Here is a 135097-nt window from a genome sequence, read left to right as displayed (position 1 = left end):
TTGCAGGTGAGGAGCTCCAGCCCACGGCTCCAGGCTGCGGGTGATGGATGGCTTGGGAAGCAGGTTGTCTGGGGGGGGTGGGGAGGTGTTGGTATGTGCCTGGTTTGCTTTTTGTGTTAATTGATAGAACTTCCTCCACGTGCGAGCACGCTGTCTTCCAGGGGATTACAGGCAGGCGATCTTGTTCAGTTTAGTTTCCTTTGCATTCAGAGGGGATTGATCCCCTCCTGGCTTGTGCAAACAGCCATGCAGAGAAGGGGTCATCCCGTGTGGCCACAGGCTCCTGCGTGCTCCTGTTTTGTGCGGGTACAGACTGAGGTCAACTTGGCCTTAAATGCTCTCAACTCTTGTCCCTGGCAAGGCTTCAGCTTGCTTTAAGCCTTTGAATGCAAATGCAACAGGGTCTGGTCCTGTGGGCTACAGGGGATGTGCTGCACTGGTTCCTCCTCCCTGGGGCCCTCCAGCAGCTCCGGTCAAAGAGCATCATTGCTGTTGTCGGTCAACTGGATGTTATAGGCAAAGGAGTGATCTCTCAGCAACCACTTTCCATCCTGTCTGTAGACCTCCACACAGCAAAGACAGGCCCTGAAGCAGGTCTCCGTTAACTCCAGCCCCCTTGGAGGAGAGGTCGCCCCTCCTCCTAAGGTCCCCACCAGCTGCCTCCCAGTGCTTTGAGCTTGGGGGACCTCCTGTCTTCATGCTTCTGAGATCCTGGTGGGAGAAGCAGGGCCCAAGCTATGGTACCGCCATGAAAAGGTAGGGCTTTGCAGCTTGTAGAAGAGCAAAACCATAGCAGAAAGCAAGTCCCTTGCAAAGGAGCCTTGTCCCGTGCGTGTCTTTCCCTCTCTCCTGAGACAAGCGTAATTTGTTTTGTGCCAATTTAAGGAGGACAAAGAGGTCACCCAGGAAGTGACGATGGATCCTAGGCCTCTGCCTCTGGCCCTGGGTTGTCCTTGGGCCGCATGAAATGGGGAAGATCAGCCACAAACCTGTGTCAGCATCACGGATGGCCGGTGCTTACGAGGAGGCTGTGGTCCCCATCCGCTCCTGTCCCCTTCCTGCTCCATCCTCTACCCTCCCTCCCTGATCCTGCACTAGATAAGGATCCCGTGTCACTGTGGGATCCTTGCCGGATCAGCCTGAAACACAGGGTTCCTGGTTTGTGGGGAACTTTGAACTTTGCTTTATCTGAAACCAACAGGATGTAGACAGCAGCCAGCCATTGCTGTGGTTTAGGGGAGCCGTGGGGCTGGGCAGCCCCCCTGGGCAGCACAGCCCGGACAGGCATCCCCAGGAGCCATGGAGATGGCAGGGTGTTGCTGGGCTGTACTGGAAACCAGCTGGGACTCTAAACCTTTGCTCCACAGGGGAAAGAGCTGCCCAGAGGCAAAGCCTGCTCTAAGGTCTTGTGTGGACAGAGTGGCTAGGTAGAGCCTCATACCCAGGTCTTTGGGGCTTTAATACCTGAGTTTGTCCCAGAGCCTGAATCCCACTGGCTGAGGCTCCTGCGATGCTGCGCTGGAGCTGCTGACCTTCGTTCTGCCGTGAGCCCTCAGTGTTTTGCTGGGAGCCCGGGCCACCTTGTGCTGAGCCTGAGCCAAAAATTTACTGAACTGCAAAATAACATCGTGTTCTGTGAATTGATGGTTCCCAAACTGCTGCTGCTGCCTTGGAAAACTCTTGATTGGCTTCGTCCGTAGGGCTTCTGCTACTTCTCTAGCATTTTAAACAGCTAATGCAAGAAGATGCTTTAAAATGTGCTTCAGTAGTTGCAATGCACTCCCTTGAAGTCGCGTTTGCAGACTTTTCCTCCCTGCAAAGGCCGTGCTCTCTGTCCCTCCACTGGGAAACTGCTGCACGGTTGTGGCTGTGTGTGCCAAAACACTCTCTAAGTCAGGGCGAGGTCTCCCGTTCTCCCTCTGGGGCTCCGCTCTTTCCACCCCAAACTGGTTTTTCGAGTCATTTTTTCATATGTGCCTCCATCTCTGCTGCTGCTCACCTGCATTCGGGGAGGAGCCTCCCAGAAACTGCTCTTTAGCACGCTGCCAACCTTCCTTCGCTGAGTCTTGTCATTCCATCCCGACAGACCAGAGCAAAGAGCCAGCGCCCACGACGACACTGCAGACTCCGGGAGACCAGCTGGGACCTCGCCAACATGTTCAAGGGGGTGGGCAAAGGCTCCCCGAGCAGAAGTTCCCCCAACAGAGGTTCCCCTGTCAAGCCTAGCAAGTAAGTGCGACTCCTCTCCTCTCTCTAAGCTGTCCTGTGAACCCTGGGGGAAGATGAGGGAAGAGCGCTCGGTATCTCCTAAGCCACCCTAAGAACCATCCCTCTTTGCGGAGCAGCCAGAAAGTTGGGGCTCACTGGGAGCTGATGCCAAAACGTGCTGCCCCAGCTGCTGTCCTTGTCTTTGGTGGGCTTTGTGCTCCAGCCCAGAAGTATCTGGGATGTGCAGTGCCTGAAGATGTGCTCAGAGCTGTGCTAATTGAGCAGGGAGGTGCAAAGCCCCTTTTGGGCAGGTAGGAGTAAGGAGAATAAACGCAGCCTCTTTGCTTGGGTGGAGCAAGATCTGCTTGATGGTGAAGCAGATACCAGCCTAGATTTGAGATCCCAGGACTCGCTGGTTGTGTGAGGTTGGTGTGCTGCTGCCTTGGGACCTGGGATCCCTGGAGAAAGATGCTCAGTTTGGGGCTGCTCAGGTGGTGAAGATGGGTGAGGAGTGGGTTTGCTGGTGACTGCTTTAATCCATCCTGGTGACAGGCTGGGTCTCTGCAGGTCGAATAGCTGAGGTTGCCTCTTTCGGGCCTGTCTGAGGCAGCACCAAAAGGATCTGACAGCCATGTCCCCTCTGAAGAGATTCCCTAGGCTCTGGGGAGTGAGATGTGCGATGGGACCAGGATGCTTCCCTAGGAGCAGGGTGTCCTCTGGGAGGGGGTGCTCCCGCAGAGAGCGCGCTCATCCCTCCCTTCAGCTGCAGTTGCTAACTTGGGGTTATTTTCCACCTTCCTCAGCAATTCTGCATTTCGTAGTGTTAGTGGAGTGATTCTGCAGGAATCCCTGTCCCCAGCCAGGGTTAGAGGCTGAGGAAATTGCAAGGGGCTTTGTTCTGAGGAGGAGGGGACCTGCAGGGAGAAGGGGGTGCTGGCCCCATCTCTCGGGGCCACCAACAGCAGCAGCCCCGGGGTGGTGTGTGTACAGACACCTGGGTGGACACAACACGGTGCTGGCACCCAACTGTGCCGTTTATGGGGGCCAAACCCAATGTCAGCAAACAGCTACTGAGGAGGGTGGCGGCTGGGTGCAGCTGGGCAAGGCAGCAGGACCTGGGGAGAAGGTGGCCCTCACAAAGGCTGAGGCTTCCCCGTGTGGGTGTGGGGAGCTGGCCCCCTGCCATAGGAAGCTTCTGCCTCAGTGGAGCTGAGCACTCACAAACTCATCTCGAAGACAGATTTGGGGGCTCTCTGAGCACCAAGCCTTTGTCAGGGCCTGACTGCAGTGAGACACCTCCCCAGAAGCCCTGGAGCTGTGTCAGCCTCTGGTTTTTAGTCTTGCTAATGCAATCTATCCACCTCCCCAGCTGGCTTCCAGACCTGGGCTGGGGACTCCTCATGAGGCTTCCTGGGACAGCTTGCCGCAGCCCCCGCGGCACCACAGGAGGGTTTGGGCCAGGTTCTCCCTCAGCACGAGCCTCTCGGGATAACTGGAGTCACATCCTGGCGAGACCTCACACCTCTTCCCTGTGCAGGATGGAGGCTGGAGCCAGAAGCGGGGCAATTACAGAGCTAGTTGTGCTTGTTTTAGGAGGCACCAACCATCAGACAAACATGGCCCAGGGCTTGGTCAGCACCCATATTAGCTGAGAAAATGAAGGTGAATGAGTTGTCTCAGGAGCAGCTGCCAGCACACACTCTGCAGATGGCCCCAAGAAATTGTTCGTGGCCCATAGCTGCTCTTGGTGGCCCCAAGGCCAGAACCTCGGCAGCAGTTGAGCTTCCCTGCCTCTGGGGGTTCACAGTTAGCGGGTGCTCCTGCTGGCACGGACCCCTAGAGAGGTACCTCGTCTTGGTCCTTGGGACCACAGCATTGAGCATGCCAGCTCGCAGGGCCCTTTGCTGTCTCCACTTGGTGGATGCATCCCAGGGAGGCAGTAGCAAGTGCAGGTTTGTCCCTGAGGAGCATCCTCGCTGTGCCCTGCTCTAGGAAGAGGCATACTGCGGGGCTGAAAGGAAAACTCATGAGAAGGTGGAATTGAATTAGATCTGGCTGGACTGGCTGCCCGGGTGTGATCTCGACAAAGGCCGTGGGTGGTTTTGGAGGTGGATGGCAAGTCATCTCCTGGTTTAATTGTCTCCTGGGATTGCTGCTTCTGCCACCACCTCCCTCTGCTTCTCCCCGATCAGTCTAAAGCAGCGTGGTCCCCAGGGGGACAGGCACGGGCTCAGGGGACTAACCCAGCACTGGCAGGGGCTTGTTGGCGGTCTGCTGTGAACACCTTGGGCTGGCAGATCAGAGCGTGTGAGGGCTTCTGTGCGTCAGGGAGAACAGACTCAGCTTTGGGGTCTGCCTTGTGGCCATAAAGCAAAGTCCCCTGGAAGGAAGGGACGGAGGGGGTCAGGGACTGAAGTGGGTGGGTGCTGTGGTCCTGCCCAAATGTGCTCTGGGGGACAGGAGTCGGGGACAGTCCTGTTCCTGCTAAGTGACACTGTCCCTTGCGTGCAGTTGGACTGTCTAGGAGGCAGAAAACGGTATGAGCAATGAACCAATTAATAATGATAATAGTGCTCTGCCTCTTCTAGACATGAGATAGCCCTGGGGAGAAGGCCTGCCCTGGCTCTTGAGGAGGAGGAGCAGGAGGAGCTCTGCCGAGCCTTGCCCTCAGCCGTCTCGGCCAGCCCCGGGGCTGCGGCTGTATACACCCGGGACCCGAGTCCCGGGAGGCCGAGGGATGCCCAGCATGAGCACAGGGGAGCTCATGGCTCCTCGTATCCCACCCGATGCCAGGCTGCCTCTCTGCAGCCCAAGTGTCAGCATGTTCACCCTGAAACGTGGGTGACCAGCTGTGGTCAGCTCTTGTTGAGTGAGGGCTTCTGCCCAGGGACAGCAGGGATGGGGCAGGAGGGACAGCCCCGAGGAAGGACGGCGGTGCATCCGTGTCACCGCAGGCTGTGTGGATGGGTGTTGGCATGGACAGGAGAAGCTCGCACTCCTCTTGGCACGGTCCGTGGTTGGGATAGGAGGGTCTGTGGTGGTTTGGGCACTTCTCTAAGCATGCATGGACCAAGTGGGTTCCTCAGCATCGCTCCCACCTTGACTGAGGAGCATGGCAAGGGTGGGAGGCTCAGCTGAGGACAGATGGCTTCTCCGCTCGTGCATCAGGCCTTATTGTGGCCCCCAGGACAGCATGTGGACACCCCTCTCCTCCCAGGACACCCCCTGCCTGGCTTCAGTGTTCCTCAAGCATCCAGACTACTCTTTTGCAGACTCTGAAGTGGTTTGGCTGCTTGCCAAAGGGCTGAAGAGCCACTTCCAGCCTGGCTGCTGGCTGCAGGGTCTCAGTCTCCTCCTCTGCCAGGCTTCCTCCCTTGGCCGGCACGGAGACCTCCTGGCTCTCCACTCCAGGACACACAGGGGAGACCCTGTCTGCTCCTGAGATAATGTTCTCCAGGAAGCATCACTTCTTCCCTGAAGATCAGGTTGTTTGCCACAGCATCCTCGTTTCTAACCTCAGGTGCCCCGTGCAGTGCAAAGGCAGTGCAGGCTGAGGACGGGCAAGGCTGAGTCCCCATGACCGGGAGGTTGCTGAGGTCTTTTCAGTCCATAGTTTTGTTGTGGCATGGCCTAAACAAAGCTGATTCATGTGTCCAGGCTTGTGAAACAAGAGATGGGGTGTCCCAGTGTTTCCTTCAGCCAGGAAGAGGGTGCCACCAGGAATAAGCAGGATTTTATTGGCGATCTACCCTCCCTGGGAAGGATGGATCCTCACTTCTCCCCTCTTGGAGTGGCACTGAGGTATCCACAGTCACATCACAACGGGGCTCAAACTGGACACCCCATTCACGCCCTTCCCAGGCAGGAGCTGAATTCAGCCAGACCTCTCGGGGTGGACGGACTCCCCCCGGCACATGGGGAGAGGCGTCCATCCCCTGGGATGGCGGCCAGCCCGTGACTCACTCTCTCCTCCCTGCGCAGAGAGCCCGGGCAGGAAATTTGGGTGGTGCTCAAGTATTTGCTCATGGGACACCACCTCATTCCAGGCGTGTCGGGGATGAGTGGGCGATTGTGTAACCTCCTGGGGAAGGGGGGGGGACCTCCTAGAGCTTCCAGCCTGCTGCACGTTCAGGCTCACGGGGACCGAGTCCTGGCTCTGCGCTGCTCCCATTGACCCTGTTGTGCGGGGACTTGGGGCCACTGTTCATCTCCCTGAGCGCTGCAGCTTACCCCAGGAAAGGCATCCATGGGGCACAGATGGGGTAGGAGACATGTTTAACGGGATATAAAAGACAGGTTGTAGCAGACAGTGATGCTTTGATGATGATGAATGCCCTGCTCGGACTCTTTGGCTCCATGATCCCTGGAATTAGACCCTGTAGAAGAGGGCACTGCCAGAGCGCAGCAGTCCCCCGTTTACTTTGCTGACAATGCATTTTGCAGGCAGGGAAGCTGAGGCATGGCCAGGAGATGCTGCCAACCCAAAGTCCCACAGGGAGCTGAGAGCTGCTGCGTCGCAGGCCCATGCCGCCCTCTTGGGAAATCAAAACCAAGGGAGGAGTCAGAGAAAGGGCACAGGAGGATGCTGTGAGCAGGAGCGCTGGGGCTGCGCCTCCTCCAGAGTTACACGGGCTCGGCCGTGGTCAGCGTGGGCTGAGCTGACTTGAAACACGAGCTCCGTCTGTGGCATCTGAGTGCTTGGCTTGGGGTGACCGTAACACTTGCTGGCACTTTACAGTCACTTGGGGCTGTAATAAATGAACATCCCAGCATCTGCTCTAGCCTTTGATATGAACCGTGGAACAGCTGGAGCCATGATGAGGAGCTGGAGCAATGACAGAGCCATTAAGGGAACTGCTTCCCCTGTCCTTTGCTGGATTCAGGGGCTAGGAAGGAAACCACATGGCTGGACGGCAGATGTGGGTGGCTCTGCTGTAGGACATCACCTTTCTCCTACCTTCTTCCTCCACCAAAGAGGCACCAACCAGCCCTGAAGAAGTGTCCCCCCGCTTCAGCTGACCCCTGTGCAACGTGCCATTGTCGCTGCTCAAACTCTTTCCTTCTGGTCTCAGACCCCAGGGTCAGCACGTAACTGAGCTGAGCCTCTGCTCAACCTTGCCCCATCAGCAAGGGCTCGAGTCCCTGGATGATGCTATCGGTCTACACCCTCCTGCCTCTGCTTGCCCACATCCTGGCAGCGCTGCACTCTCCCTGCCTGGAGGGTAGGGCCGGCACTGTGCTCAAGGCCAGATGCTATTAGAGACAACAGGACACGAGGACAAAGGTGGCACCAAGGCTTGTGCTTCCTTGTCTGCAGGGAGCCTTGGGAACCATCCCGTGCCTTGCTGCGGGCTCTAGATCCAGCTGTTTCAGCAGGGCTCTCAGTGCTCCGTCACATTAGTGGTGATGGAATAAGGGCCATGATGGTACCCATCGGTTGTGTGATGGCACTGAGGTGAGAGATAATAGGGGGAATGGTCTGATGGGGACCTTCAGTGAATCTTCACTGGGGCGAGGAGGGCTGGCAGTTGTGCTGTGGCCTTGGGAAATTTGTCCCCAAGCCCTGAAAGTAGCATGACTGCAACAGCCTGCACAGTGCCTAGAGGGGCTTGTAGTCTGCGTAGCAAGTCCTTGTCCACTGCAGCCCAGTCCTGGGGTGGCACTGGGCTTTCCAGCATCTCAATGGGCTGAACTGCAGAGCACTTGGCATGAAACAAGACCACAGGATAGCAGTTCTGGGTCAGGCTGAAGGGCCATCTTGCCCACCTCTACCAGCAGCCAAGGGCAGACACCCAGGGAAGCGCCTCCAAACAGGGCAAGCATGTTGTGCTGCCTCTGCAGGGTGCTCTCCTGGCCTCCAGCCGTCTGTGGCTTCGGGTCTTCCCAACCCAGATGTGGTGTCGGTGCATTTGGGAGCCCTACAGCGATTTTTTTTTTTTTTTCCTTCTTTTTTCTTCCCCCCCCCCCCATGCTTTTTGAATCCTCACAAACTTTTGAGCACCCGCGGTGACCTGCAGCAAGGAGTTGTGCAGATGAGCCGTGTGGTGTGCAAAAAGCCCCCACCTGCTTGCTCTGAACACACCACCTCTTACCTTCACTTGGCCGAAGGCAACAGCCGGGCATTGACCACCTGTATGCATCCGTGCCCTTGGCCACAGCTTAGACTCTTTCTTTGGAGACCAGGAGGACATGGGGGAAAGGCCTGAAGAACCACACCTCTGTCAGGTCCTGGGCAGTGATGAAGAGGGTGAGAATTGCCTTCACCCACCCACCTGCTTTGCTGCTCCCTCTCTCAGGTCCTCAGCAAATGAGCTGGCCGTGCTCATCTCCCGCATGCAGACAAATGCTGACCAGGTGGAGAAGGACATTCTGGAGACACACTCCAGACTCAAGCAGGTGAGTCGTGGCAGAGGCTGGTGGAAAGGTGAAAGGTTTTGCCTAGAAATGCAGTGGCTAGGATAAGAGGTCAGGTGTCTGCTCTGTGCATCAGCTTGCTGGTGCAGGTTTGGGGGCTGACTCGAGGCTGGGGAGGAACAGAGCACCCCGCAGAGCCTCCCAGCCCCTGGGGCTGCATACCGGGGCCTCCCAAATTCTAGCCTCCGTGCTTTCTGCTCAGTGCCTCCTGTTTCCCACAGCCAAAGCTGTCTCACCTACAGCACCACAGCCCTGTACCTCCCAGCAACCCCAGAGGCAGGCAGCCAGCCTGACCCACACTGGTCCCCTGGGTGGGAGAGATGCTGAAGCAAGCAGCTTGGCTGGGCATACGCTCCCCAGCTGCACCCTTGCACCACGGTTCCTCTGCGGTTGGTGTGTTGAGCATCCAGGCCCTCTGCATTGGCCAAGGAGAATGTTGTGAGGTCTGTGTGGTCCAACCGGGCTTTTTTCTCTGTCTTCCCTGGCCTCCAGGATGTCAGCAATCACCAGAAGAACAAGGCTTTTGAGTTCCAGCCAGAGAATGCCAGGAATCTGAAGGAAGCGGAGACCCTGCTGAAGGACCTCTTTCTAGATGTGGACTGCGCCAAGCGGCTGAAACACCCTCAGGCTGCTGAGATAGAGAAAGAGTGAGTATAGCGGTGGGGACTGGTGTGATGGAGGCATTGAGCAATTGGGAGAACCCCCCTAGGATCTAGACTGAGCTCTATTCGTTGCCGTGAGAGGTAGAGTTTCGCCCTTCTTCCCGTAGACTTTAGCCTTAAAATCAGGGCTTCTGCCAATATATTGTAAAGATGGTGGTGTGTAGGGTGGCTGCCAGAGTGATCACCCAGTCTTATTTGGGAGTTCTTGTAAAAGGCACCAGAAAAATGCAGAGCTAAAACGTGGCCCCACTCCCAGGGCAAATCCCCTTTTCCTCTGCCTTTCCTAAAATGAATGCCTTTCATTCAGGCAAGCAGAGTTGGGTGTTCAAATGGGGGAAGAGTTTCAGCTGGCCTCTGGTGCTTTGCTCCCCTTTGCTCTCCAGCCTTTCTAGGTGGAAATCAGGAGGGAAGAGTTGTTTCCTAGCTGGGAAGGGACAGCCCTGATCTCCCTGAAGCTTCCTCCTGGGTTGTAATTCCTAAGACATCCCTGCAGATGGAGAGCACCAGGACAAGTGCCTCCACTGCTGGAGGCGGCCAGTGTCACAAAGGGACAACAAAGTAGCCTGGGTCTTACGACTGATATCTGGGCTCCACAAATCCTTCCAAACTGACACAGAGATGTGTGCCTTTTCTCCTTGGCAGCATCCAGCAGCTCCACGACCGTGTGACGCAGCTGTGTGCAGAGTACCGGGCCCTCTATGAACAACTGAACATCCCTGATGTGGGGCCCAGGGTAGACTGGGCCGGGATCCTGGACCAAAAGATGGTAACAGCAGCTGGTTTTAGATGTATCTTCCAACTCCTACAAGGGTAGATAATGTCTGCTATTGCCTGTAGAGCTCTGCCAGCCACTGTGTGCTCAGTATCATGCAGGGACCTTGGGGGTGGTGGAAGTAACTCTGGGTAGGAGAAGGACTCTCCTCCCACCTCTTAAAACCCTCTGGAGGACCCTCTTGATTGACCCCTTCAGATCAAGAACTATCGGAGGGGGATCAGGTAGAGATGCCCTGCTACAGGATGAAAGGATGGAGAAGGTGATGTCTTCAAGAACTTTACAGCCCTACATCCTAGGGTTTCATGCTGCAAGGTCTTGGGTACATGCAGTGCCCAGTTTGGAGTCAACCTGGATTCCCTTGAAAGTTGGATGGTAACTATGCCCATCCACTGCATGTCACCGTGGGAAGGGTGGCTGGTTCAGCTTGGGTTGGTACACCAGGGTTTTATGGCCTGGTTATCTTTGCCCCTGTATATGGCTGGGGAAATGGCAACCAACAGCAATCACAGTAAACAACAAGATCCCTTCCCTTCCTCCTGGATGGGTATCAGATATCAGATCTTTTCATACCCTGCCAGCACTCACTGGGGTTTCTCCCTGAAATAAAGTCTTTTGCTTTAGTGTCTGCCTAACTCCTTTTGCACAGAAACAAGTCAACACGGGACAGTACGGCCCTGGCATGTCAGAGCTGGAAAAGCAAATAGCTGAGCACAACATTCTCCAGAAGGAGATTGAAGCCTACGGCCTCCAGATCAAGAACCTCTGCTCCGGGGTAAGGCACCCTCCATCCCCTCCTTGTTCCTGCGGGCTCTGCTCGGGACCCTGCGGGCTCTGCTCGCTGTCTGGCCGCATGTCCCATCTACTCCTCTGCATGGTGAACATCCACCCTTGTTCTGCAGAGGGCATGGGGATACCTGAGCTTGGACAGAGCAAGCCGTGCAGGGGCCAGGGAGGTGGTTCCTGAATGGTTTCTAAAGCACCTTCCATAAATCAGCTCATCAGCATCTACCACATGTTTTGGTAATGGCTTTTTTCTCTCTTTTTTTTTTTTTTTTTTCTCCCTCTTCTCCCGTTGGTCTTGGCCGTGTTGTAACCTAGGATGTGGCAGATTTAAAAAGCCAGTACAAGGACTTGCTGGTAAGCTTCTCAGTGGTTTTCTGGACAGATGGGGTCATACAGCAGAGTAACACCATCCCTGATGGACAAGGAATGCCCAGCTCAGGGCAGGAGCTACCTCTGTTCTTGCACAGTGAAGTCATGTCCCTCATCTTCCTTCCCCATTTTCCTTCCCACCTTGGAATGGGTGTAAATTGAGAGCACGCTCGCTGCCCTCAGGGCAATGCTGTGGGTGAGATCTGTGTCTCTCCTCTTTGTGGATCATTGATCTGGAGTTGCCTATGTGTCCGTGAGCGCAGGGTTACGGATGCGGCAGCAGGAAACCCTGTCCCAGCCCACACGCTGTTCCAAATCAGGATTGCAAATGTTGAGGCTTGCACTGATCCCTAACAAGGGCTCCAGAGAGGAAATGAGCAGCTGGAGCAAAGGAGGTGGCCGGGAAGGAGGTCCTGGGTTTAGGCAGCTGGGCCTGTAAAGGTTAATGCTGAAGAATGGCATTTGTGAGAAATATAGCAGAGCTGGGCCAGCTCTCAGACTGCCTGAGGCACCAGCCCACACCCGAGATTCTGGTTAGACAAACATATCCTGTCTGTGAAGGAGGGAAAGGGAACAACAGCCCCATCAGATAAGAACGAGCGGGCAGCAGATGTCTCATCAAGGTCGCTGGGAATCTCCTGGTGGATGTGCAACGCGAACGGGGTCCTGGGGAGGAGGAGGGGAAAGGGGTTCCCCAGCCTGAGCACCAACGCTGTCTCTCTCCTATGTGCATGGGCAGAAAGCCTCCATCTGGCGAGGGCAGAGCCTGGGCAGCCTGTACCACCACCTCCAGGGCTGCACCAAGGAGCTGGGCTACCTGACGGACCAGCAGACCAAGATCCTGAAGCAGGACTGGAGTGACCAAATGATGGACGTCCAGAGCGTGCGTCGGGAGTACGAGGTGAGCTCTTGGGGGATGGCGGCGTGTCCTGGCCATCAGAGGCTAGGCAAGCCCAGCATGCAAGATTTGCAGGGTGGATCCCAGCCTCCTAGACATCCGCCACCAGCCCTGAGCCTGGTGCTTTCCCAGGGCACAGATACAGAGGCGGAAGAGATGCTCTGGGTCCATGCTGGAGATAAGGATGAGCCACTCTGTGTGTCCCCTCCTGTCCCCTGAGCTGGCATGCGGGATCATACATTAGAGAGCTGTCGGTGCGGCTGTCCATGGTCAGAGGGGAGGGAAGGGCTCAGCGTCATGTCAGCCTCAACGTCCAAAGTACAACACCCAGTGACTGCAATATGCTGGGACCAGGAAGAAGAGAGGGATAATTGCTTAGGAAAATGCTCTTTGAATGAATGCCCTGATGCTTTCTGAGGCCCAAGCGTGTCTAATTTGTTTTAGCTTTGCCTAGCCCCTTCTTTTTGTAAAAACAAACAAACAAACAAGGATGTCTATGCTTTGGGAGCCTTTTCTCTGCTACATGGGGTTTGGTGCCCCAGGAGACCGCACTGTGCTCCCTGCATGCTCCCACGTCAATGACGTTTCTCTTCCCCTTCAGGATTTCAAGTCCAATGAGCTGCTCAGCCAGGAGGAGTTTGTGAACAATCTTCAGGATGATGGGGATAGGATGATTGAGCTAAAGCACCCAGCTGTCAAGCCTATTCAGGTAGGGAAAGGGGGTCTCCTCCCAAACCCTCTAAGAGAATGAGAATGTCTCTGTGCATCAAGAGCCAGGAGGTGGAAGAGTCCTCTTCACCTCTTCTGCAGAGCTGCTATGCTACTCTTTCCTCCCACACTGCACCAACTGTACCGCAGCATCTTTCTGCCTGCTCCAGCCCTATGGGGAAGCTGAGGGCAGTGCAGGGTCTTCACCCCTTCAGAAATCTCCAGGAGATAGTGGCTAACATCTGTGTGCTGGGACCAGCTCCCAGTCTGGTGCTCAGACATGTGGTTGATGCAGCCACATTCACGCTGCTGTGAAACTCCAGCTACGACATGGTGTGACCTCTCCCAAGTGGAACGAGCTCCCGACCTCTGAGGTTGTATTTCCAAGCCCACAGACACAGTGGCAAGCTGAGGTGGGCTCTCAGCCACCAGCACCGCTGGAGCTGAGACGCCTTGAGAAATGGTGGCTGCTCTGTACGAGCCAGGTCCTTGTCGAGCAGTGTCGTTGCTCAGGCGCAGCATCAGGCAATGCCTGGGCATAACTTTGTCTCTGCTCAACAGCAGTCTTTATCCTTCCTCTGATCTCTGGGACTTCTGGAGAAAGGAGACCAGTGGTGGGGGAGGTGGGACTAGCTGGAGCCCACTGAGTCGTGCTCTGTCCCACCACAGGCTCACCAGGAAGCCTTGAAGAACGAGTGGCAGAATTTCCTGAATCTCTGCATTTGCCAGGAGAGTCAACTGAAAAGTGTGGAGACCTATAAGAAGGTAAAAAGTAAAGAGGAGAGCACGGCCTGTGGGGCTGCAGGGTCAGGCTGGAGCGGGCAGGCTGGGAAGAGAGACAGCAAAGGGATGAGGATGAGAGATCCTTTGCTTGCACCTAGTCAGGGTATTTTGCAGAAACACCCCTCAAAACACAGTCCTTTAGTGCTGCAGTGAAGGACTGGCTCCCAGTTCATGTCGTCAGCCCTGTTGCGTTAGTGTGCTGGCTTGGAGAAGAGGGGCAGGGGAGGGTTTGCTCGCTGTCGTTACCTGGCACTTGTCTGTTGATTGCGATTATTTGCCTGTGGCTCAGGCGGTGGAGAGCCCTTGTCCAAGCACACACTCTGAGGGTGGTCTGTAGGGTCTTGTGAGCCCCATACAGGTTGTGGGAGAGGCACTGGGAACTGAAAGACCCCACTGGACTTGGAGATAATAATGTCTTCCCATTCCTGACTGTTTTCCTACTCACACCTCCAGTTCCAGGATGATGCTGAGGCTGTGAGCTGCTCCCTGAAGAAGCTGAACTCTGACCTGGACACCAAATACAGCAAGTTCAACAAAGACAGCCCTGGGGTGGTGTCAGATCTGCTGCTTCAGCTGGAGGTGAGGTCTTCAGGGCTGGTGGCACTAGCCAGACCTAAGGGGCAGACCAAACGTTACACCTCCCCAATAAATAACAGTGGGGAAGGGGAAGAGGTGGGTAAATAATCCTACCAGAACAGCTCATCCCAGCTCTGTGCTAGGGAGGGGGAAGCCCATGGCAATACTGTGCTCTGGATGCTGAGTCCCTGTAGCCCCAGAAGGTCCACACTGCTCATGCTGTGGGGCAGTGACCCCTGGGAAGGCACTGGTCCCCATCAGTGACACACAGCCAGGGCCCAGGTCACCATCAGAGTAAAGGAGAAGCGCAGGGAGGAGCTGCGTGTTGTCCTAAACATGAGACACTTGGATTAGAGGGCGCACAGAGAGCGTGAGCTGCTGGCATCCAAGCAGGGGGGAAAGGTCCTCCCATCTCCTCAGCACTCTCATGAGCCAAGGGCGAGGGAGGGAATAAAGAAATCTGACCTCAGGGGTGAGATGCAGATCGGAAAGGAACGTTTGCCTGGGAGAGAGGGAGGGGACACGTTCAACGTGGTATCTTCCCATGCATGCAAAACATTTCGCTCCCAAGAGGTGCCGGGATCTTGGTACCTTCTGACACTGGAATGCGGCCACCTCTTGGCAGGTCTCTGTTCCATTTCTGAGAAGAAAAACTTCTCCAGGAAATTTAATATGACGGTGTGGGATCACCTAAGGTTAACCCGGGCTGTGCCTTCAAGGCAGATCTGCTGTGAGCAAAGGAAACTGAGGAGAGCATTTATAATGAAAAGAGGAAGAAGGGACATGGAGGAGTCAAGAATGGAGAAACTCCTGACTCTGCCCCAGCAGTGACCACACAAGGATGGACAACTGGCCCCAGCATACCCACTGTAGTGTGACCCTCCTCTTCCTTCTCATCCAAGCCTGGTCACAAACACTGTCTTCCCTGTTTTGTCTAGAATGAGGAGAAGACGATGAAGCAGGCAGAGAAGAGCATCACTGACCTGAAGAGAAGGAGCAAAGAGATCAGCCCACTGAAACTGCGCAGGATGCGTCCCTCTCAGACCCTCACCTTGGACACCCTCTGTGACTGGGACGCTGGGGAGGTGAGGGCTTGACTAGCAGTACCCTCAGAAGAGGCAGGCAACTGGATTCTTCTTTGGTTGCTCCAGATCTTGGCTCTGTGGTGGGAGGAACTGGCCTAGTGCCAGGAAGCCAAGCCTTTCACTGGGTTTTGTGTCTGTCCCAGGTGCAGCTGACCAGAGGTGACAAGTACACTCTGAAGGACAACAGCAACCCGGAGATGTGGGTGGTGCAGAGCAGCACTGGTGTGGTCCAGGAGGCACCTTCTGCTTGCTTCTTCATCCCTCCACCAGACCCCGAGTCCATAGACAAGGTCAATAGGTGAGTCTGCAGTGGAAAGCCTGACCCAGAGAGATGCTCAGACTTGCTCTTAGGTCTTAGCCAGCCTGACTGCCTCAGCTGCAGAGAAATAGCAGCTGGGAACAGACCTCTTGACTGTCTAGTACAAAATCCCTCCTGGAGAGGGATTGTTCCCTGCACCCAAGTATCTTGTCCAGGTTCCTGCCATTCCTCAACAGCACTGCACGCTGTAAGGACCTTGCTGCCAAAGAGTTTTCTGGCAGTCAGGCTTGATTTCTTCACCCAAACATGTGACTCGCATAGGTTTGACTAAATTCATTGCAGAATCAGTCTGGAGCTTGGGACTTGCCAAACAGGACAGAGTTATCTGTGGTATCTCCTCTCAGCCAGCCCCAGCTGGAGACTGAGAAATGTTCCTTGAACCACCGTGTAGTCTACTGCCTGGTTGCTCATTTAGCTTCTGTGGTTCCCACAGGATGGGGCGGTGGTGCAGGGAGCTTCGGCATTACCTTTTTAATCATGTCCCCGGGTGCCTGGATAAATCAGTGCTGCTCAAGTGCTGTGGAAAGGCCCACAGCCAAGATTGAGAGTTACCTGGGCATGCCCGTGATGGGACCTTGGGTCCCCAGTCACGCGGGCGTGATTACTTAATTGTGTTGCTCTTCCTGCGTGCGTGCCCCTCCTCACACGTCCCAGATTACTGAATCCTTTGGATTTATGGGTTTCATGCATGTTTTTAAAATGGAAAAGAAAAAGTTTGCAACGCCCTCCTGGATAACAGCTCTGCAGATGTTGCCTGGAAAACTCTTGCCCTTTTCAGGCCACATCCGACAGCTTGTTTCATTTCCCGGTGTTTGCTTCCCTTCCGACGCGCAAAATATTTGTCTTTGTTTTATTTCCCAGCCTGTTCCACCGTTCAGTCCCTCTGCATGGAGCTATGTCCTGGCCCCGCAGAGGGACAGCCCTCATCTGACAACAGCCAGGCAAGCTGGGACTTACTGGTTTTAAAGCACAGTGTTTAGTTGGAGCAGTCCGTAGCAGGGATGTGAACTGGCTTGGTCCTTCAAAGGCCTCTCCTCCTGGTTCCGTCAGTCTTTTCTCACCCAGAGATTTTTTTGGTCCTTCCAGCTCCTGCTGATCCCAGCTCTAGCTTCATTAGAAGGGAACCATCCTTACAAATGAGACTTGGCATTTCTAGTGCAGCAGCCGCAGAAGCAGCTACTTGTACTCGCTTCCTGCGAAGCCGCAAAGCACTGCAGGGATATGAAATAAATTTCCAGCTTTGATAGCTTCTGCTGAGAGTTGGAAACACCGGCTCCACTGGGAGAAATCAGCTGCTCAAACCAACCGGCTGCTCTTGCTGCTGTCCCCTTTCCTAAGGGACATCTCTGAGTTACAGCAGGCTGCAGGCTCCCAGCCTGCCCCTGCCGTTGGGAATGCCTTTCCCGGCAAAGGCACGAAGCTGCTGCTGGGCCGGGCTCTGTTGAGGCTTGCTCAGCGCAGCAGTTTCCCGTCCTGCTGGCTGACGATGCTCCTCTCTGCTCACAGGCTGGAAGGGGAACTGAATATGGTGAAGCAGAAGTGCGCGGCGGTTCAGAGCACCCTGAGACGTGGCCACAAGGAGCAGATTCAACCCAGCCAGCAGGGTACGTCAGCTGGTTAGTCAAGCCCTCTCCAAAGCAAGCCCGTGCACCTCCCTCGAGCTGACATGGCCAGCAGAGCTCCCAGAGCCGGCTGGAAGCAGAGCACCCGCCCGGGCAGGGAGAGATCTGTGGGTCAGTGTGAGGGTGCCTTCTGCTCTATGGAAAAGAGCAGCCAGCCGCTGGGATAACCTGACTCCTAGTGCTGCCAAGGACTCACCGTGTGATCTCGGGCAATTCACTTAAAATCTCTGTTGCCCTTCTCAAACCTCTGAGATTGACCTCCAGCTCCATCAACAGTTGCAGGGTATTTAGGGTTGCAGGGGAATGTGCCTATCCAGAAGCCTTAATTAAACCTTCTTTGGGATCTGGGTCCCTTGCAGTTCCCTTCCCTAGCTGGGGACTGTGGAATAAGCAGGCAGCCGTGGCTAAATCCCGTCCCCTGGCTAGCTGTGTTACTCCCACAGCTGTAGTTCAAAAGCTCTCAGCGAAGCGGAGCAGGGATGTGTCTGCGTGGCAGCATATGGCTGTCTCTGTCCTTCCTTTGGACTTGAGCTCTGGCTGGCTGGGGCAGAGCTAAACCCATTTTCCTAAGCCTTTGCCACGAGAAGGCACACGCACGTGCATGGTGCTCTGTGGATTCGAAATGTTAACTGACTCGTTAATGGTTGCATCAAAACCCCACGCTCGGGAGAAGCCTGCGTGCTTCAGAGCTGCAAAACACAAAAGGCAGAGCTTTGCAGCAGGGCTGTCATGAGAGGGAGTTGGAGCACGTATGGGAGAGCTCAGGGAAAGGGCTGTGCTCCAAGACTGGGATGGCAGATGAGAAATGGGGCTTAACCTAAGCTGTGTCTCGCTGCAGCTCTGCCCAGGAGCCCCCCTGTAGTCCAGGATGATCCCCAAGCTGACCAGCTTCTTGGTAGCCTGGATCGCGTTGGCAAGGACCTGGTTCAGGTAGAGAAGGAGGTCTTGAACCGAGTGAGGTCTCCAGTGAACTACAGTGACCCCACAGATGACCTTGCCAGGAGGATCAAACACCAGCAGGTGGGTGCTGCTGCGGGCGGGTTGGAGCAGGATGAGTTTGGTAGCGCTGTGTCCTTGGCCCAAAACAGAACTGACACAGGAGATGACAGCTGGTGCTTCAAAGGAGAAACCTGTGCTGCGGTTGCAAGGGTTTCAGGCTGGCTTGAGCCCTTGAAATGGGACAGGTTAAGCCAAACCCTAGAGAAACGCAGGCTCTTCCCTTGGCTCAGCTCTGTAGCAAGATGGTCCATTCATTTCAGAGCTGTGGACCAGGCACCAGTCTTGGGGAGTCCTCAGCCTTATCACAGGGATGCTGCCACCCTTTACTGTCAAGTCTGTAGCATAAAATACAACGGGATAGAGGGAATTAATCCAGTGACTAGCTTTGGCTCACCTGATGGGGAGTACAGACTGGTAGATGTGAAGGGGACGGGAAAAGAGGCAGTGCCCTGGAGCCCCCCTCCTTTTCTCTGGGATAAGGTCTGGGTCTGTAGTAGTTCAGCTTGTTACATCTTCATCTGTGGGTATTTATCCAGCCCTGGCAGAAGGATGGACTCAGGCAGATAGGCTTCTTCCATCTTTGTCTGTTTGGATCTCTTTCCCACACCCTGCCATTGCCAGACAGCCACAGTCTGGATGGGCCTCTGCCCCAAGGGCCAGCACCTTATGGGAGGGCTACCGCACCCTTAGCCCCACAGCAAAATCTGCCCCTGAGGCAGACAAGTTTTCGCAACAGCACTGTTATGACTGTGTTGGGTGACTCTGCTCCCATCTGCTGTGCCAGGAAACAACAAAGAAACTTGAGAACCTGGGGGCAGCCAAGGATGCCTTGCAGAAGGAGTGTGAGACCTACCTTTCCAAGAAACCCACCAGCACCTCGGCTTCCCAGCTCCCTGTCACGTTGAATGCCCTCAGGAGCAAATACAATGATGTCAATATGCTCTCCAGCCTGTACAACGAGAAGTGAGTGATGATGGCAAGGCCTGATGGGGATGAGGGGAGGAAGTCCTTGCACAGAAGTGTCAACACAGAAGCATGAGAGAAAATGTTTTTGGTCTATATGGGCATTGGTTGAGGTCCATCCAGCCCAGTGCAGGTTGGAAACCTCCCATCCATCATCAAAGGCACCTCTGAAGGAGTTCCTGTATGTAATCTGTGGTCAGATCCCCCCACTGTGGAAAGTCCACCGCAATGGGTGTTTGTCCCAGCTCTGCTGTGTGCGGTGAAAAGCAATATATCTAACTTCTGGGCAACATGACAGGGTTGTGAGTGCATATTGCTTGTTCTCTGTCATGCTGCAGAAGCTCTGATGTTAAATGAGCTTGAACGTGCAAAACCAGAGAGAAAAGGAGAAGAATGGGATCTTCTGTAGCTCACCTTGTCCTGTCATTTTTCCCTTCCCCAGGGCTAAGGCTGCGCTGAACCTGGAGACTCAGATTGAGAACACAGACAAGATTGTCAGCACGTTTGAGGCCAAGCTGGCTCAGGATAGCATCATTCCTGCATCCCCCAATGCCCTGCAGGATCGGGCCAACGATCTGCAGGTAGGAGAACATCAGGCCCTCTGTTAGGGAAGGGAGATCTCTGAGCTCAGGTAGCAACGGTGGGGAGAGCTGGACTTTGCTTACTTGAGCACTCCAAGGCACCAGCAATTAAGCCTTTCTAAGGACTCGTTCTTTGAAGGCTTTACATTGGTGTTGCAGGCTGACCTGCACCGACTTGCTAGCAAAAAGTTCTGTCCCTCCCAGGCTACCTTTGGGGTCCCTAAAATATATGATGAACCTCTTAGCATCTAACCTCTGTTGCTCTGCCACACGCCCATCCCTATTCTTTCCTGCTGCCAATCTCCCTGCCCCATCGTTAGCTCTCACCCTTGACTCACAGTGACCTTTTTTTGCCTTCACCCAAACTTCTCCTTTCTGCTCCATGCACCATTCAACCCACCTTCTTTACTGAATAAGTCTCACTGTTCTCTCTCTTCCACATTGCATGACTATCTTGGAGAATCTGACTAGCCCCCAAGTGCTGCATGGTTAAGGACGGTGTTAAGGAGGATATTTCTGGTTGATGCATTGACTGGTGCAAACCTAGAGGTGTCTTTTTTTTTTTTCCCCTGCAGAAGATGAAGCGGGACTTGGTGGCCCAAGAGGACTGTGTGTTGAAGCTGAACCGGGGGCTCAAGGATGCTGAGCACAGCTGCAGCGCCGTGCAGAACAACTTCCAGGAGTACTGCCCTGACCTGCCCCGGCAGAAGCGGGAGGTGCAGCTCCTCAATGATCGCTACCATGCCGTTGCAGACCAGTTGGATCAGCGGTGAGGAACTGTGGTGTCTTCTTTGCTCCTGGAGTCATAGCTTCCTCTTAGCTAACGTGGACCAGCATTTGTCAGAGTCCCAAGAGTATGTTCTTCCTTGCAGGACCGTGATCCTGACCACCCTGCTGTAATACTGGGGACCAGGTCTGTCCTGCTGTGTAGCTGCCACCTTCCTGTGCACAGCACAGGCTTTGAGCTTCCAGATAGCTGCGGGAAGGCAGTCTTAAGTAGCTGACTGCTGGCCTCTGCCTGACCCAGTGACACTACCCAGAGAGACCCTGGTGCTTAACACTTCTGACAGGCATTGCTGCTGGTTGTCTGACTTTTTCCTTCTCTCATCTCCCAGGTTGTGTTCATGCTGCAGTAGCAAACCTGATGGGCACAGAGTTGTGCTCCCCAGTCAAGGACCAGCTGTCACCCCCTTGTTTTTGTTATCTTGGTGTTCGTTGTGGTGACATTCTCACCATAGTGTCTTTTTAGGAACTTGCACGTGAATCTTTGCCCTCCCCCTTAATGTTCCTGTTCACCTTTGTGCTGTGCAGAGAGAAGACCCTCAGAAATATCAGCCTCACCTACCAGCAGTTCCAAAACTCCAATGAGAACCTGATGTTCTGGATGAACAACCTACCCAAGCACCAAGTGAAGACCACCGAAGGGCCAAGCCAGATCAATTACAAGCTGCAGGCACAGAAGGTGTGTTCCAGGACAAGCGTCATAACCTGTAACGTTACAGGGATGGGGGAATTTTCTTGTGAACATATGCAAAATAGTACCAACCAGCTCCTAGGTGTGTGCTCCACCCGTTACGGTGAATGAATTAGAACAAGGAGATAATGGATTGCAGCCCACAGATGATGTATCTTCCTCCGCTGTGTTCATCCACAGTGCTGGTGTCCTCATCTGTGCTAGTCACCCCCAGGCTGATATCCTCTCCACAGAGAGGACACATCCAGATCCTGAAAGATTGCACCTTGGACTGAGATGTTGCATCTGGGTCCTGCATCTTTCGCTCCTTGAGCAGATCCTAAGCTGACTAGCTCAGATGATGAGATGTGGAGGTCTCTGTGTTGGCTGGTATTTCTCTCATACGTGATAAATTAGTGTGGCAGGTCCTGGGCAAGTGAGAGTGCTGCTGAGATCCTCTAAAGCCCCGGAGACTCTTCCTAAACATCATCCTGTTCCCACCATTCCCTCCAGTACTAGGCTGAGCTACTGCTCTTGGCTGCAAGAGTATTACTGGGTTGCCATATTTCAACCTGTCCTTAACGTCATGTGTGTCTCCTGCAGAGGCTGGTGGAGGAGATCGAAAGCAAGGAGCCAGAGAAGAACGCAGTGGTCAGACTATCCCGGAATGTGCAGTCCACGCTCAATGTATGGCTGGGTTTTCCCATGTAGCACTCCCTTAGTGTCTCACCCGAGAGATCCCAACTGATGCTTCTGTTTCTGCTCTGAACAGGACTATGAACTCCAAGCAGGCAAATACAGCTCTTCTCTGGACCCTACCCTGACCGACTTCACTGCAAAGAGGCTGCGTGTGACCCCCCTACAAGAAAGCATCCAGGCCCAGGTAAAATGTTAAGATGAAGGCATGGAAAGTGTTGTCTAGCTCCTTACCCAAGCCCCATGTCCTCTGCAAGGCCTTAATCCACTCTTACAGCCACAGCTGATCATGGTCCTAATCCCAAGGACAAATGTCATCAGGGATCCCTTTGTCCATGGGGCAAAGCAGCACGTGAGATCCAGAATTAGGGGTGTGTCTGGTACCTTTGGTTGAGGTTGCTGATGATGCCTCCTTACCATATTGTGTGTGAAGATAAAATTTACAGGGTAGGTGTGTGGGGACAGGACTGAGCCAGAGCTCCTGCATGCTCTTCCCAATTACACCCCAGTTCTTCTGCACCACCTTGGGCTGTTTGCCAACTGCTATCCTTGTGTGGCCCAAGGTGCATTTGGAAGTCTGGACCCTGTGTAGGCTAGCAGGCATCTAACAGGCGTTCAAATAAAGGGGACAGGATCTCCTACATAAGTGCTTAGACTCTGTGTCTCTCTAGAAAGTCATATGTGAAGACGCTAATCCCTGGAATAGTGCAGTACACAAAGTGCATCCAGGTGAAAGGAGAGGTGGGAGAGTGTGCCATCCAACAGAGCTGTGTCAAGGTGAAGGGGACAAGGCTCTCACCACTGTTTCTTTTTCAGGAAAATGATGTAACCAAGCTCTACATGGAGCTGGCAGCAGAAAATAAACAGCAGCTCAGCCGGCTGGAGTTTGCCAAGAAGATTGTTGAGAAGGTACCAGCTAACAGCTCATGGCAAGATTGGGGTACTCTAGATTGGGGGTTGAAATGATCTTTCCAAAGCTGTCAGCAGTCTGCTCAGCCTAGGATCCCCTACCCCTCCCCAGATCTCCACATCCAGGTGTGAGGAAGGACAGGAATGGAAACCCCTGTGAGAAAAAGACCACGAGTAACCACGGTTTCACTGACCCTGATCTTAGGTTGTGACTTTCATCACCTCTGTGGGCCCTCAACTCTTTACTGAAGCTGTAGTTTATGCTAGGAAAAAAGATTAGGGCTCTTAAGTCCTGTTGTCAGCTATATCTAATCAGTGTTCACAGACTGAGAATTTCAGATTCGTCTGTAGATGTGGCTAGAACTCAGTACTCACAACCTTCTGGAAACATTTCAAAGAAATAGGACTTTTATGCCTTTCTAGGGCTTGATTCACCTATAGGAAAGGTCTCTGGTCTGGATGACTTTCAGTGTGCTCAGGAAGGACAAGGGATTAAACTGGGGCACTCTGTGATGCTACTGTGAACCAGCTGCGCAGTGGGGACTGGCCGTGTTACCCTCCCTCAGCTGCAGATACAAGGCAGCACCAAGCACCTTTGTGGGCTGCTGCAGCACCTCCACGACAAGGGGAAGACACACCAAGTCAGTTGCTTGAGATGGTGGGAATGTGTCCTCATTTGCCATTTACAAACAGCGTTATTTGGAGGCTCCCCGGGGTTTCTGTACCAGTTCTGTCTCCTACCGTGCCTTGTCATGGGAAAGGCTTCTGTGCCAGGTGCAAAGAGTGACTCAGCTTCGCTGCCTTTTTTTTAAATTCTTTTTTGGTTTTCCCTTGCAGAAGGAAGTGCATGAGGACGTTGAAGCTGTACATAAGCAAACCCAGCAATCTGAAAACAAAGCCACAACAAGCAGGGAATCTGAGGGGTTGAAATCACAGCTGGAGGAGGAAAGGAGGAAAGTGGCCAAGATTGAAAAGGACCTGGAGGAACACAGAAACAAGCTGCTAATGTTGAAGACTCAGAAGCCCATTGAAAGAGTGGAAGAAAAAGAGGTGATAGAATATTACAGAGACCCACAGGTGGAGAGCAACCTGTCTAAGATGGCACAGCAGATTGAAGAGGAACGCAAAAAGAGGCAGAGCCTGCAAGAAGACATTGAAGTGATGAGCCAGAAGCTTGCCCAGATGGAGAGTGAGAAGAAGGTCACTCCTGCCCAGCTCCTCACCAAAGAGATCACAAAAATTGAGAAAGATCCAAGCCTGGATAGCCAAGCAGCCAGTCTCCGTCAGGAGATCAAACGTCTCCGGGAGGAAAGCTTGGCTGCTGCTTCCGAACTTGAGCAGCACAAGAGAGAACTGCACATGCTGGAGCGAAAGCAGCCCAATATCCGAGAGAAAGTGGTGGTGAAGGAGCTCATCAAACTGGAGAAAAACCCAGAAATGCTGAAGTCCGTTAGGACCCTGCAGCTACAAATCGATGAGGAATCCTTCAAGAGGAAGTCTGCAGAAGAAGCAATAGTGAAAGTAAAGAACAAGATTGAGGAGGTGGAAAGACTAATTGAAACGGCAGAACCCAAAATTATTGTTAAGGAGGTGAAGCAGGTAGAGCAGGACCCAGAGTTATTGAGAGAGTCTTCCAAGCTTAAAACTCTGATTGAAGAAGAGAGGAGCAAAAACTTGATGCTTACCGGTGAGCTGGGAGAGCTGCAGAGCCAGTACAGTATTGCAGAGAAGCAAAAACCAAGGGTAGAGGTTAAAGAGAGGGTCAATGAGATTTTCTTGGTGGATCCTGAAACGGAGCGGCAAATTGCACACCTGAAAAGGGAGCTGCAGGAAGTTACTCTGAAAAGGACAAAGATTGACAGTGAAGTGGAAGAGGCCTTAGCAGAGCTCAATGTCCTCAGGTCACAGAAACCAGTGGTGGAGCTTAAGGAGGTTATAGAGGAGGTGGTGAAGCATGAGAAGAGTCCAGAGATTCTCAGAGAAATTGACAGGCTGAAACAACAGCTCAATGAACTAGTGAACACCAATGGCAGGACCCAAGAGCAGCTCATTAGGCTGCAGGGTGAAAGGGATGAATGGAAGAGGGAGAGATCCAAGGTGGAAACCAAGCTGGTCAACAAGGAAGTCATCCGATATGAGAATGATCCACTCTTGGAAAAAGAAGCTGATCGCCTCCGTCAAGAGGTGCGTAACATGTCTCAAAAGAGGAGAGCTGCAGAGGATGCAATCTATGACTTGCAGAATAAATACATGCTACTGGAGAGGCGAAAGCCAGAGGAAAAGGTAGTTGTTCAAGAGGTGATACTGACTCAAAAGGATCCAAAGCTCCGAGATGAGCACAACAGGCTGAGCCGGAGTCTGGACGAGGAGGTGAGCAACAGGCGTCGTCTGGAACGTGATGTGCAGCAGGTTCGTGCGCTGGTAGAAGAGCAAGAGAAGTTGCTCAACTTTCAGGAGGATCGAAGCAAGAGGCTTGCGCTGGAGAAGGAGATGAGACAAATTACGTTGAGAATAAAGGAGCTGGAGGAGAGCCCAGCCCCAGTGCAAGAAAAGATCATTATGGAAGAAGTGGTCAAGTTGGAGAAGGATCCAGTCCTCGAACAGTCTGCCAGCAACCTGCGCTTGGAGCTGGACCGTGAGAAGATGGAAGTGCTGAACTTGCAGAGAGAATGCAAGAACCTGCAGATGCAAGTTGATGTCCTGCAGAAAACAAAATCCCAGGAGAAGACCATCTACAAGGAGGTGATTCGAGTGGAAAAGGACAGAGCGCTGGAGAGTGAACGTGCACGCATCTGGGAGCTGCTGAACAGGGAGAGAGGGGCCAAGCAAAAGGCAGAAGAGGAGGTACGGCGGCTCAGGGAGAAGATTGAGAGAGCTGAAGGCATGAAGAGGACATGGGCTCGTGAAGAGACAGAGCTGCAGAAAGCCAGGAACCTGGCCATCCAGGAGAGAGCCAACTTGGAGAGTGAACTGCGGGAGCTGGAGAGACAGAAGCAGCAGAAAGTCCTCTTCCTTCGGGAGGAGTCCAAACTGCTCAACCAACGGACTGAGAATGACAGGCAAAAGAAGAAGCAGCTGGAACATGAGTTTTCCCTGCTGGAGGCAGACATCCTTAGGGAGAAGGACCAGATCTACAACAAGGAGAGGTTCATTCGAGATCTCCAGTCAAGGGTCAACCGGGAAGAAATCAATCACGAGACCCAGATGAGAGAGACGAACCTCTCCACCAAGATCTCTATTTTGGACCCTGAGACAGGGAAGGATATGTCCCCTTACGAGGCCTATAAGAGAGGCATCATAGACAGAGGCCAGTATATCCAGCTGCAAGAGCTGGAGTGTGACTGGGAGGAAGTCACCACCCTGGGCCCAAATGGGGAAGTCTCAGTTCTCCTTGACAAGAAAAGTGGGAAGCAGTACTCCATTGATGATGCGCTAAGGCTGAGGAGGATCACAAAGGAGGAGTACCAGCTGTACCGGGATGGCAAGATTCCCATCTCTGAATTTGCCTTGCTGGTGGCTGGGGAATCCAAGCCTCCCCCATCCCTCTCTATTGGCTCCATCATCTCCAAATCCCCACTCTCATCACCCACCACCCACCAAACCCAAAGCTTCTTCCCCCCAGCCTCGCAGAGGGGCTTCTGTGATGACACATCCCCCATCGCCGGGGTGTATGACACCACCACCGACACCAAATACAACATCAAGACTGCTGTTGCGAAGAAGCTGCTTGATCCCATGACAGCTCAGAAGCTCCTGGAAGCCCAGGCTGCCACGGGAGGCATCATAGACCTCATTTCTCGGGACCGGTTCTCAGTCCATAAGGCGATCGAGAGGGGGCTGATTGACAGGACCTATATGCAGAGACTGCTCAATGCCCAGAAAGCTTTCACAGGGATTGAGGACCCGGTGACCAAGCGAAGGCTGTCTGTGGGGGAAGCAGTTCAGAAGGGATGGATGACCAAGGACAGCGCTTTCCCCTACCTGGAGGTGCAGCATCTAACGGGAGGGCTCATCGATCCTAAGAAAACTGGTCGCATCCCCGTGCTCGAAGCTGCCCAGACAGGGATGATAACAGGCGACCTGGCCAAGAGGCTCCAGGATGAGTCCAACTATGAAAAAGATCTCATTGACCCTGTCACTAAAGAGAAGATAAATTACAAGGAGGCCATGGCCCTCTGCCAGAAGGATTCGCTGAGCAGCCTCCTGCTGCTCCCAGCCACGTCGGAGGGGTATCAGCGGTACCACCAGGCGAGCCGTTCCCCCAAGTTCTCACGATTCAGGCATTGAATGGATTCAGGCATGTACTGGATCTGGTTCCTTCAGGAGTTCATCCCTTCAAAACACCCCTCCCCACGGAGGCAGCAGCGATCACAGGAATGGAGCATCTAGCATTTAGGGCTGCATACTCTTCTATCTTAGCTACCTGCTTCCCAACGCAGCTTGGCCATGCGAGGAAGGAAGCCTGATCGTGAGCGTGTAAGGGCCTGACACACAGGGATCCCCGCAGTCCCCTGGGTGCTGCTGTGACAGCAAAGGGGGGTTGATTGCGAGAACTCCGCTGGCAGTAGGTTAAACGTGGTTATGCCCAGAAAGGGGGGAGAGCCAGAGTGTTTTCTGGTTGGGTCATTCTTCTGCATGCAATAAACATAGAAAGTGTGTGTCTGTGGCTGTGTTGTCTCTGCAGGCTGAGGCTGCGAAGTGGCTGAAGGCATGGCTAGTCCTCCCCCCATGCAATCCTATGCCCTGCAGCCCAATCTACAATGCGTTTCCAGACTCTTGCTTCCCCTGACCTCACAGCACTGAACCCCCTAAATTTCTTTCTGCATGCGAGTCCATATTTTTAAAGATTTTGTTATGTTTGTCTTTAAAACTGAAAACCAATGGGACTTTGCTCGCTGGTCGTTTGGACACCTCTGAAAGAGGGACTTGGTCGCCAAAGGGTGCAGTTCCATGTTATGTCTGATCCAGTCTAAGTGCAGGCAGCTACCGAATGGAGCAGCCCCCCTGCTCCCTCCAGCTGCCTGTCCCTGGTGCCTCTCTGGCTGCAGACCAGTGACGGTGTTGGCTGCACAATGACTTGGGTCACTTCACTGAGCTGCTGGCAGAGGAAGCTAAGCCCCAAGCAAAACCAAACCCTGTTGAAGCAGATGATTTTGGGGGCTTGTTCTGTACCTGTACAGTGGCAGATGTGTTGCAAGGGAAGGGATGACCTTCAGTAGCAGACTGATGATGCTTGCAGTCAACGGTGATGTGAAACTGCTTTCTACAGTCCTTGGCCTTGGCTGCAGGATCCACCCACCAGTACTGGAAAACCTGCACTTGCTATTTCTTTAGGTGAGCTTTCACTCCTCTGTGTAATTTCCACTGCTCAGCCCTTGCTGAAATGAGCAAGTCTCATCTGCCAAATGTTCTTCCCTAGTATCTACCCCACTGTGGAGTGTCCCCTGGCTTTGTGGGATGAGAAAAATGACTTTCTATTGACATGAGCTGCTCTACCCGCTTTCCCGAGGGCTCTTTTAGCTGACGCTGTTTGGGAACTCCAACACACCCAAAATAATCCATAAGGGTAGAGGTTTTCTCCCCCTTCTTCCCCCATCAGAGCAGCAGCATAGCCTCTATTTCCATATAGCCTAACTGGGATTTGAAGTCTGAGCTTCAAGAAGAAATTGTTCCCATGCTGGCAAGCTCGGCACAATCACAGGTCCTGTTACCTTCCTGCTGGTAGGTAGTGCTCAGCATTAACAATGAGTCCAGCTATGGAGACACCAAGTTTCCAGTCCAAGATCTGCCCGGGCTCTGTCCCATGCTCTGCAGGGTCTGTGTTTATTGTCAGGCCTATGGCTGGTGTCCTTGACCATCTCAGCTGCCACGATCAATATGGGGCAATTTGTTGATTTATGATGGGGAAAACTGTTGCACACACCCTAGAGTATCCATTCCCAGCCTGTTTCCTCTTGGTGGAGCACTGCTGGCACATGGGGCACTGCATTCCCCTCCTGGCTGGTCTGGACCAGCAGCAAGGGCTGGAGCTGGGCTGTGATGGACCAGGGGACACATCAGGAGAGAAACTCTGGCCTGGCCTCCTGCCAGGGCAAGCCCAGCAGCCCTCGGAGCACAAGAACACGGCCAGGTGAGGATCACATCCCAGTGCAACCAAGGAGCCCTGGACCAGTGCGGTTCCCAGCAGTCCTCGGGTCCCAGCTCTTCAAAGCTGCTGGGAGCAGTCTTGCTGTGCTTTGGCTTTGCTCCCCTCGGCTGGCTGAAAGGAGGGAGGATCCATCAGCAATGGGGCTAGTGCCTTTTCTGCAGCTCAGCTCGGCCCAACAGGTGAGTTTGCTGTCAGCCTTCCCCTCGCCCAGCTCCGTGGGGCAGGGTGCTGGGCTCTAGGGCTGCCCTCCTCCCGGCTGCTCCTCTTGCAAATGAGATAAAACTGTGCTTGTTTTTAAAGCAGTACAATGTTCACGTGGTGACTCTTTCCTGAAGTGCTGACTAAATGGTTTTGGAGAATGCTCTGTAACTAAGGGACTTGGAGTTCTGGTAATTAGGCAGTCAGTTAATCATTTTGGATAAAGTGCTCCCTAACTGTGTGGTGGGAGGTATTTACCCAGGGCTGGGTGAAGGCGTTAAGAGATGATGAGGCAGCTGAGCAGTCTCCCTTGAAGGCTGGCCTGCCTTTTGTTTCTGGAAAAAACCCACTAAAAATCCTTTTCTTTGCTACCAAGTGGTCCTCACCTGCAGAAAGCAGCTTGTATCGTGTCCTCCTGATGTGTCCAGAGGAAGCACCACACAGCCATGGGGCTTCCCCAGAGCCCAGCTATCTGTCAGGGTTGTGAGTTGCTCAGGAGGAGCCAGGCAGTGCTTTTCCTCCCTTCTCGGGCACAGGGCGATGGGGCTGCATCGTGCCTTTCCCAGAGCGGTTATTTTGACACAGCTGGTTTTGGTTCCCTTTGCTGGCAGTGGGGTTGGGTCATAAATGTTTGAAATTCAGCCCGTTGCTTCATTTTGTCCGGCTAGATAGCTGTAGTATTTTTATTTATGTTTCTGGACTGGATGAATGTCCTTGGTATTTATTTCTTAATGCAGATCTTTCTTAAAAAAAACCAAACAAACCTCTTCCGCAAACAGCTTGTCTGGTACAACACGAGCATTTGTTTGCATCGGGCAAACAACAGAACATTGTCTGTACAAAATGAATTGACTTTAAAACTTGTATGCAAAGGCAGGGAAATGATTCCCATAGCAGAATGCATCCATGTCTCACAAACGCGCTCCTGCGAGCTGGGTGTTATCAGACAGAGGCCTTGAGATGCTGCAGGAGCACAGCACGGCTCCAATTTCCCTGCCACACGGCTCTCAAGGCTGCTGCATGAGCCCAGCTCCCTGCTCAATCAGAAAACCATCCCTCTCGAACACAAGCAGGTCAGCTTTTTCCAGGCAGCCACTCCAGCATGACTCCTAACAACAGCTTCAAAAGCAAAGCAACCCCCAACTGCCCCAAAAAAAACTAATTTGTGCAAATTGCAGAGGCAAGCAAGCTCCCCGGGTCCTGGCAGCTTCTAAACCTGGAGGGGAGGTACAGCCAGGCGGCGTGGCAGGGCCCGGAGGGAGGTGAGCAACAGGTCCCAGGGTTTCGCTGTTGCAGATCTGTCAGGAGGTGCAGCTGCTACAACAGGGATGACAAAAGTCTTTTTGATGTCAGGAATTAAGCAGAGCCACCTGCTGCCTTTTGTTGGGTGGGGAGAAGGAATGAATGATGGAGGAAGCCAAAGGACAACAGAGCTTGGCTTTAGACAGGCAGGTCTTGGGCTGAGAGAGGCTTTTTCGGGAGGGACACTAAAGGTTTCTCTCCCCTGTGCAAATTCTCTGGTATCTAGTAGGTGGGGAGGGAGGTTTGTGCTACAGCTGAGATGTGCAGCCGCCTCCTTTACTGCATTGTTTATCTGTCATGAAACTCTAGGACTTTGACAGCTTTGGAGAGCTGTCAGGTTGTGCTGAAATCACTTCTTAGGATCACAGTTATTAGGAGGGCAAGTGTGTGCACATGCATGAAAAATAGGAGTGCAGAAGTTTGGCTTCCCTAAGTTAAAAATCTGTCTTTTGAGTATTTAAATAAGTGGAATGTAACTCTGAACTGGTTTGTGGCAACCTCTGATGGAAAGAAAGCCCATCTTACCATACCGAGACAGCACTGGGCTGCAGAACCATCAGCCCCTCGTTCTGCAACAGAATCGAGAGTACATCTCTGCACCTGCTGAGGATTTGGGCTGGAAAGGATAAAAGAAAGAGTGCAGGAGATGATGAAGGGAGAAGAGCTCTGTGGAAAAAAGGACCAGCCAGACTGTCCTGCATCACTAGCCCTATGGGCCGCGCCAAACAATAAACACCGAGGTTTCTGAACAAATGACAAGCCTTTATTTTTTTCTGCACTGAAAGAAAAAAAATGAAGATGTCAAAACCACACAAAAAGTTAGTGACAATTCTCCGAACATTTGAACAGCAAAAACATTTCCAAGACAATAAAGTGACGGAAACAGCAGTACATCTGGACTGATGATGGAAAGCCAGTGTTTTAGCTGTTACTCTTTCCAGCCGTATGCAACAAGCGCTTTATGCTAACTGGATCTTTTGGCTTCTCGGTCCCAGCTAAGGCACAAATTAAGACACCTGATAGTGCTCTTCAGCTTGCGAAACAGCAGAACGTCAGCTCTGTTAAACATCTCAGATTAAACAAGTTGTCTAGTGCTGACAAGCCCAGTCTTTGATAACAGCAGCAAAGGGCTGAGCAGAGAAGTGCTCCCCTACCCGAAGTGGAGCTCCAGCACACCCTGGTGTCAGAAACTGCCACCGACAGACCTGGGGATGCTCCAGTGCTGGAGAGACAGAAATCACCTTAGCTCGCTGACTAATGCAAGGACAACCTTCTGAAAGATGCTCTCTCATCTACATTTCAGTGTTTTATGCTGATAAATAACCCCCACCCTTTTGCACATGACCTCTTCAAAACAGCTCTACTGGCTGTAACCCAGACAAACTTTCCCCCAGCAACAGGCTGGGAGTCTCTAAATGCAAGAATATCCCCCTCCAGACTCCTCAGGAAAAGTGAGACCCTGGGTCCCAGCCAGCCCCCTGCTAAGTGCCCCAAACCAGATCTGCACTGCTACCTGGAGGTGCAAGTGCATTGGGGAGAGCTGTGACTTCTCATCTGCAGTGTCTCTGCAGCACACGTTGCTCTTCAGGGCTCTGAGGGCTTCTCCAGAAGAAATACTGGTGATTGAGGGCTGCCTTGGCTGAGATGCGCCTGCTGGGATCATACAGGAGCAATTGCTGCCAAGAGAAAAACCCAGCAGATTTAGGATTTTAAAAACCAAATGATTGATTGCACCTGCACATGGCTGGGCCCAGATGCAGATGTTGGTCCTGCCTTTTCCCCTCTCTGGGCTTCGGGAGTGACCCACAGCTGAAGTTACCGTGGGGATTACACTAGAAGGGTTTCTTGACCCTCAATGCAGTGGTTTCCTAGAGGAACCCGCAATGACAGTCCTGCTTCAGAGCCAAGGACTGAGCCCTATTCGATGATTTGGTGTTTCCGCAATGCTAGCCTTCTGCAATGGCAGACATGAGCATTAGAGCCAGATCAGCTAATGCACTTCCAGGTAGATCAGTCTCAAATATCCCTATTCTTTGCCCAGTTTGAAAGGGTCCTGTCTGTCCCCAGGTCTTGTTCTGAGCCCTCACTCACCACCAGTAAGTCTCTACCATCTCGATCTAAGTTGGGAACAATTTCCTTCATCTCCTTCCTTGCCCACCGGGGAAAGTCCCCCTTGTAGTCAGGCAGCTGGGTCACCCCAGGCCAGGTCGCCTCGGTGGGAGTGCCCAGGGTGCGAAAGATCCGGAAGAGCTGATCGATCTCGGAGTCCCCTGGAAACAGGGCCTTCCTGGTCACCTGGGGGGGGAAAAAAAAGCGCCAGTTCCCACCTTTCCCTCAGCTGTGTGCCCTATTTCCCGCAGCAAGCGACCCTTTGTTCCAGCAGATGCAAACAACTGCACAGACCAGGGCAGTTACAATGCAGCGATTCTGCCAGGCAGTGGTTGGGAAAGTCACAGGTGTCTGACTGCTTGTCTCCAGCTCCTCTCCATGGATCCACGCTCCCCTGACGCTGTCCTTCTTTCAGCCAGTCCCTTATCCCTCTTTGTCTCATTTCCTAACACCCACTCTTGCAAGCTAGCTCCCTCCCCACCTACTCGCCCAGGCTCTGCTGATCTGCAGCTCCAGGGCTTTGGGAGCTACAGATAGCACTATTACACTGTAGGGATAACAGGAGCTCTTCAAAGTGGAGTATGGACCCCTAGGTGATCCACTCTGCCATGCTATGAGAGTGCTAGTTCTCTGCAGCCCACTGTGGGGACATCTGCAAGAGAGTCATCTCCTCCCAGGATGAAAATGCTGCAGCAACAAGACTGGCTACCCCTTCTGCAAGGAGAGGCATCACATTTCCATGTATATGGAACTGCAGAGGCTTCTTTGCCTTCTGCCAGGCCCCTGCTGGTGGCAGATTTCCTTCTGAGCCCACAGCTAAGGATCAGCTAACCCTCAGGGTGGACTTCCCATAATACCCACCCCAGCACCGTGTGGGACTGCAGTATCACAGATGTTCTGCGTCTTGTCCCTCCTTCCCCACTTCTCATTGCAGCTGCATCCTCCCTGCTCATTAAAGAGACTATTTAAACCCATTCTACCATTTCTGCAAAGATGCAGCCGATGCTCCAGATATCCACAGCGGTTGAGTAGTATTTGCATCCCAGCAGTATTTCAGGGGCTCGGTACCACAGAGTCACCACCTGGTAAGGAACCAAGAAACGAGCTTTGTCTAGTTTCCCCAGGTGAAACTAGAGGCACGGAATCCTGTCTTCTCAGCTGTAACGCAGTGACTGTACAAATCAGAGTGTGCCAAGGCCATGCTAAATTAACGCACATCTTAGCGACAGCAAGATTGGGATTAACAGATCATTTTTCAACAGGACACTCTGGAACAAATAAATATACCCTATGCAGAGAAGGTGGGAACCCAGCTTGCAGGCAGGCTAGGGTAGAAGCAGTCAGCACACTTTGTGGGGACATGAGGTAACCCCTTAGCTGTGGATTAGGTTAAGAGCACACGCCTGGGCACGGTTGCACCTCCATTATGGATGAGTAACTTGTGATGCTGCTGTTGTTCACCCGCTATGGGTTGTGTACCCCACTCTCAGGTGGCAGGGAGCCTCAACAATACCTCATGAGTGTATGTGCGCAGGGGGACTCCAAAAGCTCTTGCCAGTCCAAAATCAGCCAGCTTGATTGCTCCTGCTTCGTTAATGAGCAAGTTCTGTGGCTTCAAGTCCCTGTGGATGACTCTGTGCGAGTGGCAGAAGCTCACACCCTGCAGCAGCTGGAAAAGGTAGTTCTAAGGAGAGAAGAGATTTCAGACAAGGCCACAATGAAACCACTTTGAAGGCTGGATCGTGTGAACCAACACACTTTGGATCATTTATAGACCTGAATGGGAAAAAAGACCTTGCTATAATGCAACACCAGGCTTGCAGGCCACTACTCAGAGCTGCACACAAACTGCTCCCGCCCTACACGGGGACAGAAAGACTCCAATCCAAGCAGTGGCAGTCCCTTCCACCCACCCGTTACTCTGCACAAAGGCAATTAGCAATAGATCCCTCAGTTGTCCTGTTAACAGCAATTGGTTCTGCAGTGAGATGGGCAGGAGAGCCTGGAAACAGCTGGGAAATAAATGCGCTGAGCAATAATGCCACGAGGTTTTCGCAGCTGAAATGTTTGAGATCCGAGAGGTTGAATGCCTCCAGCCAAGGATGAATCTCTTCCAGATACAGTCTGGGGCAGCTCGGTGCTGGCTCTGCCCAGTAGAAGGCAGCAGGGACCCGCGCTCTCTGCCCTGCCTGTTAGCACTCCTTCTGCACTGTACCTTGACCAAGCTTAAAGGAAGCTGTCCAGTTCGGGATGAGTCCATGTATTTCTTCAGGTCCTGATTCAGATACTCAAACACCAGATAGAGCTTCTTCTGGCTGTGTACGACATCCAGGAGCCTGTAAAAGAAGTGCAAGCGCTCCCTTCGGTACCTTTCTGCACCTTCTCCAGACTTCTGCAAATACCCAAACATCCCTCCTCCCACAGATGCCTCTGTTCTGTGAGTCCTTTGGAGCAGAGAGAGACAGATATAAAAGCAGCATCTAGTATGGGGCAGCAGCAGCTTGGACCAACCTGTGTTGCTGGAGTGAAGTGGCAGTGCTGTGAGCTATTGCTGAGAACCAGCGAAGTGCAAGTGATTGCTGCATTTTCCTGTTTATTTTGCTCCTGTCTGTGCAGTCAGGGAAGGACAGGAAAACCCCTCTTGCTGCCTGTACCCAGAGCACCTCCCTGGTGGGGAGGGTTGATCCAGGTCTTACCTGACTATGTTGGGGTGCTTCAGCTCCTTCAGCAGTGAGATTTCTCGGATCGCAGTGCTGGGGACGCCCTCCGTCTCCCTGCAGCAGAGATAGGCTGTGCGGCACCCTGTCCCCCAGTGGGATCCTGCAGCCCATGGGGTCCTGTGTCCCTTCTCCCTTCCATGGTACCCCATTGCCTGCCCACGGGGGGTTCTCTCACACTGGGCACCCTGAGTTTGGGATGGAGCCGTGCGTGGGGTGGGCTGGGGCAAGGCAGGGGGAAATGGAGACATGGGGAAGGAGAGGGAGGGGGTGACCTAGACAGTGCAAGTTCTGGGGCAGAGCTTGTTTGGGAGCACCTGAGGGCACGTTTGGAGAAGCAACAACAGTTTAAATGCCCCAGCCTCGCTTTTTGGAGGTGGGGGGAGATGAAAGCTCTTTGCCCCTCAGTCAGCCACCTCCATTGTCCTGAGGGGCCACCTTGGGGTGCAGTCCCACCACCATGGCCCCAGGTCCACGCTGACACTCCTCATCGTGGAGACAGCCCAGGGGCGACCCAGGGGAACACTAATAAGCTTTTATCTGCTCAGTCACCACCCTGGAGGTGTTGGAGCTGGCCCTGCCGGGAGGCTGAGCCTCGCCAGGCCCCGGCACCAGGCCCCGGCACCACACCCCTGAGGGAGAGGCTACCTCACAAAATGGTGGCTACTTCCCCCTGCCCTGCGCCACGGAGCCAGGGCCAGGTAGCTGCTTGCATGAGCCAGCAGAGACATTTTTTTCCCTCATGTCAGGCTTTTTTGAGCCTCTTGCACTATTTTGGACATTGAGCTGGGCTCAGGTCCCTCCTGCTCACTCCCATGGCGGGACTGGGGCACTGCTGGGCTCAGCTGGCAGCCATCTCCCCACAGACGGCACTGCTGGCCCCAGAGGAGCCATTTGCCTTCCTTGCCCCCCCCTCTCGCCTTGGCACCCTATGGCCGCCACACTGAGGAGGCAACCGGCCTGGTGCCATGGTGGGCCAGGTGGGCACTGGGCTGGGCCATGGCAGCCCCAGGGCTGGGGCTTTGCCCCACTCACGAGTCCAAGCGGATCTTCTTGAGGGCCACCAGCTGCCCCGTGCGCTTGTTGCGAGCCTTGTACACCACGCCGTAGGTGCCCTCCCCGATCTTTTCCACCTTCTGAAACACCTCCTGGAAGGCGTCCATGCTGCTGCCTCAGCCTTGCGATGGCAGCGGGGGCGGCTGGCACTGCTTTCTGAGGAAAAAAAAAAAGAAGGGGAAAAAAAACCCCAAACGTGCAGAAGGTGTTTGCTCTCCTGGTGTGTCCCCCGAGCTGCTTTTGGGGTCTGGGTCCCCCCTTGCTGCTCCCCCAGCACAGGGACCTGCCTTGAACTGGGGCAGGTGGACAGGGCTGCCTGGGCACGCTGGCGGGTGTCTGGGGGTGTGCGGGGTGTGTGGGGGTCTTTGGGCAGCCCCAAAGAGCCAAACACACCGTGCACCAACTGCCCAGGACTCATTGGTTGTGACCCAGGTTGTGCAGTGTGCTGGCTAAAGCAAAAATTGAGCAAAATGGATGTAAAGAGGCGCTTTGGGCCTGCGGGAAAGGCAGCAGGGGCTGCACAGGGCCAAGGGAAGCTCTCCAGCTCTGTTTGTACAGCGCCTGGCATCAAGGGGATGCAGTGCATAATGAGGGTTCCCTGGGACATGCTCAGGTTAAACACACAGCAGAAATGTCTTTTTTTCAGGTGGGATTTTTTTTTGTTTTGTTTTGTTTTTTGTTTGGTTGGTTTTTTTGTTTGTTTGTTTTTTTGTCTTGCTCAATTGTCCCTTGAACCTCTCCACTGTGGGCTGCACCGCTTGGTCAGCCTTTCGGAAGATGTCCTTGGGGGGGAGATTAATCATTGACTTGGCAGCTGACAGCAGACAAGATTAAAAAAATACTATGCATCGTAGCACCAGGAAAGGTAGAGCCACAAGGACTGTCTTCTGGAGGGTCTGGGGGCTCTATGTCTCTGGGTGGGCACAGCAGGACACGGCAGCCCACTGGCTGCATGGGTCCACAGTGCAGACCCCAACTTTTAGGTGACCTAAAAAGGACTGATTTAGCCCATTGCTGAGCCACCAGCTCAAAATCTTTTTTAAATTGCTCCTTATTTTGCCAATTTGAAAGAACCAAAGTGTGGTTGCTCTGTGGCTGAAGAGGGATCCACATGGCCATGGCAAACTCCTGTGTGGGTTCTCCGGTGGCTTGTGAAGGTTGAGTTTGCACTCACGTCTTCATCCAGAGTCATTGCCTAATTTGCTCACCTCTTCCTGGCTGGTTGGGTTTGTGGTTTTTTTTTTTCCTAACACTTGTAGTAACCTGGTATCTTGGATATTCCCAGTCCTGGCATCTTGGATATTCCCAACTCTCTGGCAAACCTGGCCATTTGGATAAAATTTAAGCACGGGGAGGAAGGCAGAACAGACAGGAGATGAGGTATAAACATAAACACATCATGACAGACTCATCGTTGTCTCTTACAAAACCAGGTTAAAATCCTGCCTCTTGATCATGTCTTTGGACTTGGGCTGAACAGAGAGCATGCTGAGGCAGGGCTTTTGGATCTCTGTAACTGCGTGAAGAAAAACGTAAGGCTTAACCATGATTAAAGATTATAGCAAGCACTGTAATTACTGAGCCATCTCAGGCCCTTGAATCAAGCCTGCTGGTAACAGGGGACTTTGCCAATACCTGTTGCATTTTGATCTGCTGCTGTGCATTGTATGGCTTCAGTCCTTATTTTCTGAACATTTCACCAGAGAATCTGAGCAAAAAGCAGAAAAGGCTGCAGGTGGCTGAATTCCCCTGCAAACCACAGTCCCAGCTCACTCCAGGTCCGGGGATTCCTATAGCACAGGAGAGTCTTTTCTCTCTTGCACTAACATTTTATTCTCATCTCACATCATTAGTGATTTTCTGTCTTTTTGTTGATGGTTTAACTCTGCTAGGTGGGCCTGGCACCATGTTCTTAAACCAGACCGGCTCTGATGTAACTTCATCTCCTCTTTTTGCAACTTTTTGAAAGCCAAGCACTTCCTTACACACCCAGTACTCAGGAGAAGGAGGAAAATTGCATATCGCTAAATTTTCTTACATCATCCATGGGGTTTCTGCAGGGCCTAATGCATTTGCCTTAGCAAGGAAGAGGTTTTTAATCAATAAAAGACAGGCTGCCTTCTCTTTTCATCTTTATTTAGGAAAATATCAATCAAAACCTTTAGATGCTTCAAAAAAATAGTGATTTAAGGACTCCTAAACTTAGTTGTGTCAAGGAAGAAAGTCAAGTGTTGGTTCTCAGGGCACTGCAAATATTTATTTTAGAGCTAAAGTCAATCCCCCCCCTTGGACACCAGCTCCTGAAAACCCAAAGAGGCAGGTGCCACTGAAAATAGTGACTCTTTGTTCTTCTTGTTTGTTGGTCAGTCCAGATATGTGAGTGTTTTGCCAGGAACGCTCCTGTGTGGCAGCTGAGTCACAGTAACCAAACGCATGCACACGTGGACCCGCAGCCACACAGGGCTAACGAACTTTGCACTAATGCCCTTTACCTCCGATCTGCCAACAGCCCGGTAACCCGCTGTGCTTTGGCAGTGCGTGTGGGTGTGTTTAACTTGAGATTCGGAGACTTCTTCTTTTTCTGATGTCTCCGAGCCTTGCATTACAAAAGGACCAGTATAACTCAAGCGCTCCCGTTCCTTAACCATCCTTCTAAACAAACAACAAACCTGCTTCCCAGAGCTATTTTCAGTAATGACACCTGGCATGAACGGACAACCCACAGTCACATACTGACTCACAGCCTTCAACTCTTTCCCTGCTTAGTGACTTGACTTTGCTATTTGCCACAGCAAAAAGCAATATGTTGCAAACCCACCTCCTGCATTTACTTTTAACATATTTGTTGCAAATGGCAGCGCAAGGACCAGCGTATGGCTGGTCTCAGAGCTGCTGTCAGGACGTGCTGTTTCCCATCCGCTCCTGCCTCTCGCTGAAGTATTTCCTCTGCTCCTGTATGGCTTGTTCCAGCAAGGGCACATTCATCCCTTCCACGCAGGTCAATATCCGCGCCTTTACCACGGGACCTTCACCTGGGAATATAAACAGGAAATTTCTGTAGAAAGAAAAACAGACGAAGCAGCTCAGAGGCAAACAGAGAGGTTCCCTCAGGCAGCGTATGGCTCCAGCTGGCCAAATAACCATAGCCTGAGAACTTGCAGGAGATCGGACTGGCCGCATGCCTCCACCGATGTGAGCAGCAGGCCCGGGAGCAGGTTAATTCAGTGACGTGCTTTCCCTCTGCCCTGTTGACTACAAAATGCTGGTGACTGACACTGCGCTCTCCTTGCACTGGGGAACGCTGAGCAGAGGACATGTTGGTGCCAGTGCCTGCCATGCAGCATCTGTCTGCTTCGTGGCTGGATGAAGTTTGGTCTAAAAAGCATCAGGGATGGGTCTAAGCTTATTTCTGAATACCCCTGTGCAGACAAGAAGAGGACAGAACAAAGCTGGGCTTAGAAGAGGCTCAATGCTGACTATAACCAACAGTTCATCGGGGCCAACTCACTCCTAAGTTGTGATGACCAAAATAACATGTCCTTCTAAAGGAATTTTGAAGCAGTGGCTTAGCAGGTCACTCACTAGAACCCACGTGCAGTGTGGCTTTCCACATGCCACCGAGGATTTCAATGGCACAAATGTGAATGCTTGTTATCAGGTGTGGCCAAGACAACGCTTGGGATTTGCTTCACAACCCCACGGCCCAGCCCAGATCAACTCCCCACACAAAGCACCGTGCAGCTGGAGTAACGCTCAGGGCACCCCAGGAAAGGACAACAGGGTGCCCTGCGTGACAGAGCCTGCCTGCATTCCTCACGCCCCGTGTCTGAGGGCAGGGATATAATTAGAGCCTTTCAAGGATGGCAAAGACCAACCCAGCCAGCTCGCAATGAGGTATTGCTGCAATCATCAGCCACGTTTGGAGCGAAGACAATGTGGTGGCTGGCAACGATGCCAGAAGGCTTTAGCATAGGTTTCACAAGCTCAGCGATGCTGCTGAGGCACTTCTTGTTTCTAACGAAATCTGTGCCAGAGCACCAGCTTTTCACCAAGACAGGGGTGGCTCTTCTCAAATCACACGCTCGTGTGAACAGAGGCAGCCGCAGGAGATGAGCCTGCCTTGGCCAACGCTAACCTCAGTGACAGTGTGTCTCACCGTGCACCCAGGGAGCCACAAAGGAGCTGATGAACCATGAACAGCAGCAAAGGGCACTGCTTCCTGGAGCATTTACCTTCCCTGTGTTCCGCCTCTCCCAGGACCATGTAGTGAGATCCCAGCTGGGCTTGGAACGGCTCCACAAACTTGGTGTCGACACAGACCCGGTACTGAGCTGAGCTGTGCTGAGCAGTGAGAACGGCTTTGGACCGGGCCAGGTCGTAGCAGCATAACCTGGGAACAATCGATTTGGGAAGCTCAGTGGTGCAGAGATACAACAATTACAAACAAAGAGAGGCGGGTCAGCCAGTGAAAGAAAGGCTTGGCCTGCAAGGAGAGCGGGGTACCCTTCTCACCTGCCAAACGTCCTCAGTGCCTCCCCCTCTGGGACTGAGCTGTTGATCTCCCATGGGAAGTAATAGACACCAGCACTTGGCAGCATCTCACACAACCGCCGTTGGGCCTGCAGTAAAGCAAAAAATCTGAGTTCATGCCGCTCCAGTACCTGATCCAGATACTAGGTGACACTGCCCCAAAACTCCTTCCTTGCCCAGGGCCCCCCCATCCAGGGGGCTGCAGGAGCTTCATAGCTTCCCTGCTGAGTCCTGTTTGCAGCTCAGTGTACATGCCAAGCCCCGGGCATCCTGGCATACAGAGGGGCTACCTTCCCCCACCGCAGTCCAGCGTGAACAGCAACAGGCAGCCCACCAGATCCTCCAGGTCTCCCCCAGGCTACGGATGGGTTGAGAAAAGGTTAAGGAAGTGGGAAAAATGGTGATTGAGAAATTCAGAGAGTGTGAGGGACTGAGATGCAGGAATAGATCCAGATGCTGGGGTGATGGGGTACCATGCAGCAAGATTTAAGGTATAATCCTGAGTCTGCTCTCATGCTGCAGGATAAGAAATTCTGGCAGTGTCTGATGCTGCAGCTGGAGAACAATTACTTGGATACAAGCCAGCCTGGTTTCATCAGTAGTCTAGTAGGGTTTAGATGACAGCGATGAGTGAGAATGATTCACCCCAAGACAAGACTCAGGTGGGACCTGCTGGGAGGTCCAGCGGTGGAGCAGGGCTGGCACAGGCACGCCAGCCACAGCACAAAGCACACAGAAAAGCAGGAATGCAGAGCAGCTTTGCCAACATTTTAATTCTGCCCAGCCAGTGCCGTAGCCCGGCTGTCGGCTGTGCCCTGATGTGGTTTCTTTTGGCATCATTTTCCCTCCAATCTCCCTTGCAGGGTGCCTGTGTTTGGCGTGTTTCCATGCTCCATTTATTGCTTTTCTCTCCGGTTTCTTGCCCTGCTGCAGGGGACCCCAAGAGCTGCACAACGGCCCAGGCAGAGATTCCTGCAATTCAGACAAGGGGGGCCACCCCAACAGGTTCGAGGACCCCCAATACTGATTATGCAGCAGTGGGGACATGCTGAGCTGCAACCCTGTGGCTTTAATGCTTGGTGCCCCTTGCCCACCCCATGCATTGCTCAGGGGGTTGCAACCTTGCCAAATGCCCCACCGCCATCCCACAGAGGACTGCCGTGGGAGGCCACCGAAACCAGGGCGATCCTGGCTCACCCCTTCTCGGCACATGCCTGAACTCCGAGTCTGGCTGCCCTGTGGCCCCATGAAAGGCTGTGCACCCCCACGGTGGGCTGTGAAACCCCTCTGGCAAGGGTCCCAACCAGCAGCGAGGGAGGCGGAAATTCACCTCCCTGCACTCTGCAGCTCCCTGCATCTCCGCCTCACCTAACCCAGATTTAAAAAGCAGGGTCAGTTCTGCACCTCCCGAGCAGGGGAAAGGCCGTCCTGCATCGCTCAAGTTTTGCTCCTGAATCACGCTGTGCAGCAGGACGGGATCAGCCAGGAATGCAAGATGCTCAATGTGCATTTAATGCACTTTTTAACACATGCCCAACCCCAACTGCAGTATGCTATGTGCCCATTCAATGCGCTACTTAATGCATGTGCAACCTCAACTGCAGCACGTTACATGCACATTTAATGCATACTTGGCCCCAAGTGCAGCACGTTACATGCAGATTTGGTGCACTATCTAATGCAGTATTGAATGCAGGACCAAACGCAGCATGCTATATGGGCATTTAATGAACTATTTATTTAACTAACTATTAAACGCCTGGCTGCAGAGGCAGCATGTTATGTGCACTCTCAATGTGCTATTTAACGCACAATTTAATGCATGCCTAGCCCCAAATGCAGCCTGTTATAGACATGCTCCACGTGCTACTTAATGCATGCCCAGCCCCGGCTGCAACACGTTATATGTCTATTTAGTACACCGTTTCACGCACACTTTAATGCACACCCAGCTTCGACTGCAAAACGCCGTACGCACACCTAATTGACACGGCATTCCTATGCGGCACGTTATACGCATTCAGTGCACGACTTCAGGCACGCGCAGCCAGAGGTGCAGCCCGCTGTACGCCCAGCTTAACGCACAATTTAAAGCCCGGCGCCACGCACACGCACACGCACCCCCCGCAGCTGCAGCCCGGTGCATGCAGCTTTAAGCACGGTTTAACGCAGGCCCGGCCCCCGCCGCAGCCCAGCCCGCCGCTCACCGCTTCGCCGCCGCTGGCCGCGGGAGGCGGCGGTCACGTGGCGCGGCGCGGCGGCGCGCGCGGCGTGGCGTCACGGGGAGGGGGGCGTGGCCGGCGGAGCGGAGGCCGGTGCGGGCGGTGCCGGTGCCGGAGCCGGAGCCGGAGCCGGGGCCGAGCGGAGCGGAGCCGCCGCCGCGATGATGATGAACGCGGACTTGCGGAGGGAGCGCGCCGCCGCCACCTTCCAGCCCGAGCTGCTCACCCACATCCTGGATGGCGGCGCCGAGCGCACCCGCCGCCGCAAGGAGATCGGTGAGGGAGGCCCTGGGCGTGCCGCCGCCTCCCCCGGCCCGGTGCCTTCCCCCCCCTCCGCTGAGGGGAGTGGGGCCTGTCCGGGTCGGGGGGCTGTGAGGAGGGGGAGACAGCCCGGGGTGGAGGCTTAGGGGAGGCTGTGAGGGAGGAGGGGGGTTTAGGAGAGGGAAAGCGGGGGTGTGGGGAGGGGAGAGGCAGTGGGGAGGGGGGGGAACCCAAGAAGGGGCCTCCAGGGAGAGGGAGAGCGGGGTAACAGCGCGGGGGGAGCCGACGTTGAAGGTGGGAAGCGCCGGGGGAGGTGAGGAGGGAGGAGGTTGTGGGGAGAGGGAGACCAGGGGAGGGGAAGGAGGTCGTGGGGAGGGAGGCTGTAGAGGAGGGAGAGCGTGGGGAAGAGCTTTTGGGGAGAGGGGAGACTCCAGGGAGAGGGGAAAGCTGTGAGGAGAGGGCTTGCAGGTGGAGGGGGCTGCCTGAAGGAAGAGATTTTTGTCTAATGGGTTAGAGGGAAGCAAGAGCAGTGTTATGTCCCTGATCCCTCTCTTCTCCCCTTCCCAGAAAGGATTTGGGGTGGCCCTGATGGAGCAATGTCCTTTTACCTCTCTTTGCCCTTCCTCCAGAGAGTGAGAGGCAGCTTCCCATGGGCATTTCTCTTGGGCCCTGTCCCCTCCTTTTTCCTTCCTAGTACACTCTTGCCCAACAGTACAAATATGACCTGTTTCTCACCTGCCACTAGCATGATATGTGAGATTAATGAAATACCTCCATCCTCTTTCTTTGCCCAGCCCGCGCTGGGGTGGGACTGTCAGAAGCTGGTGTTGTGCAACTTGTGTGCCAAAGGGGACACAGAAAGTCTGCGGCCTGTGGGTGCCTTGGTTTTCAGTCGGCATAGTGGGAATAATAGCTGTGCCTTTCTGCAAAGAGTTGTATGGGGATCAAAGTTCATGAGGCAGTCCCATCTGGCAGTAACGATGGCTATTGGAGGTTTTGAGATTGTTATTGAGGGGCCTGCAGGTCTTACATCAGTGAATTAACTTCCTGCCAAGTCGAGAGTGCTCCAAACTTAAAATGTGGTTTATGTATGGAATGGGAGAGTGCCCTGTTGCTAGAGTCCCTCTCTCCAAGAGCCTTGACTTCTTTCTGATTTCATTAACTTTTATTTTTAATTTTCTGATATCTGTACCTTAAGGTACGGCAGGTGAAATGCTGAATCGTTTCTCACCCACTGTCTATTGAGGTTTGTGGAAACTGAGTTTGTTTTCCTCTTCTGTTCTGTCCCCAGAGGCCTTAGTTATTAATGACCCTGACTTCCAGCACGAGGATTTGAACTTCCTGTCCCGCAGCCAACGCTATGAGCAAGCCATCAGGAAGAGCTCTCTGATGGTGATGAAGTTAAGAGAATATGGAATTGCAGATCCGGAGGAGATCTACTGGTTTAAAAGGTACCTAGCTGTAGAGTTTGCTTCTTGTATGTACTTTGATCATCACCAAGGACATTAGAGTTGTGCTTTTTTCCTATGTTTGCTGTCCAAAGGAAGCTAAAGACCTGTATGAAAGCCCACTGAAGTCTTGGCTTCGGTGAATTTCAGATGAAACCCTGATTTCCTGAATATTGTGTTTTCTTAGATTTTTGACTAGAAATGCACCATTAATAATTATACCTTTTTCATTATGTATGGTGCAGAAAGTAAAAAATGGGACTTGTAGTCTGATTATTTTTTTCCAAAAGGAATAAAAAATATACTGAAATACTTTGAATCTGAATAGATCTGATGAGGTTGCAGCTTCTAATGAAATCTCTTAAAGCTGATTACTTCACTTTGCACTTAGACCTAATAAAGTTGCATTACGGGCATACTTGAAAATGTTCCAAGATAGCCTATAAGTTCTTGTTTATAACTACTGTCCTGTCTCCCTCCTCCAAGCTCCTGGTGCTACAGTGGTTCCCTTTGACCTAGAGGCTTTTTGTTTTATCTGACCTTTTTTTTATCTGATAGTATTGCCCTTGGATTAAGTTAATAAAACTGTCTTCACGTCTGAGTTTCATTCCTTCCAGCTTGCAGGGAACTTAGTTCCTGACTTTGATGTATTTCTCCCCTTAGTTCTATTAAACTCATTCTGATATAATCAAACAAAAACTGCTTAACAGAGAGATTGCACAGCTCTAGAAATCTGGACCTAATACCATGAATATCTCCTCTGGCACATTAAATGAACATTGCACATTAAATAATGCACTGGTAGAATCGCAAGCCCCCTCTGACTGGATTTGTAGAAAAGCTCTCATTGGCCTCAGGGCATGAATATTGGGACTAGTTAGTTGAAATCATCTTGTCTGCTGTAGTTTCAATTTCAAAGAAATTGGTCTGCACTGACCTGTGTCGTGAAAGTTCTCATGGAAGTAATGTAAATGTTCTTTTGAAAATTGGCATCTGTGGACAATGATAACAAGAAAAAAGTTCAGTGACTGTATTAGATTATTCAGGTACTGCATGGCAAAAGTTAATCCTTAAGTTTTCCTACACAAGGATTATTGGAGGTGATAGGGAAGTTTCTTCAATTATTTTTATGGAGAAAATTCAGAGAAGTCTATCCGGTATACCAGCTGGCAAATTTCAACAAAGTTTGCAATGTAAATGCTGTCTTTTGGTAGCATTTCTGACAATATTTCATGAAAACAGGACTTTTCTGAAGTAGTGAAATGATAGATTCTAGTTTTGTCTTTCCATAAACTTATTTGGGAGTCAGCAATTCTTAACTTTAAATGGATGAAAGCTTAGTATTTCATATAGGTACCAAATAATACATCCATATCTTATGTGATACGAATAGTCATGTGTGACTAGTCAGAATTCATGATCCAAAAATCAACTGAAACAATGAGGAAGGCTTACTTTTTTTCAGGGTCAATTCTAATTGCAGACATTCAGGATTTCAAAAGATAATTGCAATTACTGTAGACTGTATTTTCCAGTATCTTCTGTAATAACATGTAGAAGAATGAAGAGCAGTACATATGCTTCTTACCTACAAGTGAAGTTTGTTCTAAGAACTGTATACTGTTAATACTCTTGATTTGAATTCTTTACTATAATGTCTGGTGTTTGCAAGGGAGGATATTGGCTTACTGCTTCTTAATAAATGGAAGAAATGAAAAGATTATTTTTTTCATCCTTTGATTTCATTTGCATTTTAACATCTGGCCCACTTTCTCACCTGCTGAGTGTCAAACTTCTTTTTAAACTTAGTGAACTCCACCCAACTTGCAAAATTAAGTTTATTTCTATCACATATCCAAACATGCTAATTGGTACTAACTAGAAGGGACTTCATTTGTATAAAAGCTGACCCGGGGAACCTGTGTTTGTGTTTATTCATTTTTCCAAACTGGAAAATGGAATGGTTATGGTGTTGTGACATGCCTTGAATGAAGTTTAGGAAATAGATTGAAGTCCTTGATTCAGATGTCAAGTTGTATTTATTGTGATAGACCATCAGATTTTTATGTACAGAAGCTTAAGGTATTTTGCCAATAATCCCTCACGCCTTGTGATTGTCCCCAAACAGCAGGGACAGATTTATTTACATATGTAATTTTTGACAATTTTGAGCTAGTTGTTTTCCTGTAGCTTTTGTATACTACCAGAACTTCACTAGATAGCTTTGTATCATGACTGACCAACTTTATAGCTTGGTTTATGAATAGGCGAGGAGAAATGCTTCTTCCTTCAGCTGCCCTGGAGATATGCTTAAACAGTTGTTGCTGCTGTGACATGTCAAGCTGAATGCTCCTCCCTCCTGTTTTCACAAGGACTCCAAAACATAAGAGGATCTATTAAATATATTTAGAAGTCATTTTAATTGCTTCTCATCTAGTCAGTTCTTCCTGTGTCTTAACATGTGTCAACACTGCAGTTGCTGCTGTGACTACAGCTTTCGAAGGCCAGCAGCCTTAAAGTGCCAATATTTAAGATTTCTTTTACAGTCTAACTGCAGCAAAATATAAGTCAGCATGAAAAATGGGAAATTGTTCTGATATGTAGTGCTACTCAGCTTTTTAAAGAGAGCAATCTGGTCAGTTTTAATTCACCTTCAAGTTTAAATAACCTTCATTGAGGAAAATGGGATTAAATGAAGAAGTGAAAAACAGTTGGGAGAAACTGTGTCACAGAAGAAGAGAAGATCCGAGAGCTGCAAGTCAGCAGATGATTCCTGTGTTCATAAGCATTGCATGAATGTGCACTTTCCCTGTGAGAGTTGGTCCTTACTTCTCATTTTGACACTAAAGTTAGGACCTGGAGTAGCTTTCAGCAAATCAAACTAGAAAAAACGTAGTGGAGCCCTACTAGCCACTGCTAAATTAATTCGGAATGGATGAGTCTGACTTGGGTTTTTTGATACAGCTAGAAAAGCAGTTTATTACCATAGCATTTGTTAACTGTGAAGCCCGGTAAGCACAGGTCAGACATACCTCCTGCTCCTTCTCCACTGAGGTGACCCTTCATGCTCTTCCTTGAGAGAGTTAGCTCAAGAACCGTAAAAAGCTAGAAGTTTGCTTGCAGATTTTGCTTTCAAGTAGATGACCTTATTCTGTGACCCAGTTCTGCAGCCTGAGAATGTCTTTGCAATTGTTCATTTAGCTTTGGAGTTTCTGAAAACATAGACTTTGCTTCTGTTGTACTCTGTTCACTGATAGATATGCTATCAAACTCATCTGTCAAATACAAGTGCCTTTTACTACATGGGTGGTGTTGGTTGCTGTGAAATCTGGAAAGATCCATATTGCCAAAGTAGCATATTACTACACATCCTTCTCCCGTAAGCGGATTTGGAACTGCAGCTCTCCTCTTGACTCACTGATTGTGGTAGCAAGTCTGACTTCAGACCAATAAGGCAATCGTTGGTCATTGATCCAATGGCTAGTGCTAGATGCAGCTAGCCATATTCAGTCTTCATGTAGCAAAGTACTTGAACAGTTATACAATGCAGCCTTTGGAGAAGAAGCTGTATAGGTAGTGGGAAATGCCAAGTGGGAATGTCAAAATTGGGAGGGGAAGGAGTAAGAGTTCGGAGAAAGAAAAAGAAGGAAAGAAAACCCTTTGTTCCTCCCTTCACACCTAGTATCTCTTCTGTTTGCCCTGTGTCATGAGGAAAACAGGATTTTCTCTCATTGTCATTCAAGCGGTTAAAAGGCACGTTAGGAAAATCCTAATCATTCAGCGTGGAGTATACAGAGATGAAAAGTTTCTGCTGTAAATTAGTTGGCTTTCAGTTCTGCTTTCAGCTTTGTTAATGCAAGAAGCTGTTAAAATGCTGCATGTTTAGTCAGTGAAATAGTATGACCTTCTGACACAGGGATGTTAAAGTATCTGCTTACAAAATGTCATTCTTCTTACTCCTATCAGAGGAGGTGCTAGTTAAGCATGAAATATCTGGCACCTGCGATTAGACTTACTGATAGGCAGTGAAAGTTGCTGGTGTGACCTTTAAGAAGATTTTTTTTTTTTTCCTGGAGCATTACCTTCAAAGAAGCAGCGTCTGACCTGGTTTTTCTGACAGCAAAGCATGTGCTGCACCTTTTTCACAAGTTCTTTCAATGGCTCCTGAAAATACGCAAAGAAGTGTTCAAGCTCTTCCCAAGCTGCCCTGAAACAGTGTATTTCAAAGTCAGCACTCATTTTCTCCCTGTAGGTTTGTCCTTTTTGGGCCCAAGGAATAGATGCACAGTAATTGTGCTGTAGGCAGTGAGGAAGTAAAGGGTGCTGCTCTTGCTATATGAGTCCTGGACTAAAAGAATAACTCACGTAGGAAACCACAAAGGTGCTGAAAAATATTGTGTCTCACTGTCCTTGTAGCATTTTTAAGCCCTTGGTCGCCCTGATAACTTCAGCTTTGTAAACATGTGCTGCTGTAGGCAATAGAATATTTTCTGCTAAGAGAACTGTCTGCCTCAATTCCAGGAACTCTAGACACTGTACCTGCACTCACACCAGCTTAAAGCACAGTTAATACATTAATCACCAGCATTAGCTTACTTGATTACAATAGTTTTGCTCCTGGAAAAATCCATGGCTCATTCAGTCTTGTCCATTTAAAAACTGTTCCATGTTAAAATAAGTGTCTTCAACGTGCAGTTCAGTGGTGCTGAAGAAGCTTTGTCCTGCTTTCTCTCACCCTAAGGCTGAGTTTCACAGTTTGTATAGGGATCTGGTTTTGAATTATCAATTATTTACTCTCTGCTCCCAAGCACTCATTCCAGGCATGGTGTAAAATGCCAGTCACAAATGCTACTGTAATTTGACAAACTAGATGCATAGCATGCGCTGTGCAGTGCAGATCTGTGTTGGCAACAAACTCTTAAATGTGCTCCCTGGGCAGGTACCTCGAGATGGAAGGATGTATTTCCCTTGTAGGTATCTTGGGTAGGTGGGAGAGACCTTGTATGTAGGTGTTCATGCAGAGCGCTCATTTTTTCCTCCTCCATCTTAGAGTTTGGATGGAATAAGCATTCGTGTACAGTAGATTGAAGATGAAAAAACTGTTCAGACTGCAGAATGTTGAAGGGAAGATACTGTCATTTACTACATAGCTTTTACACAGTGAAACTTTCTAGCACGTTTGTGTTATGGAGCTTGTTTTAATTGGGAATGTACTTTGCCTGCCATCGTGGCTACTAAATTAATAGAGCTTTCTCTCCTGAAATAACTTCTGTTTTGGTGAAGCACACTTAAAGTACCTGATTATCATTCCATTCCCTCCAGCACTAGCCTGTAACAGTAATTTTAATTGAAGGTGAGTTCCTGATCTCACAACTGATAGAAGCAGCTACAGGTAATACAGAGCTCTTGTGAAAAGCACTTAGTCACCTAAGAAGCCTTTTCCTTTTCAATACATAGTGCTTCTAGCTAATAATGGCCTAGTTCTAGGCTACCAGCAGCAGTGGCATTTATTCCCGCCAAGCCTGAGAGATGGGGGAGAAAATAATTTGGTTTTCGTGTCCTCAGTTTTAAGTTCCCCATGAATCTTTTTAGAATAATATTTTTTCCAGTTACATAGCAACAGCAGGATTCATGGGGTGAAGAAAATGCCTGAAAGAAACATTTATTTCCCCTTTAGCATTGCTTCTGATGCCTCCATATTTGGAGGTTGCTTGTGGGACAAAAAAAGGTTGAAATACGCAAAGAGATTATTTATCTTATGCTACAGTTGGAGAAAAGCCTTTCAGGATCACAGTAACACTAAGACTGAGATCCAGATCCCTCTATTTCTCTCCTGTAGAACATACTTGGGCAGTTTTCCTGAACCTTTTGGTCTCCACTTCAGCATGTTTCAAAAAACCTTAGAGACCCAAACGACTGATGCTCAGAAGGAGAAATGGCTGCCCCTGGTCCATGGAGTCAAGATAATTGGCACCTACGCCCAAACCGAAATGGGACATGGTTAGTTCCCTTCAGGGATGAATGGGTAACCTCTTTTCTGTAACTCCAGTTTGTAAATTGATGATGATCCCTAGGTAAATCTAAAAGGGGAAAGGTAAAATAATTTGGTTAACTGTTGATGTTTCCTGCCCTGTAGCCAGACAGCTGCTTCATTTCACATCCTAACAATCACAGAGTTAGTTTTGGTCTTTTCCAGAATGCACCTCTTTGCTGATCACTGACTTTGTAGTTGTTTACCTTTGTTTTAAGATGAGAAGGTTGTTCTAAGCGCTGGGAGTCTGAATTTCACTTGAACTGGTTGGAACATGTCAGTCAACAGTACTGTGGTTTTTATTTTTGCCTGAATTTGGGGCATGTCTTAGTGCATGACTGGCCTGCATAAACAGGTCAGAAGTATACCTGTAGATGCAATGTAGCATGGTGAGATTGTGCATTTTTTTTGTTTTTGAAAGTAAGATATGCTTTGCCCCAAGCACTTTTCTTCCAGATGCTACTCCATTGCAGCTGTACAACTTCATGGAAAGATCTTGGTTTCAAAGAAGAAAAACATCTTATTCCTACTGTTGTTGAAAGCGACTTTCACTTCGTCAAATGGAAGAACGTTTAATGGATCAGAAAACAGTCTTTTAGCCCAGAACCTGGAATTATGGCTGTTAAATACCAGCAAGAATAGTTTAACAAACAAAAGACTCCAGTGCTTGTGCTGGCATCTAAACATGGAAAGCATGATATGTACAAGTCTGGACAATTGCAAAAGTTAGGTGGTAATGCCAATTGCCTGGCTGTTCAGTTACAGCTACTCCTGGTAGCTGAAACGTTCATAGAAGATGCAACGGAGGAAATCCTGTCATCTGTTCTGCTTGGGAGAGATGGAGTGAGCAAACCTAGCTCAACACCAGAAGCTGAGAGACAACCGGATGGCAACAATAAATGCCTGCTGACCTTGTTTGCTTTTTCACACTAACTTTAAATCAGACACACATCCACACCAAAGTGATTTGTTTTACTTGCTATTTTGTATTAGGTCATTGCACTTTCTTGCCTGGTGATGGTCTGGTTTGCTTATAGTTCTCATGTTGTTTGATGGTAAAATTAGTATTTTGACACTTAATAGAACTAACATGGTGATAGTATGGTAAAGTAAATATACTTTCCATGCTGAATAATTAAAATGCAACTGTTTGGCATTCCTGCTATAAATGTTGAGTATCTAACTAACTACTTCATCAGTAAAGCTTCTGCAGTAATTGTCACTGAGCTCTGCTTAATTTAATCCTGATGTTTAGAAACTGGTGATGGGGAAACAGACCCCTGGATTACTGAATTGAATCCTAGCCTGGATGGGTAGTTTACTCAGTTTTATCTTAGTGAATACCTACTTGGTAGCCTGTGTTGATTTTAACCTATTCCATAGTGAATAAGTCTCTTGACAAAAATAAAAGAAAGAAAAAGCACGAATAGCACAGGGCTGAAAAGGAAACAAAAATGAGTAATGAAAATACTGTACTGTTTCTACCTGGTTTATAGCTATTGCTAGTAAATAAGGGTTTTCTTTCAGTCTTTGACTGTCAGCTGTGTACTTCTCACCAGTACTGAACTCGCTTAAAATCTGATATCCCTGAAAACCCATTAGCTCCCTGTTGAGCTTGGTCACTGTTGAGTCAAAAAGCTTAGAAAACATTGCTACTGGGTTTATTAGATGGTTGAATTTATTTGTAGGTGCCTGAGAACATCAAAGAGAAGAACTACAGTTCTTAGGAAGCTCTAGGGATAGAGCTAGTGCATATTGATGTGTGTTTAGAGGTCACACAAGAATGCATTCTTCCCACTTTGATAAGAATGCCAACTGAGTTTGAGCTAAGCTCAGATCAGTGCTCTTTCCATAATGCATATCTCATTTAAATATATATATATATATTCCTGTTAAAGACCAATCACATTATTTCATACATAAATGAGCCAGAGGGACAACCTTTGTACAGAAGGTACTGATCCTCAATCTATATCCCCACTATTTTAATACTCAAAGCTATCAATATTTAAAGATTTAACGAGCATTTAATTCTTTATATCAAAAAATTTAATAGACCACTTAACTACCTAACAGTGGTGTTTGACAGAACTTGGAGGAAGAGTAGTTCTAATGAAACATGTTTAATTGGAGAGACTTTGTGCTGGTGATTTACAGCTTGAAAAATGTTGGCTTTCTTGCCAAGTTGTTTATGTTCACAACTTTGACTTACACATGCAGGGCACTGTCCTTTTAAGAGAGCTTTTAAAAACAGCAAAAGTTGAAGGGGGTTGAGTTGCACTGTAATATACACTAATTGTGTCTGATCTTTAGTAAAAAAAAAGTGAAGTGGGTAGTACAGACAGTTAGGACTTTCCTTTTTTAAAAAAAGAAAGTTCAGTGAAAACCTAGCTCATTCAGCTGGATGAACTGGGACTTCTACCAGGTTCTACCCTCAAACCATGGGAAAAAAAAGTGGACTTCATATCTTTAGCTGAAGGCTCGCTTCATCCAGCCAGATCACATCTTCAACAAACTGACGTTCTGACTCAGCCCGTTTAACTTAGGGATGCTCTGGTTTCCAAACCATAGTGAAGGTCTGATCTTTCTTTTGGTTTGGATTAATTGGTTTTTTATCAATCATGGTGCATCAAAAATACGGGAATGTTGCAAATGCATTTTATGCATGATTAGAAAGAAATACGTTGCAGCACGTTTATTTCAGAGTAAGTGTAATTTCTTATTGTTCAGGCCTGAGAAAAGGACAGTGCTCTGGCTTTCTAAAATACACTTGCTGAATTCCGATTTACACATGAATCTTTTTTTTTTTTTTTCTTTTTGTCTCTTCCTGAATCTCCACCATGAATCCTCATGCTTGCTTCCCTCCCATAACATTCCCTTCACACTCCCATCCCATGACACTTCTTCACAGCTTTGTTCATCGTGGACGGCCTGAACCTCTGGACCTTCATCTGGGCATGTTCCTCCCCACCCTTCTCACCCAGGCAACCCCAGAGCAGCAGGATCGCTTCTTCATGCCTGCCTGGAACCTGGAGATCATTGGCACTTATGCCCAGACTGAAATGGGCCATGGTACAGTACATTCACTAAATGCTATTTCTAAGAATGGCTTTGTGTACAAAGGATTCCCCTGCCTGGGAAAAATGGTGTGTGTTTACCCTACAGTCTTTACGCATACGGTTGTGGCTATAGGGAAAAGAGGACTGCCTCTGAAATTTTTAATAGACCATTATGCCACATGCTGCTTGCCCTTTTTTCTCCTATGGGAGAGTTTGATGTCTGTAGTTCTATATATGAGCATACTGAGTGCTCCTCTTGTGCCATTCAAACCAGTATAGATTATTGCATATGGCTATGGTGATGTCAATTTGATGACATCTGTTCATTTCTACACTTACCATTCTTTCCAGTGTGATTTCTGCTTTGCTCTACTTAACGTTCAGTGTGAAGACAAAAGGACAGAGCTTTAAGGTACTGAAAGAGATGCCAAAAAAAGTAAAAGTTGCTTGTCACCTTGGGACTGACCTTGGATCAGAGAACGTGTGGATGACTTGGTTCCAATGCTCATGTTTTGTGGGGAGCTTTATTCCCCCAGTTCTTTAGTTCACTCCCATGTGTTCTTTTTAATTGGACCATGAAATGGGGGTTTTTTTTTAAATTCTCTGTCTCAAGTAGACTTTGTTCTTTGTTGCTATTCCTTTGCTTTCAAGCTTTGAAATGGATTTTGAAAACTCCAGCAGTATTGTGATTGCAACACTTTTAATCAAAGTTTCAAAGGGAGGATATTATGCCTTGGGAAACTCTAATTTTGACATCTGAGAGTTGCAGATGAGAATTATTTTCTAAAAGTGAGCAGGATTCACCTTTGTGCTGAAGTGAAATGTAGAGACTGTACGAAGCATAAAGTAACTGCAAGTCTGTGGAGAATCTCTTGGAACTAGTGAGGTTTGAAGATCCTTTACCAGCAAAGTAAGTCTGTGTTAAGCTGCCTGTGGAACTCTACCTTTAACTCCATGCTTTGGAAATGTGGTTGCGTCAAGGTGATATCCTTTTTCATGTTGAAGCTCCTGTGTAGAGTCACTGGCTCTGTCTTGCTCTGTCAGTCCAGACTATCAGGAGTGTTCACAGCTTGTCTAGTTTAAGCAAGTAGGCCCGGTGATTTTTTTTTTTTTTAATACATGCAGGGACAATGCCACTGCTGAGACAGGTATGTGTGAAGTAAAAGAGTTGGGGGCAGAAGACAAAGACTGTTCCTGGAATTGTTACCTTCATCTTTTTGCAGTCTCTTCATCTACCTGCGTCAGTACCCTAGCATATGCATGCCATTACTTGCTGTCTCAGAGCTATGGATGATCTCGTTTGGGAGAAACTGCTCCATCAAGTGAGGAGAATGTAGGCCTTATGAGGGAATGAAGAGATGATGGGCACTACCTATTTCATCTTGTGGCTGAAAAGTATATGATTTTTATTTTGCAATTTAATCAGATTGCAGTTTTAGTGAAATCCAGGTGAGCGTGGTTTTTGTGGACCTTTTTAACTGAGAAAGGGCTTCTGGTGTGTAATAGCAAAAAGGTGTCAGATTGGAGGTGCTTGGAAAACTAGTCTTAGACCACTGGGAAAAAAACCCAACATGTTTTCTGAGAATTGGCTTCAGGTCCCAGAATATGGTCTGACTCTCACTTGTTCTTCCTTAATTGGTTGATATTTAGTCCTTTAGCCTAAAACCAAAGTTAAAATTTGTACATTACTACTGGAGTTCAACTTCCCATTGGCCAGTTCTGTCCTTGTCTCTGTTTTGTGACTGACTTTCTGCCAAAACAATGTGTTTGCTTATTTTCAGGAACTCATCTTCGGGGTCTAGAAACTACAGCTACTTACGACCCTGCTACCCAGGAATTCATCCTCAACAGCCCCACTGTGACCTCCATTAAGTGGTGGCCAGGTGGACGTAAGTGCATCACTGTGTGTCTAAATCTGGAAGATGTATGGAAAAACTTAGGGAGGTGATGTGATATGTATTATATCTACAGAATGATGATTGAAAGTTGATCCGAAGAGTTGGCTGAAAGGCAGTTACTCTTGTACAATAAGTAACAGACTTATCAGAGCCTACTAAAACTTTGGATTATCTGTGTGCTCTGAATTGTTTCTCAGAATCATTCACACTGTATGGATTTGGTGTAATTTTTGATCGGTTGTATCAAAATCTTTATACTTCGTTCAGCTCCACTGGCAGGTTTGCCAAGGACTTGGTATTGTATAGTCGAGAGAATCGTATTGTGCAGCTTCCATTGACTTGAGCAGCATGGCTTGTCTAGCTGTAGAATTTGTATGATAACCAGTGTTGTAAATCTGATTTTCTAACACATGATGTGGTTAAGGTAATCTCGGATCCTGCTTTAAGGAAAGAGACTCTCTGTATATAAGTATGTTGATTGTTTTTTTTCCTTCTGACGCCCACTCCTTTTGCAGTTGGAAAGACGTCAAACCATGCCATTGTTCTGGCTCAGCTCTACACTCAGGGCCAGTGCAAAGGGCTGCATGCCTTCATTGTTCCCATACGGCAGCTGGGCACCCATGAACCTTTGCCAGGTAAAAATTAATGTTAAGAGTTTAGCACTCATGGAATACGTTAGATCTGTTTCTCTCCAGCTATATACAGCTGCATGTGTCTTGTTAATGTACATGGCTTATTTCACTGGCTGATTTCAGTGAGTAGTTGGTAGGTCACAGGGCTTAAAGGAGTCTTTCTTATGACTGAACTACCACTAAGTCATCTTTTATGTCACTCTTTCAGTGTGAAGGTTAGTTTGGGATTTGATTCTGTCCCAGTGTTTCCCAGCTATGCATTCTGTGAGGCAGCATGTCGTACTTTCTGAAAGGGAAATAATACCTTCTAGCGAGAAGTGAGGTGGATGAGCTTTGGAGACAGCTCCCCCAGTGACTGGATAGTAGGACTGCATGTAAATTATGAAGATCCCCATGTTTTGATGTCCACTTTTCCATCAAAGAGATTAAGGTCCTAGTTAGCTGTTACTCCTAACAATGCCAGGACTTGCTAGAAAACTAAACAGTCTCTTTATTGGAGAAGGCCTGAGCCTCTCGTGTGGTGTTTAGTTCCTGTTTCTTAATGCAAGCGGCTTTGTCTGTGGCAGGTATTACAGTGGGTGACATTGGGCCAAAATTTGGTTACGATGAAATGGATAACGGGTACCTGAAGATGGACAACTTCAGAATTCCTCGGGAAAACATGCTGATGAAATATGCCCAGGTAAAGCAGTGATTTTCAGCATATGCTGACACTTCAGATGCTCTTGTGTGGTTGAATAGTGTACCAACAAGATTGTAGGTTGCTTGTAAGTGCTACTTGATGAGTTTAGAGCTTGGCATATGAACATGTAAAAGGGAGGAAACTTTAAAAATCAACAGGCTGCTGGTTTGTTTTTTTTTTTTTTTTGGTAGGTTGAACCAGATGGCACCTATGTGAAACCACTCAGTGACAAGCTAACCTACGGGACCATGGTGTTCATCCGATCTCTCATTGTAGGCGATTCAGCTCGCTCCCTGTCCCGGGCTTGTACCATTGCCATCCGCTATAGCGCAGTGAGACACCAGTCTGAGCTAAAGCCAGGGTAGGTGCAGTGAAATAAAAGAGCAGCCTTAAGTGCTGAGGGAAGATTCTCAAATACTGGAGGGAAGAGGGACTGTGGTTGATGTTGTTTGCTTTGGCACTTGATAGTTTCAAAACGCTGTTTCATCCTGGTAACTGAGTAATCTTTCATTCTTAACTGCCAAAATGCCTTCCCCACTGCCGGAGGCTTTTGCTGTATGGTCTTAGATAGTCTGGCTTGATACGGATGCAGCTTGTACTATCCAAGTGGAGAACCTACTTAGAGTTGAATAGGACTTCTGCAGCAGTTTGCTAGCCACTGGCATACTAACTCATCTGTATTTTGCTCTAGGGAAGCAGAACCCCAGATCTTGGATTATCAGACCCAACAATACAAACTCTTTCCTCTCCTGGCAACAGCATATGCTTTTCATTTTGTGGGAGCCTACATAAAAGACACCTATCATCGTATTAGTGGAGACATCAATGAAGGGGATCTGAGTGAGCTGCCAGAGGTACTGTCCCCTCTGGAAATCGGAGGGGTGTTTGTTGATTTTATGTAAGGTTTCTTTACAGCATGGGAGAAGAGGCATCAAGCCTTTTTGGCTTTCACTCATGAGATTTCCTGTAATTCTTTAGATTCAGAGATCCCAAGCCCAGTAAGTGCTGATGACTTTTACAGCTTTATTTGCACTACTCATTTAGCAGCCCTTTATAAAAAATAGGGAGTAATGCATAGTGAGAAAGCTACTGTGAGTATATTTTTTAAAAAGGTGACTTTCCAGGAATGATGGCATATCACTTGGGAGTGGAGTTAAGGCCGATCTTATGCTTGTGCTGTAGCTTCTTGATTGTTTGTCCAAGTGACTAGGGTAGAACTGGTGTGTTGATCAAAGGTATCAGTACTATACTGAGGAGTTAGGGTTGTAAAACATCAGTTTTTGGTTAGGGATTCTGTCTGAGAACCTAATGTGACAATAGGCAATTGATAACAGTCTTGTACATATAATGCATAGAGACAGAAAGGATGGGGTACTCAAGTCTTTACATGTACAGAGGTTTTCATATAAATAGTTTGGCTCAGGAAAGAGTTCTTACAAGAAAAACAAGACCCTGTGGGACAGTGGAAGGATGGTGCTGACTACTTTTTTCTGGGAGCTGCAGTGCTTAGCATGTGTGTGTGCAAGCTAAGAATGGAAAATAAAAAATCTAAACTGGCTTTGCTTTTGTCCATCAGCTCCATGCACTGACAGCAGGGCTGAAGGCGTTCACCTCCTGGACTGCCAATGCTGGTATTGAGGAATGTCGGATGGCATGTGGTGGGCATGGCTACTCTCGCTGCAGTGGCATTCCTGACATCTATGTCACATTCACCCCATCCTGCACCTATGAGGGAGAAAACACGGTCATGATGCTGCAGACAGCTAGGTATGGTAGCTTCTGTCCAGAGACATTTTTTTCCTTGGCATTACGATCTTTGTAGCTGAAGTGATGAGCCGAAGAGTATCCTGTATTACTATGAAACTGGTCTCTCATGTTTGTGTCCCCTGCCCTATTTTTGACAGAAAAGTATATGCCTACAACTGTTCTTTGCTAGTCTGACCCTCGGTAAGATGACTCCTCTCCGTTCAAACAACTCATGAGTAAGATTTGCTATTTGTTGTCTCTGTTTTCAGGTTCCTTGTCAAAAGCTACACCCAAGTTAGTTCTGGGCAGCGGGTTACTGGCATGGTGTCCTACCTTAACGATCTCTCCAGGCAACGCATTCAGCCACAGCATGTGGCTGCCAGGACTGTGACTGTGCGGATCAATGATCCAGTCAGCTTGGTAGAAGCCTACAAAGCACGTGCTGCCCGGTGAGTTCACACTTACTAGGCTGAGCCAAGCACCAATAAAATTGTGTGTCTTGGGAGATGGTCATGATGTGCTGCTCTGTTAATGTTAGATTCTCAAGGTGTGGTTTGCAAAGCTTTTCGAGAAGTGACACACTTTACTAGGTTGGGTCGGTGTTAAGTGCTTTGAGGTTACAAGAGGCTACATACAGCCTACACATAGCCTAGTTACTCTGCTCTGTTCCATTTTGAAATATCTTTTTCTTATTGAAACGTAAAGTATGTTTGAGCATACAAATACCAACATTGTTCAAACTGCTCAGAGATCTATCTGGAGAGAAACAATCGTGATATTAAAGCCTGTTGTGAAGGAAGTGTGAGAGTAGAACAGATACCTACATGTGAGTAAGTATTCACGCACCATATATGTGCTGTCAAATGTTGTCTTACCCCTCTGTAGCTGTGTTCTAGCTGCAGCAGTGATAATAGGGGGTTTAGAGCCACAACTGCTCACTCCAGGCATTGTATTCAGTCGTGGCACACGACCTCCGAGTTCTTCTGATGTGTTAGACTGAAATTCATATGAATTCAGTGTACGTAATCTTGTTAATGTGGTGTTATTGCATAACCTGTTTTCTTCCTTTTATGAAATAGGCTTGTAGAAGCTGCAGCAAAGAATTTGCAAGCTGAACTGAACCACCGAAAGAGCAAGGAGGATGCCTGGAACAGAACTTCTGTTGATCTTGTGCGAGCATCTGAGGTCAGTGATGTGCCTGATAAAGAAATATGCTATAAGAGCTTCTCATCTCTTCATGAACCTGATTCACCTTCCTTTTATTTCTTGTAGGCACACTGTCACTATGTGATAGTGAAGCTTTTCACGGCAAAGCTGTCTGAAATCAGTAATGCAGCTGTCCGCGCTGTCCTGACTGAGCTGTGTCTCCTGTATGCACTGTATGGGATCAGTAAGAACACAGGGGATTTCTTGCAGGTTGGTGTCTTTCTCCAGCACTTTAAATCTCTAGAGCCAGAGTAATTGTTTGCAAAGATGCTTTAAATGCAAAGTTGCACGAATGCTTAGGCATAAGGTCTTGACTTCCAGAAGGCCATTAGCAGTGCAGATCTGATGGAAGGCTCTTGTCAAGTTTCCCTTGTGATCTGCCAGAAGCAGAGTTGGATGATAAATGGTAACATGGCATCTGTCTAGGTTAGCTTAAATGTTTTCCAGTTGGTGACCAGGTGTTGTATGTTAAAAACCAAGGAGTTAATAAAGGAGATGTAAGTCAGACATGCTCTGAGAGCTGTATGCATTTGTAAATTAGTGCACAAAAGGGGGATATTGTACTCCAAATCTTAGCCCATCCTTCAGTGAATGGGTTTAAATGGTCAGGCATTACTCCTCTTCATTCTTTCAGTTTGAGAATGTATTGTGCAGCAGTGCTTTATTTTGTCTTCAGGCAGATGTGGTATGTTTTGTCTTCCCATTTTCCTCTGCTGCTTACCAAAAAGTTCCCTGAAACCAGGACAAATTTAATATATGCATATGCACATTCTTCAAGAAAACTTGCTACTGAAGTTAACATACAGGCAGTCTAAAGAATGAGTCTCCCATCAAAGATTAAATAGCTAGACAGTATGGTGGGCTTGCTAGGCATCTCCTTTTGCTTGTACACTGTGGCAAATTGCCAATTTGATTACTTAGCACTTAGAAAAAAAAACTAGTGTTTTATGAACTGCTGCATTTTTGTGTGGGGGAAGGCTGACCTATGTTAGACCATAGGGGAAGGGAAGGCTCTTGCAACTTGCATACTCTTCTGATAATCTCTTTTTTTTCCAAGGCGGGTATTCTGACCGATGCTCAAATTACTCAAGTGAACCAGCATGTGAAAGAGCTCTTAGCTATAATTCGTCCCAACGCAGTAGCGCTGGTGGACTCCTTTGACTTTCATGACGCTCATCTTGGATCTGTGCTTGGCCGGTATGATGGCAATGTCTATGAGAACATGTTTGAGTGGGCAAAGAAATCCCCACTGAACAAAACAGAGGTAAAGAAACTTTATTTCTTCATCTTTAGGTCATGTGTCCAGAGAAATAACCCAATTTAGGGTTTTTTAAATTTTGATCCAGTGATCTCAGCACGTAATTGATGAAGGGGGGAGAAAAGTCCCTAGTGGTAATGGACCAAAACTAGCAACCTACTTCTGCTCCTCTGCTTTCAGCATACTTTCTTCAGTTACTCTCCCACGTGTACCTCACCTGCATCCCTGTGGGATACTTTTGAGTTTCTCCGTTGAGGGAGGAAATCATACTCTCCCTAGAGAAAGAACTGAATAATCTCATTGAATTTAAAAAAAATTATCACTTGCTGTTAATTCTGCTTAGTGACAGTAGCTGTGAAAGCCTTACCTGTTTTCTGGCAAATCTTTCAGTGCCTTCAGGCAGTAGTAGTGACTGGAGAAGAAAATAAATTGCTCTGATGTAGTACTTAAGTGTCAGGTGTTGCGTATCTGCCCTAAGGCTGTAGCCACAGCTGAGCTAATAAAAGAAACTGAGCTGAGAAGAGTCAGTGTGCCTCTTCCATCAGCCAAAACAGAACTCTAAATCCTGTCTCGGTGGCCTTTACTGCCTTTATTTGATTTGGACAGACTATCTCCTACACTGGGCTGCCAGAGACTGCCATTGTAGTTAAATCCCACCAGAACTTGCTCAATTTTTTGGGCTCATGAAGTCAGTGGGGCTTAGGAGCTTCATTACAGTCCCCTTAGGAAACCTCTGCCAGTTTTCTTTGAATTAAAATGCCAAAGAATTGTCTGTATGGATATAAGATGTCTTGCATTCTTTTTTCTTACAAAAAAGGTAGTGGGGAAGCTATCTGTTTTGGCTTATGTTCTCATCCTTTGTGTCATATAGACAGTCAAATACAGGACTTAGCTGGCTGTTCTTAAATCCCCAAGGTGCCTCTGATTCAAATTTCCATAGTATAAAAACACACTGCAAGATGTAAAGAGCTAAAACTGTTTTAAAGCTCAGGCCTGACCTTGTTGTAACCACTCTCTTGTCCTCTTACAGGTTCATGAGTCTTTCCACAAACACCTGAAGCCGATGCAAGCCAAGCTGTGAAGCCCGCTGGTTTTTTAAAATGCACACTTTTCCTGACCTGAAAACTGGGTGTTTGCGTCCTTTCTTCAGGCACCTAAATCAAACCTTTCAAATCATGATAGCCGTAGGACAGTGAATAATTGTAGCCTTTCTTTCCACTTTTATAAATCAAGGAGGTGTTTGGGGAGAGTGCGTAGGGATTGATGCCTGTTTTTAAAGTGCAATTATAATGGTAAAATTAACCTTTTAAAAATCTGGGAAAGCTTTATGGATTCATTCAAGGATTGCTTTTGTGAAGCTGCTAACTGGAGAGAAGTTACTGTCAACTGGAAAAGTAGCAGGATTTTACTACTAAGTAGTTAACAGCCCTGAGGCAATAGCTTCTAATTATGTCCTCCCCACAAAAAGCATCAATGTCTTGATTTTTTTAATTTTTTTTTTTTTAAGATTAGCACCACCTCTCTCCTTGTTTGGCAAATATTTATGCTATCTGAAGCCTCCTGCATAGTTTTGTGCACATGAATCTGCATGTGGCACTACTTTCCTGATGTAGCTGGGAAATAAATACCCATCCTTCTCTGGAGCTCTGCCTCATTCATCTTTCCAGAAGACATCTTCGTGTTTTCCAACACATCCTTCTTTCACTGCCGTGCAGAAACTCCTTTTGCCTCTGTGCCATCTCCAACACTGGCACCTTACTCTTTGTTAATAGGAAGTCAAAGGAGAATATAGTGATGCTGCTCTGAGGAAAAAAACAAGTAGTCATAATCAGCTTGGTGCTGCTAATAGATGTTCAGCCCTTCTTTTAACTGTTAGTATTTTCGTAGCACTATCTCGAAGCACTTTACAAATGTTACTTATGGTGATTTGATGTGAAAAACCACATGTAGTGGTAGAAACTGCAAATTTGACCTGGAATGATGAAGCCAGTACTTGAGGGCAGAAATCAGTTGACCAAGGTCCTTGGGTCTTCAGATTGTTCTGGGATGTTTTTCTGTTTTTTAAAGGCATCCTTCAAAAAGACGACAATCCCAAGTGAAGCGTCCAGATTTTTTTCCTAGCCATGCATTTCCAAGGAGCTTTCTCTGATTTGCTTAATTTTGTTTTTATATTGACTTGGGACTTGCACAGTGCTGTCTAGATTTAACAGGTGAAAGATTTAGCTTTTAACAGAACCTTTTGATGCCCAGTGAAATCAGTGCAACTACAACTAAACAAAATCATTAATGTTTTTCAACACCAGTAACTGTCCAGTAACAATAAAACCTCTCTTCACAACACATAAGAGCAACTTTGAGCTTAAAATGGTAAAAACCTTCAGCATAAACCCAAATCCTGCAGTTCTGAGGCAACATCTGAGAAGCAGGTTCTCTGACAGCTTTGGTATCTGTTAGTCTCTAATTTTGGATCAGTTTTCATGGATTTCTTGGCACTAACAACGATCAGACACAATGTTTGGCTTCACACGCAGTAGCTGAACAGAAAGAAATGTTTAATTTTAAATAAAATAATCAAACTTGCCTTTTGGCTGCTGAGTCTTTCAGGTCGAATGGAACCACTGCTGTTCAGGATACCAAAGGAGGCAAACGGCTTTGCCTTCCGTTTATGCAGTAGAGCAGACTGCTGACCTGGGGAGGGATGATGGAGGAGCACGTTAAAAATATGTTAATGAGAACAGTACTAGCTAACTATATGTACAGATTTAATAAATTACAAAACTGTGTTTTCAGACAAAATGTCTTTCTTTCATGCTTTGCCTTCAGTGGATCTCCTTTAAAGTAATGGGTGAAGTAGAATGAAGTATTCAAAAGACCTTAAATTAGTTAGATTTTATTTGTCGTATTTCTAGTCTGACCTTTCTGGCTTTGCTCCGCAGCGTTCCAGGGCAGCCGACCCAGTCCAGCAGCTATCCTGGCCTCTGCTGCTGCTCACCACCACGGGAAAACCAAAACTGGCAGAGCGGAAAGCTGCCTGTGGCACGTTGCTCGGTATTATTATGGCTCATAGGCCAGCAAAAGCTGATCACTGCCAACAGCAAAGATTTAACAATAGTGTTTGGCAGCAGAAGCTTTAATTCATAGAAGCTATTTCTTTAAAGTTGTTTCCCCCTGCTTTTTTTGGAGTAGATAGTGATGTAATGGCAAATGCTGTATGTCCTCGCTATCGGTGAGGATATTGTACGCTTTTTTTCATCTTGCTGCTGTTAGTGGTAATACCTGAATGCCGCAACCTGGTATGACTCGCCGTGTCTCATGGTGAGCAAACAGCGTTTAAACTCTGTCAAATGGCCCTGCATCCTCGTTAGGACCCGTCCATCTTTTGACGAAATGTGATGGTACCGTTTCCACAACTGATGAGCCTCTTCCGCTCGAGTGTAAGTCATTTGAGTGTGAAGTAATGACACTTGTAAGCTACACCATTCTCCTTGAAGAGTACTGCGGTACTCCTTGAAGAAACGAGCGGTCCGTGACCGTGGTTTCCAGTCTGATTTGAACAATGGACTCTTAAAAATGCCACCTTTTGGTGAAGACTTTAGAAGGAGCCCATGTTCGCACGTGGACTGGCAGCATGCATGGTGAAAGCCACTGGTAGATGGCTCCGCAGGTTATAAAATCTCGAAGGCAGACATTTCCCCAGGGATTTTCTGGAAGTAACAACTCAAGTACAAGCAAACAAGGCAGGAGCAGGGCTGGCTTTGTCCTGTGCCCAGCTTTGGTAGGTGTGAGCTTTTTATTAACCTGAACTTCTAATGTTTCCCATTAGCTGTTTCCAGCAGCACCAGCGCACCTTGCTGCAGAGGTTGGATTTGCTAAATCTTGCCCCTTTGGAGCAGCGGTCACTAATTCAAGTTCATCTACTAAACTGTCGCGGATGGGCTGCGGGGAACAGCTCCAGGCGGGCTGTGCCCCACGGCATTGCCAGGTGGGGTATTCACGGCTTCTCCTGGGGGTTCCCGGACCCAGCCTGTGTTTCCTCCTGCTGAGCTGGAAGGGGTGGCTGCCGTGCTTACCTGGCACAAGGGCTGTGCTCTTTGGAGCTGTAATCCCCCCGTGCCCGGCCTCTGGCTGGCACCTTGTGCTTGAACAGGTTTCTGAGTGTCTCGAAAGGAGGACTGTGATTACTCTTTATCACTTCAACACCCAGACAGGGCTTTAAAGCCCAGTGGGGCTGATTTATTTGTGCCAAGGCCAGCCTCCTGTTCTTTGAAGGGGGTAGCAAAACTGCCGTCCCCCGGGTGTCAACGAGTAGGGCACTCGGAGCCTCCCGAGGCCCCGTGGGGAAACGGGACAATCCTGCTGCTGCTCTCAGCCCCTCCTGCCCGGGCGCTGGGGCGGGGGTGCAAGGGGTCCGGGGAGGTTTTGCAGCCGGCGGGCACCTCGCACTGCCCGAGCTCCTCCCGCAAGCTCCGGGGGCAGCGGAGCCGCCGGGCCCCGGCTGCGGGCGGCTGCCGGGGGCTGTAGTTCCCGGCCTTCCCCCCCCCCCCCCCGAGGCCGGCGGGGACTACATTTCCCATCGCCCCGCGACGGGAAGGGAAGGGCCGGGCCTTCCCGGGCCGGCGGGAGCCGGAGCCTGCGGCCTCCCCCGGGCGGGCGCCCGCCGTGCTGCGGGCAGGGGGTTGCGGTGCTACAGGTACGGGCGGGGTGCTGCGGGCAGGGGCTGGGGGTGCTGCAGGGGCGGCCCTGGGGTGCTGTGAGCAGGGGGGCCCAGCACACCGGGCGTACTGGCCCGGGATGCCGCGGGTCAGGAGGGCACCGGGTGCCATGGCGACGGGATGCAGGGAGGCGAGGGTGGAGCGTGGGGGGCCTGCTTTCGTCCTGCTCGCACCCTGAGAGGTGGGTGCACCCTTCGCCTCCAGCACCACTTTGTTTTCTGCTTGGGCCCCACGGCAGCAGCCGTCCCGCTTGTTTGAGATCCCCCGGGTGCTCCGGACCCAGAGAGAGGAGGTTTCCTTCCCTCCTTCCCCTCTCCCTCCCCGGCCCCAGGCCCCCCGGGGTGTTCGCCAGGCTTTGGGCAGAGCAGGAGCCACCCCTTGGGCTCTACCTGGGTCCCCGTGAGTCTGGGTGGGTTTGCTCCCTCTCGGGTTATTTTGCAGAGCAATTCCTTGGTGTCGGTGTGATGTTCCCCATGCAAACTGCTGCAGGAGCGCAGGATTGTTTTGGGGAATGGGGGGTTGTTTTTAAGACTCAGATTGAGCCTTGTTTAGAGTGGCTTGGAGCGGTCTGAGCAGCACAGAGCCAGCCTGGCAGGCTGCAGAGGGGCCCCAAGGAGGAGATGGAAACCTGTTGAAGAGAGGTGCTGCTGGCTGTAACAGCAAATCAGGAAATCCTCGTCTCCCTGCAGGTAGGGAGGTTGGTGTGGATGTGATCAACAGTGTTAGATCCCCCCGCAACGTGGAGGTGGAGATCAGAAGAATCTGTAAAGAGACTTGCTGGAGCAGGGGACGGCTGGGACGCTGCCATGGTGAGTGTGATACAGTACTAAGGCAGGCCTGGGAAATCCAAATTTGATGCTCTGGCACCTCTGTTGGGAGGCAGAAGTGATCCCGAGGGCTGGAGGCTTCTGCCCAGCTGGCAGTCAGGAGGGGCTGTGCTCACTGGTGTCTCTAAAGCTGTAAATATCTCTGTGGTTCCTTTCCGTTTCACGTGCCATTTCCCAAACAGCGTGGGCAGGAGGAGGGCTTCACTGTTGCTTATGGGATGCTCTGAAGAAACCTGCCTCTGGCTTTAGTGTGTTTTGAGAAAGTCCAGGTCAGACCTGCTTCGTTTTCTAATGAGGGAATTTGTCTTTCTCCATAGGCTACAAAACCCAAGAAAAGTTTAAGAGGTATGTACACTCGCACGCTTTCCTTTCACTGTCTGTAGGTGCTTTGATCTGCTGGGAATGCATGGGACAGAGAAGGGGGCACACTGGGATCAGGTGGCAGTCCTGGCTACTGATATGTTTCATGATCCTTGTCTGAAAGCTGCAGTTGAGTGCATCGTGTCATTCCTGAACCAGAGAGATTCACCTGCCTCTCACATCAAGTGGATTTGCTTATTGGGGTCCTATATTCCTTTCTTGTGGGCTTTCCCAAATCCAGGGAAGAATATATGTATTTATTTCTGTTCTTCTCCTCACGTAATCCCTAACTGCCTGTTTGGAGGCCTCTTGCAGCCCCTGATACTGAAGCAGTGCTTTTGGGGTTGCCCAGGCGCTCTGAGGTACTGCGGGGTGAGCGCTCACAGATTAAGTGCTGCTTGTGGCCAGTGACTAAGTGAACAGAAAGCAGGTGGCTCACTTGATAAAGATATCCCACTTCTGACTAAGTGAAGCCAAATTTTTTATCCACAAAATACTGGATCAAGTCCTGGCAGTTCTCTCTAGACCAGCAAGGAAGGCCTTACGCTGGTGATGCTTGAGACCAAACCTTTATTCTTGGGGGATTTCAAAAAAGCAAGCTGTATTGAAATTGGGAGCTTTTCTATGCCTGCTTGGTGAGCTCACCTGCCTTAACACCTTTAATTTGTCTCATTTCAGGCTCTGTTGATGATGTGCTTGGTGACCTCCTGGGATATGATGGTAAAATGAACCTTCTTTGCATCTGAAGGGGCAGCATCCTTGTACTCTTACTCCCCTCCTGGGAGCAGGAGGTGCTGGTGCAACAGCCATTGATCTCCGAGGGGCTCCAGTTGTGAGGGGGGATGAAGCAGGGAGCAGAGCGGAGAGCAGGGTATCCCAGAGTCAGGCCACTGAACAGGTTGGACATCAGGTTGGGGAGGTGAAGTGAAGTTCATCTCCGAGTAAAAGCCTCTGCGGCTCATGGAGAGATAGCAAATCCCCCTGTGGAGTGCCTAGGCCAGGAACATGCCCGTGTCCATCATCCTAATCTCTCCCTGTCTTGTTTCCAGATGAAACCCCTGTTAAATCTGCCAGAGCTTCCCAGCTGGCTGGGGGCAGTGGTGGGAGAGCCCGGGGCACCAGCTCGCAGGCCAGCAAGAAGTGAGTGCCTTTCAGACACAGCCTCTCCCGCTTGGAGATCTCTCTGTGCTCCCCAAGTCCTTCTGACCTGCCCCGTCCTTGGCTTCTCCGCCTGGCTCCCTGCCCCGATAGCAATTGCCTGGGAAGGCGAGTTACCTGCGACGCCTTTGGGAACTGGGAGCCCAGAGCCTGAAGCTTTCCAGCAAGAGTTGGGTGCCCCCAGCCCTGTACATCTTCTGTAAATCTCCCTTATAACAGTTGCTTGCTTAAATATAACAGTTAATTGCTTAAATATAGCAGTCCCAGCACTACCGTCTTTTATCGCAGTGCTATTTTAGCCTCATTTTCTGTTGTATGGTGTGGCTGCCACGGTGTGCCCGTGTGGTCCCCTCCACCTTCCCACTGCCTGGCCTGGCTGTCCCCAGGGCACCCTTGCCAAGCTCACGTGTGGTGCTGCTGACCCCCGGGCTTGTGTCACAGGTCCTTTCTAGAGGATGATTTCTTCAGCAAACTCCCTGCGGAGGACATCGAAGCTGCAGAGGTGAGCCCATATTTCAGGAGAGAGCCTGGGTGTCCCGAGGGCTGGGGCTGAGCCGGGCCAAGATTGCCCCTGGTATCACCCCATCCCAGTCAGCAGTGGGATATCAGGGATGAACTGTGAAGTTTGGCTGAAGAGGTAACCCCTCTCTGGCATCCCTGTGGAGCAGGGAAGATGGGACAGGGGAGTGGGTGGATGGTGGGAGAAGGGCTTCCAGGTGCCCTGGATCAGATGGAGCAAAGCCAGGGGGCCATGTGCTGCTGCAGCCCAGCCTTCCTGGGCGCGCTTCAGGTAAAGCGTCGTAGGAAGGACCCTCACCCAAAGCAGTGGCCTTGGGTTTTCCTGATGCTTCTCCCAGAGGCAGCAGGATCTCAGCAAAAGAATCGAGGCACAGGGGGTTTCCAGTGAGGAGGACAGCAGGAGGAGTTGGGCATGTATTCTTCCATCCCATAAAATGAGGAAAACCAGGGGCCGGAATGAGGGGTGAGGAGTTTCCAAAGTCTGCTCATCTCTGATCTCTCCCCTCCCTGGCATGCAGGGATCCAGTGCCTCCGACGCAGACCCGCAAGCTCTGCTGCAGACCCTGAAGGTAAGTGCATAAATAACCTCCATCTCAGCCCCACACGCGCTGCAGCCATGGCCTCCAGCACCAGCCTCCAAAGGGAGAAGCGGTGCTGAGGCATTAGCAGCCCTCACCCTGCTCCCATCCTCGTCCTCTTGCTTTCCAGGATATGGATGACATGGAAGCTGATCTCCTGGGAGTATCGAAACCCAGTTCCGGGCCAGGGAAGACAACTGTGAAAAGTCCTGGGAAATGTGACTCCTTGGGAGGAGGAGTAAAAAATGCAGGGAAGCTGCTGGCTCCTGAGAAAGGTAAAAAGGAGATTCTGCTTTTCTTTTCACAGCCTGATTGCAAATAAGCAGGGGATATTTTCCTCTGGGATAGGGAACAAAAAGTGGATTTGTTCCCTAAAATCTTGTTCCTGGTCCCTTTTTGGGGAAGCGTTATTCTGGCCATGTGTTGTCCCTTGGGAGATCCCTGGCCCGGCCTCTTACAGTGCTGTGATAACATCACTAACATCAGCAGCGACAACAGCCATGCTGCCGCCTCCCACCGAACACCATTTGGCTGTTCCCTGGTGCAGTGCAAAGTGTTTCTAGTGAGATCTGCCTGATCTGCGTGGAAGGAGAGCCAGAGGGGTTGCATTTAAGATATGCCAGTTCCTAAAGTGTCCTGCTCTTTCCCCGGCCCTTTGCTCCTTCTCTGCTTGCAAGGAGACCCCTGCAGAGAGATTCCCACCTGGTAGGGCTGGGGGGGGACTGTGTGTCACAACACGGGCTTTTAGGGGGCTGCCACCAGAAAAGTGACCTTCAGGCAGGGTGGGAGAGGGGCATCTCTGCAGCACCTTGTCTCTGAGAGCCGTGGCCTCTCTTTCTAGGAGAGTCTGTACCTGTGATGGAGAAGAAGCCGCTCTCATCCCCCCCTGCTTCCCGACAGTACAGGAAATTTAACTTTGAAGGTAGGATGTTGCTTCTCAGCTGCCCCCATGCATCTGTGCGCTGAAGTGGACTCTGCCCTTGCTCTTTGCCCATGGCTTGCCTCTTCTGTTAACCGAGGCTTGGCTGGTTAGTGAGATACAGAGTCCTTCACCCCTACGATGCAGGTCCAAATGTAGTCCTTCAGAGGTGACCAAAGGAAAAAAAATTACAGCTCTGCGTTTGAGGCCCTCCCCAGGATGGGGATGGGAGACGATTCCTAGGGGCATTTGCATTTTCATGTGTGTTTTGGTTTTTAATGACTGTCTGTGACACTTGGGAGCCCTTGTGTCAGGGGGGATTCTGTCCAGCTTCCAAACAGCGGGGGCGGTTTCCTGGCACAGCTGAGATCTGGTTGTCAAAGCCTGCACTTTAACCAAGTGCAGCATCTGTTAAAATCACTAGTGGGCTTTAGGTGATTTAGGCGGGCTTTTTTCTCCCCTTTTTCTTTGCCTAAATGGTGTTCAAGCGTTAAAGCACCCAAATTTTGAGTTATTTACTTCTAGGAGAAAGAAAATGTGGAAAAACTGAACAGAAATGTAACTCTTGAGTGTTTGAAGTTCAGGGCGACTCAAGGGTATCCCAGGTCCCTGCAGAACCTGCATTCATGGCTTTGGGCAGATAGGGTCTCCTGTCCCCATGTGCACATGGTGGGGGCTTAGTGCAGAACTGTTCTTCTAAATAAAGTTGGTTTTGTTTGTTTTTATTATTATTCTCCTTTCCTGCCCCTATGGGGTAATTCCCAGATTTAGATGATCCTTTGGCAGGGCTTTTATCTGATGAGGAGCAGGATGCTCCCAAGAAGCCAGGTCCAACAGGCGCTAAAAGCAGCTCTGAGAAAAAAACAGAACAGAGCAAAGAGAAAGGTAAGCAGGGTTGCTCGATGCATGCTGTTTGTGTTAAGTGAATCAGCAGCCTGGATTAGTTTGTGTGAGGTCCAAACTGATTAAATTGAAAGCCACTTAGTCCCATCTCTTATTAACCAGTATGGTCATTTTAGAGCAACTTGGTAACGGGGTTAATTGTGACACAGCTCACCGAGTGCTTGATATTTCCAGTGTGCCACAGGTTACAGAACTGACCTTTCCTTTCTGGGAATGGAGGCTCAGATCTTACCTTTGACCTCATCCAGCCTGTTCTGCACGTTGCCAAATGAGAACAAGTTTTCTGGGTCAGGATTTGGGTGGCTGAGAGCATCACCGGTCCACGCCAAACCACAGCTGGGGCACCTCTGGGTGGGATCCAGCTGCACTGTGGCTGTGTTACAGGCACTCGTCCCTCTTGTTCCTGCAGCAGGGATGCTAATGGGTCTGATAGTCCCCTAAAATCGCCTTTCACTCCAATAAATCCACTCTGGACACAAGTAGCAGCTGGTGGGTTAGGGCAGGGATGAAGGTGCATTGGTGGAGCAGGGACTTTGGGCAAAGGGGGGCAGGAATTATCTGATTGGAAACTTGCAAAGCTAAAAAAGCTCCTGGTGTTAGCCAGAGCTGGAAACCCCAGTGCTAGTGACACCCAGCAATGTCCCATCTGTGGATGCATGGCCACAGACGAGGCAGTAGTGCATTGCCACTTTGTCACTTGCTGTGAGATTTGGTCACTGAAAAGAGTTATTTAAAAATGACTTTGTAAATGGTCCTGAGAGATAAGAGCAAGCAGGGCTGCTTTGATCTCTTGTTTAAAAAAAAAAAAAAAGCCCTGATCAAACCATGTGTGATCCCATCCACAGAGCCACCCCCACCCCAGACACCCCTGCACACTGTGGCCCCAGTCCGGAGGAGGGAGGAGCTCACGTTTGAAGATGATGGTGACGACCTGATGGATGCACTGGGATTTGGCAGCGGCCCAAAAGGAGATGAGAAGCAGGGAAAGAAGGCAGAAGAGTAAGGGCAATGAAGAGGCAGTGGGAGTAAAGCAAGGGATGGCTTCTACATTGAGATGGTGCCACCATGCTGGGTGGGGGATGCTGGAGCTTCTGCCTGTGGGTCCCTGAAAGGGGCAAGAGCAGCCTTGTTTCGCAGAGAAGAGCCAGAGCACCCTGGCAAGGCTGTGTGATGATGAACAGCCCTGCCTCTCGGAGAAACCCATCTGCCACTGTGTCCCCAACAGAGAGGAGCTCCGGCCAGCCCGCTCCAAGCTGGACGAGTTGCTGGGACGAGGCTCCGTGGCCAAAATCCTGGAACAGCCAGGCACGGGAGAGTGCAGGGAATTCAAACTGGATAAGAAGTACCAAAAGCAGCCAGGTGAGCACAGCCAGGGACGCTGGGAAGGTCTGCAGAGGTGACAGCGTTGGCTTGGGAGAGCGAGATTGATTTCTAATGCCGTTGCAGGGGAAATACCCTTTCTGTAGTGGTGAGCAGGGTTGCTAATGGGCTCTCGGTCCGCGCTGGGGGGAAGGTGGCTAATGCAAAAGCATTGTACTCTGCCCTCGAGGCAGCCTGGGAGCATTTGTACAGTAGCCATAACTCAATTGCCTTTGGACGTGGGCTGATTCCCAGCAAAGAAGCTTTTCCCAGCCACACTGAGGAGGCACGTTACTCGCGGGTTTCCGGAGAAGGTGTTTCCAGCTGTGTTTTCCCAGAGACAGCAATCCCAGTGGGAATTGCAGGGGAGGAGGAGGAGGTGGGCTGGTGTCTTTGCAGCCGGCTGCTCCTCTGGGCCCTGACTCAAGGCTGCTTGTCTGAACAGAGAAGGAAGAGGGTTGGGACAAGGAGGATTTTGTCTTTGGAGCATACCAGCCCACGGTGGCCTCCACGCCCGAGGGCAGGCCGGCAAGGAGGCAGTCTGTGAGGTATTGTGCTCTGTGTGTGTCTGTAGCTCCAGCCACCAGCCACACTGCCCCTGCGGTGGAGCAGGCAGGGTCCCCAGGGTCCCCTCGCAGGCAGGGTCCCCTCGCAGGCAGGGTCCCCGGGGTCCCCTCACAGACAGGTATGTGACTGCTTCTCCTTGCAGCAGGTTTTCAGCCGAGAACAGCAGCGAACCGAAACCAGAGCCCCACTCCAAACCTCCTCCTCCAGCCAGCCGGAGCCCTGTGCGGGGCAGCAGGGCTGGAGGTGACTGGCTGGGCTTGAAAGATGAGGATTTTATGGATTCAGAGCCATCGTCTCCAGCGAAGGCCAGTCCCGCGGTGAGCTACCCCAGCCCTGCCACAGCCGGGCAGCCCGGCCCCGCCAGCCAGCTCCCGGCTGCAGAGGAGGCAGCGGCTAAACCCTACCCGCTGGAGGAGGAGAACTGGCTGAGCGCTGCCTTGTCTCGCAAGAAAGCCCAAGCACAGGCAAAGGCCCAGGAGAGAAATGCCAAGCCCTCGGAGGCCCCAGGTGAAGGGCTGGATCCCCGCTCTCCTGTCAGGTAAAGGCACGGTTCATGGCCGCAGTGCTCCTGTCTGCTCCACATGGATAGCTGTTCCAGCAGGACCTCTCAGAAACCCTCGGCTCAGATTTAAGAAATTAATTTTAAGCACTGTCTTGTCTCAGGTTGGGGTAATAACACGGGGCTTTCTCCCACTGATCCAGTCCTCGTCACACCTCTGGGCTCTCCTTCCAATTGTGGCCAAGATTGCACGCACTGCCCCGGGTCCCACAGAGCTGTCCTGGATCAGCACACCCCCATGAGCTCCCCCCGTGCTCCTTGTTCCTGCCTTTATTCCCCTTCATTCCTCCTAGTTCTGGGCAAACCACCTCCTCCGGTTGAGTTTACATGGACACAGGTTCAGACTTGTGCCGTTCGAATGAGACTCCGAAGTGAATTGCAGACAAACGGCCGCGTGTCGTGGGCAGGGGTGTGTTAGCTGGGGCTGCTGCTGCCTGGGGGAAGGGGGTGGATGCAGCAAGGAGGAGCACTGGTGATGGAGGTTTTTGCTCCTTCTGCAGTCAAAAGGCTGAATCCTGCCGCAGCTGAGTGGGATGGAGGCTTTCACCTGCGAGGCAGGAATGGGTGTTGTGGGAGAGGATCTTGTCTTTCATCGTCTCCTCAGCTCTCCCACATAGGATGCTTTTTGCTTGCAGCCAGCCAGCCGCCTCCACAGGAGCACCGCAGCAGGCAGCTGCTCTGCAGGACAAGGCAGCGAGCACAGACGGCTCCGGGTAAGGCCTCCTTCACCTTTCAGGCATCCTCCATGGGAGAGGTGTCCTGCAGAAAGCAGCCGCCTGTGTGAGATGGGGGAACGGGGAAGGCTGGTAGCCAGCAGTGATCGCTTTGATCTGGGACCTCTGTAACTGGGAGGGAAGACAGCTCTGAAGGATCGTCAGGCTGTTCCCTATTTGATCACAGTGGGACAGCTAAGCTTTAAACTTAAAGAAATGCCAAGCAGGATAATGTCTGTGTGCCTCTCCCTGAGCTGTGACACTGCTGTACATCACTCGTGTCTCTGTGCCCACGCAGGCAGCCGGTCCCCTGGCTCAGCACTGCGAAACGAGCCTCAGCTCACCCGTCGGAGTCTGCGAAGGGGGATCCCTCCAGAGACGCCAGTGCCGTGGGTGCGTTTCGTGTGATTGTACAATTTGGGCAGCAGTATGCAGAGAGGGTCCCCCTCCCCTCCAAAAAAAAAAAAAGAAAAAAAGGCAGGAGCCGCAGCATCGCCCTTGGCCATGTGAACACTGCCCAGGCTTTGACCAGCCATTGTCGGAGCGGGCTGCCAAGCTGCAGGATCCCGCCATCCCCATTTCGTGGCGTGGTGGGGACATCGTGCTGGGGCGCACTGAGCTCCGCAGTGCTGCCTTCGGGGTTTCAGAGGGCTGCAAGGGACTTGCTCTCTCTGAGCAATGGGTGGGTGTAAGTTCGTGCTATCCCTTCTCTCTCCCCCTTCCCTCCTGCTGCCCCCACACTCATCCCACTAGTGCTGTGTGCTGGGGGACCCCCTCCTGCCCTGGGCTGAGGCTGTGCACCAGTTCAGAGGCCGTTGAAAGTGGCTTAGGGGACCCAGCCTCCTCCCTAGGTGATGGAGATGGAGGAAGAACTGTGCTTTGCCCCCAGACTTACTCTGCAGAGCAGAGTCCCACCATTGTGCATGGGGTAGGGGTGCAGGTACGGACAAGCCTGTCTGACCCTCCATCCCCATCACCAGCCACCGGAGCGGAGCAGGACTCTTTTCGCTCTGCCCAGGAGACCCAGGCCCTCATCCTTCTGGGAGGGGACGGTTCCCATTGCATGTCTGAATCACGGGCTTGTTCAATTTTCAGTCCCCACAGCCTTGTTCCCAGGAGAGCAGGAGACGCAGGGCCCTGCCCCACTTGCTCAGGTAGGTCTGCTGGGCCTGTGCCCCCCAGAGATGGTGGGCACAGGCCGGTGCCTGTGCCTGATCACCATCAGGGCGGTGATTGTGAGCCCTCCCCTGCCGACTCGCCGTCATCCAACTCTGTCCGTGCTCCCTCGGCAGGAGGAAGGATGTGTCCTGCTTTTCATCTCTGGGAGCCCGTGTTCATGGAGGCAAAGTGTTTGGAGAGCCCCAAGTTGTATTTATCAGGCCAAAGCATGTGTGCTATGGATGCTTTGTAAATCATGTGCGTTTACAACCCTGCATTGCCTGAGCAGCATTTACATAGTTCCCCAGGCATATATATATTATGTTAATTAGACAGCAGAGCCTCTAGTTGGTAAAGGACTTTTTCTTCAGCTGGTTTTCCCCAGTATGGTGGTGAAGATGCTCTGAGATTGTTTCTAGACAACTGAAGGGGAATCAGAGCCTCTGACAGAGAGGGCAGCTCTTGCCTGGTCTTTGAAGCCTCCATTTCTCATCTAGCTGGGCCTCCTTGCCCTGCCCTCGTGGCAGGACACACGCTATCTCCCAGAGGACTGATGGTCTTATCCTCGAGTCTGTCCCCAGAGAAGGAAGAGCCCAGCATGCTTGTGTCTGGAGTAGGGGCTGCTTAGTGTCACCTGGGGAGAAGGGACCCAGGCCAGCAATGGGGTTGGGCTGGAGAAGGGTAGAGGAGGCACTGCAGTAGGCTGGGGATGGATCACCATTCCCAGGCTAGGAGGAGATGTTCTCCCCAGGCCTTTACCTCCCTGAGAGCATCCCCGTGTCTCCACAGGCTACCACACCCAGGGCATATCTCCAGGCTGCCCCACAGCTGCAGGTGAGGCATGTGCCTTCCTTTGGGGACTGATGGCAACAGCACAAAGCCACTGATCCTGAAGGACCTTCATCTTCTCTCTCCATCCCCATAGGCAGAGTCTGCAGCCCTGGGCTTGCTGCATGAGAGGAGGCTGGGGGCTCCTGCAGCCCAGCTCTGCGAGGATGCATCAGGCTGTCGGGCAGCGCTGCTCAGTGCCCAGGCTCGTGTGGCAGAGCTGGAGAGCCAGGTGAGTCCCATCGCCTGCTGGATGGGGGACCGTGGGTGACCCAGGGGGAGGAGAAGGGGCCATGTCCCCTCCAAATAGCATCAGAGTGACAGGGGAGAGAGGAGAAACCTCCCTCTCCAGAGATGCCTACGGCCACCAAGTGCTGCTGTGGGAGCTCTATCCCCAGGGCAGCACAAGGACCTTCTTCCTGGGTGCCCAGCAGGTCCGGACGCTGGAGCTGGAGCGAACACAGCACAAACTGTTGCTGGAGAGTCTCCAGCAGCGGCACCAGGAGGACCTGAATCTCCTCGAGAGCGCCCACAGGTACCAGGCTCTCGCCTGTGCTCCCATCCTCTGTCAGGTCCTCACGTACAGCCCTGCCCGTCTCCCCTGGGCTGGGAGTGCTGGGGCACTTCCCAAACCCATCCCTGGGGCGGGCAGGCACAGAGCCATGTTGATGTGGACCTGGTGGGGGCAGAGAGCAGTCCCATGTGCAAGCCAAGGTGGGGGTCCACTCTCACCAACACTGTCCCATGGGTGACAAGGAGGAGGGGCCAGTCCCGTTGCCAGCACGTCCCCAGCCAGGGCACCGCACTGGGCAGTAGCAGGAGGGTTCAGGGCTCGGACTGCAGAGTCTGCATGTTTCCCCATGCACGCAGCGACACCGACCTGCTCCTAAATCCCCGTGTACGCTTTGGGTGGAGGGTGCTGGGTATTGCCGTGAAAGCAACACTTCTTCCTTGCTGTGACCTCTCCGGGCAGGAGCCGGGTGAAGGTGGTGGAGGAGACCTACGGGCAGCGGGAGGAGAGGTTGCGGCGGGAGAAGGAGCAGCTGGCGGCTCAGCTCCTGTCGCAGAGCCAGGACGCGGAGCAGGCGCGGGCAGAGCTGCTGGCGCAGCACCAGCAGCACCTGGCCACACTGGAGCAGCAGAGCACGGTGGAGCTGGAGCGGCTGCGAGAGCTGCAGAGGTGAGAGCAGCACGAGCGGCACACGTCGGGCTGGTACCCCCGGTCTCGGCAAAGGAACCAGGGAACGGTTTGGGGACATGGTGAAAGGAGAAATCGGACTCCAGAAGCACTGGGTTGTGAGCAGCTTGGTGGCTTTTGGAATGGGGATTTGCTTTGTAGGTGGACACAAGGAGATCTGGCTGGAGACATCATTTCAGAGTGAATGCATTGTATTTTGAAAGATGTTGAAGCCAGTGTTTATCTCCCCCAAATCCCTTTTATTCAGGTCAGTGAGTCACTGATGTCCACACAGTTTGGGTCAATGAGAAATCAGTTTTTGGAAGAGAAGCCCATAACCCCCAAATGTAGTCCATCCCAAATGTGGATGCCTGTCGGTGGGATGCCCCACGACAGACCACCATGGCAGCTCAGCTCCTGGGACCTGGTTCTCAGCCCCACGACCAAGCCTCTTCCATGGTGCCTGTCACAGGGAACACTGGTTTGTAACAGCCCATGGTGGGCTCCTTCCCCGTGTCCCACAGGGTGTCTGTCCAGGAGATGCGCAAAGACCACGAAGAGCAGCTCCAGCGGCTGAAGCGGCTGAAAGATCAGGAGATCGATGCGGTGACCAGCGCCACTTCGCACACCAGGTACCGATGGCCAGCGTCGTATCCCCAAATTGGTCCCTGGCCGCAGTGTTCCCTGTCCTGTGGGGAACCAGCCTCGGACCATGGCAACAGGGGCCGTCTCCTCTCCCACCTGCTGCCTTCAGGGATGCTGAGCTGTTTAATATCCATCAGTACTCCCCTAAGCAGCAGCTACATCTTCCTCCTGCTCTGCTGTGACCCAGAGAGGTTTGGGGCAGGGCTGCCTGGCCTTTGGCCCACCACGCATCCCCCCTCCATCGCGGTGTGTCCCAGAGGGGTGACCCTCCCCTTGCTCCTCTCTGCAGGTCTCTGAACGGCGTCATCGAGCAGATGGAGAAGTTCTCCAGCGACCTGCATGACCTCTCGCACAAGGTGGAGGCCACACACCACACCACCTCCCAGGAGCTGGCCATGGGGGCACGGCAGCGGGACAAGCAGCTCAAGGGTATGTCTGCCGTTCCTCTGCACCAAAATGGCTGCGGGGTCCCCACCGGGGTTGGGGACACCCAGAAAACAGGGAGAAGTTGCTCCGAGTCAGGCAGAGGCTAGGAGCTGAGGCTGGCAAAGCGTTGCCTGCCTTGGTCACTGGACATCTCAGGGTCTCCCCTTTACAAAACAGTGTCCTGGGGATGTGCAGAAGGTGATGAGCACAAACGCATGCAGTTTTTCCGTGAATATGGTGGGGAAAGAGGGGGGCTTCCCACCTCATGCTGCTCATGGCCCTGCTGCTGCCTCTCCCCAGTGCTCCAGGACAGGCTGTCGCAGCAGCAGAGGGACATGGAGGAGGAGCGGAGCCGACTCCAGGAGGTGATCGCTAAAATGGAGGCCAGGCTGGGTGAGCAGACTCGGCTGCTGGAGCAGGTGAGCCCACGCTGTGTCCTCTGCCCAGGTCAGCCCTCTGGTCTGGGTATGGGGCGTATGGAGGTCCCTGGCCTGGAGCCTGTGAATGGCATCTGTCTCTCCTCTGTGTCCGAACCCAGGAGCGATGGAGGGCAGTGGCGGAGCAGTCCAAAGTGGAATCGCTGCAGCACTCGCTGGAGGAGCAGCAGCGAGTTATGACCCAGCAGCTCTCCATGGAGCGAGCAGAGCTGGAGAGGGCGAAGGTGAGGTGGGGCGGACATCTCCAGGCGCTTTTCACATGTCCCGTGAGCCTGACCAGGGCTGCACTGTAGTGTGTAGTGGAGGAAACAGCTGGGTGCTGGGCTGCAGCATCCTTCCTCTGCCCTCTGCCTCCTCAATCCCACACCCGGTCGCACGGTGAATCGCAATCAGACCAGCCCTCTGGCACGTGGATGCAAGAGGCTGCTGTGTGCGTGCATGATGCATGCTGGTTCTCGAGGAGCGCGGGGCCAGAGCTCTCCATGCAGGGTTCACACCAGGCGCCATGGACTTGAACCAGCCTTTAGATGCTGTGTGGGGTTTAGTGGCAGAGGTGGGTTAAAGGAGAAGAATCCTACGGCGAATGGGACTTACTGCTTTCTCTCTCCCTCTCTTGCGATTCTCTCCAGAGCGCTTTGCTGGAGGAGCAGAAGTCGGTGATGCAGAAGTGCTCGGAGGAGCGACGGAAGCTGGCGGCCGAGTGGGCTGAATTTCACACCCGGCAGCAGCTGAGCAAGGAGCGGATGGAGCGCGACATGGACCGAGCCCTGCAGATGGACTCCCAGAGAGAGGGCACCATCATGAGCCTGGCCAAGGTACCGCAGCGGAGCCCCTTCCCGTGGCCTCCAGCACCACCTGGCAGGCTCACGGATGGGTCCTGCCCACAGGGCAGACGTTCAGCGCTGCCTTCAGGTGTTTAAGACAGAGATGTCACTCGTCACTCGGGGTGGTGAGAGCCAGGCTGTTCCAGGAACAGCCTCCACTAGCCTGTTTTAGATGTTGACTGAAGCATCAGTCATCTCTGTCTCTCTGCTTTACCTGTGAGGAGTTTGGGCAGCCAGACCAGGTGCAGCCACCTCCGTTGTAAGTCTGGTGAGAGGAAACCCCCATGGTGGGTTAGGCAAAACCTCCCCGTGCCATGGGGATGTGTCTAGAGCCAGTTCTCCTCCCCCCTCAGGCTGTCCAGAGGGGATATGTGGCACAGACAGTGCAGCAGAGCTGCATTTTTAAGGGCTACCAGGTTGGAAAATAACCATTCAGGCTGAGTATTTGCACTGCTGACAAACTGCTGTGCCTTGAGCATGTTTTAGGGGGTGCAACATGGTGAGGGGCTCCATCCTTCCCAGGGAACGAGTGTGTGTGTGTGTCTGTACAATCCCAGCTCTGCCAGCCCTGGTCTCCAAGGGTGGGTGGCTGAGGGCCCTGCTTGAGTACCTGGTGCTGTTGCCCTGCACCCCAAACTGGCAAACACAAGAAGCTCAGCGAGGGCAGATCTCTCCCATCACTTGGGAAGACATGAGATAGTGTCCAGGACAGGGCATGTAATGCATCAGTTTCCCCCATGCCCATCCTAGGAGCAGGCAGAGCTGAAGATCCGGGGCCATGAGCTGAAAGCCAAGGAGGAGCAGCTGGCAAGGGACAGGGAGCTGCTGGATGAGGCCTGGCAGGAGCTGAGGCTGGAGAAGGAGAAGGTGAACGGGGCTGCGCTGCGCATCCGGCGGCGGGAGGAGGAGATTAAAAGCATGACCAAGGTAAGGGGAGCATCTGCGCTGCGATTCACAGCGGTACACAGGCCAGCAGCAAAGCTGGGGTTTCACACCCCTCCCAAAGTCGTGAATCCTAATCCTGTCCTGGGAGGGGAATAAGGGGATGCACAAAGGAGCCCTGCCCCAGGGCAGCGAGGGTCCCTGTCCCCAGCCTCCCCGCCTGCCCTGCCTTGCAGCTCTCGTCCCAGAAGTACGAGGAAGGGGAGCGAGCCCTGCAGGAGGCATGCAGGATGGAGTCCGAGCACCAGACCAGGCTGCAGGTCATGCAGCAGCACCTGGAGCAGCTGAAGCAGCAGGAACAGCGTCTGTACCAGGCAAATAGCCCCTCACCTTCCCTTCTCGGCCTGGGGCCACCATGCCAAGGGCCTGAACCTTTGCCAACAGCTTCTCTCTCTCCCTTTCTCCTGGGGATGGGGCAGGAGCGGCTGAGCATGGCTCACCAGAGGAGACAGCTCGAACAGCTACGCGAGGAGCTGCCCAACAACCCCGTGACGCTGCTGACCGCAGACCAGGACCTCGGTGCCCCTACAAAAGGCCTCTCCAGCGTGCTGTGTAAGGCTTCCTGCATGCTGCTGATGGGAAGGGACGTGCTGGGGGGCAGCTGCACTTGTATTCCACTTCTCAGGAGGCTTGGGATGTTCCTGGGAGCTGTTTTAGTTCCCCTGTATATAAACCTCAGATGTGAGTTGGCCGCCTCATCCTGTGAAGGAGCTCAGCAGAGCTCTCTGAGCCATGGCAGTGCCAGGAGGGGATAGAGGGGGCAGAAAGGGAGAGGCAGGTGGGTTAAAGCCCGTTTGCACTGGGAGGCTGGGGAGGACCCTGCTGCAGGGACATGCAAGCAGCAAAAAAAAGGATGCTCTGTTGTCCCTGTCTGCAGTTCCTGTCATGGCGTCGGCACCACACAGTCGGGCTTTTGTTCCAGACTTTCCGCCTCCCATCAGGATGCTCCCTCAGCACAGCCCGGGGGCTAGCAGGGAAACCCTGGCCGTGGCCGGCCCCACCGAGCTCTATGCCAAACTGCTGCTGCTGAAGCACAGGGCCCAGCAGGTGAGGTGGTGGGAGACTGGGGCTGGAAGGGGCTTCGAACCAGCTGGGTGGGAGCAGGGCTGGGTGAAGCCTGATTTGAGCCTGATAGCCACAGGGTGGGCTGTCTCCTAAGATCATTACTGAGCCGCTGGGCTGGGTGGGCTTGCAGAAGCCATGGGCACCTAGAGGAGTGATACCAGAGGCAAGGATGGGTGGATCCTCACAGCTTGTCTCAGGTTCATCAGTAATGTCCTTGGCTTGATGGGGTTGCCCCTCTCCTCACCCTGTCCCTGGATGGGAGAAGCCAGCTCTGCTGGACTCTGGCTTTGTGATGTCCCCATCCTCTCCCGTCAGCCCCCTGCTTCCCTGCTGGGTCCTTCCCCAGGCGGGGATGCTCTTTGAGTCTTCCTCTGTGCGTCTCGCTCGGAGTGTGAGGTTATGGGCTCTGGGATGGAGCCCATACACCCCAGGGGGTACCACGGATGGGTGCCTGCCCATGGCTCACTGCATGAAGGAGGGTTTGGGATACTTCCCTCGCTCATGAGCGACACCCTGGACTGTGACCCCATTTCTGTGGCACTCTCTGATATCCATCCCATCCATCCCTCTTCTCAGGACCATGATTTCTTAGAGGATGAGCAGTTCTTCCTGGAGACCCTGAAGAAAGCATCTTACAACACTTCATCTCTGTCAGACTGAGGAGGTGGCATCCCCGTGCACTACCCAAGGGATGGCTGTGTCCACCTCGCAGGAGGCTGCTGTGCCCTCCATGTGGGGGGTAGAAAACAAAAAATAAATAATCCCAGTTCTCAGCTAAGGAACTGTCCTTCTCGTTAAAAACAATCTCGGAGTGTTCAGAGTGTGAAGTCCATCCCCACGGGCTGTGAAGCCACAGTTTGTCTGGCCTCCATCCCTCCGGGCGAGTGCTACTGGCCACCCAGCGGGCACTGCTGGGAGGCAGTTGCCCTCGTGGGGGTGGATTCAGTCGGCCATGCTGCTGGCTCTTGGACAGGCAGCTGCGTGCAGCTGGGCTGTAACAACCAAAGACGTTAGGGGGGATCACGGAGGTTTGGCCGAGCTGCAAGGCTGAGCAAGGCAGAGCTGTCACGGTTCTGCCTTGGGGCTGTGCCGAGGTTCACCAGCACCCCAAGGATGTTCCACAGCTCACAGGCAACTCCAGCTTTTCCTTTTTGGGCCTTTTTCTGACGAAACCTGGCTGTTGTGCTGGGCTTCACCTCCCCTCCCTGCTGTCCCGGGGTGCCAGCAGGGCCACTCTCCTCCCTTCAGCGGGATCTGCCCTGGGGACAGAGGAGCAAGGGCGAAGATGGGGAGGGGCAGCCCGGCAAGCGGGAAGAGCCCGTCACTCTGGGGATGTGGGGACGTTTCTAGTCAGGCCCTGTGCGAGACAGCCCCGTTGCTATGGCAGCGGGGGGCCTTCCAAGCCCGGCCCTGCGCGGCGCAGACCCTGTCGCTATGGTAACGGGGGCCTTCCACTGAGGGCGGCGCACACCATGGCGGCGCCCTTGCTCAGCGCGGCGCTGTGCGGCGTCCGGGGCGGGCGGGCCTTCGGCACGGCCGGTGAGACACGGGCCGGGGAGCCCCGGTTCCCCGCGAGTGGGCAGTGCACGTCTGGAGGGGCGGGGGGGAGCTCTCGGACGCCTGGGTTCCCCAAGCGTGCCTGGCGGGGCCGGCTCGAGGAGGCGGGGGTGGCACCGGCCCGGCACCGCGCTCCCGCGCTCCGCCCGCCCCGGGCTCTCTCGGTCTCGTTTCTTGCTCTCTGTATAAAACGGGAACTCTCCGCTTCCAGCTGCGCTCTGCAAGCGGGCAGCCCCGCTGGGGCCGATGCCCAACGAGGATATTGACGTCAGCAACTTGGAAACGCTGGAAAAATACCGCAGTTTCACTCGCTACTTCAAGCTGGCGGAAAAGGAGAGCAGGAAGCCCCGCTGGTGGAGGACGTACCGGCAGCACACCAGTCCTCAGCCAGGTACTGCTGGAAGGAACGGTGCCATGCAGGGTTTTGCTGCTGAAGGTCGGGGAAGCTGTTGTTGGGGCCACGGGTTTGCCCCAAAACCTGCCCTGTAAAGAGCTGATGAGGTGCTTTGGCACGAGGTTGGCCCTTTTCTGATGTAGAAGTTTGTGAATGTCTTCAGGGGAAATGGATGGCAGTTTTCTGGAAGGAGGGAGGTTGGCCAGGACCTGCCAAAAGATGTGGAGCAGAGTAAAGAAGTGATTCCTTGGAACCCCAGTAGTATCAGAGAAAGCAGGCCAGGACCCAGAGCTTTAGACCTGCAGCAAATAATGCAGTTTGGCTGTTGTGCTGAGCAGCCGCAGAGACCAGACCTGCTTACCAGCTGGCAAACCTGTGGGTCTGGGAGTGCGATGAGTTGGGGAAGGAGGAGGGAGCAGAAGCGTGGAGGTGCAGAGGGAAGGCAGAGGTGGTAGAATCGACTCTCTGATGTCTTGAAGTTTGCGTCTCTTTCACACACTCTCTAACATTTTGCAGGGGTTTTGTGTTTGGGTATTTTGGGTATTCACATTTTTCACGTACGTGATTTTTTCACCCCTCTCTGAAGAGCCAAAGACCGACATCAGCCTGCCGCGTGATAAGCTGCTGCAGGCAAAGGAAATCAAGGAAAGAAAAAAGATCCTGAGGGCGAACCGCCAGAATGCTGAAATGGAAAGAGCAGCGCGGCTCCGGACTGGTCTGTGCCCCGCCACCTCTCCCTGCCCCGGCCGCTCTGCGTGCCCTGCTGCCTCCTGCAGCATTTCTCTCTCCTTGCAGTGCTGATTCCCCTTGACGAAGTCAGAGCGGAGTGGGAGAAGACCAGCGGCCCGTTCCACAAGCAGCGTGTGGCGGAGCACTGCGGGATATTTCGTGACTTGTTCAAGGGGGCCACATTCACCCCCTGGGTTACCTTGAGGGTGGAGTACAGCCAAGAAGACGAGCACCTCGTGCCGGTCTACTATGGGAACATGGTGACTCCGTCAGAGGTGTGTGAGGGGAGCTGGGAACAACCTCGACCCCGTGGGAAGCCTGTGTGTTTCTGTCAGGTGCTTCCAGTGGGCATTGTTCGTTCTGGGGGATTTCTTTTACAAGGGTATTTCCTCTGTGATGAAGGAAATATGTTTCTTGGACATGATAAGGACAGAGCTTTGCAATAGGATCGTTGTCTATCAGCAGGCTGATGTTTATTAACCCTCCAGGGGCTCTCCAAGTGGAGCTGGATTACTCGGTGGCATGGCTGTGCCCAGTCTGTGTTGCATCCTGGCCGTGCCCATGACAAGTTCATGTTCTTTGCCTTGAAAATTGTGACCTGGTCTTAATGGAACCTGTTGTTTGAGTGATTTACATTCCCCTTATGTTGCTCTTTTAGTCTTCCAGTCCCCCTGCAGTGTCATACGAGGCAGATAAAGGCTCCCTCTGGACTTTGTTGCTCACAAATCCAGGTGAGTAGCGAGTTCTTTAAAAAAACATGTTTAAACTGGGTTGTTTCACTCTGCTTTTGGTTAGCTCCTGTTTCTTTTGGCTGCACAGCCAGAGATGATGTGATATCTGCTAAGTAGGTACATATTACATATGCAGGGAAGATTGTAGCCTCCCCAGATCTCTAGCAGTTGAAAGATGGGACAGTGATGCAACAGGACCTGTGTCACAGCGTAGAGAAAACAACTCCCTGACTCCGGTCTTTTGTTTGCCCCCAAACTCCTCTCTCCCTTGGCATTCTGCCTGGGAGGTAGCTTAGCTGACTTTGTTTGCCCTGAGAAACCAAGGCACAGCAAAGTGAAGCAGCTGACCAAGAAGTCCTTTTAATCTTGGAATTACCTCTGTAGAGTTCTTTGCTCCTCATTTTAAGCTCAGTCTTATGAGAATTAGTTACTTTTCTGCTAGGAGAGGAATTCTGGGAGGTCTCGAGCTGCCCCCTCTGTTCAAAGCGGGTCTGGGCGTTCTCACTTTGGGGTTGATGCAAACACTAGGGTGTCCCTAAGTCACCTTTCTCTGTTGTGTGCGTTTGCAGATGGACATTTAAGAGAGACGGACTCGGAGTACCTCCATTGGCTGGTGTGAGTACTGCACATCAGAGCCGTGTGCTGCTTAGCTCGGGGAAAGCCCAGGTGGAGCGGGCAGAAACTCCTCCAACAGAGCTCGGGAATAAGCATTCGCTAAGGCAGTTCCGTGGCTTTCTCTGGTGCTCCTGCCATTAGCTTGTTTACCTCTGTGTTCTGGGTCCTGCTAAAGACGCAGTATTTCCAGGTGTTGCTGCTGTTTAGCATTCAAATCACTGGGTGTGTTTTTAATTCCAGTGAAATCAGCCTCTACTATCTGTTCACTTGTCAAACAGGGCATAAGTCATGTCAAAACATAGCACAGAGTGATTTGCAATCCTGGGTGAATCTGCTGGTCCTGATGGTGGGAAAATGAATGGATATATAGTGAAGTAAAGTTCTCTGTGTTCAGGACGAACATCCCAGGCAACGACATCAAGTCGGGTAAGGAGATCTGCCATTACTTGCCCCCCTTCCCTGCCATGGGAACTGGCTACCATCGCTTCATCTTCCTCCTCTTCAAGCAAGACTGCCCCATAGATTTCAGCGAGGATGTTCGGCCGATGCCATGGTAATTCAGGCTCTCACTGGGCAGTTTCACACTCGCTTGGCTTGGCTGTTATTGCTTGGTATGATCACATGCTTGTTACTGCTGTAGGAGAGCAGTTCCTTTTAATCTCCAGGGGCTGCTTTGAGTTTGTGTGTCACCTGAAGCCACAATCCCAGCCCCTCAAGCACTGCGGAGTCCTGCTGCTTTAAAACAGGCTGTTAAGGAAGTGGTTTGCCCTGCCTGGGGCAGAAGTGTGCACAGAGCTGGAGAAGCTGGGAGATTTTCTTTTGGTGACTTCCACCTCTGTTTTATAGACTCTGGGGTGATGTGGGGAAGTAGTTGCCTACCAGGGTGCTGCAGGAAAAGAGGTTCACCTCAGCTTTTGTGCTTCTGTCTTGTTTCCAGCCACAGCCTCAAGATGCGAACCTTTAGCACGTTTGACTTCTACAGAAAGCACGAGGATGCAATGACCCCGGCAGGGCTGGCGTTTTTCCAGTGTCAGTGGGACAGCTCCGTTACTTGGGTCTTCCATCAGCTTCTCAGTAAGAAACGCAGCGTGCAGGGGTGCTGGAGGGGGCTGGTTTGTGGGCTGGGACGTGGCCCTGCGGGTAACGCACAGGGTCAGTGAGCGAGCTGTGGCTGTAGGCTCTTGCTTGGTCCTGGCGCTTGTCTGGGATCTGTTACAGCACAGACTGGGTACTTACTGAGCCATCCTCCACCAAACTAACAGCAGTCTCAGGAAACAACCTCTAAAAGGCCGTTTTGTATGAGCATTTTAAAATAACACCGAGAGCGCCTTCACCAGGGCGTGCTGGACCAGCCCTGGTCCTGTGTGCGTGTGGGAGCCCTTGCTGGTGAAGGGGAGGGCCTGGGGTTTGCATCTGAGCCATCTTGCTGATGTTGTGCATCGCCCCTTTACAGATATGAGAGAGCCTGTGTTTGAATTCGTGCGGCCGCCCGTTTATCATCCTCCACAGTTAAAGTTCCCGCGCCACCAGCCTCTGAGGTACCTGGACAGATACCGAGACACCAAGGAGCCAACCTACGGCATTTACTAGGGAAATTTACTGGCTTCCTCTCCAGGCGCTCTGGTGTACGCTGGGATGCCGGCCAGGCGGATGGGGCTGCCGGCTTCCCTGCACTCACACAGTTGTGCAGCTGGGAGCTGCCTGCGCCTCTGGAGGGAGACGACAAAGTCTCAGCCCCTCGGCTTCCAGTTCCCCTGTGCTGGCAGTGCTGGGAAGTGTGCAGCTGAGGGCAACAGGCATTTGCAGTGCTGGCAGCTGTGTGGTCAAAAAGCTACTTAAAGAGGACGTTCATAGATGAGAGCAAATCCATGGCCAGGCTGAAATCTTGCTACTGATTCTGTAGCAGAGCTGATCAGTAAGGGTGGCAGGGTAGAGTCTCCCTAGAGATGCCCTGCCTTGCTTCTCTGCGAGGATCACAGTTCTCCTTTTGCCTGTTCATGGAACAAACAGAGCCAGGCCAGCCTGGATTTCCTCCTCTTACAGCGCTGCGGTTCAGGACTGTGTCAGCTTTTATTTGTGCAGCCCTCTTAAAGAGATGAGTCTGATTAAACACACTCTGAGCAATGCTGGCAGAGCTGTCTTTATTGGGAACAGCTTGGTATCCCGGCCAGCTGGTGCAGAGCTGGGGAGCTCTGCAGGGTGCAGGGGAGAAGGGCAGCCCTTCCCTTGGCCGGGGTCACTTTCCTCTCTTGGATGTTGTAGGGTGGGAAGAGTGCGGCTACGCAGGTGGTAAGCCTGCACAAGGTCAACGTTTGTGGAGCTGGCTTCTCCCAACAGCTGCCCAGGCACATGGACCTCGGTGTCCTTCCCTTCGCTCCCCGGACAGCACGTACCCAGTGTGGATAGGTGGAGCAAAAGCAGATCTGCAGAGCTGCCGGGGTTGGGGCAGATGCGTGGTGGTGGCCTGGCACTCTGCTGCTGCCAGTCGTGTGGAGAGACTCTGCTTTCTGCTGTGTTCTGCAGGGCTCTTTGTTATTTAAACCCCCAAATACCAACATGCTCTTGCTGTTCCAGGTGCCTGTTCCCAGCTCTGGTTCCCAGTAACTTTTTCTGAGGTTCCTCCCTTCCTCAGGAAATAAGAACCTCCAGCAAACAACGGAGATTGTGCAGAAATGCCTCCCCCCGCCATTGCTGAGGGCCGTTACCAGCTACGCCGGAGCTCCCAGAACTCTCCTCCCACCCCGAAGGGTTCTGGGGTCCGGTTGAAGCCGGGGTGAATGAGCTGGTGAGGTGACCACAGTGGGAGTGCAGGTGTCCTGCGGTTCCAGGCAGACACACAGCTCGTGTTACGCCCCTCTCTGAGCTTTGAATATTTAGTCAGAATTTGCAGATTCAGCCCAAAGAAATGTTTTCGGAGCTGAAGCTATGCTGGGACATGCAGGGAGTTGTGACAGATCCTGAGTCACCTCCTGAGTCCAGGGGTGGTCTGGGGGGTGGCTCTGAGCCTGCCTGTGATACAGAAACTGCTCTGACCCCCCAGCAGCCCGCTGGTGAGCGCCCCGGCTGCAGCACAGACCTCCTCCCCGCTTGTCCTCGCCTGCGCAGGTGAAAGCAAAGCCGTGCGTGGGGGGAGGCTGCAGAACCGTTGTAAACCGAGGCCGTCCTGCCAGCGTTCAGCTGCCTGGGAGTGTGTGCGCAAGCGATAGCGCGTCTGCGAGGGTAAGGAGATAAGGTTTGGACTGGAAGGTTGGGAGCTTTTCCTCCTGAAACTGAACTGTATGAAGACAAGGTGAAGGTATGCGGTGCACGGGCACCACAAACTGCCTCCGGGCAGAAGACTCCGCCTGCTGCCTGAGCAGGGACCGACTGCCCAGATGACATCTTGTGTTCTGGAGTATTGGTGTGCACGGGGTGTGCGCGGGGGCATGAGCAAACAGCAGGAGCTGTAGTTCAAAATGGAAAGATGCAAGGGTGGGATGTGGCCCTGGCCAGCTGCTGGCATGTGTCACAGCCCTTGTCGCTGCAGAGGGAGGTGACATGTGGCTGCAGCAGCGGTGGGTGCCCCTCTCTGCTCGTTCCCAGGCTGGCAGATGCCAGGAGCGCTGTACTGAGGTCTCTCTGCCAGGGAGGACTGCCATGCTCTGCTTGGGGACCCAGCCCTGGCAGAGGTGAGGATGCCAGGAAGTTCCCTCAAAGGGCAAAAAAGGAGTGAAATCAAATTATACGTCGTGTGTGTACCTGTGCAAACGCATTCAGGGAAATACACGTTGCTCTGAACCTTGTCAGCCTCTTGCGTGTGTCTCTCCATGCTGTCGCTGGTGTTTCATCCTCTCCAGGGCCTCCTGCTGTGCTTCGCAGCCCTCCCTGTCCCCGGGGGGGAGCAGCTCCAACCCTCCCCATTGTCTCCCCAGCGTGTGGCACAGCCAGCATGGCCAAGGGGGCACCCACTGGGTGTCTCTTTAAGAGCATGCCTGGCTCGGAGCCCTGACCCGCCTCTGGGCTCTCAGCGTCACCATCTCTTCCTCCTCTGCACAGCTGAGTTTCTATTTCCCTGGCTTCTTTCGCCAGCTTCTTTCCCCGATCACTGCGATCCCCGGCGCAGGCAGGATGGCATCAGCTGTCTCGCAGAAGCTGGAGGAGAAGCTGGTGTGCTCCATTTGCCTGGAGCTGTTCAGGGTGCCTGTGACTTTGCCCTGCGGGCACAACTTCTGCAAGCGCTGCATCAGCGACCACTGGCACAAGCAAGAGCAGGTGCCTGCCGGGGCCGAGAAGGGCTACACGTGCCCCGAGTGCCGCAGGGGCTTCCAGTGGCGCCCGGAGCTGGAGAAGAATGTCACCCTGTGCAGCGTGGTGGAGCTGGCGCGGGATGGCGAGGCGCGGGTCTCGGGCACAGAGAGGTGTGAGGTGGCTCACGCTGAGCTGTGCCCGCAGCACGGGCGCCCGCTGGAGCTGTACTGCAAGGACGAGCAGCAGTGCATCTGCTGCATCTGCACTGTCCGGCAGTGCCAGCGGCACCAGCGGGTGCTCTTCGAGGAGGAGCGCTCTAAAAAGCAGGTGGGGACGATGGGTGGCAGGACTGGGGTGACTGGGGGGGTGAGCAGGGGGTGTCGCGGCAGCTCGGGCATGGCACAACATCCACCTCCACTGTCCCGTGCCCTGCTGTGGAGATGTGATGTGCCTCCATGTGCCGAGCTGTGCCCAGCCTCAGCTGAACAGGGGGCTGGCGCGGGCTCCGGCGAGGGAGATGCCACCAGCGCCCGGCTGCTCCCCGAGAAACCGGGGGCTGTCGGGAGCAGCAGAGCGCTGGGTAAATCCAGCAGCCCAGATGAATGGTGCCATGTGTGTTTGTGACCCCCTGATCTAGAGGAAACAGCTAAAAAAAGGGTAGAAGACAGCACAGGGTTTCATTTCTCAGTGACCCTGGATGCAGCCTCTCTCCTTCCCAAGCCTTCTCCTTCCCTGCGAGCCTTGTCTTGCAGCCCTGAGAGGGCTCCCAGGGGCTGGGTGGGCAGCAGCGTGCTGCACCGCAGGATGTTGGTGCCTCCCTTCGCAGGGCCTTTTGAAAGAGTCCCTGGAAAAAGCCCAGGAGGAATCGGAGAGGATCGAGCGGGCGATGCAGGAGCTGGAGGAGCGAACACACAGGATCAAGGTAACGCTGCGGCTGCCTCCGTGCCGGGTGCATGAGTGGGAGCACACTGGCTCTCATGGCTCTTCCTCACCCAGGACTCCTCCGAGAAGCTCAGATCGGTGATTCTGAGCAAATTCACCTTCCTGAGGAAAGCCCTGGAGGATTTCCAGCGGTGCACGGTGGTCAGGATCGAGCAAGAGCAGGCGGCGGCGCTGGGGCACGTGGAGGAGGACTGGAGCCTCCTGAAGGACCGCCTGGACGTCCTCAGCCAGCACAGGGAGAGGGCTCAGCGCCTGCTGGCCTGCCCCGACCACAGGACCTTCCTCCAGGTACTGTCCCGGTGCTGTGTCCCTCCCCGCACCTGGGTGCTGCCGGTCCTGCGCCCTTTCAGTGAGGGCAGAGATGTGGTCAACCCCTTCTCCAGGGGGGACGCATCCTCAGCCCAGCTCAGGGATGTGATGGGGCTGCAGGGAAGAGCTGCTTTTGGGGGGGGGTGTCCCTGAAAAGTTGGGGGCTCGATGCTGGATCGGAATGGATGGTGCTGCCCGCAGGGCCATGGGCAGCATCTCCCACCCCCAAACTGCTCAGCAAGACTCCTCCACCGCCAGCAAAACACAAAGTCCTGTGCCACAGCCCCTCTGCTCCCTGCAGCCTAATGCTCCCCCTGCGACTGTCCCCTGACCCCGTGCACCAGCCGCAGCTAATGGCAGACATTTTGGGGATGCCCCCGTCACCCGCTGGGGAGACGTGGCATGTGCAGATGGGATTCGGAGCTGCCGACCCTCCCCAGGCTGGTGCATGGGTGTCTGTGTGTCTGTCTGCAGGAGTTCGCCCTGCTCCCGCCTCCGGAGAGCCCGGAGGCGCTGCTCCCCGTGGAGTTTGATGTGGACAGTGTGGTCAAGCCCATCGCTGAGATCCTCACCAGCATCTCCAGGCTCCTGCTGGAGGACCTGCCCAGCTCTGTCGCCCCCAAAGCTCCCGACCCCGTTGGTCACGGTAACCCTTCTGCTCGCAGGGCCACCCCGAAGGGCTCCAAGTCATCCTGAACCACAGCCTGGCCCGTGTCACAGTGCTGGGGACACACATCTGCTGTTCAGCAGATGGGTATCAATGGGGTGGGATGGGGTGGGTGGCTTCCCTGTGGCCCCCTCCTTGCTGGCAATGCCAAGCTGCGGTGGCATGTGCCCACTCCCAGGCTTGGATATGATGGGCTTCCTCCTCCTCCTCCTTCTCCCATCAAAGCCAGGAAGGAACAAGTTTTTGGGTGGCATCACTCAAAATGCCTGTCCTCATCCTCCACAGGCTCGGAACATCCCCAGCGACTGGTGGTGAAGGTGGTGGCCCCTCTCCCCGAGTGCCAGCTCCGAGCTGAGCTTCTGAAGGGTGAGAAGCACGTGGGGGCCTGGAGGGACAGCACCCCACTGGGGTCCCCAGCAGGCAGAGATTTCACCGAGCTGGGCTCTTCCCTGGGAGAAGGGTGGTCGTGGCTGCGAGGATAGGGCCTCCTTCCCTGGCTCTCCCAATCCTTCTCCCTAAATGTGGAGAAGGGTGGTGCAGGGCCGGGGCAGACAGGCTGGGGGACACTGCGTGGCTGGGAAAGGGCTTGTTAGGGGGATTAGCAGCACCAGGGAATGCTTTCCCGTGGAAACTGGGGCTGCCAGTGCCTGGCATTGGGTCAGTCGCTGCCCCGGATCTTGCCCCATCTCCATCCTCTCCTTTTTACCCGCCTCGGGCGTCTCGCCCGAGCAGGAGTGACGTGCCTGTTCCCGGCGACCCGTATTTAGACACAGCGCTTTCCCACAGGCAGGCAACATCAGCAGCTGGCAAGCGAGCACCCACAGGGATGGGGGGGGGGCTGCCCCAGCTGCCCTGCACGGCACAGCACCAGTCCGGACCCCTGCCCGCAGCGCCCTGCCTGCAGTCATTGCTCTCTGTCCAGGGATATGGCCCCAGCACTCCCAGCCGCAGTCCTTCATGTCCCCTTCCCTCCCTGGGCCCATCCCACTCCAACTCCTTAGGGATTTCCTCAACGGTCCTTTTCCAATCTCCTCCCTGTTGGGAAGAGGGCTGGATAAGTTTAGGGCACATTGGTTCTGTCACTCTTGCCAGAGATGCAATCGATGCCTATGGGACCTGTAAGGATTCCTTCCATCAGGCCCCACAAAACGTTCTCAGGGTTATTCATAGGAAAAAAAATGCTATTTATGGGCAGCAGGCATGAGCCCAATGTAGCTGGCCGGTCTGGGTTATTGTGGGAGTAAGGTGAGATGCTGGTGGCTGGCGAGTGCCCGCGGCAGGAGGAGTTATCACAGCCCGTGCAGAGGAGAGCAACTCCCCGCAATACCATATTTGCTCACTTAACGCCTGGTTTTCTCTCCCTCTCCCTACCCACGCTCATGGTTTTTGCTCTCAAAAACAAGCACATCTCTTCCAAAGTGACCATGGAGCCACTGCTGCTTGCTGGCTGTGGGCTGGGCTGTGCAAGCACTGTGCGAAGCATCGCATCTCGGTGCCTCGCCAGCTATTTCTGGGCTGTTTCCATTCCTTCTGGCAGGCAGGCGGGCAGGTATCGCATCTCAGCCTGCTCCCCTTCCCCTCCAAACATGCTACAACTTGTTCCCTTCGGTTTTGGGAGCCAGCGCTATGCAGTTTAAACCGCATCACCGCTGGGGGGGCTCACGCCAAGGGCGTAAAGGTCTGATGAAGCATTTCAGCTCCATCCATGCCGTTGCTCTTCCCAGACCACCGCAACCTGACCTTCGATCCCGACACAGCCAACAAGTACCTGGAGCTATCAAAAGGTAACCGGAAAGCCAAGCACGGCCCCAGCGCCGTCTGCGGGCAGCAGGAGCAGGGCCCTCGCTTCAAGCCCTGGCAGGTGCTGTGCACGCAGGGCTACGGCCATGGCCACCACTACTGGGAGGTGAAGATCTCCAGCCACTCCGTCATCCTGGGGGTGACCTACCGTGGTCTCCCCCGGGAGCAGCAGCAGGGCCACAAGTTCAACATCGGGCTGGATGGGGGCTCGTGGGGGCTGCAGGTGCGGGAGGATTGCTACCTGGCCTGGCACAAGGGCCAGGCGAAGAAAATCCAGGAGCAGCTGTATAAAAACCTGGGGGTCAGCCTGGATTACAGCAAGGGGCTCCTCTCCTTCTACGGCCTTGGGGAGAGGACGCGGCTCATCCACTCCTTCCACAATGTCTTCACCGAGCCCCTCTATCCCGTCTTTTGGCTGTGTGAGGGGCGAGCGGTGACGCTGTGCCGGAGGGACTGAGCCAGAGCCACTGCACTGCTCCATTAGCCAGGCTGGCAAGCCCCAGGCTGGTGCCGTAGCCGAGCTGCAGCCGGGGGCTGTCACGGAGCGAGTGGGACCCTGATGCCGAGGCAGAAGTGGGGTGCAGTGTTTTAACAAAAGCTGATGAAGACAGACATGCAAATTAACCCACTTCTGATTTGCATATGCAAATCTCACGCTGGTGACACAAGTTAGGGCAGGGAAAGGATGCAGGGCTAAGGGCCATGCCCTCACAGTGGGGATGAAGCCCACCGCCGCTGTGCGTGGGGACATGTGCGGATGCCTGTCCCTGCAGATGGGGCGACGGTGAGCGATAGGGAGGGTGCCAGAATTAGGTTTGTCCTCTTTCTCCCATCCAGGCCAAACCTCCCAAGCCTTGGGGGAGATTTGGGGTGAGGGGGACCCCAGAGGGGGGTGCTGCAGCCATGGGGTGCTGTGGAGCAATGCAGATGGAGCCCTGTGCTCCCCCAGCCCCACATCAGGCAGGTCCTGCTCCCCCAGCCCCTCCTGGTCCCTTCTTGTCGCTCTCGGATGTAGCAGAGCAACTGTTTGGGGTGCCACGCTGCAGTTGCTCTTTGTACAAAGCTGCTTTCCCCAATAAAGCTCTATTTTCCTACTGGTTTGACCATGGTGCTGATGGGAGCTGTGGGACCAAGCAGCACTGGCGGGGGGTGAGCTGGGTGCCCCTGCTCCCACACCTATCCCTGCAGGGCCCCATCCTGCCCCTCCAGGTCCTCGTGGCACTGGCAGCAGGGACCAGCCCCATGTAGTGACCAGCTCGCGGAAGAACTAGAAGGTGCTTTATTTACAGTAGCACTGCAATAAGGAAACCTGGTTTCCTATGGCTCTGCCCCAAGGTTGATCTGGAGCAGAAGAAAATCCAAAGCTTTGATTGAAGCTTTTCCAAGGGCGAGACCACAGGTCCAGCATCTCCCCCTGCCCCCGCGGGGATGCTGGTGAGGACTAACCGGGCAAACTGGGCACCGCCTTCAAAGGTGCTGAGGCCTTGCAGGCGAGCGCGTGGGGAATGAATCACATCAGCTTGCTTCCTTTGGGGAAAAAAGGCTTAAAAGGATCAATCCCCTTCTTCAAGGCAGATGCAATTTGTCTTGCCGTGCTTCCTCCTTCACTCTGCACCTCCTTGCTCCTCCCAGCCTGTCCTTGGGTGGGACCTTGGGCGGCATGGACCTGGGAACTTATCCAAACCAAAAAATTGTCTGTGTACGCTGCATGGGAGGTGTCCGGAGATCCCATCTTTACCAGGCAGATCCTCATATCGAAAGCACTTTGGTGTCTCCCCATTCCCATCCCTGCCTGGTGCACGCCAGCTCCTGCCAGGCCCCGGGGGAAGAGGGGACAAGGACTGAGCCAGGACCTGGGCGCTGCAGCCCTTTTTGGCCATGGGAATGGCTGACACGGGTCCATGGGCAGGAGGGCTGGCAGGAAAGCACCTGCGCCTCTGTACTGGGGGGGGGGGGCTCAGGACCCTCCATGTGGCCCCAGGCTGGGGAGCAGCTCCTGGGGGGCAGTGGGGTGGCAAAAGGTTCTGGGGCAGCAGATCCCAGGGGCAGGGGATGCTCGTGGGGGGCAGCAGACCCCTGGGAGGGGGGGACTGGAATGGGCTGGCAACAGCTTCCCTGGACAGGAGATCTGGGGGGGGGGGGTGCAGCAGCTACCCCTGGGGGCAGCAGAACCCTGGGAAGTGTCCAGTTCCCAGCGGGGCCGATCCTTCAGGAGGCAGTAGACCCTGGGTGGGAGGCAGTACATCCTCAGCAGGGTGGCATCCCCCGGGGGGGGGGGGGGGGGGCAGATCTCCCAGAAGGCAGCAGATGCCGGGGAGAGGGACCCAGATGCCCGGCGCGGGGAGCAGAACCCGGGGGTGAGACACCCACCCCACCCCCCCCCGGGGGGCGGGTGACTGGGGACCAGGTCCCGGGGGAGTGGGGGGGGGGGGTCAGGCCCCCCGGGAGGCAGCAGACCCCCAGAAACGGCGCGGAGCGGACTCCCGGCGCGGCAGCAGCAGCAGCAGCAGCAGCTCCCGGAGCGGGGAGGCGGAGCGGGCGGGCGGGGCGCGGCGGCCGCCCGCCTCCCACCGGGGCCGGGGCTGGGGCCGGGGCCGGGGCCGGGGCCGGGGCCGGGGCGGGCGGTGGGGCCGGCTGATCGGGGCGCTCAGGGATGGAGACCGCGCCCGGGAGCGCCCCGCCGCTCTCCGCCGCGGCGTTGCGGCTGGCGCTGGCTGCTCCGGGGCTGCCCGACGGCCCCTTCGGTTGCCCCATCTGCCTGGACGTCCTGAAGGACCCGGTGACGGTGCCGTGCGGGCACAACTTCTGCCAGGGCTGCCTGGGGGCGCTCCGCCAGCGGCCGGGCCCCCCGACGGCAGCGGCGGAGCGGGCGGGGCTGCCCGCTGCCCGCTCTGCCAGGAGCCCGTCCCCGCAGCCTTGCGGCTCCGCAAGAACCGCGCCCTCTGCGAGGTGCTGCCGCTGCTGGCGGCCGCCGCCGCCGCCGCCGCCGGTTCGTCCCCCCCGTCCCCAGCCGCCGGGTCCCCGATGGCACCGGGAGCCGAGGAGCAGGAGGATGCGGCGGGGGAGGAAGGAGCGGCGGTGCTGTGCGACGTGTGCCCGGCGGGGTCGCGGGTGGCGGCGGCGCGATCGTGCCTGGTCTGCCTGGCCTCCTTCTGCGGAGCTCACCTGGAGCCTCACCGCCGGGCCCCCGCCTTCCGCGCCCACCGCCTGGTAGCCCCGCTGCGGCGGCTGGAGGAGGGTCTCTGCCCCCGCCACCTCCAGCCCCTCGACGGCTTCTGCCGCGCCGAGCAAACCTGCGTCTGCGCCCGCTGCCGCGCCCACGAGCATCGCGCCCACGACGTGGTGCCCCTCGAGCGGGAGCGCGAGCACAAGGAGGTGCGTGGGGTGTAGGGGGGTGCGCGGAGGTGCCCACGCGGGGATAGACCCGGCAGGGGCTGGGCTGGGTGGGGAGGGATGGGGCAGGTTGGGTGGGGAGGGTGCTGCACCCGTATCCCCACACGGGACCTAACCCTGGCATGGGGGCGCCCGTATGGGGTGCAGTGCTGGCGGGGCATCTTGGGTGGGGTGAGGTGCGGCACCCCTGGGAGGGGTCCGTGCTGCACCCACGTCCCCACGGGGGACCTAATCCCCACGTGGGGGGTGTGCAGGTGTGGCACTGGTGGGACGCCCTGTGTGGGGCGGGTGCTGTAGCCCAGTCCCAACAGGGGACCCCACCCTGGCATAGAGGGACAGGGTGCTGTGCCATCAGGGCACCCTGTGGGGTGGGGACAGGACGGGCAGCCTGGGACAGGCATTAGGGCCAGAGCTGCTGCCAGCCAGCCCGTGGGGTTTGGTCGCACTGTGGGGCCGAACTCGCAATCCCCGTGGGTGTAGGGCTGGGGGCGAGGGCGCCTGGGACACCCCGCAGTGGCCGCCCCCGTGGTCACGGGGCACCCGTCTTCTCCGTCTCGTTCCCACAGCTTCGTCAAGGCAGTTTTTCTCCACGCGCTGGCAGCCTGCCCAGCTCCCGCTCCGCCAACCCTTTGTGTCCTGGCGTTTTGGCAGCGGGGTTTTTTCCGTCACTCCCATTCCCAGATGCAGCTGAGTCACCTCCCAAATTCGCACCCACGAGCCTCCCCGGGAGCCGGGGCTCCAAGTCTGGCACAATGCTGCCTTCCTGGGCACTGCTGCCTCGAGTGCGTGGGGCCTCTGCAGGGCTGCAGGCCGATGGGAGCCTGCGAGGCTCGCAGCGTGGTGGCATCCCCATGTTGGCATGGGGCATTTGGGGACCTTGGCGGGGTTTGTTTTTTCCGGGGGAGAGCCCAGGGGCTGCAGACATGTTGGCGGGGAGCACAGCGGCAGCCCCGAGCCAGCTCCCACTCCCTCGTGGGCTCTTGGGACTGCAGGAAAACCCTTTTGCCGGCATTATTAGTCATCAGGTGCCTTAAAATAGAAAGCGTGTGTGATCCCAGCCCTGAGGAGCTGTCTGGCCTCGGCAGGCGCTGCTTAACGTCGCCTGCACGGCCTCTGCGGCCGCTCTCTGCCACCGCCCTCATGCTGCGGGGTGGACGGGGAAAGCGCCTGTCCCCCCTCACTGGGCACGAGCGCCGCAGGGAGCTGGGGCTGGGGGCTGAGCATCGAGGCGGGGGAGCTGCCCCGGTTGGGGAGTGCAGTGCTCTCCTGGCTCCCAAGGGACCCGTCCTCGTGATGGGCAATGGCTGGTGCTAACAATAGCACGTCAGGAAACGCTGCATTCGGACGGTGCTTCCTTTGCAGCCATGCAGCACCCCGTGCTCCCGAGCTGGTTTGCTTTGCTCCTAACAAGAAATGTCCAGGGGACTCAGCGCTGCATTTCTGAGTGCTCCGGGTCTGCCTTTCAGCTTCCGCACCAGTCCCAGGTGGATTTTTCCCAGCCTTGGGATACACACTAGGAGCACATGGCTTAGCTGTGCTTGCTGCAATCGCAGCCCGATGGTTTTGCTTTCAAATTCCTATTTTGTTTGGTTTCCGCTGGGACCGGGGTGGGGAACATGGAGCTGGGCATGACCCTTTGCAGCCCGGCTGCTCCTTTAGTTTTCCAACCAAGTGAGAAGGGATGTTTGCAGGTTGGATGTTGCAGGGGAGGAAAACAACTCGCGATTCCCCTTGCACCCTTCACCCGAAGCCTGATAGCAAGGTCACGGTCAGAGAGGGGGCTGTGGGTTGAACTTAGGGAGAGGCAGGGTCCCCCGTGCCTCCCTGCCGCTGGGATCGGGGGCGCAGAGCTCAGCATTTGTCCTTCGTGTCCACAGGCCCAACAAGCCAAATTCCTCAGCGATGTGGAGAATGAGCTGGAGGAGCTGGCAGTCACCATAGCGCAGGGCAAGAAGATGGTGGAGCTCATTAAGGTGACTCTGTGATGGCTTCGCTCCGTTAGCGCAGCTCTGCTGGGCCAGGGAGCGGAGGCAAAGGGGCTGTGAGCTTCTGGGGCGCGTGGGGTGTAGAGGTGGTGCTCCCAGGGGAGCAAGTGCTCCATAAAATGCTGGTGACCCCGGTAAGGATCCCTGAGGATTCTTGCTCCTCATCTCTGCTAACCCTCACGGCATCTCTGGTTGTTTTCATTTGCAACCTGGAAGGAGGAACGGGGCAAGGACCGTGCCAGGGCACCCACTGGCTCTTGCACCTTCTCTCCCCAGGCTCACGGGGGTTTTGGTCCCCTTTGGCCCTTGTGCAAACACGTCACTTCACCGCCTGGGGACATGAGACGTGGTGGAGCAGTAAGCAGTCATGCCCAGCCAGGTCCCTTGACACCTGGGCTGTAAAGTGCTCTGAGCTATTGGGTGAAGGGGGTTACGGGGTGTCAGGGGGACCCTGCAGAGCTGAGAACTGGGTGCTGGGCAGGGGACAAGGGTGCTCTCCCGCACCCTCGCCTACGGGAGGTGACCCAACCCCTCTCTCCCTGCACTCAGGGCGCCGCCACGAAGGAGAGGGAAAGAGTCGAGAAGCTCTTTGCAGAAGCCTCTGAGGTCCTGGCGACCTTCCAGAAGGAGGTGACCGGTTTCATCGAGGACGGGGAGCGCTCCATGCTGGGGGAGGCCGAGGCCGATCTCCGCTGGAAGGAGGAGAGGCGAGCCAAGCTGGCCCAGTGCAAGCAAAACCTGGAGAACGTCCCCAGCACTGACACCATCTACTTCCTCCAGGTGCCTGGGTGGGATGGGGCAAGGAGAAGGAGCCGATAATGTTGTCTTTTGGCGTTTGTCCTGTTGCACGTGGAGCTGGGTGTCAGGAGCCCTGGGACGTGAGGGCTGCAGAGTCTCACTCCTGTTGGCACAGTCCTCTCCCCTCCCCACTCCCGGGGGGACCGGGCAGCCAAGACTTTCTCCTCCATCACCCCCACCTCCATCCTGGCCATGACTCAGGAGAAGCTGATGTGCTGCCCAGGCTGGGTACCTAGGTGTGGGGGGCAGAGAGCAAGAGGTTGGGGTGCCCCACTGCCCTCATCCAGCATCCTCCCCTCCCTGGCAGCCCAGCAAGAGGAGACCTTTTTGGGAGGAGATGCTGCTCCATGCGAGGTGGACATGGTGTGGGTCCAGGTTTGAAAGGGAGCGAAGAGAAGGCGCCAGGAACACGTGGCCAGGGAAGCGCTCTCCTCCCTTATGCAAGGCTGTCCTTGGGCCAAGTCCTGCGAGCTGCCAGTTCCCAAATCCTCCGGGGTAGGGTGGGGTTGCGGAACAAGAGACAACTTCGGCTTGTTTGAAACCTCCTGAAACTCCGTCTTTTTGGCTCAGGAATTTCAGGCCTTAAAAGTAGCCATGGAAGAAAACCTCTCCCCGGCTCTGAGCTTCCAGAACGAGCTGAACTTCACCAAATGCACCCAAGCCGTGGGCGCCATGAAGGATGTGCTGTCCGCTGCCTGCAAAAACCAGTGGGACCGCTTGCAGGGGAAAGGAATTGATGGGCTGAGTTTCCAGGAGATGGAAGAAGGTTTGTGTTCACCCAGCCCCTCTGCCCGGATGTCGCCCCATCACCCTCCATCCTCCTTGCGTAGGTGGGAGATGCCTGCAGGCTTGATGGCTCCTGCGAGCGCTGGCCCCTCTCCCTCCAGCTCTGGAAGCTGCCAGGCACGGTTGTGCTGCACGTTGCACAATCCCTGTCTGGGCTTACGCCTCCTCTTTGAGGTTTTATGAATTTTTCCACGGAGACTGGAGACTGGAGAAGCAACAAACAGCCTGGGAGTTAGGCAGGGCCCTGCGGGAGGGGGCAAGTGGCCAAAGTGGCCTCCCATGAAAGGGGACTCTTTCTTCCCAGGATAGATGATCCTCTTCATGGGACAGTCTGTGGTCTCCCAAACCTGCCAGGGTTAGAAAGTCACCGCAGCAGCTTTCTCCCGCGCTTTCTCGTTTAGCCTGAGCTCGCTCTCATTTTCTTGGATGCCCGTGGGAATTGCAGCTGGTTCCTTGCCCCCCCCCAGCCCATCTCCCTGGCGTGGCAAAGGTGGCATCTGTCCTTTCCTGTGTCTGAGCCGGCAGGGATGTGCAGGGGGAGCTGGGGACGCCGGCTGGGGCTCGGGGGCCGCAGCAGCTGGGTACCGTCAGGGTGTCGGGTGGGGGGCGATGCTCCGGTAACACCCTTGTTTGTGGCATCGGTTTCTTTGCTGATGGCAAACCCTTCTGTCCCTGTCTCTGCAGCGTTGGCCGAGTCCCGATTTCCAGACAAGTCGAACAATCCCGCCTGCTTGGAGAGCCGTGATTACTTCCTGAAATGTAAGTGAGGGACTTTTGCTGTGACAGTTGTTGCTAAGGTCCATCTTCCCTTTCCTCTCTCTCGGCTTGCTGGCTCCTTCCCGCATGCCCGGCCAGCACTGGTCCCAAGCCGACGGCTGGCAGGAGCGCTGCCGTCACCAGAGGAAATATTGCTCAGCTAACAAGGAAGCCTCCTTGCTTTCCTGACAACAGTCATAATCTGTTTAGGTGATATTTTTTTTCCTTTGTCTGTGGTTCTGCTGGACCAGCTGCCAGGGGGGCTGCAGGCGTACCGTGTAATTTCTGCTGCCTTCCAGCCCTTGACGAATTGGATCCTCCGTTAAATTAGATCAGAGTTTGTGCATCTGCCTTGTTCACCGCAGAGCAGTGGTCTGATGAGGTTCAGCTTCAGCGGCAGCAAGCAGAGGGATAATTCAGCGGCTGAGCAGAGACAGTGGGGCAGAAGGCGCTGAGGCTGGAGACTGCAGGGCTGGGCTTGGGCTCCAACACCCTGCGCGTACCTCCACAGCCTTACAGAGGATAAGGGGTCACCTACTGAGATGTCCGTAGGGGACAAGATCTGCCTCGGTGGCACCAGTGCAGCCTGCTGGGAGCCAGGCAGCAAAGCTTGGACTCAAGCGTGCTGTGCCGCTGCTGTAGGGTTTGGACACGCCATGGGTTCAGACCTGCAATGCAATCGGCAGTGATACGTGTCCAGGGCTGTTCCCGCTGGACATCCCTCTGTTCGGGCTCCAGCGGCAGTTCTCACCTGGCCCCACACGCTGGGGGCTGCCTCTGCTCCCGTGGGAGCCATAGGGCAGTGAGAGCCGACCACAGGGAGCAGTTGGTTTGTAGCCGTGATGTGCCTGGCTGTTCTCCTGTCTTCTTGGGGTCCCTCCCTGCTGTGTTTGTCTGTGGTTGCCTGAAACCCGCTTTTATATGGGATGTTCCTACTACCGCTCTGTCAGGTGGATTCTCCGATGTCTGGTATCACGGTTGAGCTCATCGAGCAGCCCCTCTGCTCTCTCCTCTGCCCGGTTATCTGTATTCATCCTGCTTATGGGAGTATCAACTCTTTCAGCCCCTTGTCCTCATCGGCTGAAATTGGCCGTGGGATTTAAAAGCAAGGGAACAGAGTGATGGTAGAAGTCAGAAAGGGTTGTGCTTATTGCCGAAGGCTGGAGCAGGGGATCAGAGCAGAGAGGGCTGGGGGGTTTCCTCCTGTTTCCCTCCTCATCCTCATGTCTCCTTCTTGCCCCACACAGTTGCCTTCATCATTGACCTGGACAGTGACACGGCTGACAAGTTCATCCAGTTGTTTGGCACCAAAGGGGCCAAGCGGGTGCTGTGTCCCATCCCCTACCCGGAGAGCCCGACCCGGTTTATCAACTGCGAGCAGGTGCTGGGTGTGAACCTCATGAACCGGGGCAACTACTACTGGGAGGTGGAGCTCATCGACGGCTGGGTCAGCATCGGCGTCATCGCTGAGGACTTCGACCCCCGGGAGTCCTACAACCGCGGACGCCTGGGTCGGAACGAGAAGTCCTGCTGCCTGCAGTGGAATGGACAGAACTACGTGGCCTGGTTTGGTGGCTTTGAGTCCGTCATCCAGCAGCCATTTTTCCACACAATCGGGGTCTTCCTGGAGTATTCGGAGAAGACCCTGACCTTCTACGGAGTCAAGGACTCCAAGATGACCTGCCTGCAGCAGCTCAAAGTCTCCCATTTTGCCAAGGGTCAGTTTGACCCATTCCAGAACAAGATCAACCACCAATTCGCCTCTCTTTTCTTGTGCAAGCTGAAACCAGCCTTCTTCCTGGAGAGTGTCGATGCCCACCTGCAGATCGGGCCACTGAAGAAAGATTGCGTTTCAGTGCTAAAGCGTAGGTAACTGCCCGGAGAGCGGGAGCACGGGAAGACCCAGAAAAGTCTCTCCTGCAGTGTATTGCTGCCGTCACGGCTTCTCTTTGGTAGCGTTGTATTTCTCTGTGGCAGCCCTCCCTCCTCGCTCTGTGCTGTTTGTCACCCAGGGGTGGATGAAGCCGTCCGGCGGGCAGAGCCGCGGGCTGGGAGCCAGGAGGGAGCTGGATCCGAGTGCCGGCTCTGCCGCTGGGCTGCTGAGCGAACTTGGGCGAGTCTCTGTGCTGCTCCCTACCCCTCAGTTTCCCTTTCTGGACATCAGGGACCGCGATACAGCCTTTCTTGGTAAAGCATATTGCTCAGGAGAAGTGCCACACAGATTAGAAGCTGTATCTTGGCCAGCTGCCAGGCTGCCCGGTCCCTCTCCTTAATATCTGCTCGCACTGCCCTGGCGACTTGCACAGACGCTCTGCTTTGTGCCTTATCTCGGTCTCTGTGTCACTGCTGCTTTTTTAAGTGCTGGCTCATCGACACCTTCCGCATGCTCCTTATGAAGTGCCTTTGAAGTAGCAAGCCCAGCATGGACCGGGTGAACCCCAAAGCAGATGCGGTCGCTTCCCCGGTGCCCGCATCACTGTCGTGCCTTGGTGTGGGTGAGCAGGGTGCTCCGGGGCGGGTGGGATGCAAAGGAGCCCAGCTGGGTGCAGGGGCGATGCTGCGGTGACGCAGTACCTCTCCTTGCAGGGCTGAGCACCCATCAGTGCTGCAAACGTGAAACGAGGATCTTTGCCCTCCCTCGCACTGCGGCCGGAGGGTATTTTGAACGCTGGTCTGTGGCCAGGCTCATTTGGGAAAAGCCGTGGTCCCGCGTGTGTTGGAGGCCCGTGGCCGTGGGGCTGTTCCCCACCACAGCCAAAAATCCCAGCTGGGAAGGGGGAGAAACCTCCTGCAGAGAAGCAGCAGTACCGTTCCTGCCTTGAGATGGCGAAGTGAGCAGCACAAAACAGTTTTGAGGATGTGCTTTTATTAAACACGTTCCTCGGGAACTGCTTAGCAAAGCTTTACAGTCAAATTTCCCTCCGTGTTTTTGATGACCCTACTATTTTAGGGGATTTTAATACTGTTAAACTCCCAACTCTTAAAGTACCCTGGGCACACTTGAGCTGTAAATGTATCCCTTAGCTTAGAGAGTTTTTTAAGTGACAAAGAGGTGCTGTGAGTATGTCCCAGGGGCAAATGGTCTGTTTTAGGGACAGCTGTGAGTGCATCGATAAAAGGTGCAGCATCAGTCAGTTATTAAATGACCCTTTCAACTCTGGCAATAAGTAACAATTAACAAAAAATACTCTCAAGAAAGCGTCCCGTCCAGGAAAGGTGGAAACTTGAGGCTGGGGCAAAAAATGCCAGTTCATGTGTCCTAAGGGAGCTTTTCCAGGAGAAAAATACAGAAATACCGCCTGTAAGGGCGGCACAGTGCAGCCCCTGTCTCAGCGCAGCGTGCCTTTCCACAAGTTTATTTTTAATGGGATTGGTTTGCTACCTACCTCCCGAAGCTTGCTTTATGGAATCGTAGTGCTGTGTAATATATACCTACAGAGAAAATACATTGGGTCAGGTTCTTCGCTGGCGTGAGTGAGTCAGTGATGACGCATCAACGGTCAACAGGGATGGAAAATGGCCCATTTAGCTAAATATATGAAATATATATATATATTCCCCAAAGGATAAGCTGGAAATCATAGTGGTATATTCAAGGGGAGCCAAGGGAAAAAACTGAACGTGAATAAAAAGGCAGCCACAAAGCCGAGAGGTTTAAAGTTAAAGCCACGTTTACATAAACACTGAGGCTTAAAGAGCTCCTTCACTGTAACTCGTTTGCCAGCGCTGCCAGTTCCTGCTGGCGTGGGAAGAGGTGCCGGTCCCCAGCAAACGGCCGCCGCTGTGGGCTCTCATTTGAGGGGCTGAAGGGTCTGAATGCAGCCGCCCCCTCCCCAGGGCAGGGCTGGGGAGTCGGTCTGGGAGGGGGACCGCTGGGATGTGTCTGCAAATCCCTTCTCCACCTCCTCCTCCGCATGCGGCGACTCCTAAAACGCCGCAGGCGGTGAGAAAAGGAGAGGTAGGGTTTTCAGAGTGAAATCTTCAGATGAAATCTTGGCCTTTTCCGGCCAGCGGGAATGCTGCCCAGACTTCTGTCCGGATGCGAATTCACTCCCCGTGTCCTGAGCTCCTACCTCAAAACCGCTTTGTTTGGCTCGCACCGGTCGCTCTCCTGCAAAACTCAGCCTTTGCACGAGATGTCAGCGGTGACACAGTGCAGGCATCGCTGCTGTTTTGCTAACGCCGGAGAGGACTTGGTATCAGAAATGCCTTACCAGATAAGAAAGGTAGAGACGTGCAACAGCCCGTGTGTGGTCACGTCCTGAGAGGAAGAGGAAGGTAACCTTGATCTCTGCTGCACGCCTGCAGGAAGAGATCTCACATGCAGGCTCCCATCTCAGCTCTATCTGGGCTCTAAATCTCATTTATTCAAGGCAAAACTCCCACCATTCGCAGCGAGGCGTTTTGCCAGAGTAAATACAGCGGATGTGGGCCTTTGCCCCATTTCGTTTTGCCGTAGGCGGATTGATTGCTCCGTGGGGAAACCCATGCTCCAGCCACGCATCCCTCCCTTCTCCGTGTTGCCCAAGGCACAGACGCAAGTCTCTGAACTCCTTCAGGGTTTGGGATGGTTTGGAGGGATCCTACGTCTTTCCCTTTCCGTCCTGTAACCACACGGGAGCAGCTCAGGAGGACACGTCTGGTGTTTGGGCTTTGGTTCTGGTTGTGCTGTTGCTTTTGCTTAATTCAGCTCTGCCCCGAGAGCTGGGATGCTGATACGCAGCTTTACGGAGGGTTTTGAGGGCTCCTGTAGATGCGATGCAGTTGAGAAGTGCTACCCAACCCTCTCCTTCCTGCTGCTTGCTTTTATCCTGGTTGGAAGCACTATAAATCCTTGTGGTTTGGGGCAGAAAGCAAATTCTGACCGATTTAAGACAGGAGCAATCCCCCTGGGGTGTTGGACCAGAGTTTGCTCTGTGTTGCCAATAATTTGGGGTGTAAACTGGAATGATTAGGAAACGTGCACTATGCCAGCTCTGATTTTGCTGGAAATGAAGGGCTAAATGCAGTGTGTGATGAGTTTAGATGGATAGATAGCACGTGGCAATTTAAACAGCCTTTCCGTGTTCCCTTGAGTTATTTCTGCTGTCACAGAGAGTTCCTCTTTTTAATTAGGATTTTTTAAATATAGTTACTGTGGAGTATTTTACAGTGTGTAAAAAAACTAACAGAATAATATAATGATGTTAGAGACTATGATTTGCCATTAAATATTATACAGACATTGCTCTGGGTTGTCTTTCCTTTAAATACCAAACCGTTAGAGTTGTCCCATTATCTCGTGTTTATTTTTCTGTGTCCTGTACATCTGGCGTAAAATAACACAGATTTTATTTTCCAAGTGTGTCTAAGGGAATTGTGCCAAATACACATTTTTATTGCTCAACTGGAAAAGGAGCGGAAGAATCCTAAAATCCAATAACAATATTGTCAGTCCTGGGCAATTCAAAACAATGAATTGTCTCAGTTCTCTTTTCTACCTCTGTCCTCAGCTTAGAAATAACAAAGATGAACAGATTAGGCACTTTTTCCTTAGTGTTTTCAGTTTTTAGAGTATAAATTTCCAAGGTTTTCTATGTGACAAGGAGGTCTAGAGCTTCCCACGCACACTGGCACTTACACCGGCACCTTTTTTAAATGAAGGCTGCGTTTCTTAATACCAAATGTCGGCTGGAGCTAGGAGAAAAACATTATTCGGCGAGTCTTAGTTTGTGCGAGGTGGCAATGCTTCAGCTGGGTGCTTTGGTGGAAGCCGAGTGGATGTTTGCTACTGACTTTAATAGGAGAGGAATCAGGACTGTTTGTTATAACCATTTCTGAAAAGGGAAACTTAGAGCTTATTGAAAAAGCGGATATGAAAAGCACAAACTTGCTCTTTTCTTGCCAAGAACCGTACAGATTATGTCACTGCATTTATTTAAATCTGGTTTCCATTATGTAGTTTTTCTGCTTTTTCCCCCGCACCCCATCTGGTTCTCAGGCACTCAGACAGGGCTGGGCTGCAAACCCTGCAGGGAAAAGCTCAAATCCATATAAAAGGATATAATTTAGGGTCATATATGCTCTTAATATATATTTATATATTATTGATATACAGTTGTCAGTGATTGATATGAGGAGCCCTTCAAAACAGTTGATTAGTTTTGCAGGGCTCCTATTTTTAATGAAATTACGCAATTGTTAATTTTTTAAGAGTTCCTCCCACATGCACACCTGGAGGCAGGAGATTAGACCCTTACTGTAGCTCTGCAAACGCTGCAGATATTTTCCTGCTCCCAGATTCCCTCCCTCCCGACAGACAGACACGGTCCGGACTTGTTTATAGGGCGACTAGTTACTCCTTCCAGTTTAACACTCTCCAATGTAAAGGGGTAATTTTAGGATGTGATTGATTCCAGCACGGAAAGCAGCCAATATCGGGCTCAAAAATCCATTTGCAAGTGTGTGAAACATGAAATGTGCATCAAACGTGAATTTAAAAAATGTTGGAAACGGAGCAAGCATCGTCGCTGTTTAAGGGGCTAAGCCTGATTTTATGTGCAGCACCATCACATACATGGGATGATTTTTATTCTGCTCTACCAAACATCTGAATTCTACCCATACCACCTACTGAAACTCCAAATTTGTCTCCATTTCACTTAATTCTGGGCTTTTCCCGGGGAGATCCTGCCAAATGGCATTAAAATCATTTGTGGTTGCATGGGATGTGCAAACAGCCCCTTCTCGGATGCAAAATTGGACAGCCTCCTAGGGAAAATGTTTTACCCGCTAGTGAGCCAGCCGGGAAATGTCTTCCGGATAAAAAATGAGGTGCAAACCGCAGCAAAATACAGCGTTTTAAAACAAAACGTCGATGTGACTGCCGTCGGGGTGCTCGGCGAACTCCCCCCCACGAAGTGCCGCTATGCCAGAGCGCCCTTACGAGGAGAAAAGCCAGAAAAACTGCTGCCAAGCTCAGGCGGGCTCTAAATAACTTGAATCATTTCGTTATATATGGTCAGCAGGACATGTAATGGGATGATTAATGGGTTTATAAACATGCTAGAGAGCTCTCCCAAGAAGGAGACCGGCTCTTCGGATTACCCCTACTCTTATGTATTCGAAAACTGAGGAAGCTTAATAAAACCTAAGCTGGATTGAGCTCAGTAAATTCGTATTGATTATAAATCATGGTGGGAGCAGGGGCCGGAGGATGCGGGTCTCCTCAGGGGTGGCCAGGCTGGGGAGAGCAGCTCCCAACAGGGGGTGGGCGCTGCCTCTGGGCTTGGAGGGGAGGGCGATGGAGGTTGTGAGTGAGGGTTGGGGACCCGGTTTTGGGCTGAGCGGGGTTGGAAGCACCCCTCAAACCGGGCAGTCGCCGGGGCGGCCGCCCCGGCGACTACAACTCCCAGCATGCACCACGCGGCCATTCCCTTCATGCCTCGCTCCCGCCCTGACGTCAAGAGCCCGTCTCCCGCGCAGGCGCAGAGTGGGCTCGACGCTGTGAGGAGGAGGTAGCGGCGGCGGCGGCGGCCATGGCCCTGAACAGGAACCACTCGGAGGGCGGCGGCGTCATCGTTAACAACAGCGAGAAGTGAGATGCCATCCCCTTCTCCCCTCTTCCGGCCGCGGTCGCCGGGGGATAGCGGGGAGCTGCCTTCCCTCCCCCCCCGCCTTCCTTCCCTCTCAGGGGGAGCGGTTGAGGGGGGGAGGGGTGCCGCGGGTCACGTGGTGCCGAGGGGCTCGGGGGGGTAAGGGGGGGATTAATTAACCCTCTCGGTGACGGCGTGGCTGGGCTCGTCCTCCCCTCTTCTTCCTACGGGGGTAGGGGCTGTACGTATCTCCCTACCCCTTGGCTTCCCCCGGGGGGAGCTCTGCTGGGCCTCAGCCGCGGGCCTGCCTCCCTCCACCGCTCCCCTCTGCAGCCTGCCTGCCCCGCTGCCTGCTGCTGGCTCTTACTGCTGTCCCCAGCCTCTCCCCCGAGTGCTCAGTGAGGGCTGGCAGAGCTCAGCCGGGTGATTCTGGCCTGGACCCGAGCCTCACCCCTCTCTCGCCACCCGGTGCTGCAGGAGAGCTCGGATGCTGCAGCTGCAGTGTGCCTCTGTTCGAGAGCTGCCCGCTTGGGAAGCGCCAGGCCGCCTGCCCGGTTTGGTTTGCTGGATTCCTTGCACACACACCCCCTCCGCGTGTTCGGGAAGGAGCAACAGTGTTGGGAAAAGGTGCTGGGATATAACCATGGAAACAGAAAGCCTCCACAGAGCTGCCTCTGTCTGCATGGCAATGGGCTGTCCTCACCCTCTGTGTCTGCCAGCGTGCTTCGGTTCTGACGTGGCAGTCACCTGCTTCTGGGACAAAGGAGTAGTTCATTCTTCAGGGCTTCTTTCCATGAGGCCAGTTAAACATTGGTATAGGAATTCTGCGCCTGACTTCCATTTGGGATGTGACCTTTAGAAGAATTTAGTAAGATCAACTCTGGGGCTTAAATTTGCGTTCACTGAAACAGACAACTGCAGCAGCTTAACGTGTTACTGTTCCCAGTTGTCAGCCTGCCTTGGATCAGGGGTTACCTCTCACGCAGCAGCCCGGGCTGCTTGTGGTGGTGGATTCAGCTGACAGCTGTAGCCTGAACAGAGCTGCTGGCCCCTGTGCCCTTCCGGAGCTTTTGCTGGAGGGACAAGTGCTTGAAGGCAGAAGGGAAAGGCGAGTGACTGAGGATGGTAACACATAAGCTGCCAAAGACAAAGGTGGTGGAGGTTTCTCCAGCTTTAGGGATTAGAGTCCCTAATGTGGATGCTGTTATGTTAATACAAGTTAGCTGCTGTGTCCATGCAAGGGTATTGCACTGATTTTAATCAGGTCAGTTTCTAATTGAGAATTAAGGAGTCAGTGCAGACAACACAGGTTAATGAGGTCTAGTGGCAAGAAAGGGGAGTTCCTCTTGTCCACGTTTTTGTGACAGAGATGCTTAAGCTGTCGTTAGACCTTCAACAGCCATTGCATAAGCCAGCCTGAGCAGTTCCTGCTTCAGTAGTCCTTCCTCTGTTGTGTTACTTGTGGTGAACCAAATTAGGGAACTCATCCAGCAGAAATGCAACACAACATATATATATATGTGTGTGTGTGTCTTGAGATCTTGATCAGTTCAATTGACTAGATTCCCTGCCTGGCTACGCAGACAGCAGTAGCTGTGCCAGCACACTGAGGAGGGAACAGAAGGCTGAGAACAAGCAGCCAGTACTACTTACGTTGTTACTGCCAACAAAAAAAAAAAAAAAAAAAAAAAAGCCAGACTGATTTTTGTCTGCCGAGCACGGGCCTGAGTTTAAAGGCAGTTTTGGTAGGTCAGTAAACTTACATGCATATTGCACTTCTGCCTTGAGCTGTAACACTGTAACACCGTGTCTCTTCTCTCATCTTGTTTGCAGTGTTTTGATGACCTATGATCACATAGAAATTACCTTCAGTGATATCGAACCTATGCCAGACGCCTTCAAAGGGACCAAGAAAGGGAGTGTTTTCTTGACTCCCTACCGAGTAAGTAGTAAAAGGCTTTATCTTGTGTAAGGAGATAAGGGCTCTTTGCAATTCTGTATTTAAATGTCCTCAGTGCATGAAAGTCAGGATAATCTACTACCCCTTGAAGTATGGCTCATCCTCTCCCTCTGGGGAGCATTATGAATTCGTTGCATATCCTATCTATTTGTCAAAAGATAATAAATCTGATTAGTTCTTATACAGGCAGCTGTTTAGTCCATCAGGCTTCTTCAAGATTGGAAATTAGCAGTGGTCTGGAAATGCTGAATGCAACAGCACAGCTACTAAATCATAGCTGTGTGGAGCAGCGAGTTCTCTGGAAGCTGGGAGGAGTATTCTCTGAGCACGGGTAGTTTTCCTGGAAGGCTTTGTTGCCTTGAGGCTTCAGTTTACCCTTGTGGCTGTTCTGTGTGGCTTTTGGCTTGCAGAACTGACGAGGAGCTTCAGATGTGGGAGGGAGTTTCAGTCCATCGAAAAGTCTCTTCGGATAATAAATTGGGGCTGTGTTTCCTGTTTGTTTTAAATACCCTTTGTAATGTTATTTTCTTTTCAGGTTATCTTCGTCTCGAAGGGAAAGGATGCTATGCAGTCTTTCATGATGCCCTTTTATTTGTTGAAAGATTGCGAGATTAAGCAGCCTGTCTTTGGAGCAAATTATATCAAGGGTACAGTGAAAGCAGAGGCAGGAGGTATGTATAGTACAGATGTATGTTCTGCATCTTAGTTCAACTACACAATTCATAGCAAAGTAAGTACCCGGTGTAACCGAAACTGGATACTGACCAAATGGATTTTTACAGTACTGCTAAAATGTGTTTCTTTCTTTGAAACTAGCAACTAAAAATATTCCCCTTATCTGCTCCCTGCAGAGTTACAGTGAACAGATCTGTTCTGCAACTGATCTCATTCCTGCCCTCTGTGCAAAATACTAAGTTCAGTCAGCCAAGTGATCTCACTGAGTCAACATCAGAGCAGAGTCAGCAAGAGTGAGGATGTCATTTTGCGTTGGTCAGTTGGGGTTACCTGTTAGTTCTGTGTCCAGGTCCTCCTATGCCAAAGGCTCGTGATCCTTTCTGGATCTGTTTGGGTTTTCAGGTGCAGATCTCCAGAGCGCTGTTCTCCATCATCAATTTCTTGTGCAATTCAAGGAAAGGCATGCTGTTACTATAGTGCATCTTAGCAGTAAAAAATGACACTTGGAAGAGAATGGACTGTCTTGAAATTAGGGAATCTTCAAGGGGTGGTTTCATATTATGTTCAGTTAGAAGGTTGTGGTAGACGTTTTCAAGAAGAACTTTTTCTTAATCACTGTTTTATGCTTCTCCTTTTTACCAAAGGCACATAGTTCAGTAAACTCTTTCATCCCCAGCTTGATTTAGTCTGTTAGTTGTGGCACTGAAATTACAGTGCAGTGCTTAGGAGACTTCAGTCTGTAATGCTGAAATCAGCATTGTAGCTTCTGTATGGGAGCAAAGTGGGACCATCCAGCGTGAGAGGAAGCCTGACCAGTAATGACAAACTCTGTAAACTGTGTGAAAGGCAAATGGCTTTAGCTAAATCTTGTGAATTTTCCCCAGAGGCCATCTCTCTTAATGAGGATGTTGCTTTAACAGCCATGAGAGTCTGGTTTAGCTCAAAAGGTTCTTTAATCTACATGTCCCTGTTTCAGCACTGACACAGCTTCTGCTTTGATGCATTGTTGGGAGTCTAGGCTGTGCATGTTTTTCTTTTTCAGTCTGTAATATGAGATGTCATTAATTTTATTTTTTTTTTATTATTATTATCCTGACTTGAAATATCTTCCATGGACTCTAGTGGATTTATGTGGACCATGGTTTTCATTAAGCTCTTTGCTTCACTGGGCACTCAAACTCCCAAACTAATTTATAGCTGACAGTTAGGTGTAGTTGCAAAGGCTTTTTAGCAAATAGGATTAACAAAATCCTTGTCTTCTGCACTAATCTTGTACAAAGCTAGAGCAAATCCAGCGCTTCTGATAGCTTGGTCTGTCAGCAGCCGGTGTGGTAACAGGCACAACTTTAGAAAGGTTTTGAAGGTCTCTCTCATTGATGTTTCTTCCTCAGGTGTCTCTTGACCTGAAAATACCCCAATGTGAATTTTTCTGATAATAGGGTAATTCTGCCACTCTGTCTGCATTTTTTTCTTGAATTTTTGGGATAAGCTCTTCAAAGAATTATATACAGGGCGTCTGTAGGTAAAGCATGGAAGCTAAATAGCATTGAAACAGCTTCTCCTTGCTTCTGAATTCTGTCTTTCCTCCCTGCAGGTGGCTGGGAAGGATCCGCCACGTTCAAGATGAGCTTTTCAGCTGGGGGCGCAATCGAGTTCGGGCAGCGTATGCTGCAGGTGGCTTCGCAAGGTATGGGAGTCTGGCGGTGTCTGCCGGATGGTTTTGTGGTTTCAGGAGGCTTTGCCTTCATCTCGCAGCAAGGGCAGGTTTAAGTTGCAACAGGTTGGATTCAAATCCGTGCGAGTTTCAGGCTGTATCTAGAACTTGCTTGCTTTAAAAAATACTTTTTTCACATCCAATGAGCAGCACATTTATTGGGATGGAGTTTGCTTGTTTTTCAGATAAGGACTCTTTAAGTTTGTTGGAGTTCTTGGCCTGCATTTCACGCAGGCTTAATGTTTTGATGAGGTCAACTTACCTTTACTTTTCCAGTCTCCAGAGGTGAAATACCCAACGGAGCTTACGGCTATTCCTACATGCCAAATGGATCCTATGCTTTCACACCAGCTGCAGCTAACGGGGGCTATCCGTACCCACCACCTCCTCCTGGTAAGTCTGGGAACTGAGGATGGAGATTATTCTAGTTAGCAAGAATTAAAATAGGTAGAAAGGGGAAGAAACACAAATTTTACGTAATCTTTTAAATTGGATCTGATGCCTTGTGCAACGTTAGTTTCTGAGCTTAGTTATATTTGCCTTTGGCTTGTTTTGGCTGCATGCTGTGACCCACCCAAAGGAGTTAAGTCTTTTGCTGTGTTATTTCCTTTCCTGACAGAGTTTTATCCTGGTCCTCCTGTGGTGGATGGAGACATGGGTTACATGCAGCTTCCACCCCCGCCGTACCCAGGGCCCATGGAACCCCCTGTCAGCGGTCCAGACCTGCCCGCCACTCCCGCAGGTAAGAAGCGTGTTCATGTGAATTAGCTCACCACGGTTTTGTTACCCGTGAAACAGACGTTGTTTCTTGTCTGTTATCTCTTGGGGAACTTGGAGTCAATTTAGAAGCCTCGCTTAGAAGTTAAAATTGTTTAGGAGAGGGATTAGGGAGCTCCCCTAATCTCCAGCCTTGTATATCCAGCTCAGTCTGGAGGCCAGCCTAATTCTTTCCAGGGTAGATACCATTAGTGGATATTTTGCAGCTGGATTTATTCTTGTTGTGACAGAAAAAATACAGTTTGTGATTATCCTGTTGTGGTAATCTTGCTCTGATAGATGAATGAAAAGAAATTGATGGTGAAATGTGTTTCTAGTCCATTTTAGTTAGCAGATGTGGCTTTGGTGATATTCACTCCCCCTTCCCCAGTTTCACTCTAACCTGATTACTTTTGCTTAAATGATACGGAACAGAGGAATAGATGATGGAAAGGAGCTGGGGAAATATCAGTCTTATTTTCACTCATTTGGGATTTATCAAAATGGTTTTGAACGTGGTCTTAAAAGGTCTGCATGTGGGGGGAAAAAACAAAGAGCTTTTGTGGTTGGACACAACCATAGATCTCTTGCAGGTAAGGATATTTGTCTGGATGAGGGTTTAACTTCTCGCTTTGGTTTGAATAAACAACCAATCATCTTTGAACTATTATTTGGAAAGTGGCACTGATCCAGGTGGTTGCACAAGATTTTTGTATTCTGCAGAAATCGAGGCTCTGGATTATCTTCATAAATTACCATCTTTAGAGCAGCTCAGGGGATTCATACTTTAAACTTGTGCTGATTTTTGTTTTGTCTTGTGTTTTCACTCCCAAGAAGGATGGTTTGTTGACTGCCTTTTTAAGGGGTATTGTCTGTATTCAGGCAGAACAACTGTTAGCATTTATTTGTTGGCGAACAGGCAAGTCCCAAGTGACATTTCCAAACTAAATCTTGGTCTGTTTCACTTTGGACTTCACAATCCTGTGGCAACTGGAAGAGATAATGCTCAGTTGTCGTGTTTGTTGTAGCTATTTTGCAACTCGAGCACTGGTCAAATAGTGCTCTATCAGTAACACTTGATGGCCAGGAATATGTGGAGTTTTTGTTTGATTCTAAAAGTTCTCTGTGTGTCACCAAATCTGTAACTTCTCTTTCTGTGACAGCTGAAGCGAAGGCTGCTGAAGCTGCTGCCAGTGCTTACTACAGCCCAGTCAACCCACATAACGTCTATATGCCCACGGTAAGTTCCTGTATCGTTCTGGGTTTGCGATGTGAGCCCAAGTGTGTATTTAGCAGTTCTTTTTCTCAGTGACACGGCAGAATTAGTCTGAATTGATTTGGGTGTTTTGGTTTTTTGAGTTTTGGGGTTTCTTTTTCCTAGCCATGAATTCATATTCTTCTATTGTCTTTATTTCAGGACCAGCCACCCCCTCCTCCGTACTTCCCACCAGAGGACAAGAAAAACCAATAAGCTAACACAGAACTTCTCCACAACTCATTGCTTTCTTACTTCCCATTTTGGCAGAATCTTGGGGCATGGTCCATAGCACTGAGGAGTAGAGCCTTCCCCCAAGGCGCATAGCTTTCATGGACTCTAGTGGTAGATATGTGCAGAGCAAGGGGAGAGATTTCAGCAGCCTGGCTTACCTCGTAGAGCTCTGAGGGTTTGCTGCCCTACCGCAGTATTCCCTTCTCCCTGCGCGCGGCATCGCTACAACTGGAGGTTCTCTTCATCTGTGATTTTCCCTTACGTCTGTTTCTTTTGATACTTAAATTATACCTCTTTAGAGTAAGCAACTGCTCCAAACAGGTAATTAATGTGCTCATAACATGGAAACAAGGCTCTTGGGGCGGGGGGGGAGGGGGTGTCTTGAATTTACCTTAGTGTGCAGCCAAGAGCATCTCTGGACACAGGGATGTGTGGGTATTCCTCTTAACCCGGGGTATCACATCCAACTTCTCCCTCTGCTACTGAGAAAGGGCTTCAAAGGGAACCTTTGGGATCTCAGAGAAAATAGATAGCTATTACATTTTTCAGATATCTATTAAACTTTCTTGGTTTTTTTAGCTAAGTCATTCCTGACAATCGTAGCAAATAATCTGGTAGCCCTCCAAATTTTCCTGCTGTGCACTGTGTATGATGTTGCTGATGAGCTTCCCTTCTTAAGAAAACATGCTACTCTTTACAGGGTTGAAGAATCTAACTATTATAGGGAACACTAATTTTCTGTTGTCTCTTTTTTCCAGTTAGATATGTGGGCTTGAGATCACCAAGTCCTGAATATTCTCTTTATAGTCTATAATGCACTTTTTTTTTTCTTGGCTGTAACACAAGTTACATTTTTTGGCCAGTGAAGCATCTTACTGCTGTGATTTAACTGGTGAATTAATAGCTAATGGGGAGAAAATAGTTGCTTTACTTCTGCCCTGGAAGCACTTGAGAGAATATGCAAAACATTGGAATAAGCTGTTAGGTACGACTGAGCTGCTCATTTGAATGTTGTTTAATGGTGTTAGTGTTCCTGGATCAGCTGTGAATTTACTTCTCAGTAACTTGAATGTGAGCTCCTTGGACTGAGGGTTCAAGTGTTTTCCTTCCGTACCATTGACTCATTGATCTCATTGGCAACGACTCTAGAATGCAGAACCTCTGCAGGACTGATCCGAATCCAGGGTGTAAAACTTTGCGTTGTACAAAGCTTTGCGCAAATCAGACTTTGCGGACAGCTGCGGGAGAGAAAAGCCTTCCCAGCAAGTGTGAAGAAAGATTGTGTGCTAGGAAACTGCTGAGACTTGCTGCATGCAGCCTGCTTGGAGAGAAAAAAGGTCCACCTCTTGTTTTCTTTTTGTTTGAGTCTAGCTGATTAATCAAATTGCTACTGTCTGTGCACTGACTTTTCTAGAATTGCTACTGCAGTGACGTAAAGAAATGGTTATTTTAAAAAAAAAAATATTTATTTTGAAAATGTTTGATTAATATATTAATGTGAAATGACTTTTGAATGCAGATTTGTTTTGCCAAGACTGTGAAGTAAAGAGAAATCAGCTCAAAACTTACGGTGTTTGTGCATTTGTGTGTGTGAGTGGGCAAACTTGGTGGTGACTTAGTAGCTTTGGATGGGGAGAGGGAGAATTAAACACCAAAATCACTTGGATTTTATTCTTGACTATTCATTGGTGACATTAGTCGCTTGGTTTCTCTTGACTGACGTTGTGAAATGAAAATAAGATGTTAAAATCTTGTAACAAACGCCCACTTTGCAATTCCTGTTGTAAACCGGTGAGGCGACTGCTTAACACTTTATCCAGATGTGTTACCCAGATGGTTTTTCCAGACCAGTTGTCCTTGTAAAAGTTGCAATGCATTGCTAGAAGTAGTAGTTGAGGGACGCAGCATAGTTGTTGCCTCTAAAATAAGTCTCTAATTAGAAGCAATCCATAATTTTATCTTTTTATTTTTTAAAGTGTGCTGAGATGCCTGGGTAGTTCTGCTCAGTTAGGTCTGAGCTCTCTAAGGTGGCGTGGTCCACCTGGTAGCTCTTCTCCCTGGAAAAGCAGGGAGCTGTTACTCTAGCAGCGTGAAGCGTTCCTCCTGGGTGTGCTCTGGCAGTGGTGCAAGAGCTGTTCCTCCCTACGTGTGCGCAGAGTTAGGGGTGTCCGTGTAGTTCGGCAGGGCAGGAGAGGAGGCGTTCCACGTGGGATCTGGCCCTGTGGTTGCTGAGATCGGCTGAGTCCCCCCGGTTTGCACTGATGTGTCAAACAGAAGTTATTGGAAGCTGCTCTACAGGTAACATCCAAACCTTGCTTGGCTTCATTCCTCTTCCCAGCTGCCACTAGCCGCCTTAATTCTCTTAACTCCCTGATCAACTGGGGTGGACATCTTCCAGGTTCTGCTCTCCTACATCACTTCTGGCTCTTGTGTCCTCCTACACGGCTGTTTTACTGCATTTTAAGGCTGGCTGAGCCACTTGGGTTTGTTTTCTGTAGCAAGAGGTGGGTGGAGAAGGGAAGCATTAAGAGAGAAAATGTTACAGCCCAGTAGGAACCTAAAAAATTCTGTTTTGTGAATTAAGTTACTTCAAACCGAGGACATCAGTCCAACTGTAAGATGCTGCAGAAACCTCTCTGTACTCTGTTCTGCTTTAAAATGGCTCCCTCCCAGTTACCCTCTACTCCCAGGCAGATAATCCTAGAAAACACAGATTGCGCAAAGTTTCCAGGTCTCTTGCCCAGCACCGCTTACTGTGCAGCTCTCATGGCAACAATCGGCACAAACCCATGAAGTTTGTGGTTTGTTTGTTTTTTTTTTTTTTTTTAAATCTTTCCTCACCTAAGTGTGCTTGAGAGAAGAAACACTTAGGCGCCTGCTCTGATGAGAACTTGGCTCCACGGTTCAAGCTGAGTGTCTCTCCCGCTAGTGCGGGCAAGTGGTAAGATCTGCAGGGAGACCATGAGGTTTGCTGCCTGGAAAAAGGAAAATATGTTGAGAGGATGAGTCAGGCTGGAATAAATGGAATATTCCTCTCCTCAGCATGGGTATTAGTGAGCTAAATCAGCGGCTTTTGAGCTGTGAGCTTTTTACAATGGTTTGTTGGTGAATGTCCCCGTTCCTCCAGGCTAGAGCTTGGCATAGTCTATGGGGAGGTGAGAAGAAGCAAGCCAGAGAGATTGATCATGCTCCTCTTGGTGTGTTAGGAGCATGCTGATGAGAAGTGAAGCGCATTTTGGGACTGCTGAAGCTGTGGGGCCAAAAGGCTGGGCAAGTCGCACAGTCGGCAAGGCTCACGCAGGTATTAGGTTGAGTGGAGCGGCACGATTCAGGAGGGTGCAGATTTTGGCCAGATAGTTGCCCGTGAGAATCCCTGCCTCGCTCGTTAAAACCTGAAAATCCAGATTTGGCTTAGATACTCAGCATTTGCTGCCATCTCCCTGATGGGAACCGGGAGCTGTGCTCTGCTTTGGAAAGGGCTTAGAGAGGGTGGAAGGGTCAGCCGGTCCTGCTGCCCACGTAGAAGATTTTAAATATTAAAGCAGGGAAGTGCAACTGAAAATCTGCCTCTGTTCTGGAAGCGGGTGGGAGTAGGGAGGAAATGTGTGCATTAATACATCTCCAGGTCTGGTCCCTGCTTGAATGATTAATCAGCTACACAGCAGAAAGGCTGTCCCGTGAAAGCTAGATCGGTACCATTAAATTCCAATATTTGGATGGCATTATACTATTGAAGAAAAAGAGGGGGCATGGGGAGCAGTTAGTGTTGGATCCAGCTAATCTTTTGGCATAAACAGATTTTCTACCACCATGTACAGTTCTGTCTCCTTGATGTGACTTAGGCTCTTCATTTGAGAAGTCGCTCACTCCACCTTGTGCCTGCTTCCCCGCTCTGAATACGCGGCTATTTCCCTCCTTCACGGGAGTGTGGTGTAACTAGGTATTTCTAAAGTGCTTTGAGAACTTATGCAAAAAACCGTTACTGCAGGAACTGCAGGTACTACTTACAGATTTCCTACTATTGGCCCTGAAATCTCGCTGATATCCCTGGGGGCTGGGGAAGGTCTTTACCCTGGAAGGACGGGGCATGTGTGTGCTTGCCCAGGATTGCTTCCAGCCAAAGGAAGAGACCGAGCCCTCCTCCTCCTCCAAAACATTCTGCCCAGGTTTTACCTTGAGCGCTCCCGCTTCATGCAACCTAAGACAAAAAAAAAAAATTAAATCATTATTTTGCATTAATTCCTTTCTAGCTGGGGGGATGCGCTGAGCGGTCATAGGGACCATGGATAAGCCAGCCTGGCCAGTGCCTGCCTGCCCCACTTGCGTGTGTGTCTCCATTCAGGGACCAGGAGGACTCCCCACTGCTCTCCGAGCTGTAGACGGTCAAATTGCATCTCTGCCGCGTGAGGGACACTGTGATTTATGAGCTATGGCTTGCAGCGCCGGCTCCCTTCGCAAGCGCTGCTGGAGGTGGCAGGAGGTGTGGGGCGAAGTTTGGACCCAGCTGTTCCGGGAGCGGGGCCAGCCCTCGCCGGTGAGCTGCTCGCGTTGGCCGATGCGGTCGCATCGCAGGCACCTCCAGCTGTACAGCTACCAGGTTGGTATTAGAAGATGGGTTTTGCTAAGACAGGCTGTGATCAAGAGGTGGTTTCAGGTTTAAAGCTGCATAAGTAAGCCCAACTGACAAATGTGGGGTTTTTTGTGGGTTGGTATGAAATGCCCGGATGTGCAGGGCAGAGATTTTTTTTTTTTTTTTTTAGGCAAGGGTTTTCTTTGCAGCCGTACTGGGTATTACTCACCCATCTGCTCTCCTGGGTGAGTCAGCTCAAAGAGCTGCCATCATGAGACTGAACTGGAAACCGGTATTTCAGCACCCTCCTTGCTCAAGGGCTGTCACTGTGCTGCCGAGACAGGCCACAACGGGATGTGAAGAGACCCACGTAACTGCGAGCAGGAGCGGGGACTCATACCTGCCGGCGGGGGCGGCTGGATCTCACACCTCAGGGTGCAAACGAACCGGGATCCATCTCCGCTGTGTCCTCCCAGCTGCCACTTCCTACACATTTCCTGCAGTCTCTGGATACTGGAGCAAAAGGTATCAGCTTGGACTCCATGTGCGAGCTCAGTTCAGCGAATCTCATCTTTCTAAACCTTTCCTTTCCCTTGCTCAAGTCCAGTCTCTCCTCCTTCTCCGTGTACTTTGCTCTGTAAGGGCTGGGCTCTGGCTGGAACACAGTCGCTCTCCCTGTGGCACGGATCGGCTGCGATAATATTCCGTGTTTTGGTGTGTCTGTCTGGGATCCGGGGGCGGTGTGGGGGGTTCAGCCCTGCAGCCTCCTCCCATCTTCCAAGCGTGCAGCTCCGTGGGGCTTGGTGGGCTCCTCAGGGGGCTTTGACATGCGTGTGGGAGTGGTGGCAGTGGAAAAGCAGGGAGGGACTGTTTTGGTGCTGAAGCTGGTCAATAATTTGATGTGTGTGCCCCAGGATAGGCACGAAGGTGCTTAATATGCACCATGGGGCATGCCTGGTACCCGGGTGTCAGCCCCACGTTTTTCCACTTTCACAAGCATCTACCCTGGTCCCTCCTCGGCTCACGCACGTGAGTGTCATGCACGTCCCTGCAGCGAGAGCAGCTGCTGCCCCAGCCCCGCGGTGAGGGGATAATAAATTCATCTCACCGGGAGAGGGAGGCAGATGAAATACTTGCTGCATACACGTAGCACGTGGCAGTGATGGAGAGAACATTTTAAAGCCGTCACGGGGTGCCCCAAGCCAAACGAATGGCATCCAGGTCAATACCTGAAGTTTGTGACCTCCTAAAGGACAAGGCAGGCTGCTGCCCGGGGGGGCTGTGCTCTCCCGATGCCTTGTGCCGCCGTGCGGGGAGCCAGACACAACGTTTGAACTGGGATGGTGTCCGGGCAGGTCAGCCCTGTGCTCTGGGTGCCAGGGGGATGGCAGGGAAGTCGGGCCAGGGTGGGCAGGACACGCTGTGCTTTCCCCTTTGGGACCCAGCCAGCTCCCTGGGGAGCTGGAGCAGCACCGAGCAGCAGCCAGCAGAGCTTGGCATCGCAGCGGCGTTTCCTCCGGAGGGGCTGGGGCTGGCCAGTGAAGCCCCCCCTGGGTGATCGGGGTGCTGACTGCCTCGTGGGCAGTGTGGCTGGAGTCATCCTCGCATGCCCCCGCTGTGGAGCTGGCACCCGTGCTCCCGTGCTCCCGCCCAGGGCTCCCCAGGGGAAAGGCAGCTTTCACAACTGCCCTGCCCCACGTGGGTGGCTGGAAGTCCCCTTTGCTCTTCCCAGAAGGATGCTGTTTGCCTTCTAAGATGTCCCAAATGGGGTGGGGGGTGCTGTGTGTCCCCCCTCTTCTTCCCAGATACCATTGCTTTTTGCTAGGTGCACTCAATGCGCTTGGGAGAGCCTGTGGAAGAAAAGATGCGGGGTTAGGGCAGAAATAACTGGAAGGCGCTGTAGTAGACAAGGAAGGGAACTGACTGACATCCCTCCTGGGTATGAAGTCACTGGTCCCAGAGCACACAGCACCCGGAGGTCCCCAGGGGGATGCCCCGGCCGGGCAGCCGTGAGGAGAGGGAGCAGGACTGTCCCTGATCTCATTTTGAAACTACCTTCCTCTCCTCCATGCTGTGCTTTCACTGTACGCCTTGCCAAACTCCGGCAGGCGCAGCCTGGTTTTGCAGAGTCATTGGACCCCGTGTTTAAAAGGAGAAGTGAGGGAGGGACATGTTGAAATCAATTTTTTGACTACTTGCCCGTTTCCAGCTGAGAGATTGAGATAAGGGCGAGGGCAGGCTGCGGCTCCAGGATTATCAAGCCAAGAGGTAGGGAGATAAACTGCTGTTAATGCTTGCGGAGGGTCCTTTCATACCAGCTTTTCCTTTAAAGGGAAGATACTCTTTAAAGAGGGCAATAATGCTTGTTCTTTGGAGATCTGTTTTCTCAGCAGCACCTATAACCCCGTGCATGAGTGAACTGCGGACTTTATTTATACCAGGGGCAGACTGTAACCCCACAGGAGTGTAGCCCTATAGCCTGTAAGGAAAAGGGTTTTCCTTTAGGATGAGTTGTTCTTGAAAGGAGGGGTTCACTCTATGTTGTGCATATATACGGTACGTACCCCTGGGTAGTTATTTTGGGCGGCAAATTGATGTTGTGGGGAGGGAGGGCTATTTTAGGGAATGCTGACCCACTCCCTTTGGAAAACAAAGTCTTTTTACAGCTCCTGACCTGGGGTGTCTAGGACGTTTTGCAAGGTCCTGGCTAGTTGTCTGCAGGTTTGGGGCATGGAGTTTATTGGGATTGTGTCTACTAACCAGAGATCTCTGCTAATTCTGGAGCTGCTTATAGGGCTTTTCTTATTGTTTCCTGGATGAGGAGTAATTTGAGGTCGAAATACGATGAGATATGTGAGCTCAGTGATTTTTGTCACCGGTATTTTGTGGCGCAGGTGGCTGCTGGTAAAACCTAGGGGAAAAAAGGATATTTGCTGTTATGAAATAGGATCACCCAATAACTCTCCCTTTGCACACACAGAGGCTCAAAACCATGCGAGCCCTGCACACAGACCTTCCGTAAGGACCGTGCTGGCCTCTGATGGGGCACGTGTGCTGCCTGCCCTGCCGGGCTGTGCCTGAGCATTTCCAGCTGGCATTGCAAACCAGCCCCGAGCAATGCAGTGACCAGCTGGGGAACTTTCAGGGAAAGTGCTTTTTAACAGACACTTCCACACGGAAGCTGAACTTTTCCTCTCTAAAACCTGCAAAACCCCAGCACGGCCACTGGCTCCTTGCTGAAGAATGATTGCCTGATGCTTAGCAACATTTATGGCTGCAGTGGATTTTATTTCTTTAGTGTTACAAGGAGAAGGGAGGTGGATTTGAGGATTAACTAAACTCTTAGCAGTTGTTCTCTGTGCTGGCTGAGGTAAAAGACATTTCTTTGACCCCTGTTATTTTTTGTTGGCAAAAAGCAGCAAAAGGTGTGAGCAGCTCAGGGATGCTGTGTTCGCGTCCTGCCTTTATCTCTGTGGTTGCTCTTTGCTAGGCCAGATTTGCTTTTGCAATCAAAGCTAAAAGCAAAAACGACAGCAATCACTTTCAAATGCCATGGTGCACTTTACATCTCTACTTCCCACTGACAACATTTTGCAGTGGAGCACAGCGCTGATGTCCCAGATCAATAAACGGCATTTGTGTGTGTCAAGGGAGAGGGATGCAGAAGAGAAATCAGCTCCTCTGCCGTGTCCCCATCCATCAGCAAGGGAGGAGATGCTTTTAAACTCTTTGCCCAAGGTGAAGCGAATGCTAGGCTGGTTGAAGTCAAGGCTGAGGCTGGCAGCGCTGGGCAAGCACCTCTGAGCATCTCTGCCAGGAAAGGGGACGGGCACCCTCATGAGGCGCGGGGCGAGGAGGCCGCTCCGCCGCCAATCTGGGGAGCACAGAGGAAGTGATGCTGAAGCCCAGTTCCTCGGGGCTGCTGCGCCGGTGCCTGGGGACAGTTACAAAAGAGCCCTCCTGACGTGGGACAGAGCAGAAGTGTAACGAGCAGCTTTTTTCAGACCTCAGGGGATGAGGCCGGATGATCGCTGTGAGAGCAGGGATGGATTTCAGCTTTTTGGTGTCTTGCTGTATCTCTGGATTTTTATTCCATAGGTTAGCTTGGCATCCCCCTGCTCCTGGCAACTCGCTGTGCGTGTGCTGTGCGGCCCCTTACAGCCCCGGTCCTGTGCTGGCTGACCTGAATAAAGAAAACCTGACCCCCACATCGACCCACTGCCAACACTGGCAGCTCTTTTTCCATCTCCTGGTCCCCCAACTTCAGGGAACCCCTTTTGCCAGTATAACCTGCTCTTTACGGGGTTTCAGGGCAAAGGGAAGTTGTGTCTCTCCTAAAGCAGCTAAAACAGTGCAGCCTGCCTTAATTAAAGGACTGGACGATTGCCAGGATGAAAGGGACTGGCTGCCTGCCTCCCCCCTGTCCTCTCACAGGGATGCTGCTGCCAGCATCCTCCTGCAGCTCTTCGCAGCCCTGGTTCGAGCCAGCGTGCTGTGGGGTAGCTCCATGCTATTGGAGTCCTCTCTTCGCAATGCCTCATATCGTAGTTAAGGGGACAAACTTTCCAGTGCAGTTTCCATGGTCGTGGTTTCCTGTTTGGATTAAGCAGAAATCCCTGACAGGCTACACAGCACCACCGAACCTGACGTGCAGCCTCTGCCCACTGCCTTGCATCTGAAGCATCTTGTTTACGGCTTCCAGGAGTGTCTGGGGGCCAGAAATAGGAAGGTTGGAAAGACAAAAACTCCCCTCGATGGAGAGTGCAGCATCAGCCGTGGTCACAGCCCTGCTTCACAGAGCCTGTGGCTCCTCAGCAGCCCCAGCAGTGACAGGCAAGTCCTCAGCACAGGCTGATGTCCTTCCCCGGGCTGTGGGTCCGTCTGCTGAGCAGCAAATGCTTGCGCAGCTCAACAGCCCCTCCAAACCTGAGCCCAAGGCTGCTCTTAGCTGTGCATGTAAGTACGTTAGACGTCCAGGAGCAAACCAGCTCTTCCCTTGGCCATCTCCTGCGGCTCTTCCTGATGCCCACCCGCGCCTTCCCCCCCGTTTACCATCAGCACAGGCGTTTCGATAGGGATCTTCGTGGGGAGGGCATTGCTGCCGGTCTGTGATAGGCAACTGCCTTGCGAGTTGCAATCAGATAAAGTGTTTACAAGAATGAAAGCTGACAGTAAAGCACAAGTTTTTAACTCCATTTCCTGCTGCTTTTTTTTCTCAGTAATCAGCTCTGCCTGGACAGCCCATTCAGGAAAAAGGCCGCGTGCCCTTTCCTGGTGCCGTCCCCGGCACATGCGCTAACTGCGTCAGTTCTCAGCCCAGCCTTGTCCAATGCGCCTGGGTGCCGCAGGGATTTCCCACCCTGCAGCTTTTGCACTGGGATTCAAATCCCCTCCATCCCCCGGGGCTGAAGATGACTTCTGCTTTCTTCAGGGTCCCTGTCTGCGCTCGCAGGGCACGATGGATCCCAAATACACATTGGAGCCCAGATCCTCCATGTTGCCCCCACTCATCTTCCCCACCACCCCCTTTCCCTGCTGGACTTTGCCTTCTCAGGACTATTTCTGTCCACTTGCTCCCAATTCCTTGCTCATAAATAATAGCAGGGACTGGATGTGACACCTTTTTTTTGCCCCCGTGCCGTCTGTGCCACGAAGTCCCCATTGCTGAGGGGCTGCCCGCACAGGACGGGGTGGTGGGAAGCAGGGCCGGGGCGCCTGCGTCCCCGTGCTGCTCTCGAAGGAGGCCTGCGCACGTTTCCGCTTGTTAAAATGGCCATGGCGTGATAAGGTCTGTGGTTTCCTTTGAGCATGCGAGTGAGGGGGAGAGGCGGCAGCGGCAGGCAGAGCTGCAGCCGCTCCCCTGCCCCGCGCTGAGCCTCCCCCCAAGATGGATGCTGCTGGCGAGACCCCCGTGGGGACCCTCCCCGGGGAGGAGAGCCCCGAGGTACGTGGCCTTGATTCTGGGGGGCTGGGGAGCATGTTTGGGGCTGGGGACAGTGTTTGGGGTGCGATGGCCCCAGGGAGGGGGTCGGGGTGGCTGTGCCCGGGAGACCCTGGGGTGCAGAGGTGGGTGCAGAGGTGGGTGCTGAGGCTGTAAAAGGGGAATGAGAGAAAAGGGACTGAGTCCATGTCCCGGCCGGGATGCTTTGCAAGGGTGAGCAAGGAGTGGGGGTGGGGATGTGGGGGTACCATACCCGTGCAAATGTGCACCCAAGGGCCGTGTACAGGTTCAGCTGCAGTTCTGTGCCGGCACTGAGGGTCCCCTCTTAGCTCGGCTACAGCTTCCCAGTGCCTCCCAGTCCCTCTGGGTTCCCTGCTGCCAGCAGATCTCCCAAAGCCTTGCTCTCGGCCAACTCAACCCAACCGACTTCCTCTGCAGTGGCCGGACAGACGGCGTCCCTACATCTGCCCCTGTGGAGATGGGACCCGCAGCTCTGCACGCCTCTGCCCCGCACTGCTGGGAGCATGCAGGCATGATCCCCCGTGCTGGGCTCCCGGGATGATCTGTCCTGGTGGTGTCCCCCCCCACCAGGGACTTGTCCTCCCTCCTAAGTGTCACTGTCTCTGCAGCCAAGCTGGCCTCCTGCACCGGTGACACTGCCGCAGCTAACAGGGTGGGAGGGATGCTGGTGGCTGTATCCGGACTTGGATTTAAGCACCGCTCCTGGATTTGAGCTGGGCTCTTGGCGTGGGGATTAGCAGCAGTAAACACATCCTGATGGCTCAGCTCAGCTTTAGCTTAACCAGTCCCGTGTGCATATGGGCGAGCACGAGGGTGGAAGAGTTGAATTTAGTCCAGATGGCCGGGGGATTATGCCAGCCCTAGATTTGCCATAAGCAAATGTTAATGTTCCAGCTCGGGGTTGTTTTGTTTTTTTCTATTAGGGGGATCCTAAGGTCATTTTGGGGCCTGGGCTGACCCACAGGTAGGGCTCGTCCGTCCATCTGTCCCCACCAGCCCTGGCTGAGCGGGGCACTGGGGCCGTGCTCGGCATACACCCCTCTCGGCACAGAAAGGGCCAAACTGGTTTCAAAAATTTCCATTATATTTTTTGGTGTCACCCCCTTGCACTCCCAGAGGCTCCAGCACCGGGAGCCCTAACGGAAGGCACAGGGGCACCGGTCCCCCTCCCTCGGGCTGCGTCACCCAGTGGCAAAGTCACCGTCACCCGGCCAGGCTCCACGGCAGGAACGAGTTGCTCAGCCGTGGTGGTGGCTGAATCCAGACCGTGGTTAGAGAAGCAGATGCAGGACGGGCTCAGCCTCGGCGTCGGGGGGGGGGGGGGAGCAGGGAGTGAGGACAGGCTGAGAGCTGGGGTTTGGAGGGAAAAGGGTATTTTCGGCAGAGGTGGTTTGATCTCCTGGCTGGACCCATGCGGAGCTGGGGTGAGTGGGAGGTGATGTTTGAGGCGGGGGACGATGGGGGCTGCATGGGCAGCAGGACCCCCTGGCCAGCCCTGGGGCTGAGCGCCACGGGAGCCGGGCTGTGCCTCGTTGCGTGGCACTGTTTTAACTTAATTGCCTTTTGGAAAGTAAATGCTATTGCTGGTCATCCTTCAAGTGGGGAATGGACCTTCAGCTCAACAATGAGCAATGCATCGTTGCAGCAGCACTCATTTTTCTTTCTGGCAAGGGCACTCAAGTCACGAATCCCGATGGCTTTTCGGCATCTCCTTGCCCATAGCTGCCTTGCCCAGCCTGCAGCTCCTCGCTGCGCTTTGGCCACCTGCCCTCTGCCTTGGCTGGTTTGCTCTCCAGCCTGGTCCTGCTGGGCCTGGCCGGGCCAGCGAGCAGCTCTGTGGGGCGAGAGGTGGCTGGCTGGCTTTTAAAGCCTCCTATGGGTCACCCCAAATTGCTGTTGCCATCCTTGCTGACCCCTCCTCGATTAACGGGGCTTGGGGGTGAAACCCCCGTGCTGCCCTGCCAGTGGGTGATGGAGGAAGTGGTTCCTCAGCCGTGGGGTGTCTGTGGGGTGTCACGGCATCCTTTGGGGCATCCCACCCTGATGGGCTGTGGGTGATGCCGCCCCATCCCAGATGCCCTGCCCTGCCTGGCCATAGTTTCCTCCTAAAACCACCCTCTACCACAAGACCTGACGGGAAATCTCTCTGCTTCTCTTCTTTCTCTAGATGGATCTGTCCCACAGGTTCTCCAAGAAAGAGGTACGAGTGTGGCCCCGCCATGGTCTCCCTTGGTGGCACTGGAGGGGGTGGCAGCGCTGCTGGGGCTTGGGGACATGGCTCAGCTCCTGAAGATGCTCCCCAGGGACAGCCAGTGGTGGCCGAGCAGAGCTGGATGCCAGGAGGGGGGTGGCAGGGACCGGCGGGGAGCTCGGGGATCTGGGTGGGATGAACACTCCACTAATCCTGGGGGATGCACGGAGCAAGTCCCTGCTGGCCTGGCCCAGCATGAGGTGTCGGCGCTCCCCCCGCAGCTGGCCCTGCTCTACGAGGAGGTCCTGTATACCATCCGGCACCGCCTGGGCAAGCCTGAGCACCACCACGTTGCCGATGCCCAAGAGCTCTACGCCTACGTGCAAAAGGTGGGTGCCCACCTCCCTGATGAGGTCCCCAAAACCTACCCCCTGACATGTCCATCCTCCCAGCTAAAGGGGATGGTGGGGAGCACTCGGAGGGAGTTTTTAACAAGCACTTTAAAAGACATAGCAGCAGCATCTAGCTGGAGGGCTGGGACAGCTTGCGGCTAGGAAATAATTAGCCTTGGGGATAAATATTTATCTTAAGCTCAGGATGGTGGGAAGAAGGCTCTCCCTCAAGAGCTTTCAGCTGGTCCCCAGCCCTTCTGCTGGGCTCTTTGCTCCTCTCCTCTCCCCTCGAGCTGCAGCTGGCTCCCAGGGAGCGGAGGGAAGCCCCTGGCTACTCTCCAGCCACCGTTAACAGGGCAGCATCCGTTACTGGCCCTGATATCTACACAGGCTTTTGGCATGGATGCGGAGGAGCACAGCGTCATCATGCAGCAGGTCAAGGAACTGGAGGTACGCGGCGAGACGGTGTCTCCCCAGTATGCTGCAGCCCGGGGGGGAGTCCCTGCATCGGGGTGGTGCTGGGGGGCTGCAGTGCCTCCCAGCCCCTGTGTTTGGGCTTTGGGCTATGGGGTGCCCTGGGCTGTACTGGGGGAGTCACCCAGGAGCTGTTTGCTGAACTGAGCGGCAGCTGATGGTGTGGTCCTGCTTGAGCCCCATCCTTCCTCACAGGCTTGGTAACACCCCCATTAATCATCATTTTTTTCATTCTTCCAGAGTCCAATTTTCTGCCTGAAAGCAACTGTGAAGGAAGCCAAGGGGATTTTGGGTAAAGACGTCAGCGGTAAGTGGAGATGGGTGGGTGTCCCATCGGAAAAGGGACAGCCGCTGCTCCCGACAGGGACTTTCATGCCTCTGCCCTCGCAGGGTTCAGCGACCCATACTGCCTGCTGGGCATCGAGGCCAAGAGCCAGGAACCAGCCCACCCCGACCACAAGAAGCGGATGAAGGCTGTGGTCAAAGACCTCATCCCCGAAGACCAGATCCATCGCACACAAGTCATAAGCCAGACCCTCAGCCCGGTGTGGGACGAGACATTTATCCTGTAATCTGCCACCCCTTGGCTTTGCTCGCTCATTGGGAGGCTGGAGGGTGGATGGGGGGGTTCACCACTCACCCCAACCAGGAGCTGGGGCTTTGCTGGGGAGATGCCTGCTGGGACTTGCCAGGCTTCTGGTCTGACCCATGCAGCAGGTCCAGGGAGGTGAAAAAGAAAAGCGTGGCAAAAATCCTTCCGTTGGGGCTCTCCTACCACTTCCCCAGGCTGTGCGGGGTGGTTTGGGGTCTCCCCCAGGGAGGAGCTGCCTGCCCGTAATCCCCAGCTGTCCTGCCTGCTTGCTGCCGGTCCCTCGGATGCTGCTCGAGTAACGGCATCCCGCTGGTGCCTTGCAGGGAGTTTGAAGATGTGGAGACGGCTAGCTTCCACCTGGACATGTGGTGAGCGGCAGCACCCCCCAGCCAACAACCCCGGCCCTGAGTGGGATCCTGCCTCCTGGGAGGGTCCCTGGGGTGGTCCTTCAACCTGCACCCTTTAAAAAGCCCCAGAAACCAGCTGGGGACCCCTTTCCCCATCCCTTTCTGCTGAAGCAGCGCACAGTGCAGCACGCGACCAGCGTGAGCAGAGAGAGCCCAGGCTGGCTTTGCCCAGGCGGGGCTGATCCTGAGCCCTGATTTTATTTATGGCAAGAAGCCGCGTGCCTGCAGATTTTGGCTGGACAGCTGGTTTTGGGGGTGGCCTCAGTCCCAACACATTCCTCCCCCAGCACCTTCCCTTCTCTGCCGTCATTGCAACTCCCTGAACTGTTTTGCAATTGCCTGAATTTCCTCCTTTTCCCCACGGTGGGTTTCGCTGCCTGCCCTCGCAGGGACTCGGACACGGTGGAGTCGGTGCGGCACAAGCTGGGGGAGCTGACGGACCTCCACGGCCTCAAACGGTTGGTGCTGGCATGGCCCTAATGGCTGCCGAGGACAGAGGGTTTGGAAAATGCTTATTTGCCTGCTGGATTTTAAAAATTGCCTTTGGAAGGAGGGAGGGAGGGTGGCAGGTCTGCATCGCCCATCTTCGCCCCAACCGCAGCTGGATTGTGGCTGCAGGAAACCTTTTCACCCCCTCCTTCGTTCATGCCTTTCAGGATCTTTAAAGATGCTCGCAAAGACAAAGGGCAGGATGATTTCCTGGGGAACGTGGTCCTTCGCCTGAAGGTGAGTGCCGCGGTGCATCCTCTCCTCCAAGTGACTCCCCAGGCGCTGGTTAAACCTCACGGGGTCCGGGCAGGATCCCAGCCCCGTTGCAGCACCAAATCGCTCAATGATTATACATCTTTTATTTTTAATCCAATACTAGAGTTATCCAATACAGCACCTTCCTGCCCCATTAATGCAGTGGGACCTAGTCCCTGAGTGGGATCCTTCCCCCGGGAAGGCTGCCCAGGGGTTCACCCTTGTCTCTGTGCGTGCAGGACCTGCACTGCTGGGATGACCAGTGGTACCAGCTGGAGCCACGGACGGAGACGTACCCCAACCGGGGACAGTGTCACCTGCAGTTCCTGCTGACTCACAAGAAGGTAAGAGGGGATGGGGAAGGGGGTCCCTTTCCATTGCCTTGGCAGGATGAGGCAGCTGCCTGTTCCTTGGGGCCTATCTTGGGGTCACAGATCCCTGCCCCACGACCAGAGGTGCCAGCACCAGGGTTTGCATGTGCTGGAAAACAAGCTCGACCTTCCCCTGAGCTCCATGCCAGCATGGGTGCCTTGCTCCTGATGCACCAGCACCCCTTGGCTCAGCTTCAGACAGGGCTCTCTGGCCCCACGCTTTTTGGGTTCCTGTGTCCCCACTCTGACTGCGTCCCTGCATGTTCCGGCAAGTTATGGTTATTGCTTCTATGCCTTGTCTCTTTTCAGAGGGCCACCACGAGCAGCCGGACACAGCCGAGCTACACCGTCCATCGCCACCTCCTGCAACAGCTGGTGTCCTATGAGATCCTTCAGCACCAGGTACCGAGGGGGAGAAGCAGCCCTCCAGCAGCCGGGCTGGGGTGAGGACTTCCTTTGGAGCCCGTCACGCCTGACACATTGCTGCCATGTGATGGGGAGGAGGGTCATGATGATGCCTGCCCGTGCCTGGCATCCTTACGGGGCACCCATCCCTCCCGTGGTCCTGCAAACACAGCCCACCCCGGTGCGTGTCCCCCCTCCTCGCTCACCCAGCTTGCTCCAGGACACGTCATCCCTCCTTTTGCATCCTCGCAGGCCGGCAGCATTGCCTGGGACGGGGAGCTGAGCAGGCATGCCAGCACTGTGCTGTACCTGCACGCCACACAGAAGGATCTCTCCGACTTCCACCAGGTCATGGCGTGAGTACCCCACGCCCGGGGAGCCACGATGCAGCATCGGGGGGGGCTCAAGGGCCCCGACGCCTTCCCTGGGGCCGTCTGACTGCAGCTGGTCTCTCCCATGAGCTCAGCGTGGCTGGTATTGCCCCCTGCCCTGAGCAGCACCAGGAGACCTGGGTCCTGCCCCTGCAAGCCCAGCTGTAGCCGTGGGTGGGGGAGCCCCACGCTGGCCCCTGGGTGCCCCCCAGCTCCCGGGGGCTCAGCCCAGCCTCTCCCTCCTCCCCAGGCAGTGGCTGGCGTACAGCAAGCTCTACCAGAGCCTCGAGTTCAACAGCAACTGCCTGCTCCACCAGATCACCAGCATCGAGTACCAGTGGGTGCAGGAGCGCCTGAGGCCAGAGCAGGTGAGGGGGCTCTGGAACCACACTCGGGGCAGAGACTGGGGAAACGTGCCCCATGCATCCAACCCTGAGCCTCTCCTCCTGGCTCCCAGGGCCATTTCCCTCCCTGTGTTCCAGGAAGGGCAGGAGCTTGTGGGGTACAGGGGTGTCGGGGCAGCTGGAGGGCATTTCTGGGGAGAACCAGCCATGGGGACCAGGACAACCCGTGGGTCAAGGAGCCCCTTTGCCCCGGGGGTTTGTTCCCCCTCTCCGCAGAGAACCCTTTGCACTGACATCCCCCTCCTCCATTGCTGCCATCAAGTCAATCACAACCCCCTGCAAAACTTAAATATGACCCAATTCCTACTTATCCCCACCCATTTTCCCAGGGCATCCCAGCACCCTGCTGAGACTCTGAATTTTTCATGCATAGCAATGAGGTTTAAAAACAAAGCTCAGTTCAGACCTTTCAGGGAGAAGTTACCCAAGGCATCAGGGGGTTTTCGCATCCCTGGAGCGGGCTAGAAAGGAACGGGAGCCATCAGCTCCCTCCGCCACGGTGCCGTGGTCCTGCCGGCATCTCTGTCTGCTGCTGAGGAGGACAATGCGCATTTCCTTCCTTCTCCCCAGAAAGCAGAGCTGGCTGAGTCCTTCCAGTCCTTGCTGACTTACGGGGTCTCCCTCGTCCGGAGGTACCGCATCATTTTCCCCCTCTCTGTCCCGAGGTCCACGGAGAGGCTCCAGTCCCTGCTCCGGTGAGTCGAGCACCGGTGCCAGCTGTGCATGGGGTCATATGGCTTGGCCACCGTGATGGACAAGCCTGTAAGCTTGAGCAAAAACCCGCATGAGCCCTTTCTGCCCGCTTCTAGGCTGCTGTGACACTTGTCCTGTCCTGTCCCTCATCCTGGGCCCCCCATGGGGGATGTTGTTGGGAGGGAAAGGTCTGTTTGGTTAGCGTCTCTGGGGGGAGAGGCGGTTGTTTCTGATGGGCTGGTGCTGGGTTTCACGCGAGGTTCTCGCTTTGCAGGGTCCTGGTCCAGATGTGCAAAATGAAAGCTTTCCACGAGCTGTGCACACTCAGCCCCGACCTCCCCCAGATGGTCTCCACGGCACTGAAGGTAGTGGGACCAGGGCTCTCACCCTCCCCAGCCCCAGGGAAGTGGGACCCTGCGGCTCTCCCTTCCCATCCATCCCCTGCCCAATGCCCACACCTCAGCAAAGCCACACGGACCACCATGGCGGGGGGAAATTACCCGCCCCTCTTCAACCTGGTGGTCCCAGCCTGTGGTTCCCACCACATGGAGCTGGGTCCTGATCAGACCCAGGGGGTGGGGAGAGTGAAGGGGGTGACAGAGCTGGCTCTGCTCCCCCTGCTTCCCTGCCGTCACACCAGGACTCCTCTCTTGCAGTCGGGCACGACGGAGTGGTTTCACATGAAGAAGCAGCACCTCAAGCCCATGGTGAAGGTCAGTTCCCATCTCTGCCTCTCTGACATTCTAAGAAGCAATGTGCTGGGCTTGGGGTGGGAGGCCCGAGGGTGTGGGAAGACAAGACTGAGACGAGGCTTCTCCAGCTTTCTGATACAGTCAAGGCATTTGGGTTTCCAGCTTAAAAATACCGTGAGCCATGTTACCTGTAGCATTGAAGCTTAAGGCCTTGGAGCAATGCTCAGGAGAACAGGAGGTGGTCCCCAGCCCAACCACGCAAGCACAGGGTCACAGTGGATGTTACTGACAACTTCTTGGTGCTCCTAATGTGGATCTAATAATAGATTGCTACCCCACGAGAACAAATCACAGAAATAAATCAGATCAGAATGGAGCCCAGCTCATCTCAAAATCACTGAGCATCCAAAACAAGCTGTTCCTTCCTTTGCAGAGCATGGAGGAGAATGGCAAAGCCTTGTCCAGACTTCTCCTGGAGGTGATAGGAGATCTTCAGCAGTGCCAGAAAATCTGGAATAAATTCTTCATCAAGTAGGTTTCGGAACTTGATCCCCCCTCATCCACCTTCCCTGGGGCCAAGAGCAACAGGGCACTTTGACGCCTCATTCCTTGGCTCTTGGGCTCCACAGATAGCATCTGTGGTCCCATCTCTGCCTCTTAGAGCTGTACTGTCCTCGCCCTTATGGCAAGGGCATGGCCTGGGAGGGTTTGCTGGGCTGGGGCTGGCAGGCTCCTGACTCCCCGTTTCTCTCTTGCAGCACCTTGAAGTTGAATCTCTTCTCCATCGCCTACCTGGAGCTGGAGAGCCTGGTGAGCAAGCCTGGGCTGCTCTGCGCTCGTGGGACTAAGGTCTAAAGCCAGGCTGAGGTTTTTGGCCAGCCTTCAGGTGGCAGCTGGTTGTTGCAAGCCTGGAAAGGGAGCAAGCCAAGGAAACTCTCCATCTTTCCTTGCGTGCCCATAAAGCGACTATCATCTGCTTACTTGACCCAA

At 52.7% G+C, this 135097-nt stretch overlaps 10 protein-coding genes across 12 annotated transcripts in view; 8 read left to right on the top strand and 2 right to left on the bottom strand.

Moving 5' to 3' along the window:
* The first annotated feature begins 2155 nt into the window (after positions 1 to 2155).
* On the top strand, positions 2156 to 27401 carry EVPL (envoplakin). The gene is made up of 22 exons (XM_050908419.1): positions 2156 to 2229; positions 8505 to 8604; positions 9115 to 9269; positions 9927 to 10050; positions 10706 to 10831; positions 11158 to 11196; positions 11951 to 12112; positions 12711 to 12818; positions 13487 to 13582; positions 14054 to 14179; positions 15115 to 15261; positions 15405 to 15559; positions 17087 to 17184; positions 18041 to 18222; positions 18986 to 19164; positions 19607 to 19745; positions 20321 to 20514; positions 21057 to 21207; positions 21802 to 21885; positions 21971 to 22081; positions 22711 to 22803; positions 23641 to 27401. The coding sequence occupies exons 1-22, from the start codon at positions 2156 to 2158 to the stop codon at positions 27088 to 27090; spliced, it is 6093 nt and encodes a 2030-aa protein (XP_050764376.1). The 3' UTR covers positions 27091 to 27401.
* A 4589-nt stretch (positions 27402 to 31990) lies between these two features.
* CDK3 (cyclin dependent kinase 3) lies at positions 31991 to 36440 on the bottom strand. The gene is made up of 7 exons (XM_050908377.1): positions 36313 to 36440; positions 35257 to 35334; positions 34776 to 34896; positions 34074 to 34244; positions 33541 to 33642; positions 32543 to 32746; positions 31991 to 32127 (listed from the first exon to the last, which is right to left on the bottom strand). Exons 1-7 carry the CDS (start codon positions 36438 to 36440, stop codon positions 32002 to 32004), a joined length of 930 nt encoding a protein of 309 aa, XP_050764334.1. The 3' UTR covers positions 31991 to 32001.
* Positions 36441 to 38400: 1960 nt separating this feature from the next.
* On the bottom strand, positions 38401 to 40941 carry TEN1 (TEN1 subunit of CST complex). Its single transcript, XM_050908505.1, has 3 exons — positions 40846 to 40941; positions 40566 to 40723; positions 38401 to 39365 (listed from the first exon to the last, which is right to left on the bottom strand). Exons 1-3 carry the CDS (start codon positions 40929 to 40931, stop codon positions 39229 to 39231), a joined length of 381 nt encoding a protein of 126 aa, XP_050764462.1. The 5' UTR covers positions 40932 to 40941; the 3' UTR covers positions 38401 to 39228.
* Positions 40942 to 43240: 2299 nt separating this feature from the next.
* ACOX1 (acyl-CoA oxidase 1) lies at positions 43241 to 63886 on the top strand. Of its 2 annotated transcripts, none has more exons than XM_050908406.1 (14): positions 43241 to 43361; positions 44638 to 44797; positions 53737 to 53897; positions 55666 to 55773; positions 56298 to 56417; positions 56981 to 57096; positions 57288 to 57457; positions 57788 to 57950; positions 58673 to 58863; positions 59112 to 59291; positions 59922 to 60027; positions 60115 to 60258; positions 61106 to 61312; positions 62337 to 63886. In XM_050908406.1, exons 1-14 carry the CDS (start codon positions 43247 to 43249, stop codon positions 62385 to 62387), a joined length of 1992 nt encoding a protein of 663 aa, XP_050764363.1. In that variant the 5' UTR covers positions 43241 to 43246; the 3' UTR covers positions 62388 to 63886. The 2 variants fall into 2 exon arrangements, with proteins under 2 accessions (XP_050764363.1, XP_050764364.1); XM_050908407.1 differs by lacking the exon at positions 53737 to 53897 and adding an exon at positions 50634 to 50794.
* A 2871-nt stretch (positions 63887 to 66757) lies between these two features.
* On the top strand, positions 66758 to 82743 carry FBF1 (Fas binding factor 1). The gene is made up of 30 exons (XM_050908288.1): positions 66758 to 66827; positions 67163 to 67190; positions 67884 to 67925; positions 68255 to 68345; positions 68805 to 68865; positions 69401 to 69451; positions 69591 to 69735; positions 70302 to 70382; positions 71145 to 71264; positions 72128 to 72281; positions 72508 to 72641; positions 73087 to 73189; positions 73351 to 73746; positions 74403 to 74480; positions 74779 to 74873; positions 75576 to 75634; positions 76428 to 76472; positions 76564 to 76698; positions 76901 to 77001; positions 77440 to 77646; positions 78168 to 78275; positions 78578 to 78717; positions 79015 to 79133; positions 79253 to 79375; positions 79781 to 79966; positions 80726 to 80902; positions 81094 to 81231; positions 81337 to 81469; positions 81795 to 81964; positions 82559 to 82743. Exons 1-30 carry the CDS (start codon positions 66825 to 66827, stop codon positions 82640 to 82642), a joined length of 3507 nt encoding a protein of 1168 aa, XP_050764245.1. The 5' UTR covers positions 66758 to 66824; the 3' UTR covers positions 82643 to 82743.
* A 711-nt stretch (positions 82744 to 83454) lies between these two features.
* Positions 83455 to 88131, top strand: MRPL38 (mitochondrial ribosomal protein L38). The gene is made up of 9 exons (XM_050908414.1): positions 83455 to 83521; positions 83751 to 83930; positions 84520 to 84648; positions 84729 to 84937; positions 85321 to 85393; positions 85963 to 86008; positions 86403 to 86561; positions 86946 to 87082; positions 87462 to 88131. The coding sequence occupies exons 1-9, from the start codon at positions 83455 to 83457 to the stop codon at positions 87596 to 87598; spliced, it is 1137 nt and encodes a 378-aa protein (XP_050764371.1). The 3' UTR covers positions 87599 to 88131.
* Positions 88132 to 90115: 1984 nt separating this feature from the next.
* TRIM65 (tripartite motif containing 65) lies at positions 90116 to 94636 on the top strand. The gene is made up of 6 exons (XM_050908560.1): positions 90116 to 90562; positions 91062 to 91157; positions 91232 to 91465; positions 91961 to 92132; positions 92439 to 92519; positions 93878 to 94636. Exons 1-6 carry the CDS (start codon positions 90116 to 90118, stop codon positions 94408 to 94410), a joined length of 1563 nt encoding a protein of 520 aa, XP_050764517.1. The 3' UTR covers positions 94411 to 94636.
* Positions 94637 to 96606: 1970 nt separating this feature from the next.
* Positions 96607 to 103717, top strand: TRIM47 (tripartite motif containing 47). Its single transcript, XM_050908362.1, is given in 7 exon segments — positions 96607 to 96807; positions 96810 to 97328; positions 99224 to 99319; positions 99881 to 100111; positions 100700 to 100895; positions 101600 to 101674; positions 102919 to 103717. Coding segments are annotated over 7 exon segments (1944 nt in total). The 3' UTR covers positions 103545 to 103717.
* Positions 103718 to 109176: 5459 nt separating this feature from the next.
* Positions 109177 to 116199, top strand: WBP2 (WW domain binding protein 2). 2 transcript variants are annotated; one of them, XM_050908611.1, is made up of 8 exons: positions 109177 to 109247; positions 111079 to 111187; positions 111741 to 111876; positions 113475 to 113567; positions 113871 to 113987; positions 114214 to 114336; positions 115514 to 115590; positions 115768 to 116199. In XM_050908611.1, exons 1-8 carry the CDS (start codon positions 109189 to 109191, stop codon positions 115819 to 115821), a joined length of 768 nt encoding a protein of 255 aa, XP_050764568.1. In that variant the 5' UTR covers positions 109177 to 109188; the 3' UTR covers positions 115822 to 116199. The 2 variants fall into 2 exon arrangements, with proteins under 2 accessions (XP_050764568.1, XP_050764569.1); XM_050908612.1 differs by lacking the exon at positions 113871 to 113987.
* A 10097-nt stretch (positions 116200 to 126296) lies between these two features.
* Positions 126297 to 135097, top strand: part of UNC13D (unc-13 homolog D) — a 14456-nt gene continuing 5655 nt past the window's right edge. Inside the window, exons 1-18 of the mRNA XM_050908510.1 lie at positions 126297 to 126353; positions 128539 to 128571; positions 128844 to 128951; positions 129345 to 129404; positions 129669 to 129735; positions 129819 to 129996; positions 130344 to 130388; positions 130817 to 130885; positions 131084 to 131153; positions 131411 to 131515; positions 131852 to 131944; positions 132200 to 132303; positions 132569 to 132686; positions 133293 to 133417; positions 133690 to 133780; positions 134072 to 134128; positions 134541 to 134638; positions 134866 to 134917. Coding sequence (XP_050764467.1) covers positions 126297 to 126353; positions 128539 to 128571; positions 128844 to 128951; positions 129345 to 129404; positions 129669 to 129735; positions 129819 to 129996; positions 130344 to 130388; positions 130817 to 130885; positions 131084 to 131153; positions 131411 to 131515; positions 131852 to 131944; positions 132200 to 132303; positions 132569 to 132686; positions 133293 to 133417; positions 133690 to 133780; positions 134072 to 134128; positions 134541 to 134638; positions 134866 to 134917 — 1530 coding nt within the window. The remainder of the gene's footprint in view (positions 126354 to 128538; positions 128572 to 128843; positions 128952 to 129344; positions 129405 to 129668; positions 129736 to 129818; positions 129997 to 130343; positions 130389 to 130816; positions 130886 to 131083; positions 131154 to 131410; positions 131516 to 131851; positions 131945 to 132199; positions 132304 to 132568; positions 132687 to 133292; positions 133418 to 133689; positions 133781 to 134071; positions 134129 to 134540; positions 134639 to 134865; positions 134918 to 135097) is intronic.

The sequence above is a fragment of the Gymnogyps californianus genome, chromosome 19, assembly GCF_018139145.2.
Source record: "Gymnogyps californianus isolate 813 chromosome 19, ASM1813914v2, whole genome shotgun sequence".
NCBI lineage: Eukaryota > Metazoa > Chordata > Aves > Accipitriformes > Cathartidae > Gymnogyps > Gymnogyps californianus.
This window is presented reverse-complemented; position numbering and strand designations above follow the sequence as displayed.

Coding starts and splice junctions, on each gene's coding strand:
- EVPL (XM_050908419.1), top strand. CDS start 2,156: ATGTTCAAGGGGGTGGGCAAAGGCTCCCCGAGCAGAAGTTCCCCCAAC. Junction 13,583..14,053: donor GTGTGGAGACCTATAAGAAG/GTAAAAAGTAAA, acceptor TCACACCTCCAG/TTCCAGGATGATGCTGAGGC. Junction 15,262..15,404: donor GTGACTGGGACGCTGGGGAG/GTGAGGGCTTGA, acceptor TGTCTGTCCCAG/GTGCAGCTGACCAGAGGTGA.
- CDK3 (XM_050908377.1), bottom strand. CDS start 36,440: ATGGACGCCTTCCAGGAGGTGTTTCAGAAGGTGGAAAAGATCGGGGAG. Junction 34,245..34,775: donor TTCCTTTAAGCTTGGTCAAG/GTACAGTGCAGA, acceptor TTCTCTCCTTAG/AACTACCTTTTCCAGCTGCT. Junction 33,643..34,073: donor TGCGCACATACACTCATGAG/GTATTGTTGAGG, acceptor GTTCCTTACCAG/GTGGTGACTCTGTGGTACCG.
- TEN1 (XM_050908505.1), bottom strand. CDS start 40,931: ATGCTGCCAAGTGCTGGTGTCTATTACTTCCCATGGGAGATCAACAGC. Junction 40,724..40,845: donor GCACTGAGGACGTTTGGCAG/GTGAGAAGGGTA, acceptor GATTGTTCCCAG/GTTATGCTGCTACGACCTGG. Junction 39,366..40,565: donor AGAGGCGGAACACAGGGAAG/GTAAATGCTCCA, acceptor TTATATTCCCAG/GTGAAGGTCCCGTGGTAAAG.
- ACOX1 (XM_050908406.1), top strand. CDS start 43,247: ATGATGATGAACGCGGACTTGCGGAGGGAGCGCGCCGCCGCCACCTTC. Junction 43,362..44,637: donor CCGCCGCCGCAAGGAGATCG/GTGAGGGAGGCC, acceptor TTCTGTCCCCAG/AGGCCTTAGTTATTAATGAC. Junction 60,259..61,105: donor ACACAGGGGATTTCTTGCAG/GTTGGTGTCTTT, acceptor TTTTTTTCCAAG/GCGGGTATTCTGACCGATGC.
- FBF1 (XM_050908288.1), top strand. Junction 70,383..71,144: donor CAGGAAATTTAACTTTGAAG/GTAGGATGTTGC, acceptor GGTAATTCCCAG/ATTTAGATGATCCTTTGGCA. Junction 77,647..78,167: donor CGGCTGCGAGAGCTGCAGAG/GTGAGAGCAGCA, acceptor CGTGTCCCACAG/GGTGTCTGTCCAGGAGATGC.
- MRPL38 (XM_050908414.1), top strand. CDS start 83,455: ATGGCGGCGCCCTTGCTCAGCGCGGCGCTGTGCGGCGTCCGGGGCGGG. Junction 83,931..84,519: donor GCACACCAGTCCTCAGCCAG/GTACTGCTGGAA, acceptor CCCTCTCTGAAG/AGCCAAAGACCGACATCAGC. Junction 85,394..85,962: donor TTTGTTGCTCACAAATCCAG/GTGAGTAGCGAG, acceptor GTGCGTTTGCAG/ATGGACATTTAAGAGAGACG.
- TRIM65 (XM_050908560.1), top strand. CDS start 90,116: ATGGCATCAGCTGTCTCGCAGAAGCTGGAGGAGAAGCTGGTGTGCTCC. Junction 91,466..91,960: donor ACCACAGGACCTTCCTCCAG/GTACTGTCCCGG, acceptor GTCTGTCTGCAG/GAGTTCGCCCTGCTCCCGCC. Junction 92,520..93,877: donor CCGAGCTGAGCTTCTGAAGG/GTGAGAAGCACG, acceptor TGCTCTTCCCAG/ACCACCGCAACCTGACCTTC.
- WBP2 (XM_050908611.1), top strand. CDS start 109,189: ATGGCCCTGAACAGGAACCACTCGGAGGGCGGCGGCGTCATCGTTAAC. Junction 111,188..111,740: donor TTTTCTTGACTCCCTACCGA/GTAAGTAGTAAA, acceptor TTTTCTTTTCAG/GTTATCTTCGTCTCGAAGGG. Junction 114,337..115,513: donor CCTGCCCGCCACTCCCGCAG/GTAAGAAGCGTG, acceptor TTTCTGTGACAG/CTGAAGCGAAGGCTGCTGAA.